At 55.7% G+C, this 135,881-nt stretch overlaps 7 protein-coding genes across 22 annotated transcripts; 2 read left to right on the top strand and 5 right to left on the bottom strand.

The window, feature by feature from the left end:
* Positions 1 to 32,359: 32,359 nt before the first annotated feature.
* Positions 32,360 to 34,458, top strand: GADD45GIP1 (GADD45G interacting protein 1). Its single transcript, XM_077329916.1, has 2 exons — positions 32,360 to 32,925; positions 33,652 to 34,458. Exons 1-2 carry the CDS (start codon positions 32,375 to 32,377, stop codon positions 34,019 to 34,021), a joined length of 921 nt encoding a protein of 306 aa, XP_077186031.1. The 5' UTR covers positions 32,360 to 32,374; the 3' UTR covers positions 34,022 to 34,458.
* A 2,775-nt stretch (positions 34,459 to 37,233) lies between these two features.
* LOC143833737 (tetratricopeptide repeat protein 39A-like) lies at positions 37,234 to 60,214 on the bottom strand. Of its 4 annotated transcripts, none has more exons than XM_077329914.1 (18): positions 59,869 to 60,209; positions 56,301 to 56,393; positions 54,343 to 54,474; positions 53,525 to 53,592; positions 53,098 to 53,165; positions 52,694 to 52,758; positions 51,453 to 51,552; positions 50,364 to 50,429; positions 49,720 to 49,828; positions 48,901 to 48,968; positions 47,522 to 47,581; positions 46,648 to 46,809; positions 45,364 to 45,455; positions 44,687 to 44,807; positions 42,057 to 42,168; positions 41,408 to 41,522; positions 40,755 to 40,871; positions 37,234 to 39,474 (listed from the first exon to the last, which is right to left on the bottom strand). In XM_077329914.1, exons 1-18 carry the CDS (start codon positions 59,895 to 59,897, stop codon positions 39,357 to 39,359), a joined length of 1,695 nt encoding a protein of 564 aa, XP_077186029.1. In that variant the 5' UTR covers positions 59,898 to 60,209; the 3' UTR covers positions 37,234 to 39,356. The 4 variants fall into 4 exon arrangements, 3 of the variants coding, with proteins under 3 accessions (XP_077186029.1, XP_077186027.1, XP_077186030.1); XM_077329912.1 differs by having other exon boundaries at positions 56,301 to 56,396; positions 59,869 to 60,208; XM_077329915.1 differs by lacking the exon at positions 59,869 to 60,209 and adding an exon at positions 59,467 to 59,518 and having other exon boundaries at positions 56,301 to 56,396.
* Positions 60,215 to 65,573: 5,359 nt separating this feature from the next.
* Positions 65,574 to 79,865, bottom strand: RAD23A (RAD23 nucleotide excision repair protein A). Of its 3 annotated transcripts, XM_077329909.1 has the most exons (9): positions 79,683 to 79,862; positions 75,308 to 75,469; positions 73,853 to 74,025; positions 73,227 to 73,282; positions 71,722 to 71,849; positions 68,763 to 68,838; positions 68,385 to 68,515; positions 67,518 to 67,682; positions 65,574 to 67,059 (listed from the first exon to the last, which is right to left on the bottom strand). In XM_077329909.1, the coding sequence occupies exons 1-9, from the start codon at positions 79,827 to 79,829 to the stop codon at positions 66,946 to 66,948; spliced, it is 1,152 nt and encodes a 383-aa protein (XP_077186024.1). In that variant the 5' UTR covers positions 79,830 to 79,862; the 3' UTR covers positions 65,574 to 66,945. The 3 variants fall into 3 exon arrangements, with proteins under 3 accessions (XP_077186024.1, XP_077186026.1, XP_077186025.1); XM_077329911.1 differs by lacking the exon at positions 71,722 to 71,849 and having other exon boundaries at positions 79,683 to 79,865; XM_077329910.1 differs by lacking the exons at positions 68,385 to 68,515; positions 68,763 to 68,838 and having other exon boundaries at positions 79,683 to 79,865.
* A 1,598-nt stretch (positions 79,866 to 81,463) lies between these two features.
* On the bottom strand, positions 81,464 to 93,907 carry CALR (calreticulin). The gene is made up of 9 exons (XM_077329908.1): positions 93,710 to 93,907; positions 90,799 to 90,900; positions 89,808 to 90,011; positions 88,693 to 88,787; positions 88,041 to 88,250; positions 87,729 to 87,842; positions 84,681 to 84,824; positions 83,032 to 83,124; positions 81,464 to 82,576 (listed from the first exon to the last, which is right to left on the bottom strand). Exons 1-9 carry the CDS (start codon positions 93,795 to 93,797, stop codon positions 82,376 to 82,378), a joined length of 1,251 nt encoding a protein of 416 aa, XP_077186023.1. The 5' UTR covers positions 93,798 to 93,907; the 3' UTR covers positions 81,464 to 82,375.
* Positions 93,908 to 99,914: 6,007 nt separating this feature from the next.
* Positions 99,915 to 109,385, top strand: FARSA (phenylalanyl-tRNA synthetase subunit alpha). 2 transcript variants are annotated; one of them, XM_077329902.1, is made up of 13 exons: positions 99,915 to 100,185; positions 101,121 to 101,258; positions 101,608 to 101,706; positions 101,848 to 101,966; positions 103,083 to 103,175; positions 103,561 to 103,689; positions 104,780 to 104,895; positions 105,216 to 105,300; positions 106,704 to 106,806; positions 106,984 to 107,152; positions 107,247 to 107,324; positions 108,266 to 108,380; positions 108,826 to 109,385. In XM_077329902.1, the coding sequence occupies exons 1-13, from the start codon at positions 99,991 to 99,993 to the stop codon at positions 108,929 to 108,931; spliced, it is 1,545 nt and encodes a 514-aa protein (XP_077186017.1). In that variant the 5' UTR covers positions 99,915 to 99,990; the 3' UTR covers positions 108,932 to 109,385. The 2 variants fall into 2 exon arrangements, with proteins under 2 accessions (XP_077186017.1, XP_077186018.1); XM_077329903.1 differs by having other exon boundaries at positions 99,953 to 100,185; positions 106,704 to 106,803.
* Positions 109,386 to 109,631: 246 nt separating this feature from the next.
* On the bottom strand, positions 109,632 to 114,360 carry LOC143833734 (small integral membrane protein 44-like). 3 transcript variants are annotated; one of them, XM_077329905.1, is made up of 3 exons: positions 113,785 to 114,360; positions 112,365 to 112,637; positions 109,632 to 110,627 (listed from the first exon to the last, which is right to left on the bottom strand). In XM_077329905.1, exons 1-3 carry the CDS (start codon positions 113,825 to 113,827, stop codon positions 110,473 to 110,475), a joined length of 471 nt encoding a protein of 156 aa, XP_077186020.1. In that variant the 5' UTR covers positions 113,828 to 114,360; the 3' UTR covers positions 109,632 to 110,472. The 3 variants fall into 3 exon arrangements, with proteins under 3 accessions (XP_077186020.1, XP_077186022.1, XP_077186021.1); XM_077329907.1 differs by lacking the exon at positions 113,785 to 114,360 and adding an exon at positions 113,494 to 113,753; XM_077329906.1 differs by lacking the exon at positions 113,785 to 114,360 and adding an exon at positions 113,134 to 113,446.
* Positions 114,361 to 122,480: 8,120 nt separating this feature from the next.
* Positions 122,481 to 135,447, bottom strand: GCDH (glutaryl-CoA dehydrogenase). 8 transcript variants are annotated; one of them, XM_077329894.1, is made up of 12 exons: positions 135,190 to 135,447; positions 134,316 to 134,436; positions 133,818 to 133,853; positions 132,275 to 132,412; positions 131,245 to 131,307; positions 130,519 to 130,689; positions 128,629 to 128,758; positions 128,164 to 128,380; positions 127,263 to 127,366; positions 125,804 to 125,929; positions 124,657 to 124,817; positions 122,481 to 123,433 (listed from the first exon to the last, which is right to left on the bottom strand). In XM_077329894.1, exons 1-12 carry the CDS (start codon positions 135,430 to 135,432, stop codon positions 123,360 to 123,362), a joined length of 1,584 nt encoding a protein of 527 aa, XP_077186009.1. In that variant the 5' UTR covers positions 135,433 to 135,447; the 3' UTR covers positions 122,481 to 123,359. The 8 variants fall into 8 exon arrangements, with proteins under 8 accessions (XP_077186009.1, XP_077186010.1, XP_077186013.1 ...); XM_077329895.1 differs by having other exon boundaries at positions 135,199 to 135,447; XM_077329898.1 differs by having other exon boundaries at positions 134,316 to 134,438; positions 135,178 to 135,295.
* Between the last annotated feature and the right edge of the window lie 434 nt (positions 135,448 to 135,881).

Raw genomic sequence — 135,881 nt, 5'->3', positions numbered from 1 at the left:
ACCCTCAAGCTCCTCAACACACTTTTCTTGGATGCTTTAGGATGCTCTGGGCTGATCCTGCGTTGAGCAGGGGGTTGGACTAGATGGCCTGCATGGCCCCTTCCAACTCTATGATTCTATGATTCTATGATAGTCTTTGGGCTGATCCTGCGTTGAGCAGGGGGTTGGACTAGATGGCCTGTATGGCCCCTTCCAACTCTATGATTCTATGATTCTATGATAGTCTTTGGGCTGATCCTGCGTTGAGCAGGGGGTTGGACTAGATGGCCTGGATGGCCCCTTCCAACTCTAGGATTCTGTGATTCTATGATCCTGTGTTGAGCAGGGGGTTGGACTAGATGGCCTGTGTGGCCCCTTCCAACTCTATCATTGATTCTATAACCCCCCCCCCCCGAGAGCACTTGTGACCTGTGTCATGCATGTGTCAGTATGCAGATGCACACGCTCAAGCACACAGGGACAGGCGGGTGTGGCTGAGCAGCCACAGAGGAGGCCGGTCCTTCTGCCTTTAAGCATGGCCTGAAGTGCAGGGGGCTTTGTTTCTTTCCATTCCTCGCCCCGTGAACAGAACCTGCAAAACCACCAGAAGAGGCTCCTTGGCCCCGTGGGGGAGATGGGCTGGGGGGGCCAACTTTTAACAAGCTGTTACTTTCGTGCCCTTTAACAGCACCTCGAAGTATAGAACTGGAAGGGACACCACAGGATCATCTATTCCAACCCCCTGCAGAATGCAGGAAACTCATGACTACCTGCCCACCCACAGGAGCCCCAATTCTATGCCCAGATGATGCCCCCCTCAAAATAAATCCCAGAATCCCTGGCTAGTCTGGAGTGCCGGGCATGCACAACGGATCACGCCCACTGGTTTCTGCAGGCCAAAAGACCATGGGATGCCCTCATGCTCTTGCCCATAGAAGGCGGCCCCAGGAGGGGAGGGGAGGGGAGGGCCCAGGCTCCAGGTCCAGCACCCCTCCTGAGTGATCTGGGAAGCCCCTCTTAGACACCTGCAGGGAGGGAAGAGGACCCAGCAGGGGACACGGCCTCCCTCTCCCCAGCAAGCCAACCTCCAGCTGGGGCCTGGAGATCCCGCCAGAATCGCAGCCATTCTCGGGGACGGGCACTTGGGCTCCAGGGGGCCCTGGCCCAGTTGAAGGGGGCCCCAAGGGTTGGGGGGGGGCTGGGCATAACGGAACCCTCGGTCTTCATCTCGTCCCCCGTCCCAATGCAGGCGCCGGGATGAGCCGTCCCCGTTCCCAACTCCGCGCCCCCCGAGCCCCGCCGCCCCCGGGAACCCCCGCCCCTCGCGCGCCCCCTGCGGCGGGGCTTCCCGTCCAGCCCCCCGCCCTGCCCCGCCGGGCCCCTCTCGACGGCGGCCGCCTTTGCGAAGCCTTCCGTGGCGATGGGCGATGGGCGGCGGGGGAGGGGGCAGCGCCCAGAACAAAGGCGGCGCGGGACGGGACGGGACGGGACGGGACGGGACGGGGGGGGGGGGCGGGCAGCGGCCCAGCGGATTTATGGACTGTGATGTGCCGGGGGGGGGGGCGGAGGCGTCCAGTCCGCCCGGCTCTCCCGCCCCTGCCGCCGAAAGGGCTGCAAATGGGCCGGGGAGGGGGGGGGGCTTGGAAGGTGTTTCTGGACGGCAGCCCGGAGGGAGGAGGGGGAGAGAAGCCGAGTTCACGGCAAGGGAGGGTGAGGGCCGGCCGGGGAGGGGGCTGCCTCTGCCGAGCACCGCTTGGGCCAAGGCAGGGCAACCCCGAAAGTCGCTGCTCCAGCTGCGGGGGTTGAAGATCGCATAAGACCTTCCCAAGAGCCCTGCTGGGTCGGCCACGGAGGGTCCCCGCCGTCTCCCCCAGGGGCCAGCCACAGGGCTCCCCCCTCACGTCCCCTCCTGGCCCTGGGAGTCTGCCGGACATCTCCCCCCATAATCTGGTGCCCTTTGAAAGCTGCCTATTCCTGTACGGGCACCACATTCATTCTCTGTCAGTGGAGTCCACCTTTGAATCCCTCCCAGGGTAAAGTGGTTTTTCCTGTGGTCTGTCCTGAACCTCCTGCCCATCAGCTGCGCTGGATGCCTTGAGTTCGAGTGTTTGGGAAGGAATGTTTCCATGCCGGCTCTCTCCACCCCGAGCCCCACTTTGTGAGCCTTTGCCGTGTCCCGCCTCAGCCATCCCTTCTCTGGATGGACACAGTCCCCGATACTTCGGCCCCGGCTCCCAGGGACGGGCTCTTCCCACTGGCCCTCCCGGAACGGCTGCTTGGGGGGTGAACTCTGGGACGCTTTGCCCTGTTCAGCCCCCCCCCCAGGCTCCTGCCCCCACTATCCAGGCCTGGCCCAGGAGGGAGGGCTCCTGTCCAGCGGCTGAGTGGACAGACGCCGCGTCCCCCTCCCCTGCCAGCAGGCCTCTTGTCAGGCTGCACAAGGGCCGGGACCCCAATGCCTTCTGGGTCCTTCTGCGGAAACAAGCAGGGCACCCGCAAGGCGTGTCCAGGCCCCCGTCCCCGTCTCGGCATCCGTTCCCAATTCTACGCGGGGCCAAGACTGGACGGGATCCATTGAGGCAGCGGGTGGGAGACCGAGTGGTTCTCAAAGGATCTCTTTGCACTGGGGGACCTGCAGGGGGGAACAGCACCGCGAGGCCCAGGGTGCTGGTTCTTTCATGGCAGGCAGTTTTTCTCACGGGAGCACCCCAGGCAGCTGGACAGGGGCCGGTCCCTTTCTGCCCCCCCTCCCCCCAGGCTTCCCTCCTGCCATTCAGGACCTCCATGCGAAGCCCCACCTTTGGAGGGACGGAAGAAGGCGCTCTGGTTGGAGCGTGCCCCTTCACACTGCAAGTGGATGGCAGCATGCAGGCGGAAACCTAGCTTCCCAGGGTGCAAGGTGCCTTGACTAACCTTTCCTAACACAGGGATTTGGGGTGACTTGGTTTCTCCCCTGCCTTTCTCCTGTCATTCTCTGCTTCTCCATTTTATTTTCCCAACAACCCTGTGAGGTAGGTGAGGCTGCAAGAGTGTGCCTGGCCCAAGGGCACCCAGTCAGCTTTCTGGCAGAAGTTGGATTAGAACCCGGGTCTCGCAGGCCCCAGTCTTCTGCCCCTCACCGGCTCTCCTCTGGGTGGGTGTGGGGAGGGGGCAGGCGGCACTCGGGCTCTGAAGGAGCCCAGCCAGGACACAGGACCCCCCTCCCCGCATCACCTAGTTCTGTCCCCAAAAGCCCAGAAGGCCAGCCCGAGGAGGCAGAGACGGGGCTGCCAACGGAGCCTCTGCGGTCTCCTCACCAGCCCACAGCTCTTCTCCTCTCCTCTCCTCTCCTCTCCTCTCGCCGCTCCCTCCCCAACTTTCTCTTTCTCCTCTCCCTTTCTTTAATTAAAACCGGATTTTGCTCCCGGCCTGCCCAGGAATGAGGCATGGAAACCATTACGCCCACTTATTATTGTTTCAAAACCTTCCCAAACTGCAGGTTATTAGGAGGAATAATCTCCCCTCCAACCACAGCGTGCAGACTGGGGGATGGGCAGCCCAAAACACGGACCGGGGGCGGGGGAGCAGACACGTCCGACTGGGAGGTCAGGAAGCCCAGGCTGAGGACCGGCCACGGGACCCCCGAGCAGCCAGCGACTCCAGCTCTGCTAGGGGGTCCGAAGGAAGTCACCCCCTTAGCCCAGAGCCAGGAGCCAGCAGCAGGAGAGGCCTCAAACTCTCTGCCCCGTGGTTGGCCCTCCAAAGGAACTGCCTGGTCCCCATGTGGGAGGGGAGGCTGGACTGGAGGGACCCTCCCTGGCCTGACCCAGCAGGGCTCTTCTGAGGGTCTTCTCAGGGGAAGGCCTCGGCCTCTCTGCCCTGTGGCTGGCCCTGCAGAGGAACTGCCTGGCCCCCATGTGAGAGGGGAGGCTGGACTGGAGGGACCCTCCCTGGCCTGACCCAGCAGGGCTCTCCTGAGGGTCTTCTCAGGGGAAGGCCTCAGCCTCTCTGCCCTGTGGCTGGCCCTGCAGAGGAACTGCCTGGCCCCCATGTGAGAGGGGAGGCTGGACTGGAGGGACCCTCCCTGGCCTGACCCAGCAGGGCTCTTCTGAGGGTCTTCTCAGGGGAAGGCCTCGGCCTCTCTGCCCTGTGGCTGGCCCTGCAGAGGAACTGCCTGGCCCCCATGTGAGAGGGGAGGCTGGACTGGAGGGACCCTCCCTGGCCTGACCCAGCAGGGCTCTTCTGAGGGTCTTCTCAGGGGAAGGCCTCGGCCTCTCTGCCCTGTGGCTGGCCCTGCAGAGGAACTGCCTGGCCCCCATGTGAGAGGGGAGGCTGGACTGGAGGGACCCTCCCTGGCCTGACCCAGCAGGGCTCTCCTGAGGGTCTTCTCAGGGGAAGGCCTCGGCCTCTCTGCCCTGTGGCTGGCCCTGCAGAGGAACTGCCTGGCCCCCATGTGAGAGGGGAGGCTGGACTGGAGGGACCCTCCCTGGCCTGACCCAGCAGGGCTCTCCTGAGGGTCTTCTCAGGGGAAGGCCTCGGCCTCTCTGCCCTGTGGCTGGCCTTGCACAGGGACTGGCTGGCCCCTGGGTGAGACGGGAGGCTGGACTGGAGGGACCCTCCCTGGCCTGCCCCAGCAGGGCTCTCCTGAGGGTCTTCTCAGGGGAAGGCCTCGGCCTCTCTGCCCTGTGGCTGGCCCTGCACAGGGACTGGCTGGCCCCTGGGTGAGACGGGAGGCTGGACTGGAGGGACTCTCCCTGGCCTGACCCAGCAGGGCTCATCTGAGGGTCTTCTCAGGCGAAGGCCTCGGCCTCGGCCTCTCTGCCCTGTGGCTGGCCCATCAGAGGAACTGGCTGGCCCCTGGGTGAGATGGGAGGCTGGACTGGAGGGACCCTCCCTGGCCTGACCCAGCAGGGCTCTTCTGAGGGTCTTCTCAGGGGAAGGCCTCGGCCTCTCTGCCCTGTGGCTGGCCCTGCAGAGGAACTGGCTGGCCCCTGGGTGAGGCGGGAGGCTGGACTGGAGGGACCCTCTCTGGCCTGACCCAGCAGGGCTCTTCTGAGGGTCTTCTCAGGGGAAGGCCTCGGCCTCTCTGCCCTGTGGCTGGCCCTGCAGAGGAACTGGCTGGCCCCTGGGGGAGAAGGGAGGCTGGACTGGAGGGACCCTCCCTGGCCTGACCCAGCAGGGCTCTTCTGAGGGTCTTAGGAAGCTCTTTTCCAACAGCTGATTTGACCTCATTTATACCCTGTCTGTCTCCCCAGGGAGTGTTGTGCTTACGCTACTCTCTGATTTATTCTTACAACAATCTTGTCAGGTAGGCGAAGCTGAGACTGCCTAAAGTACACCCAGTGGGCTTCCATGGCAGGAATGAAAATTTGAGCCTGGCTTCCCCAGATCCTTCCATTCCCTGCCACCACTGCTTGCTCCGTCCACCTGTCTGCCTGCCTGCCTGTCTGAATAGCTGTCATCTATCGGCTCTCTGTTATCTACCGGTCAGTCAGTCAGTGAGTCAGTCTTTCTACCTGCCTTCCATATTTATTAGCTGCCGCTCTTCCTTACGGAGCTCAAGGCAGCTTACCTGCATACAATATCTATGAAATGGGGACAGGGTAACAGCCAGACGGGCTGGAACAGGCCAGAACGGGCATTAGACAAGCAAGAGTACCACAAAGAACCCTGGATGCATCACGAACACTTGAAAAGAATAATTTAGAGTTGGAAAAGCATAAATCCCGCACCTTTATTAACCCTTACCAGGCCCAAAAGCCTCCACAAAACAGGCCAGAACTGGTATGAAACAGAAGAGTACCAAATTCAGTGGTGTGTTCCTTTCTAGGGCATAATTAAGGCTTTAAGTATTTACAAGAGTATTTCTTTGTGTAGCACTGCACGTATACAAGCCTCTTTTTTCTTTTTGATTTCATAGAGAAACATTAAGAACAGGGTGAGATTCTGCTTTTGAGTATTTCCCCAACATACAAACAATAAAAGCAAGGGACAGTAAAGCATTTTGTTACAAGAATTTCCCATGTATTTGTTTGGTTACAGGGATACCTGTCCCATACTTGCGTCTGTTTTGTTTGAGTTATTTTAGAGTCACTGAGGCAACTGACACGAAATCATGTTTCACGACCAGCGTGCCTTTTGATGTAACTCTGCCAGAGTAAAGAGCCTTGTTTCAATTCACAAAGTGTAGACTGGTGGTCAGCCCTTTTCAGCCCCAGGCAGGGCTGGAGATCTCCCAGAATTAGAACTCATCTCTGGACAACAGAGTCCGTTTCCCTGGAGGAAACAGCAACTGTGGGGGGGGGACACTATATTCCACTGAGGTCCCCCCTGCCCTGGCCTGTTTTCTACCCCCCAAGGCTCCACCCCCCAGATCTCCGAGATGTTCCCAGGTGGCCAATTTTGGAATGGGAACAATAAAATCAGGGTCCAGAGGCACCTTTAAGGCCAACAAAGATTTATTCAAGGCGGGAGCTTTCAAGTGCAAGCACTCTTCGTCAGAAGAATGGGAATGGGGAGTTCTGTTCAGCCAAACAGCCCCTCTCCCAGTTAGGTTGAAATGTCATAAGAAATAGCATAAGATGGGATTATATTTCCCAGTTCAGGGGAAGAAGCGAGCTGAGAAACCAACAATACAGAACAAAGACTCCGATTGTTGGAATGCCGAGGAGGGGACTGGAAACCGTAATCTTAGGATGGGAGACCAGGTGTGAAATTTTGCTCTGGGATGCTCGGACCTTCCCAGCAAGGGACCATGATGGAAATCCGTGTCAGACTGGTGCCAAATGGGTTGGCCAGATCCTTGATGGGCATAGCCTGGTGTTAGGCATGCTGATGAACCCAGATAGATTTTTAAATTACTTTTTAATTATAATTGAATAATTACAATTAATATTACTTTTATATATATATCTATAAGTACCACACACACAGAACAAAAAAACCCCCCAAGAATCACTTAACATAAACGTAACCAACATTAATTGCATAGAACAAAAAAGACAAAAGAAAAAAACATAAATTACACAATCATATTCCAAACACTGCTATCTAAAAATTTCTTCTATTTTATTACATTTTCCCATGCTTATTTAAATTGTCCCTTTTACAAACACCTTGGATCAGTAATGTCATTAGTTATTTTTTCTAAAATCATAAATTTGTTTAATTTTACTTCACCCTCTATCTATTCCCAGATTTTCAGCCTGTTTACAATTGTTAGTGATAATAATTTTAACAGCAACTATCATAACCTTCACAAAAGTTTTTTCTCTTCAGCTTGCATTAGGATCTAAAAATAAGTTAAGAAGGCCTAAGGGAGCTGATGCCTCTATCTTTTCTTTTGTAATTTCGTCTATTTCCTTACAGATCCCCCCCCCAAATCTTTTAATGAAAGGACAGTCCCACCATGCATCAATATAAGTCTCCAATTGACTACACCGTTTCCAAAAAATTTCCCCCTCAAGAGCGATTTAATACAATAATCTGATTGGTGTGTAATGCCATTTCTGAATTATTTTTATTTTACTGCCAGGGACCCCTTTATTCAAATAAAGTTTTTGTCGACTTCTGTAACCCACCTTCTTGAAGGTGATGACCCCGTGGGAAAAAAACAGAAGACCCAAACCAAAACTGACCTCAGTAGCCGACCTGTGAGAGAAACTGTTATTGCTAGACCAATAGTGAATTCATCTTTTGGGGAAGAGCTCTTTTTTGAAAGTCCTGTATTTATCGCAAGGACCGTTCTTTGTGCTCTGTTTTGTCTTCATGCTTTGTCTGTTTAAAATAAAAGTGTTCTGGGTCAAGACACTGCGATGAAAAACAAGGTTTCTCTGCTCTGGAGAAGATGTTTCTATTGAAGAGGGCCAGGGGGTCTGCAAAGATCCACAAACAGTCGCTGGAGCTTCCCCTTTGATTCCCCCTCCCGGCTGGAGCCCAAAATCCAGAGATGCCCACGAAGTCTGCAGTTTGGAACCTGTCCTCCCTGCAATGTGCATCTCAGCAGCCCAAAAGACATGGTTCTAATGGGCTTGCGATGCCCCCCAAAACCAGACAGACCAGAGCTGGACGTGCTCAGAGCATCCTGGGCTCTTTGTGGCCAGAATCCAGAGCTCCTCGGTCACCAGTCCGGGATGTCAGGGGGGTTTCTAACTCATCGAGCTGGAGAGAGAAGCACGAGGATCGCTCGGCCTCCGCTCCGGACTGCTGGCTGGGATCCCCCCCCCACCCGGATGGATCCACGGAGCCCTGGACTGGGGTCTGCCCCAAGTCTGCAGCCATGCAGAAAAGCCACAGAATGCAGCCCGGCCACATAATTCGGTTTCCTGAACAAACAAACGATGATGCCTCATGGTAACAATTACGCACCAGGCAAGTCATAAATAACAACAGCTTCGTGTTGACGTTCGGCGTGATTAATATACATGATGATGCAGAGGGAGGCGTCGTGGGGGGATGGCCGGGCAGCCTCCTCGGGTCGGCCCTCAGGAGCTAAGGACTGCCTAGGACTTGGATGGGAGGCCATCCTGGAAGCCCGGGGGTGCTGTGCTGAGGCAGGCCAGGGCAAGCCACTCTGAGCGGCTCCGGCCCTTGACCCAGAAGGCCCGGACAGGCCTGACCTCTGGAGCCAAGCAGGGCTAGACCCGGTGCAGATTTGCTTGGAAGGAACCAAGGAGCACCAGGCAGGACCAAGCTGCCTCTCTTCATCCCTTGCTCAGACCTGGGGGCCCAACCTTGCCAGATCTCAGAAGCTAAGCAGGGCTGACCTTGGTTAGAACTTGGAGGAGAGCCGGCCACGGACGTTGGGGGCTGTGAAGCAGAGGCAGGCCACGGAAACTCACCTCTTGTCTTGTCTTGAAAGCCCCATCGTTGTGGCCTGACAGTGAAAAAAGGGACGCACAACAACCTTGTGAAGCTGGACGGCAAGTTGAGCCCCAGAAGCCGGCTGAGGCTGGCCCACCCTCGGCTGCTCAATGCCTTCCTCCTCAGGACCGGAATCCGGGACTGCGATCCACAGCTTAGTCCTCATCCACACCCGCCATGGCACACAACCGCACAGTCCAAGAATTCAGCTTTTTGGGGGCCCAGAATTTTGAGTCTTGCTGTAGTGCAGAATCCACAGAATTTAGCATCATTTATTGATCTTCCCCCCCCCCAAGCCCACCAGGGGGAGGGGGGATAGATACTATGGAGGGCAGCAAACCCACGGAAAATCGCACCCCGAGAGGTGGAACAGGCTGTGGGTCTTTGCCCCTCTCCAGGACAGCCACCCTGGTTTAACAACTGCATCAATCCAGCCTCAGCTAGTATTATGCAGTGAGCCAGTGGGGTGTCGTGCTTAGGAGCAGCAGCTTCTAATCTGGGGAGCCAGGTTTGATTCCCCACTCCTCCTCCACGTGCAGCCGGCTGCCTTGGGCTCGTCACAGCCCTGTTAGAGCTGTTCTTGCAGAGCAGGTCTGTCAGAGCTCTCTCAGCCCCACCTCCCTCACAGGATGCCTATTGTGGGGAGAGGAAGGGAAGGCAATTGTCAGCCGCTTTAAGGCTCCTTCAGGCAGAGAAAAGCAGGGTATAAAACCCAACTCTTCTTCTGCTGCTTTCTTTTGCACCTGGACTCCAACTAGCCCTTCCCAGCAACTAACCCCCACCCTCTCTCCCCTGATGCGTCCTGGCTGAGGTTTCACTGTCTCTGAGGAAGCGTGCAGCACACCACAGCTTCTGCACCCAGAACTGAACTTTGTTGGTCCCAAAGGTGCCTGGCTGGACTCAAACTTTGTTCCAAAAATACTGCAGTAAATCAAATTTGAGGATGATGTCAGGAAAGATGGGCCAGGAGCCTGGGGGAGATTGGTGTGTATATGGGGGAAGGAGAATGTTGGTGGCCAGATGTCCACGGACTACAATTCCCATGAGCTCCTGCCAGAGCTTAAGAGATTGGGCTACCTCGGGCTGCACTAGAGGGGTTAGGAAATCATGTTACTCATCGGCTAAACCATCTGGGGTGAGGGATTGGCCCTGCCCAGTAATTGGGGTTGCCAGCTCCATCTTAGGAAACGGCTGGAGATTTGGGATTAGGGCCCAGGGAGGGACCTCTGCCGAGTTTAACGCTGTCGAATCCCCCCTCCCAAGCAGCCCTTTTCTCCAGGGGAGCGGATCTCTCTGTTCAGTATTGTAACTCTGGATCCAAGAGGATTTCGGAGGGAAAGCGATAAGAGAATTTTCTCGCACTCCGCATGCACTTGAAAGTTGCCCCCCTTCTTTAGCTGCTGACCCTCTTTGGCCCTTCCGTGCCTTCTGTGTGATCTTATATAGGAGCTCCCTTCTGATCTCTCGTACCCACTCTTGAAGTTGTAGCCAGTTAACATGTTCAAAATGACGTCGTCCTGTAGGTACATTTAATTTATTAAGTTAGATATACCCACAGGAATATTTCAGGTAAGACCTGCTTCTCTTTTTGTACATAAAATTTGTTTTGCTTGTTCCCATTGGAGTCAGATCACCTTTGCAACTGGTTTGAGCAGCATTTTCCCCTTGACCAGGAAATGTTGGGCGGGGGGGGGAGGTGTCAGGGATATTGTGAAAAAGCTTCTGTGCTTCCAAGACTTCCTTTTAACTCAATTCTCTGCTCCCTGGATCCCCGTTGTGATGCCAGGAAAACTCCAGGCCCACCTGGAGGTTGGCAACAAAACTGGCACGGCACAGCTGCGAAGTTTCTGGGACCTGCTGGAAGAAGAAGAGGAAGAGCTGGGTTTTTTTCACGCCGCTTTTCACTACCCGGCGGAGTCTCAGAGTGGCTGACAATCACTTTTGCTTCCTCTTGAAGCCGGCAGGTCCTAGAACATCTGTTGCCCCCTTGCCCTGCACTTGTGGCCTCCTGCCCTCTGGGCGACGGGGGGTTAATCGAGCAGCGGTGGGTGGGTGGGTGGGTGGTCTGCACAGGGTTAAACCATCTCTCAGCTCATCCCTCCTCCTCAACCAAGCCAAGGACCCTGCCAGGGAGGGGCTAAGGAGCCTCTGCGGCCTGAACGCCTGTCCAATTGCACCCCCCAGTGGCCATGCGTGAGAAGCGCCGCACAGGTGAGACACCTCCCCCCCCACAGCCGCTCCACATCTCGAGGGAGGAAGCTGGCCGAGCAGGGCTTGGGCCAAATGTCGGAGGCACCGAGGATGGGGTGGGGGGAGAGCCCCCCCTGCCCCAGATGCCCTCAGTCTTTCAGGGGTCCTGGCCTCTGCCCCCCCCCCGGGCACCGATGGGCCTTAAGGTGTCATCTGGATGGATGTCCAGGGCAGGCAGGCAGGCAGGCAGGCCTCCCGGAGTGACTCAGGAAGGAGGAATTCACAGTTCATGGCTGGAGCAGAGCTTTCGGGAGTCCCTGCTCCCTTCCTCGGGTCCCAAAGAGCCAGAGCCCCCCCCCCCCAGGCTAACAGACTTCCCGGCAGGGGAGGAGAGCCTTTGGGAGTCCCAGGCCAACGGATGTCTCTGGACCCGTCCAAAGAAATGCGCCTCAACTTCTGAGGGCGCCTCGCCTGGCACAGCCTGTGTGAGTCCTGGAAGGGCTGTGGGACTGTTGCTCTCGGCTCCCCGAAGGAGTGAGCAGGGACTCCAGAACGATCCTCCCCTGGCCCAAATTTCGGTCGCCTTTATGGTGCTCCTGGGCGCCTGTTCGTTCCTCCTGCTCCAGAGAGACCAACTGGCCACCCATCTGGCTCTGCCCAAAGAAGGCAGCGGTGACTCCTCCCCTGCTGGGTGTCACATCCGCCCTCCTGCCGGAGCCCGGAGAGTTGAGTTAGAGGATTATTGGGCTCCACCCCTCCCCCTTTTGCTCTTTGAGCCTCCCCTGGCCTTTTGGGCAAGTTTTATGGCTCAGAGAGGCTCTGAAAACTCTTCCTTATCACCCCACGTGTCCTTGGCTTGTTTGGGGGATGGTCTTGGAGGTGCTTGGAGGTCTGGGTGGTCTTGGAGGTACTTCTGGACTCGGCTCTTCTCTCCTGCTCCAGACTCCCCTGTCTGATCTATCTCGAAACACGAAGAGTCTTTGGCTGCTCCCCTTTTGCATCTCAGGATGGGTGGCCTTTGAGGCACGGCCTGTCCTCAACCCAGGCTGCATCAAAGCTCGTCGGAGAGCCCGGAAAGACCCCAGGGATGAAAGGCAGAAGCCCCCGCAAGGAGCCACGCTCGCCAGCCCCCGCCCTGGAGAAAGTGTGGAAACACGCGCGGGAGATGTGGGGGGTGGAGCTGGGAGAGGGCAGGAGGGGGATCCCGCCTGGAGGTTGGCAAGCCAAGGGCAGTCCTTTGGCTCCGCCGGGCACCTTGTGGGGGCGGCCTGGAGTCTTTGGGGCCGGCCGCGGTTTCTTTAGGGCCTTGATCTGCCTCCATTTAAGGCGCCGATCTGCCTTATTTCGGGGGAAGCGGCTGGAAAGGATTCCATTCACGGCGCGTTTCTGAGAATCCTGTTCGGAGAACCGGTGGCTGTTTCGCGGATTCCGGAGCCAAAAAGTAGGGCAGCCATTTTTGTGGAAGTTGGCAGCGCCCGCCCACTCAGAGGTGTCCCCTGGAATGTAGGGGGGGGAGGGAGGGACCCTGACTCTGGACCCTGGACCCTGCGCCCATCCCTCGCCCACTGGGGCGCCGCGATTGAGGGCTGCGCAAGGCGAGCGAAGCAAGGGCCACCCAGGGCGGGGCCTGCGAGGAACTCGACGGGGACCGGCCAGCCGCCTCTGGGCGCCCCCTCGCCCGCCTGCAAGCGCCTCCCCGGGGCGACGGGGGCGGAGAGGAGGGCGGGACGGCGCCCCCCCCCCGTCCGGAGCTCCGTTGCGCGCAGCGCAGCCCCCCGTGGGGAAGGGACTCGCCCTGCAGCCCCCGCGCTCCCCGGCCGCCCCAGCCGCTCCTGCGGGGCCGGCCCTCGACGGCTGCACCACGGGAAGCGCCATCGACGCGGGCGGGCGGGCGGGGGGGGGGGTCGCGCACCTTGGCAGGGCCCGGCACCCCGGAAGACGCCCCGCTCGCCCCCCCCCCCGCGGCCGTGGTGGGCGCTGCAGCTGCGGCTGGTGGGTGCTGCCAAGGCAGGCACCAGGCTCGTAATTCTAACGCGGGGCGACAGGGTCACCTTGAGGCCCAGATGCTCGCCGGCGACAGATGGGCTGGCACACCGAGCCCCCCCCCCTTCCCGCCGCCGCCGCTGCTGCCGCCGCGCCAGCTCCGGAGACACCTGCAGCCCCCCCCCCCCCCGCCGCCGCCGCCGCCTGGTGAAGGAGCCGCGCCAGCCCCTGCCAGGCAGAGAGGGAAGGGGGGAAGCCCCAGGCCCATGGACCTGCTCCCCCAGGCCCCACCCACACCCGCCAGGGTGGAAGAGGGGCAGGGGACCCCTGCACTGCTGGGGAAGGTCCCGGAGGAGGAGCTGGCTGACCAGGGCGCCTGGCTCCCTCCTTCTCGACCACCGTGAGGGCTGGGTCAGGCTGGGCGTCTGGGGGGGGGGGATACAAGGCGGGCTCTGCCAGCGCCCACCCCGACTCTCCCCACGGATTAGCTACGCTTCTTCCTGAGGGAGCTCACAGCGGCTGGCAGCATAAACAAGAGATGCAAAACACCTTTGAAAGACCCACATGAGATCTTACTTTCAGCCGGAGCGCTCTACTGGGCAGGGGGGGGGTCTGCCCGTGTCCTGCCATGGTGGGGGTCGTGCCTCTCCGGCCCCCCGATTGCTGGTGCAGCAGGTCTCCCATCAGCGGTGGGGGGCACAATGGGAGGTGTGGGGGTAAGGAGGGAAAGGCAGAGAGTCAGGACAGGCAGAGAGATGCCCAGATCCCCACTTCCGGTGCAGGTGGCCAACCCCCCCCCCCCCCCCTGCAGCCCAGCCTTGCCCAAAGCATGGCCCTCAAGAGAGGCTCGAGGAAAACTCAGGAAGCCAGAGGACAACCCGGGAGGTGGACTGTCGCTCGTCTCTCTGCGATCAAAGCTTGCTCAGGGTCCCTGGCCTCAAACGGGCCTTTTCAGTCCCGGCCCGGCCTGGTTGGATGCTCTGCCCAGTGAGCGCAGGGACCTCGGACAGTTCCGCAGGCCTGCAAGACAGAGCTTTGTTACCAGGCTGGGAAGCAACTTCAAGAACCCTGCCTAAGGATCCACCCCGTCCTATAAATCCTCCAAGAACTTTTATTAACACCCCCCTCCCCCCCCATAGTTCTGTTTAGACGTAGTCTAAAACCTAGAGGAGGAGGCTTTTAGGCTGTTTAAAAATCTTAAAGCAACTTTGATTTAATTGGTTTTATGCTTAATTTATTCATTTTAAACCATGAATGTGAATTTGTTGTGATCCCCCCTGAGCTGCTAGGGAAGGACGGCACACAGCATAAATAAATAAATAGATACACACATAAAAATTTATTTTCAGATTTTTATGCCGCTTCTCCCTGATGGCTCAGGGTGGGTTAAAAGGTAAAGGTAAAGGTATCCCCTGTGCAAGCACCGGGTCATGTCTGACCCTTGGGGTGACGCCCTCTAGCGTTTTCATGGCAGACTCAATACGGGGTGGTTTGCCAGTGCCTTCCCCAGTCATGACCGTTTACCCCCCAGCAAGCTGAGTACTCATTTTACCGACCTCAGAAGGATGGAAGGCTGAGTCGACCTTGAGCCGGCTGCTGGGATCGAACTCCCAGCCTCGTGGGCAGAGCTTTCAGACTGCATGTCTGCTGCCTTACCACTCTGCGCCACAAGAGGCTCCTGAGGGTGGGTTGCAAGATGTTAAAGCAATAAAGGAACGATTACAGCCATTAACATTCAAATTCAGCCCCCATTAAACGTCCAGGAGGTCTCGTCTTCTTTCTGGGGACGGAGGGCAGCGTAGAGGGCTTTGGTATCCTTGGGACATGGCGTGCCGACCTGATTGCCTGATTGCCGGTGTTCTGTAGGCCTCAACTAGCAGCCTGGCGGAAGAGCTCCGCCTTGCAGGTCCCTGTTAGGGCCAGCCCCTGGAACCTGATCCGACCCTCAATCTGGAGTCAGTGCAAAAGAAGAAGAGTTGGTTTTTAGACCTGGCTTTTCTCTACCCAAAGGAGTCTCAGAGTGGCTTACGATTACCTTCTTTACCTCTCCCCACAACAGACACCCTGTGAGGTGGGTGGGGCTGAGAGAGCTCTGAGAGAACTGCTCTGTAAAAACAGCTCTAGCAGGACTGTGACTGGCCCAAGGTCGCCCAGCAGGCCGCACGTGTCTCAAGGTGGCTCATAATTGCAGCCCCTTCCTCTCCCCACAACAGACGGTGGGGCTGAGAGAGCTCTGAGAGAACTGGGACTGGGCTGAGGTCCCCCAGCTGGCTGCAGGGGGAGGAGTAGGAGGAGAGGGGAATCCCCACTCTGTTTTCCTTGCATCGGTCAGAGAGGTGCTGCTACTTTCGTGCACGGAACCTGGTTCTCAGATGCTTGGGGGCTGATTCAGGTAGGGACGGAGGCGCGCTCAGCAAGGGGGCATAAGCCTCTACCCCCCCTCACCCCCATTGCCATCTCCCCAACTTGAAACGGCCACTGGAGCCGCAGGCTTAAGAACATCAGAAGAGCTTGCCTCTTCGTAGCAACGCTGGTCTCCCCTCCAAGCACCAACCAGGACGGACCCTGCTGAGCTCTGCTGAGAGGCGAGAGGGGAACGGAGGGGGTCAGTCCTTGCCTGAGTCTGCCCAGCAGCCCTGGGCTCCCTTGGGGGCTGCCCTCCAAGTCCTAACCGGGGCCGGCCCTGCCTGGCTTCCGTGACCCGGCGCTGTGGGGCAAGACTGGGCCCTCCTGGTCAAGGCCAGGCTAATTTAAGGGACCCAAAGCTGCGTTTAGCATTCGGAACCTTTCAGGTATCTCCTGCCCAGCCACTTCCTGGGAGGGGGGCGGGGGGCTGCCACCAAGCCTTCTGGGGGCCGCTCCTGCAGGGGGCAGTGGCTCTGAAGGGGAGGGGCCGGTGCCTGCCAGTCAGATGGGTCTGGGGTCTTTAGGCACCTGAGTCTCCTGTCTGCAGGGAAGGAAAAGCCAAAGAAGGGAGGAGCGGCAACTTCCCCAGATGGGGGCAAACAGATTGCCTGTAAATATGGAGCCGACTCTCAGCCAGAGTGTCGAGAGCCAAGGCAGGCTGGGGGAAGGAGGGGGGTTGGCAGGGGGGCGGTGAGAAAGAGCGGCTGGACCCAGAGAGGGCGGGACGACGAAGACGACGACACACAGCTCCCCAATTCCATTGCACACTCTGGACGGAAAGCCAACTCTGACAAAGCAGCTCCCCACTTTGTAGGAGCACATGGAAGGTGTTGGCTGAGGACCCCTTTGTGAGCGGTACTCCTCCGGGGGAGACATTCGCCCCACACAAGATCACCCGCCTGTTCCTGCTTCATGATCCCAGAGTTCAGGTGCAAAATAAGACACACAAATCAGAGGGGAAAGGTGGACTTGTGGCTCGTGTGGAGGAAGTGGGGGGGGGCAGGGGAAATTGGGGAGGGATCCAGGTCTTCTCCAAATACCAGAAGGGAAGAGTGCCCAGGGAGTGGAAGAGGGCCCAGAATTACAGCTGTCTCCAGAGGGCCAGATCTCTTCTCCTGAAGGAAGGCCTTATACTGAATGGAGGTCCCTTCCTGCTCTAACCCCTGCCCTCCAGAAATGTCCCAACCCGGAGTTGGCAATCCTGGTTTCTGGGCAGCACAGCCTCTGAGGAAGGAAGGAAGGAAGGAAGGGAGGGAGGGAGGGAGGGAGGGAGGGAGGGAGGGAGGAAGGAAGGAAGGAAGGAAGGAAGAGGGAGACCCAAGAAGCAGAGCTGCAGAATGCCTCGATTTTGGGAGGCCAGGGCCTGGAGCTCAGAGGGAGAGATTTGGAGGCACCTCCTGTGGCGACTGCAGGGTTGGCCGGAAAGAGAGGAGGCCAGGGGGGCTGCAGAGACCCCCCCCCAGAGGTGTTTCCCGGTCAGGGCAGCCCTTCCCCATCCTCTCGGCCCCCTCCCCTTTGACAGCAGGGGCCGGCCGGCACCCTTGGGCGAAGCCTCCGCCAGCTCAGCTGAGCCATGAATACCCACGGCAGCCCAGCCAGACTGCGGGCTGAGCCGTGCGGCAGGACTAGATGGAAATGCCCAGGTGACCGGGTGCCAGCTGACGCCATCTGCCGTGGTGGCAGACGCGGAGAGGATCCCGTCCATCTGCTCCCTTCTGTCGGCTGCAGAGGAGAAGGCCTGGGATCAGATTTGGAGAGGGGCTCGGGGTGTACCCCCCTCCCACTCTCCAAAGCAGAGGAGGACGTTGGCACGCTCTCCCTGCCTGCTGGACGCGCTTCTGGCGTGCGGCTGGAGAAGGTCCGCTCAGGTCCCGGGCCTCCTGGCAGCGCGGGGGGGGGGGGGTCGGCCTCCTTCTGGGCCTTGCGTCTGGTAGGGCCGCTGCAGACGGCCGGGCGGCGGATGCCCTGGGAGCCGGGAGCAGAAGGGCACGGGGAAGCAGACACACGCACCAGCTTGGATGGGCCGGGGAATAGGCCACGCTTCCAGGCCACTAGAAATCCTCCCATTTTGGCAGGGCTGCAGCTTTCGCATCTGCCGCTCCTAAGTGGAAAGGGCAGTTGTGTGTTGTGCGTATTCCAACAAGAACACACGCGGGGGGGGGGCTTTTAGGCAGAGAGAGACAACCTGCCCCCACCCCCAGCAGCCCCCAGCCTTGGGGCCTTTTAAAAGCCTCTAAAAGCTTCTCGATCCCCCTGGACTTTGGCACGGCTGCTCCCCTCGTCCCTGGCAGCTCCTGTGCCAGCACAACACACACACACACACACCCCTCGCCAAATGCAAGACGGAACAAAAGCCCCCCCACCCCCCCGCCCCCCTCCTGGCTGGCACAAGCCCCGGCCTGCCAAGCCGCCCCTCCCCCCTCCGCTTCCTGAGCAACTTTTCCTCCTGCAGGAGAGTCCAAACTTGCCCATTTGAAAGGGAGGAACAGACAAGTTGGAGGGCGCTGCGGATCCGGCCCCAGGGGGACTGCGAGAACTTTGGGTCTGCCCGATGCCTGCCTTTTTGTCCAATCCCCCGGTCACCCTCATTGTGCCGTCAAAGGGAAAATGGAAAGCTTCATGCACATGACTCCAAGTGGGGCAGCGTCCCTCGCCCAGGGCCCCTCGCCTCCCCGGCCCCCCTCCACGAGGACAGAGGGCTCTTGGCCAGCACTCCCGTCCCGACTTCTCCGCAAGTCTGTGTGACTCATGAGCAGGAGAGATTTCAGGCATTCACAGGAGTGCGACAAACCGGGATCTAGGATGCAAAAGGGAACAATAGAGAATTCATTAAAAACCACAAAAGCCCATCTTTTAGAAGGGGAAACTTCTATTCCGCACAATAAAGGAAATCTCTGCCTACTGTAGGGACTGCAAAGGAGCGATGGCAGCACAGTTCAGGCCCAGCTTGGCACATCGCGGCTTCTGGGGGTCCCTGCTCAGCTTCTGGGTCGGCACTTGGAAGGGGGGCCACCAAGGAAGGCAGACCCCCCCCCCCCGGCTGCCACTAAGGCCCTGCTTCTCCTCACAGCTTCCTGTGCTTTCCTTAAGTCAGATTCAGCCCAATTGAGGGCAACCTGTTCTCGACAGCACTGGTCACCCCTCCCCTGAATCCTTTTCTCTGGCTGTTGAATGTCAGGGAGGTCTCCAGGCCACACCTGGAGTTTGGCAGCCCCACTCTCTGCATATGGCGCTTCTCCAAGTCAGCTACCCCACAGGTAGAGCCATTCTTCTAGGCTGTGAGCAGAGCTGCAGCTGCAAGGCGGGAAGGGAGGAAGGCAACAGCGAGAAGAGAAAACGCACCTGCAAGATCGCACGCACTCCGGCACAGCCGAGAGGCCACTGCCCTGCCCTGGGGACAGCCCTGGACCCTCTGGGGGCTGCTGCTTGCTCTGCCCCCCCCTCCCGCCTGCAGGCAAGCCCCAGGACCTCCCTTCTCTTGTGAGCCAGCCGGCCGCCGGCTTCCCACGCTGCCAGCTCCCCTGCCGTGACCTGCCGCCCTCCCTGCAGGGTGTCCTCTTGACACCTGCTCGGCCAGAACAGGAACCTGTGTGTGTCACACTCCGGCCTGCAGGGACCCATCCAGAAGTCTCCATCCAGGGCAAAAACAGGCCACGGTGGGAACCGGGCCGCTGCTGGGCCTGCGTCCTGCGCCAGAACCAAACCTGGGGGAGTGACGTCTCTTCTGCTCCACAGAAAGATTTATCTCCTCCGAGCAGATGCATCCGGCGGCAAAGGCGAGGGCAGCCCGTGCGGGTGTTGGGTGGGGAGGTCGCCATGACCGCCCTGGATGCACGCGTGGCCCAGCCCCCACGTTCCAGCCCTGGTGTTGTCGGATCAGTTCCTGAGTGGTGCACAGCTGGAGAGGGATTCCTGGCGAAATCCCATCGTGCTTTGCATTCTTGTTCACAAATCAGAAACACGTCCAGTCGGGCACCTTTAACACCAACTAAGTTTTACTCAAGGTGCGAGCTTTCGAGTGCAGGCCCTCTCCCTCAGAGGCAAGGTCATGTCAACACATGTAACGCTTTGGGAACAGATTAACTCTCCAAGCCCGGGTAAGCGAGAGAAGAAAGGGGGCCCTGCGGAAGACGAAACACAGAAGGCCATGCCAGGGCCACAGGGGGCCACCCGCCAATGTCCCCCAGGAAGAGAACTCCCTTCAGCCCCTTCCCTCCCAGACCCTCTTGCAGGCTGAGTTACAACTGCCAACAAAACAGAGTCCGAGTCCCATGACACCTTGCAGGCCAACGCGGTTCGATTCTGGACATAAGCTTTCATGTATCCGAAGCGGCACGCATGCACGTGAAAGCTTGCACCCAGAATGAACTGCGTGGGTCTGCAAGGTGCCCCGACTCTCTTCTGCTGTTGGGGGCCCACACAGGGACCCACTGAATGAATACCCAGCAAAGAGGCGGGGGCAGGGGATCCAACGTCTCCTTTTGAGTAGTTGAAGGGCTGTCAGGTAGAAGGGGGGGGGGAGGCAGCTGCTTCAGTGGCTAATGGAGGACGGGAATTGACTAAAGGGGTTTCAGGGGGGGGGGTGTACAGGATTATCTTCAGAGCCCTTCCAGCTTTTTATTTTTTTAAAAAAACTATCATTCTAAAATTCGCAGCCAGCTTTCTGACCAAAGCGGAGTTCTGGGTCTGAAAAATAAATCCAGTCCCCCGGATCTAGAGACCACATCTTTGTGGGGATTTGGCTAGCCAAGAAGCTGGACTGGACCCAGACATCACCTGGGAACGCACCCCTTGCTCCAACAGGCCTACAGTTGCCAACCTCCAGGTGGTAGCTGGAGACCTTCTAGTTCTTCAGCTGATCCCCAGACTGCAGGAAACGGCTGCTTGGGCAGGTGAGCTCTATGGGCTTGCACCTGCGGAGGTGCCCCCCTTCTCCAACCCCCCCCCCAAATTCCAGCCATCTCCCCTGGAAACAGACTTGCCATTTGTGCTGTTTTTGCAGCAAGCCCAACTTTGCCTGTCTTCCGGCAGCAGCAGGCTGCGGCAATCCAATATGGTGGCCAATCTGATGACACAAGGAGGGGCTGCTTGGCATCCGGAAGGTCCCCGGTTCAATCCCCAACATCTCCACTAAGAAGGGCTCAGGTGGTAGGGGCCGAGGAAGACCTCCGCCCAAGGCACTGGAGAGATTCTGCTAGCCGGAGTGGACAGGACTGACCGTCAGGGACTGAGGCAGCTCCACGTGTGTTGCTACTGGGGCAGACCCTGGAGGGCAGCCAAGACTGCCTTGGAAGGCCCGATTGCATAGAAGGCGGGGAGATTCGGGTTCGCGTGGGGCACCTGCACTGTCGTCCTGCCACAGGATGGAGCTCAGGGAGCAGGTCAGCGGTCCTCTAAGTTAGCGATCCCCAACCTGTGGGCCGCGGACCACATGTGGTCCTTCGACTAATTGGAGGTAGGCCGCGAAGGACGCCTTCTTCCCCCCCCCCTTTACTTCATCCCCCCCGGCCCTTTACAACACACTTTGGGTGTCCTTGTCTCCCATCCCTCCCAGATGGGACTATCTCGTGGCAGAGAAACAAGCTCAGGGTTCCCATTGATTTGTCATTGTCATGAGTGAAAATTTCCATGAAAATAAAATGTTCCTTATGTTCATTGTTGTGGTGTGCCTGTATCTTATGTTGAAGGGATGTTTAAACATTACCATAGCGATCAGAGAGCGTTAGGGCAGTGGTTGAGAGGAGAGGAGTAAACTACACCCCCACCAGGCCTGAGTAAAATTGTCAAGCGTTGAGTGGTCCCCGGTGATAAAACGGTTGGGGACCCCTGCTCTAAGTCACCCGCATGTCTGGAGGTGGCCTGACCAGGAGTGGGTGCCTCAGTCCACCAGGCCGGGTGCTCTTCAGGGGACTCCCCTCGTGCCTGCCTGCCAGCCGGGAAGTCCTCCGGAACAGGAGACTCCAGGCCCCACCTGGAGGTTGGCTACTCCATGCCACTTGGGGAAGCCGAAGAACTCACACCATCCTGCACTTGGGGCTGCCAATCTCCAGGCGGTGGCTGAAGACCTCCCCCTATTACGGGCGTTCTCCAGGCGACAGAGAAACTGGCCACTTTCGAAGCTGGACCCCACAGGACTCCCCTTCCCCCCAGCCCCCACCCTCCTTGGGCTCCACCTCCAAAATCTCCGAGTATTTTCCAGCACAGGCCAGGATTACAAACCGGGAAGAGCACCCCAAAGAGCCTCAGAGGGGATCTGCACAAAGGTCAGCCTGCATTTCTGAAACGGCACCAGGAGAAGTGAGCCCCAACCCCTCCCCTCTGGCAGGGCCCTGATGGGGGCTGGCTGGTTCAAGATGTTTCCTGGGACTGGTGGGGGAGACCCTCGGCCTCTGCTCGAGGACCACCGGAGGGGGCAGATTCCTCTGCCTGCCTGGCTCCAGCTCCAGACCCGGAGGTGGCAAGAGCCCTGCCAACTCACGGCAGGAGGGGGATGGGACACAATCCCCCGCGCTGTCTCATTGGGTGACCTCAACGGTGGCAGATGGACCGGACTCGGAAGCAGCCGCTCTTCCACATGGCCGGCGGGGCGTATCTGTGTGCCACGCAGCCTGCAAGACGCCACCTGACCAACTGGCCCAGATGCCGTGCAAAGCTCTGCCATCTGCCCTGCTGGGCCTGCGCCCCTTGGAGGGTGCCAGCTCCCCCTGGCCAATGGCAGCGGATGGGGGAGGAGAGGCCAGATCCGGCTGGGGAACTCCTGGAGACTGCGGGAGGGAGACTGGGGATCTCTGATCTTTGTAGTCTGGAGAGGAGCTGGAATTCCGGGGGATCCCCAGGCCCCACCTGGAGGCTGGCATCCCTGACCCTCAGTGGGGTCCAAGGCCACAGAGTCCCCCCTCCAAAGCAGCCCTTTCCTCCAGGGGAACTGAGTTCTGCAGTCTGGAGAGGAGCTGGAATTCCAGGGGATCCCCAGGCCCCACCTGGAGGCTGGCATCCCTGACCCTCAGTGGGGTCCAAGGCCACAGAGTCCCCCCTCCCAAGCAGCCCTTTCCTCCAGGGGAACTGATCTCTGCCGTCTGGAGAGGAGCTGGAATTCCAGGGGATTCCCAGGCCCCACCAGGAGGCTGGCATCCCTGACCCTCAGTGGGGTCCAAGGCCACAGAGTCCCCCCTCCCAAGCAGCCCTTTCCTCCAGGGGAACAGATCTCTGCAGTCTGGAGAGGAGCTGGAATTCCGGGGGATCCCCAGGCCCCACCTGGAGGCTGGCATCCCTGACCCTCCGTGGGGTCCAAGGCCACAGAGTCCCCCTCCCAAGCAGCCCTTTTCTCCAAGGAAACTGATCCCTGCAGTCTGGAGAGGAGCTGGAATTCCGGGGGATCCCCAGGCCCCACCTGGAGGCTGGCATCCCTGACCCTCAGTGGGGTCCAAGGCCACAGAGACCCCCCTCCCAAGCAGCCCTTTCCTCCAGGGGAACAGATCTCTGCAGTCTGGAGAGGAGCTGGAATTCCGGGGGATCCCCAGGCCCCACCTGGAGGCTGGCATCCCTGACCCTCAGTGGGGTCCAAGGCCACAGAGTTCCCCCTCCCAAGCAGCCCTTTCCTCCAGGGGAACAGATCTCTGCAGTCTGGAGAGGAGCTGGAATTCCGGGGGATCCCCAGGCCCCACCTGGAGGCTGGCATTCCTGACCCTCAGTGGGGTCCAAGGCCACAGAGTCCCCCCTCCCAAGCAGCCCTTTTCTCCAAGGAAACTGATCCCTGCAGTCTGGAGAGGAGCTGGAATTCCGGGGGATCCCCAGGCCCCACCTGGAGGCTGGCATCCCTGACCCTCAGTGGGGTCCAAGGCCACAGAGTCCCCCCTCCCAAGCAGCCCTTTTCACCAGGGAAACTGATCCCTGCAGTCTGGAGAGGAGCTGGAATTCCGGGGGATCCCCAGGCCCCACCTGGAGGCTGGCATCCCTGACCCTCAGGGGGATCCAAGGCCACAGAGTCCCCCTCCCAAGCAGCCCTTTCCTCCAGGGAAACTGATCCCTGCGGTCTGGGGAGGAGCTGGAATTCCAGGGGATCCCCAGGCCCCAGCCCTTTTCTCCAGGGGGACGCATTTTAGGGCCAAACAGGAATAACAAGCTTGGTTAATAAGATTACCGTTTGGGTTAATAGCCATGTCAATATTGGAGGTTGATGGGCAGATACGCCCTGCTCAATTGTGGGCTGCTGAGATTAATTAGCTGAAGCCTTGCCACAAAGCTCCCTCCATCTCCTCTCAAGCATGGAGCCCTCTTTCCAGCCCCTCTCTGATTTGCCCTCAAAGGCAGTGCAGGCATGGATCCCGAACCTACAGAGCTCCTTGTTCCGATATGCAGTTCCCTGCCTGTGGCAGCTTCATGGGATGCCAGCCTCCGGGGGGGGGGGAGAGACACCTGCAGATCCCCCTGAATGAAAGTTCATCCCCAGACTACACCGATCGGTCCCTCTGCTCTGGAGAGTGTGCACTGTCCTCCTCTCCTCCTCGGGCTCCATCCCCAAATCTCCAGGAGTTCCCCCGCCTGGATCTGGCAACCCTACCCCCGAGCCCCCACCAACCCAGAGCTGGCAACCCCCTCCCCTACTGGTGGCCGGCAGGACCTCCAGGCCACACCTGGAGGTTGGCAGCCCCACGTCACAGCCGGCAGACTCACGCACAGGGCGAGGCGCACGGAAGCGCAGTGCCGCCGAAGAGCCGGTTTGCAGGCTGATGCCAGAACGCATTAAGCGGCCGGGGGAAGGGGAGGGGAGACGTCCCCACGGAGAGGGCCTGGCAGGGAACAAATAGGCTTAAAGAGGCCGAGGGGGGGGGCGGGGGGGGCACATCCCTGCTGCTGGCAAGTGCGCTCATCCAAACTGAAGGGTGTAATGAGCTCGAAAAAAGGGAAGCTGAGTTTTCCTGCGTGGGGTGGGGGGCGGGGGGGCCGGCCTTCTTCACTGCAGGGGGGGGGGCTTGGGCAAGTGCTGGGGTGGGGAGAGCAGGCGGGGGCGGAGGTGGGGGGCTGGGGACGGCAGCCAAGCCCAAGCCGTTTGCCCTCCTTTTCCTCCGCCCCGTGGCCGGCCGCAGGGAACGGGACGTTATTAGTGGGGCTCTTAAGGGTCCCCAGCAGGCGCCCTCCCCGGGGGGCAGGCGAAGGGGCCGCCAGCGAAGCCATTAAGAAGACGCAGCAGCATCAAGCTGGCCGAGGCGGCTCCAGAAATGGCTCCCGGGCCCAACGCAGGAGGAGCTGCCAGAGGGGAAGAGTGTGCCAAGTGACAAAAGAGAACGGCCCACACAACACAGAGCCTGGCAACTCAGTGGGGGGGGGGGGATTCCTCAAGATTTGGGAGGTGGACCCGGGAGGGATCTGCCCAGCCCCCCCCCCCCCGGTCCGTTCTCAGAACCAGGCCCTGGTCACCTGCAGCACACTTTCCGTGCATTTGGCCCCCCACGGGATGGGAGGTCGCAGACGGGGACGCTGGGGCTGCTGCTGGGAGCCCGTCCACGCTTGCTCCGGCCAGGCCTGTGGGTGACCATTTACTGGCTTCCGTTCATGTCCTCTCATCTCTTGGTCCGCATATGTGCTGCGGGGCTGCCGGCTGAGCCAAGTGATGGACCTGGCCCAAGAAGGAGCGAGGTTCAATGCCCCACTCTTCCTCCACATGCAGCCATCTGGGCCGGTCCCCGTTCTCTCAGAGCTGTTCTCACAGAGCAGTCCTGTCAGAGCTCTCTCAGCCTCCCCTCCCTTGCAGGGAGTCCGTTGTGGGGAGAGGAAGGGAAGGCGATTGTCAGCCGCTCTGAGCCTCCTTCAGATAATGAAAAGCAGGGCATAAAAACCTGTTTGATCGGTGGGTTCAGAGACCAGGACATGGGGAGTTCTTTATTGTGGCCTCGGCTAGATGGTGCAAGAGGCAAAACTGAACCGAAGAAACCCACAGCCAACCCCAACTGAGATGCAGAAGCCCCACAACCGATCTTCCTGCCTGTGCACGCTAGAGGTCAGCTTCACTTTAAACTGACTAGATTCCACACAGGGATCTAGCCACGCAGGGGTCAGTTATGGTGCAGGCTGAGGATCCTGCCTGGGACCTCCAGCTCGGTCCTCGGCAGAACGACGGACACAACGAAACCGACTCTCATGCTGCTGCTGCTGCTGGTAGCCCATTTTTGCCAGTTCCCCCTCCCTCCACAGCCCACAGGGGCTTCTGCATCTCTTGGGGGCAGTGTCTGCAGGGAGATCGGTGGGCTGCGGCAGGAGGAGGTGGGCAGGCAAACAGGGAAGGAAGGAAGGAAGGAAGGAAGGAAGGAAGGAAGGAAGGAAGGAAGGAAGGAAGGAAGGAAGGAAGGAAGGAAGGAAGGAAGGCAAAGACTGAAAGAGGGAGGAGGGAGAGAAGGAAGGAAGGAAGGAAGGAAGGAAGGAAGGAAGGAAGGAAGGAAGGAAGGAAGGAAGGAAGGAAGGAAGGAAGGAAGGAAGGAAGGAAGGAAGGAAGGAAGGAAGGCAAAGACGGAAAGAGGGAGGAGGGAGAGAAGGAAGGAAGGAAGGAAGGAAGGAAGGAAGGAAGGAAGGAAGGAAGGAAGGAAGGAAGGAAGGAAGGCAAAGACTGAAAGAGGGAGGAGGGAGAGAAGGAAGGAAGGAAGGAAGGAAGGAAGGAAGGAAGGAAGGAAGGAAGGCAAAGACTGAAAGAGGGAGGAGGGAGAGAAGGAAGGAAGGAAGGAAGGAAGGCAAAGACTGAAAGAGGGAGGAGGGAGAGAAGGAAGGAAGGAAGGAAGGCAAAGACTGAAAGAGGGAGGAGGGAGAGAAGGAAGGAAGGAAGGAAGGCAAAGACTGAAAGAGGGAGGAGGGAGAGAAGGAAGGAAGGAAGGAAGGAAGGCAAAGACTGAAAGAGGGAGGAGGGAGAGAAGGAATGAAGGAAGGAAGGAAGGAAGGAAGGACAGGAGGGAGGGAGGGAGGGAGGAAACTCCATTTCACCACCAAAAGCACCTTCTCCCCACGGAGATTTTTGTCAGCCCCCAGCCCAGTGGGTCCAATTGTCTTAAGAAAGAAAATGATTCTTCTTTTAAGAGAAAAAAACGACTTTCATTATAAGCCAATAGTCAGCAGAGGGGCTGATCCACCTGGGAACTATCCTGACAGCGAATGTGGTGGTGGAGTTAGAGGAGTCGAAAATGCATCTGAGTGCCCAAGGCCAGCCTCAGATCTGTGGATCCATCAGAGGCCGTTTCCCCACAAGCCCCACTAGGAAGGAGCCACTGGGAAGGGAGGGGGGCCAGCTCTGGGCTGGGAGATGTCTGAAGGGGAGGGGGGTGGAGGAGGCCGGGGTTTGGAGAGGGGGGGGCTTCAGTGGGCATAATCCCATCGAGTCCAAAGTGACCATCTTCGCTAGGGGAACTGATTTCCATTGCCTGGGGAGCAGCTGTAATCCCAGGGAATCTCCAGCCACCACCTAGAGGTTGGGAACCCTTTGGGAGGCCTGTCCTTTTGACCTCTCTCTGGATCACACACCTGAGCGTGAAAAGGCTCAAAGGGGGATGCTGGAGGGCGGCCGGAAGGGTGGTCCTCAACTCTGCTGGCTGTTTTGTTCCTGAACCCACGGATTGATCAGAGGCATCTTCTGCTCGGCTACTTCAGAAGCTGCACGGAGCACGGTCTTCCACTGGCATTGTGCATGTGGATCCCCTGAGGACCAGAGCATGAGGTCCAAGGCTGGCTCGTAATCTGGCACCACTGACGGCTCACATTGGGCTGATCTTCCCACAGGAGATTCAAAGGCAACCACCATGGCCCTGATTGGACAGTGGGTGGCCATATCTACTAGGGATCCAATGACTTTAAAATAATTACCTGAAACCATCGTAAGTTCTTTTATTCCAGCTTGTATATGCTGGAGGGCTTGTTCCGGCCATTCAGTTCGGTGTACCGTGAGCTGAGATCACAAGCTGAGGCAGCTTGGTGCAGTGGTTAGGAGCATGGACTTCTGGTCTGGCGAGCTGGGTTGGATTTCCCACTTCTTCTCTTCCACCTGCAGCCAGCTGGGTGACCTTGGACTCTCCACAGCACTAATAAAGCTGTTCTGACCGAGCAGTGATATCAGGGCTCTCTCAGCCTCACAGGGTGTCTGTGGTGGGGAGAGGAAAGGGAAGGTGATTGGAAGCCGCTTTGAGACTCCTTCGGGTAGAGAAAAGTGGCATATAAGAACCAATTCTTCTTCTTCTTCAGTAATCTCAGGGCTCTCTCAGCCTCACCCACCTCACAGGGTGTCTGTTGTGGGGAGAGGAAAGGGAAGATGACTGGAAGCCACTTTGAGACTCCTTTGGGTAGAGAAAAGCGGCATCTAAGAACCAACTCTTCTTCTTCTTCAGAAATCTCAGGGCTCTCTCAGCCTCCCCTCCCTCACAGGGTGTCTGTTGTGGGGAGAGGAAAGGGAAGGCGACTGGAAGCCACTTTGAGACTCCTTCGGGTAGAGAAAAGCAGCATATAAGAACCAACTCTTCTTCTTCAGTAATATCATGGCTCTTTCAGCCTCCCCTCCCTCACAGGGTGTCTGTTGTGGGGAGAGGAAAGGGAAGGCAACTGGAAGCCACTTTGAGACTCCTTCAGGTAGAGAAAAGCAGCATATAAGAACCAACTCTTCTTCTTCTTCAGTAATATCATGGCTCTTTCAGCCTCCCCTCCCTCACAGAGTGTCTGTTGTGGGGAGAGGAAAGGGAAGGCAACTGGAAGCCACTTTGAGACTCCTTCGGGTAGGGAAAAGCGGCATCTAAGAACCAACTCTTCTTCTCTTCTAATGAAGAGCTGAAGGATGCCAGGGGCTCCGTGTTGAGACCATGGGTCGAAGGGGCACAGTGGACTGGATCCCTTCTGCCCTCCACAAATGCTCTGCCCACCCCTTCCACTTCTCCTCTCTGGTCCTTTCGTGGTCCCGTGGCTTTCACATTCTTGCTCCATGTGGAAAGCTAACAAGAGTCAGCCCCCCCCTCTCTCTCACACACACACACACACACCCAACGCACACCAGGCTCTTGTTTTATGAGATCCTTTTATGAACCTTTGGAGCTGGGAGAATAATTATTTCCCCCTATTAACATGAAAATGACATGCGATGGTTTGTTTGCTTGGAGCCGGATGGTTTTTAATGAGAGACCAGGACGGCTGGACTAGAAAAAGAAAAGGGGGGGGGGAGAAAGAAAGAGGCTCATTTCGACAAGAGGGTAATGATCCCTGCGCAAAGCCGATCCAAAATGTTTCCAGCCCCCCCAGAGGCTTGTAATGAGGGTGTGATTTCCACTCGCTGGTAACCTCCAAGGGCCCGTTAGTTCCAGCTCTCTCTCTCTGTCTCTGTCTCTCTCTTTCTGCTTGGGCTACTTTTAACTGCAGGAATGTTTGGGGGACGCTTGTGGTCATTAAATATCCTTTACTTCACTTTTCCCACCAGGCCGGGTGTTAGCCTCCTCCCTGGCCAGGCTCCAGTTCCCTCTCCCCCTCCCTTTCCCCTCCCCTTGCTCAGGCCCTGGGCGGTGTTTGTCCAGGAACTGCCACCTTCACGCTGCCCAGGAGGGGGAGATGGCGGCCGCATGCAGGCACAGCACTTTTGGTGCCACTGGTCCCCACCAGGTATAGGTTTGCCAGCCTCCAGGTGAGACCTGGAAATCTCTTGGAATTACAACTCCAGAGGACCGGGAGAAAGGTTGTCCTCGGTCCCTCCCCGCCTTGGGCTCTGCCCCAAAATCTGGGGAATTTCCCAACCAAGAGTTGGCAACCCAGAATGGATACCAGCTGCCTGAAAGTCTAAAACACAGAGTGGAAAGTTGACATGCCCACACACCCCTCGCCCCGTTGTTCCAAGGATTCTAGTTCAGTCTAACTCGCTAGGATGGATAGATGCAGGAGGCCTGGCTTGCCCCTGCCGTGCCAAGACGGAGCAGTAGGAGAGAAGGATGGATAGGATCTTGGCCTCTCTCTCTCTCTCTTAGTCCCCCTCTGAAGTCTAAAGCTTAAGCAACAGCACAAAGTCGTTCACTTCCAACACAGAACAAAACGCTGGCCATTTTTCTCTTCAACTTGCTGCTTCTGAGGACATCTTCAAGACTCCCTTTTCTGATACGAACCTACCTGCTCCCTCCGGTCATTCTCAGAGGCTAGACGGGGCCTCTCAGTTGTGGCACCAAAAACCTAGAACTCCGACCCCAAGAGATTCATGCATCCACCTCCCTCTCTTGGTGTCTTCTGCCTCTGGGTGAGAACTTTTCTGTTTTGTCTGGTATATCGCCAATAAGAGTTATTGTTCTTCCTTCTAATGTTGTTTAACAATTAATAAAAAGTTTTTACTTGAGGTCTTAGCCCATATTTCTTACCTCCATGACTACCTCTATGTGGAAAGATGGCATACAACTGCTTTACACAGATAATAAATAAACCTTTGTGTTTTTATTACAGGTAGTACCAGGACATCCATGAATGGGGGATGGTAGAGGACAGGAAGGCCTGGAGGATCATTGTCCACGGGGTCGCGATGGGTCGGACACGACCGCACCTAACAACCACCACCAAGACATCCTTTGCCTTGACTTATAAAGGTAAAGGTATCCCCTGTGCAAGCACCAGGTCATGTCTGACCCTTGGGGTGACGCCCTCCAGCGTTTTCATGGCAGACTCAATACGGGGTGGTTTGCCAGTGCCTTCCCCAGTCATTACCGTTTACCCCCCAGCAAGCAAGCTGGGTACTCATTTTACCGACCTCAGAAGGATGGAAGGCTGAGTCAACCTTGCCCCGGCTGCTGGGATCGAACTCCCAGCCTCATGGGCAGAGCTTTCAGACTGCATGACTGCTGCCTTACCACTCTGCACCACAAGAGGCTTATATTCATGTTAAAAAGTTACAAAACTTCCATGGGAATAGAATATGGAGAAGTTTGTGGCTGACGACACAGATGCTGGCCAATAGGCATGCTCTGCATACAGCTTCTCCCTAGTTTGTGCTGTTCCACAACAGAAATTAGGGGATTTCTTCAGTTTGCGGGGGGGGGGGGGGATGCATTTTGGTTCCCTCCTTCCAGACCAGTCCTTTTAATCTTCAAATGTCATATCTGTCTTAATGAATGATGTGGTGGTGCCCCCTCTGAGAAATCAGGGCCCACGGGGAGAATGCTGGCGGTAGTCCAGAGTTTGCTATGCCTTCTGGCTCTGTGTTGAATTCAGATCAAGGAGCTGGTCTAAACTCTAAAAGCCACAAATGTATTTATTTATAGTCTAATTTATATGCCCCCTTCCCTGAGGGCTTGGGGAGGCTCACAGTTCATAAAACAGGGTTGAACATTATAACATCCAAACATTTAAAACATTTTTAAAAACCTAGGAGCACACATTTTACTTCCTAAATTCAATACAGGGGAGGGGAGAATGCGCTTAATGTTTAATGTTAGTTCAGTGGTGTGCGGAGGGTTATTTCCAGTATATAAGTATGGTCACATATATGTGTATCTGTTTGTAGAGAGGCGTGTAATTGGTGGTGTTCTGTAGGACTCAGCCACAGGCCCCGTGGAATTGGTGACTGACACGCTGCGCGGAATTGTTTTAGGTGCTGCAGGGCCCTGACCTCACTTGGGAGATCATTCCAGTGAAAAGTCCCTGGCTCTGGTTGAGGCCAGTTCTGTGTCTCTGAGGCCAGGATTTTGAGCAGGTCTTGCATGCTCAACCAAAGGTTGTGAGGAAGGGATGTAAGGAAGGAGGGGGCCCCACAGGTATGAAGGCCCCAGGGCCTTAAAAGCAAGAACCAGTGCTCTGAACCTGTTTTGGGCTTCTATCTGGGGCTGATGCAGTTTAGGGAGCACCGGTTAAAAGTGCTCTCTCCACTTGCTTCCAGTAAGAATCAGGGGATCCCTGCATTCGGGTCCAGTTGGAGTTTCCGGGTCAGGAACAAGGGTAGGCTTGTGAAGAGCGAGTTGCAGTTGTCTAATCTGGAGGTGACCGTTGCATGGATCACAGTGGCTCAGATAGGGGGCTGCTCAGATAGGGTGCTCACGGACAGCGCTGGTGGCTTTATATACCTCGCTGCTATCCAAAGGCAAGGAGAGTTACGCCCTTCCAGGTCCACTGAAGCCAACGGGCCTTGGAGGGCCCAACTGGGCTGAGAGGGCATCTTCCTAGCGTCCATTTCAAGCCCTCTCAGCAGCCCACGACTCAGAGGTCAATGAGGCCAGGCACCCGGAGACCCTGGGCAGGTTTGCTCTCCAGCAGCCGAAGACAAATGGGGCTCGGACCTCCAGCTGACTGAGCAGGGGCACCCAGAACTGTTGGGCTGATGGGAAAACAAAGGGCTCCCACGGCCCGGTGGGCAGCAGGGCGTGTCTTCGGAGGGCCTTCTGAGCAGCTTCCGCGGTGGGGGCAGAATGGCAGCCGACCTTTGGAGGGCAGGGACCACTCCTCTGGGGAGGGGGCGGCCGGCCATTAGCCTCCCCCCTGGAGCCCCTGAAGCCATGCCCGTGGACCCTTCTGGCCACGCTGCCCCACGGCAGGTCCTCTGGACGGCCAGCCCTGCAGAGCCTCCTAAGCCCCAGGGGTTGCCAACCTCCAGGGAGACCCCTCCCGGAATGACTGCAGAGATCGGCTCCCCTGGAGGAAGAGGCTGCTGGAGCCACCCAAGGAGGCCCTCTGGCTCCCCCCCCCCAAAAAAATCAGGAATATTCCCCAACCCGGAGTGGCCAGCGGGGGGGGGGGGGCAGATGAACCCCCAACTAGCCACTTTCTCCCGGAGATCAATTCCTGGGGGGGTCTCCAGGCACCACCTGGAGGTTGGCAGCCCTGCAATCTCCCCGCCCTGCTGCCCCACAAATCACAGCGGCGTGTCCCTCTCTGTGATAAGGGAGCGGCTAGAGCGGCCACGGCGGATTAAGTCCTTCCTCGCGGCAGCGGACTTCCGGCTGATCCCGCCTGGAGCAAAAGGGTGGGACTAAATGGCCCGCATGGCCCATCCGACTCTATGGTTCTACGATTCCAAAATGGCGGCGGCCGCCTAAAGGTTTACCCCGAGGCAACGGCACTGCGCCTGCGCGGAACGGGTGACGTCGGTTCCAAGACGGCGGCTGACGAGCGTCCGGGGGTCACCGCGCCTGCGCGGCCAGAGGGGGGGTCAGCGCCAAGAGAGGGCGCCACTGCGGCTGCGCGGGCCGGTTCCAAGATGGCGGTTGCCCTGTCGGCGAGCGCGGCCCTGAGGCGTTGGGGGCGCCTCCCGGCCTTGTGTGTCCGGCGCGCCTACCGGGCCCGTCCGATGTGGCGGCAGCTGGGCGGCGTGTACATCCCGGACCCCGCCAACCCGCGCACGCCCGCCCGCCACCTGCAGCCCGACTTCGCCCCCAAGCTCTACGGGCGCCACGGATCCGCCTCGGGCGTCGACCCCGCCGGCCTCTGGCCCAGCCCCGAGCAGCTGGCCCACGAGCAGGCCGAGGAGGCCGCGCTCTTCCCGCCCCTGCGCGCCATGCAGGCCGCCCTCCAGGCCCAGCGCCGCCACGAAGACGCCTGCCTCTCCGCCAGGTACGTGGCCCGCCGCGGGGGATCCTGGGAAGGGTAGTCCGGAGCGCCTGCGCGGAAATGATGGGAGAGGGATGCTTGGGTGCGGAGGGAAGCCCCTGCAAGGGCGCCAAATGGCAGGGCCCGGCCTCCTTCCTGCTGGCCCTCAAATAATAGCCCAGCCGCAGGGGTCGTCAAACTGCGGCCCTCCAGAGGTCCATGGACTACAATTCCCAGGAGCCCCTGCCAGCTTGTAGTCCATGGACATCTGGAGGGCCGCAGTTTGACGACCCCTGTTGTAGAGGGGTGCCATATGGCGGGACCCGGCCTCCTTAAGCCTGCCCCCCGCAGCCCAGCAGAGCACTCACAACAAAAAATGGTCCTCAAAAAATAGCCCAGCTGGCACAGAGTACAGCAGGGGTCGTCAAACTGCGGCCCTCCAGAGGTCCATGGACTACAATTCCCAGGAGCGAATGCTGGCAGGGGCTCCTGGAAATTGTAGTCCATGGACATCTGGAGGGCCGCAGTTTGACGACCCCTGGAGTACAGGTTTCGGAGGAGGGCCCCATTAGGGGAGGGAAGCGGAGCATGACCGTCCAGCTACAGACTGCTGGGAAGATCTCCCTTGGCTGACCCAGGGAGCTCTTTGCTTCTGGCCCTGCCCTTCCCGGGGGGGGGGGGGGGGGAGGGGATTCGCCAGGGAGCTCTTGGGCCAGGAGGTGACCTCTCGCTGCTCCCTTCTCTCCCCAGGGAAGCCCTCATTGCGGCCAGAATGGCCAAGATGCCCCAGATGATCGCTGACTGGCGGCGGGAGAGGGAGGAGCGCAGGGCCAAGGCTCTGGAAGAAAAAGAGAGGCGCAAACTGCTGCTCGCTCAGGTCCAGGAGCGCCTGGGCTACAACGTCTCTCAGTACAGCCCCCAGTTCCAAGAGATGGTGCAAGAGATGGAGAAGGCCCGGCGGAAAGAGCTGAAGCTGCAGAAGAAGCAGCGCAGAGGGGAGGCCGTAGCCAAGAGGGAGGCGGAAGCGGCGGCGGCAGCTGCTGCGGTTGTTCGTGGTCAGCCAGCAAAGGAGGAGGAGGAAGGGGAGGCGGAAGAAGCGTCACCCCGCGAGGTCACGTAACATGCTGGCGGCAAAGGTCCTTCCGCACTGAGACACGCCCTCTGGGCTCCCACAAACCCAGCATGTCTGTCCACTTCAACTTCGGCAATGTTTCAGGTCCTGTTTCCAAAGTCCAGGGTGCGTGTAGATCTCATAGGGATATGGAAGAGTGCACCTCTGCTCAAATGGCACCAGCGTGGATGTGGGGTGGCCAACTCCTTTCCCTCCCTCCTCCACTGGCCCTGTTTCTTGCCAGCTGGGCCCCAGGCATGACGCGCTGCCTCTGTCCCCGGGCAGTCAGCTTCCTCCGGCGCTACTGAGTGCTTTGCTTGTTTGTGAAGATTTCCCTTGGTTTTCTGGACACCTTCTCCAAATGTCAGTGGCCACAGTGAGCCATAAGAGCGCATCCAGTGCACCTCCCTGAATAAAACCAGAGATGCAGCTGTGAACCGAGAAAACCCTCCAGCGTGTTGTGTTTTATTTCTTACCTTTGTCTTTTGCCCCCCTTCCTTCTTAGAGGGAAGTGAAGCAGCAACTATGGCAAGGAACACCATATGGCTTGTCCCTGCTACTCTTCAGCAACACACGCATGCACACCCCAAGCCCCTGGTGAACTTGGGAGGGAACTCCTTACATGACCGTGGGAATATATAGCAAAAATTAATTCTGTTACATTAGTAAACTCTGTCACACATCCAAATACAGACAAAATACAGGGCCTCAGGCCAAGGTCTTTCCCATCCCCTCCAGCCTGGTCCTTTCAACTGGAGATGCCGAGGATTGAACCTGGGGCCTTCTATGTTCTTAGCAGAACCTCTGCCACAGAGCCATGGGACACTGACTTGGGCTGGATGGTGGTCTTGAGTTTATTGGGGCTGAAAAGAAAGGCACACGCGAGTGAGAACTTTAAAAGCAAGCTGAGCATGCAGGATTTGGAAGCCAGGCACGGGTCCAAAGACCCCTCTTAGCTAGGCAAGGGACTTGGGCATGGCTGTCGCATCACAGGTCTCCCTCCTCCTTTCTAGGTGAAACGCCTGAGGCACTTTGCGTTGCTTATTGAAAGTTCAAAGCACCAAAAGTTTCTTGGGGCAGCACGGGGGACGCATCTGGCTGGGCCTTGCTTCTCCAGTTTCTCCTCTGCCTCTGTTAAGGGCACTGGATCAGGAGCGCACGGAAGCGAGCAGCCCGAATCGTAAAGTGAGCCGAAACATTTGACCTTCGGTTTCTTCACCTCTTCTTTCTCGTAAACTCTTTCTGCTCTGGGGAGAGCGGGCCCTCCAGCAGTGCTCCCTCCCATCTCCAACCTGCAGGTTGACTCCCAGGAGGCTCCGGAAGAGGCTGGGAGGGTTCCTCTGTCTCTCTGTGTCACAGGCCAGCTCTCCTTCCCTCCCTCCAGCTGGCATAGAATCCTAGAGTTGGAAGGGACCTCCTGGGTCATCTAGTCCAACCCCCTGCACTCTGCAGGACAACTGAGCTGCTATTTCTCTCTCTCAGTCAGCAGGCGGGAAAACAGGCACAGCTGCGTGGACTCCCACAACCCGTGAGTGGTGTAGGAGTTCGTGTCAGGAGCAAAGGCTGGCTTTGGGAGCCCCCCTCATGCCCAGTGTGAGGGTCAGTTGCATATTCAGTCTAGCCTACATCACAGGGCTGTTGTTATGAGTATAAAAGAAAGGCAGGCCCTGGCCAGAGGATCTTAGAGGACGTAGGTTGATTAAATTCTGGGAAGGATTTTACTGACTTATTTCTTTTGCGCATCAGCTTGGTGCTGGAGCATGTTAGAAACAAAGACTGTGGTTTGTGGGGCAAATTCTCCCAGCCTGTCCCCCCACTCCCACCCCTCGCAGGGACCGCTTCCCCGCGGTCATGCTAGCAGAGTTTGGCCTTTGGAGAAACAGCTTCTGTGGGTCTTTCTGGGTCCAGTGCCCCATGGCTTCCTGCCCGGCCCAGAGATGTGGCTCCAAAGCACGGGCCTGTGCCTCCCTCCAGTGGCGCAGCTGTGGAAACACAACCTCCGTTTGGGGGAGGCCAGCCAGAGTCTGCACTGAGTTCTGGCAGGGGGGTGGCGGTGAGGGGGGCAGGATTGTTTTTACAGAGGCCTCTTGGTGGTGGCAGATGCGGTTGTCCAAGGCGGCTCATTGCTTCATGGCAGGCTTCTCAGCCAGGGTTTCTCCTTGGCCCTGGAAGGCTTTCCTCAGTGGGTGGGACAATTCATTTTTTAAATGTTTCTTAAATTTGGTAAATATGTCATACGACTGTATAGTCAAGAGCCTCTTGTGGCGCAGAGTGGTAAGGCAGCAGAAATGCTGTCTGAAGCTGTCTGCCCATAAGGCTGGGAGTTCGATCCCAGCAGCCGGCTCAAGGTTGACTCAGCCTTCCATCCTTCCGAGGTCGGTAAAATGAGCACCCCGCTTGCTGGGGGGTAAACGGTAATGACTGGGGAAGGCCCTGGCAAACCACCCCGTATTGAGTCTGCCATGAAAACGCTGGAGGGCGTCACCCCAAGGGTCAGACATGACTCGGTGCTTGCACAGGGGAGACCTTTACCTTTACGACTGTATATGGTCATGTTGAGCCACCCACCCCTCCCAAAATGGCCAGTGATGGGCCTGGAAGGGCAGGACCCAGGTGGGTGTGGATACTGCTCTGCTTCCCAACCATCTTCTGCAGGATCATTACATTTCTGGGGTTTCCTGAGGCCTGTTTCGGGGGTTTCTCAAGGGAAAAAAAGAGGGAAAGGCTGCTTACAGGGTGGCTATCCACATTCAGGAAGCAAAATGGATTCCCCCCCCCCCCCCATAGTTTACTATTTCTTGAGTATTAAAGCTTTGTTCATTTAACATCGGATCATAGAGTTGGAAGGGGCCTCCTTCCATGCAGGACATGCATAACCCATTGTTATTTATTGTTATTAGGCCCTTTGTCAACCTTCTTAGTTCCCGGTTTCATAAATAAGCCAGAGGGGACGTATGAAGGGGACATATTGCCTTTTCATCTCAACCACCCCTTTAATTTGCCTTAACCAAAGGGGGAGAGGAACAAGATTCCCTTGGCTCCTGCTGGGACCTTCATACACTAGTTTTGGCCCTGAGGGCAGCTGTGGAAGTTTTTTGCCTGACCCCCCTCCCCAAACACACCTTTGTACCTTCCAACTGAGACCCCCCCCCTTAAAAGAATGTGGATATGCTAAAATGGAAGCCTGACAACCGATCTCCACATTTTGTAAAAACAGCAGACCTCTTCGTATAAATTAGTTTTATTTTGCACATGCCTGTTGCAAATTGAATTAAAATCACTCAATGCTAGAGCCCAGATTCCCCCCCCCCCTTTCTGATCTGGCCGAAAGAGCTTAAGGCCTGCAGCGGAAGAGGCCACTTGCTGGTCTCCAGCTCCCTCGCTTGAGGTCAAAGCAGGTTTCTGTGTTGCTGTGCCGGATAATTCAAGCAGCAAATTTCATTCTGCGAACCAACCAGAGGCTGCAGACCAGCAACCAGGTGTGGGTTTAGACTTGCCCCAAGATTGACAGCAGTTTTGATTCTGTACCCAGCTGTTAAAAAACTTCTTAAAAACCTCAGTTTTAAAAACTTCTTTAAGCCCTTTTTTAAAGGCCTCCATGTAAGAAATGCCGTTTCCTCCCCCCGCCCCCCCCCCCCCCGTCGCTTTAGCTTCTGCATGCATCCAGGCAGTCTTCTCCCAGCCAGCCTGATGACGGGTCCTGATCCACTGGCCCTTTTCTGGTGCCACAACAAAGCCCTCGGAGAGGCTAGGATTAGCACCTCCTTGTGCACAGCCCTTGTCTCTGCCTCTCCGTTAACATTCCCAGCAGCACAAGAGAATTGTTGGCGCTAAAACACGGAGCTGGCAGGGAAGGGTTAAAAAAATGCACATCAGCCCTTTCTTGGGAAAAGATAGAAACGAATGCCCTGTTTTAGCAACTCAGAGGAGACAAAAGTTGTCAGATTCTGCAGCGTCCTTTGGTCAGGCAGGCTGAGGGCTGGAGAGACCCTTCCCTGGGCAAGAGACAGTCCATGGGGCTCTGCCCAAGAGCAACACACATGCGTAGTGCTTTACGTCGCACACTTCTTAGAAAGCAAGAGCCCCAGAGCCCCACAAGGCAGAGAGTCTGTAAGCAAAGGCAAGGCCTTGAGACAAATGAGGTAGAGGCTGTTTCATTCCGATGGGGGCCCCTGGCAGAATCCCATCCCACCCTTCCTTCCCCCTGGCAGGCTGCCCCTGGAAGGCCTTAGGAAGCCCAGGGGGTTTACACAGATGCTTGCTCTACAATTCCCACCACACTCTTGCTGGGATGATCCAGACCCAGGTTGCAACAGGCTAGCAAGTCAACATGACCTCTTGCAGGGGGGGGGGGGGGACCATTCCTACACGACTCAGGATTGGGTTGGAAACGTCAAGAGCTGGGCAGGGCTTGCCACGCGGCAATAAGGCAGGCTTCTCGCAGCAAGGAGGGCGGTTTGCTTCCTACGCCACAAAGGCCTATGCTGAAGCCCTCTGCCCAGAGTACCTGCAAACACTTTTCTTGTCCAGCCTTTGGAAACTGCCTTTAAAAAAATAAGCTGCCTCTTAAGGTGAGAGGCATCTCCATCACCTGAGAAGTGCATCAGCTGAGCTCAGAGAGGAAGGAGAGCTGGCGTTTATTCCCCACCTTTCACTATCCAGAGAAATCCAAAAGCAGCTTCCAATCGCCGCCCCCTTCCTCTCCCCACAGCAGACACCCTGGAAGGTAGGTGGGGCCGAGCGAGCTCTGAGAGAACTGTGAGTGACCCCAGGCCACCCAGCTGGCTGCATGTGGAGGAGGAGTGGGGAATCAAACCCAGCCCTCCCGATTAGATGCCGGGGGTAGGGGTGGGTGTGGTTGAGCCCAGGAGAAGACAGGGAGGGGAGGGGTCTGCCAAGAAATGCAACGCAAGAAGCCAAGGGGCCTACAGAGCCACTGAGCTCCCTTGCAATCTTCAAGTTGTGACGAGGCTGGAAGGGAACAGAAGGACTTGGCTCTCATCTGCAGGACCCTGAGACTGATCAGCAAGGCATCTTCCCTCCCTCCTTCCTCCTTGGGCATGCTAGTTAGCAGGCCTGCGTGTCTCCCCCGCCCCCGCCCCCACCCCCACCCCCTGCCAGGTGCATTTGGCTAGAAAGCCGTCCCATCCCCAGAGACTGCGCACCAGGCACGAGACCTTGGGAGCCAAGCGCACCATGTTGATGGCCACCAACTCTTTGGCCCCAATAGGGAGTCAGCCTCACTAAAGCTTTGGCAGTTTTTTCTCTTTGGTCCGAGGGCTCCTCCGGAGGACAGGCCGGCCACCTCTTCCTCGGCAGCCGAAGGCAGGGGACGACACGAATCCTAGGAAGGGCTGGCTTCACTGGCCCCGTTCTCTTCCGGGGGCGCTTTGAGTTTGGACAACGCGGCGTGGATCCGGAACAGCGTTCGTGACTCCATTGAGTAATTCTTGTAGTTGCTCCTGTTGGGAGAAGCACTCCAGGGTTGCCGTATCCACACGCTGCTCAGAGTCCCACCCACCTACTCGGCCCCTCCCTCTTAATGCTGCACGGGGCTAGCCCCATCTTGGCAGTCTCAGGAGCTGGCAGGGTCAGCCCTGGCCACTATTTGGGGGAGAGACCCCCGAGGGAGGCAACGGCAAAACTGCCTGCACTCACCACTGATCTTGAAAGCCCTGCAGGCCACCATGAGTCAACTGTGGCTTGATGCCAAAATACAGGCCCTATATGTTGCACAAGAGTTGGAAGGTGCCCTAGAGGCCATCTAGCCCAACCCCCTGCTCAGCACAGTCTAGACTTGAGCATTCCTGACATGGGTTGGTCCAGCTGCTGCTTGAAGACTGCCGGCCAGTGAGGGGGAGCTCCCCTCCCCCCCAAGGCATGCAGTCCCACCGCTGAGCAACTCTCAAGGTAAAAGTCCATCGACGCGTCTTCTTGCTTTCCCACCATGCACAGCCCCTTCCCTTTCTGCTACTTGGGGGTGGGGGGCAAAATTCTTAAGTTCTCAGCCCCCCCCCCCCCAATCCTGGACTGGCGTTTTATGAGGGAAACAGCTGTTGCTCTGCCATGCGGAATGAAGGGGGGAAACAACTTCATGCACTCTTATATGCCGCTTTTCTCTACCCGAAGGAAGCTCAAAGCGGCTTACATTTGCCTTCCCTTCCTCTCCCCACAACAGACACCCTGTGAGGGAGGGGAGGCTGAGAGAGCCCTGATGTTACTGCTGTGTGAGAACAGTATTATCAGGACTGTGACTGACCCAAGGTCACCCAGCTGGTTGCAGGTGGTGGAGGAGCTCAGAATCCAACCCGGCTCGCCAGCTTAGAAGCCGCTGCTCTTGAGAGCCAGCCGGTGTCCTAATTAAGAGCCACAGCTTCTAATCTGGCGAGCTGAGTTTGACTCTGCCCTCCTCCTCCACACGCAGCCAGCTTATCCCTGCCCTGATAGATCTGTTCTGCCCTGTGGGGAGAGGAAAGGGAAGCCGCTTTGAGACTCCCAGTAGAGAAACGTGGCATATAAAAACCAACACGTCTTCTGCTTCCTCACAGTGGCTGAGCCCAGTAATGGCCATTTGCAAGGAAAGTTTTACCAGCTCAACCAGTGAAGGACTCGATGGCTAGCCGCCCGTGCCTTTTCCAGGAGCCAAGCCCTGCTATGGGAAGTAAAGAGGGGGTGCTTATGGGTGAGGCCTTCCCGTCTCCCGAAAACCAAGCCTTCGAGGGCGTTGAGGGCGTCCACTTACTTGGCCCGGTGGAGAAGGCGCACTGCCTCTTCGTTCCGCCCGTGCGCCATGTGCAGCAGGCTGAGCTCCAGCAGCGCGTTGGGGACCAAGTAGTGGTCGTAGCGGATCCTCTTCTCGCTGCAGAGAGGCAGGCACCCAGGTCAGGCGGCCCTGAAACCCCAGGGGCCTCCCCTGCTTTCAGGGCCGGAAGAGGGAGGGAAGCAGAGCATGCGGGAAGGGCCTCATTTCATGGAATCAGACCCTCAGCCCATGAAGGTCACTGTTGTCTGCTCAGACTCCCAGTCCTCTGAACTGGAGATGCCGGGGACTGAACCGGGGACCTTCTGAGCCAACTGTGGGGATTTGAGTGGAACATGGATCAGTAGGTGCATCAGGTTTCGGAGAGCTGATGGCCAGGCCATGCGGAGCAGCCGAAGAAGGTGGAGACATGTAGAGAGCATGTTCCTCTATGAGTCTGTGGTGTAGCTGTGGAGGGGGGGGGGTGGCACGTGTTCATAACTAAAGCTAGATGGCCTCTCCCCGGTCCGATCTAGACAGGCTCTTTTCTGGGGTTCTTATGAGAGAAGCTCTGTCTTCTACCTGGCCCAGGTGACATCCTTAACTTCAGGGGAAGTGGAGAGCCGTCCTCCGTCGTGGGGGGGGGGGGATCTCACCTGGCATGGACAGCGCTGAAGCAAGCCTCGGCTTCCGTTGGACTGTGCAGATGCTTGAGGACTAGCCCCTTAAGCAGTAGCAGCAGGCACTTGTCATCCACTTGGTGCTCACTGGCTGGAGGAAGGGGGAGGGGAGAGTGAGAAGAGAAGGTCAGAGAGTAAGCCAGGCCAAGCAGCACCATTAACCCCCCCCCCCACACACACACACACACACCCCTGCAAGGACCACTGAAAAGGGAAGGAGCACAGTCTCTGCCCTTCTGGGGGTACCTTCTGCTCACCCCACAGCCAAAAAGGCAAGCCAGAGCCTAGCTCCACACCAGGGTCCCCAACATGGTGCCACGGCCCCCCACCCACCCTTTTCCTGATGCCCTCCAAGTAGGCGAGGCCCGGGTGGGGCTTCTGCCCAGCACGGCTTCTGATTGGCCAATGGATAGGGAGTGCAGATTTTTAAGAAGGCGGCTTTGGCAGTAGCTGCCATCACTGCACCACACTCTTCACTGAGAGGCTGAAGTTTGCCATTTCGTGGCTGGCTCCGCCTCCTGGGGCCGCCATTTTGTGGCTGCACTCACCACTCCAAAGGCGCAAACAATCTGGGGACCCCCTCCTCTACCCAGACCTCCTCGTGCCCCCTGCACACGCGTGTTACCTGGCGCTTCCTGCAGCTGCTTCTCCGCCTGGCTCAGCGTGTTCAGTGTGCCCTCGAGCAGCTCCTGCTGCTTCCGCAGGACGGTGAATCCATTCCACATGTACATCATCTCCTGCGGAAGAGGACCGCGGGGTCAGAGCGCTTCCCGGAATGGCTGCCCAGGGCCAGCGGGGCCCCTTCCCCGTTTCCATCGGCAACTTAAGCCCTCCCCGTAAAACCTTCACTTTTAGAAGCAGAGAAAGTGCAGAATGGTCACAAATTCTAAAAGGAGCCGAGAGAACCCATCTGCACAAGTCTTTTAAACCAGGGGTAGTCAACCTGTGGTCCTCCAGATGTCCATGGACTACAATTCCCATGAGCCCCCGCCAGCGAATGCTGGCAGGGGCTCATGGGAATTGTAGTCCATGGACATCTGGAGGACCACAGGTTGACTACCCCTGTTTTAAACCCTTTAAAAACAGCACAAAGCAAAACCAAGGACAGCTGTTTTTAAAAGAACCAGAATGAGAAAAACGGTTCCTTAATTCCTCCCCAACGACAACTCCTGGGCCAAAAAAGAAAAAAAACCCAAACCCTTAAAAACAATCTTAACGTTTTTAAGACAAAGTCCACAGTGAAAAAAGCAGTCTGGATGAGACCTTCCCAGGGAGGCGGCAGGATCCGGCAGAGCCCAGAGCAGCGGCTGAATCACTCCCAAAAACCGAGTCCTGAAGTGGAGCCAAGCTGCATGGCTGGTCCTCTTTGCCCATGCTCAGAGGGCCACATGAGGCACCGATCCCGCAGCCTGGGAGACCTCCCTCTCTTGCCCAGGAATCCCGCACAATTGTGAGTGTGTGTGTGTGTGGGGGGGGGGCATACACATCCCTAGCACAGAGGCCCATGGCCCTGGCAGCACACAGCCACAACTACGTTACTGAACCCTAGAAGGAGCTTGGGTGTGCTGCACAGGGGGCATGGAGAGAGAGGGCGCATGGGGTCCATGAACCACAAGGCGCGGTGGCTGCTGGGAGATGCCGCTGTCAGAACATCCAAGATTCGTTGTGTGCCTGACTCAAATGTATGTTGAAGCATTTCCTGCAGGGGGCACTGGAGGAGATGCGCATTTGGCATCGTTAGATCAGGAACTTCCTGGGAGTTTTCAAATTATCTCCTCCAGTGTCCTGAAATTAGCTCAAAAGGAGACTTCCCACTCCTTCGGGAACTCTTCCGCCCTGCTGGCTTCCAGAACAGAAAGAATGAGAAGACGGCTGCAGAGGAGAGGACACGCAGTAATGGGTTTAAACCAGTGGTCCCCAACCTGCGGTCCGCAGCCCGGTGGCGGGCCGCCGTTCCCTCTCACCGCCCCCCCCCCCCCCGCAGTAAAAAACTTCCCAGGCCGCAAGCTTGTGGGAGGGCGGGGAGAGGGAATCAGCGCCGCGCATGCGCACATGCGTGTTGCGCGGCCGAAATCGCACATGCACGAAAGTGCCGTGCACACGCGATTTTGGCTGTTCAGCGCGCATGTGCGCATGCTCGGCCTGACCGTGCATGCGCGATGCGCGTGCGTGGCCATGCATGAGCGATGCGCGGGCGTGGCTGTCACCCTGCCGGTCCCCAGCCAAAAAAAGGTTGGGGACCACTGGTTTAAACAACAAGGACAACGATATAGGCTAGATATCAGGAAAAAGTTTTTCACAGACAGAGTAGTTCAGCAGTGGAATAGGCTGCCTAAGGAGGTGGTGAGCTCCCCCTCACTGGCAGTCTTCAAGCAAAGGTTGGAGACACACTTTTCTTGGATGCTTTAGGATGCTCTGGGCTGATCCTGCGTTGAGCAGGGGGTTGGACTAGATGGCCTGTATGGCCCCTTCCAACTCTGTGATTCTGTGCTTCTACGGTTAGGTTCAAGTGAGTGGCCAGGTTGGGCTGAAGCAGCAGAACAAATTTAGAGTGGCAGGTCATAAATACTAAATAATAATAATACATTTAGAATGCAGGGGCACCTTGAAGACCAACCTTTTTAAAATCAAGGTATGAGCTGCATGCACACTTCCCAGACATAGTCTCTGAGGAAGGGGGCATGCACAGGAAAGCTCACGCCTTGAATAATACTTGGTTGGCCTTAAGGTGCCCCTGAACTCTCAATGTATTATTAATTAATGGAGTATTATTACCCGCCACTCTCGGCAGGCTGGCTTGGGTTACAGTTGAGTTACAGTTAGTCGGGACTCTCCTCTTTCTTTACAAAGATTCAAGTGGGCAGCCGTGTTGGTCTGAAGAAGCACAACAGGACCAGATTCCAGCAGGGGCACCTTTAAGACCAACAAAGATTTATTCAGGGCGGGAGCTTTCGAGTGCAGGCACTCTTCCTCCAGAGCTCACTCCTTGAATCAATCTTTGTTGGTCTTAAAGGTGCCCCTGCTGGACTCTGATTTCCTTTACAAAGTTGTTTCTCTTCTAAATAAAACTATGTTACGCTTTTAAGCAGCTTGGTCAGCACACTCTTTGCATATTTAAGCTCTGCCAGCACAGACCAGGTGCCCCTCCCCTGCCACTCAGCAAAGCGGTCCCAAAGGAGCCCACCAGCAGCAGCAGCAGCAGCACCCAGCGGGCTTCCCCTCCCCCTTTCCCCCTCCCCCTTTCCCCCTCCTCACCAAAGCGGGCACGGGCAAGGGGACAGGCTCGCTGGTTTTGTAGCGCCTGGCTTTGCGGATGGCAAACTTCTCCGTGGGGGGAGACTTCCCGGCAATCTTTTGCTTGAAGGAGGACACCTGCCTGCCAGGAGAGAAGGGGGCGGGGGGGGGGTCACTGCAGCCTTCTTCCCAGCCCCACCCTTGGGGGCATTCCCCCCTCCTGTGTTTCCACAGAACTCTGCACAGGAGGCCAGAGCACAGGCAGCCCCACGCGAGGGTCCAGCATGGAAAATTCCAGGAAATTTAGGGGGAGGAGTCAGGGAAGGGAGGGTTTGGGGGGGGGGCTCAGCAAGACATAATGCCATGGAGTCCCCCCCCCAGCAGCCATTTCTTCCAATCTGTCGCCTGGAGATGAGCTGCAATTCCAGGAGCTCTCCAGGCCACACCTGTTGGCTGGCAACTCGACTGCAGACCCTCCAGACAACCTCCAGCAACGTTCTGGTCCACGGCCCTTTGCTCCAGGGGGGCTGAGCTCTGCAGATGAGCTGTCAATCTGGCAGAAGCCCCACCCCACCCCCAGGCATCCCTACCACTGCCCAGGTTTCTGAATCGCAGAGGAGTCCCTGGAAGGGTGCCTCCGCTTTCCCCCTCGCACTAAAGCCCGCCCGCCCGTGTTTAGAAGCAAGCGCACCTCTTACCTGAAGAGCGCCACCTCGTCCTCACCAAAAGGTCGCAGCTCCCCCTGGGGCAGCATGCTGAGGAAGGCGGCCTTCATGTACACGTACATCGCCTGTGGAGCAAGAGCAGGAAGCGCTGGGGAAGAGGGTGTCCCTCCAGGGGGCTGGTCCCAAAGGGCCGGGGGGACACAGGCAAGACACGGAAGGGCACGCCCCGGCAGGGAAAGGGCTCCTAGCTGCAGAGATGCCATCCTGCACAAAGGTGCAGATGGCCTGGTTGTGGAGACCAGTGATAAGGAGGGGAACTCTGCCCGTGCCCAGGAGAAGTCCCTTCTCTATGGAAATCCTCAGGGGCAAGAAGTACCTGGGTTGTTGTCAGGGGGGGGGGGGGCTTGGGCAAGCCAGATTTAGCCCTTCAAAGCTGCCCATCTCCAAAAGAGGAACAATGGGTGGGGGGGGGAGCCTCAGGAACAAAAAACCAGTCCTGCACAGCGGGATATGCATGAAGAAGGTGCATCAAAGGCAGCCCCCAGATCTGGCAGTGGGTTTGGGGAGGGGAGGGGCTCCGAAAAGGTGTGGAGCTGCCACCGTGTTGCAGAGCGGGCCGGGCATCCCTGCCCCTGTTAAGCAGCACAGAAGAAATGCACCCTGGGAAAGCTCCCATAGGGTGGCCCCCACCCTCACCCCCAGCCTCTGCCTCGTCCAGGCCTCGCTCTGCAGGGGGACGGCTGCCAACTCATCCCTGGAAGTTTGGAGGTGGCACCTGGGGGAGGCAGGGGATATGGCCATCCCGGCCGCCCTCCGATGGGGATCTCTGCAGTCTGGTAATCCGTTGGCAGCCCAGATCTCCAGACCCACCTGCAGGCTGGCCACTCCAGCCCACAGAGGCCTCTGGCCCCAGAGCTGGGCAGGGTGATCGCTGACCGCTTGCTCCTTTCTAAGGGGTGGTTCCAGGTCAGAAGTTGAGAGCTCAGGAGACCCTGCTATTAACTCTGAAGCAACCCCCCCCCCAAAAAAAGAAACCACCCCTTAGAAGAAGACTTGGTTTTTACACCACACTTTTCTCTACCCGAATGAGTCTCAAAGCAGCTTACATTCGCCTTCCCTTCCTCTCCCCGCAACAGGCAGGTGGGGCTGAGAAAGCTCAGAGAGAACTGCTCTGTGGGAACAGTTCTATCAGGGCTGTGACTAGCCCAGGGTCACCCAGCTGGTTCCACGTGGGGGAGATGGGAAGCCGCTGCTCTTAACCAGTGCTTCAGGCTGGCTGTTCCAGGCTGTCCGTGAGGCCCGCATGCCCTTCCCTACCTTGGACCACCGGTTCTCCTTGCTCAGGAGGTCCGCGTAGAAGTAAGCCATCTTCCACATCCCCTTGTAGGCAAAGCACCACATCAGCTCCCAGTAGCACATGTGGTGGAACTGCTTCCAGGCCTGCTGTGCGGAACAGCCCTCCTCAAACTTCTTGATGGCCTGGGCAGAGGGGGGGAAGGGTCAGCAGAGAGGAGGGCCAGCACCGGGAGATCTAGGGAGCTCAGCAGGCTCAGCCCTGGTGGCACCTTGAATGGAGACCCCCCCCCCCACCAAGGAAGCCCAGGGGTGCCAAGCAGAGGCCGGCCAGGGCAAGCCCCCTGTGGACATCTCTTGCCTGAACCTGGATGTCCCATCCCCGCCTGAGCTCACCAGATCACAGCAGATTAAGCAGGGGCAGCTCTGGTCAAGACTGGGATGGGAGACCCCCCAGGAAATCCCCGGCTGCTGTGCAGAGGCAGGGAAGGGCAAACCGACCGCCTGTGTTCATCTCTGGCCCCGAAACCCATGAGGGGTCGCCATGGGGCAGGGGTCGCCTCAACTCCTCCCCACCCGTACCAAGACAGGAAGCATTTCTGCACGTAAAGCCCACCAAAGGAAGCTAGTGCTGTCACGTTCAAGACAAATTAGGCACTTGTCTCTGTTTGTTAAGCCATCTAGGCTGAGCTTAGTGCTTGTAGAGTACTTGATCCAGGGGGTACCCTGCCCAGCACCAATTCAGCAGCCCAATCCCACAGCTGCAGCTAAAAACCCAGGATCCAGGGAGGGACACTGGGGATAAATTAGGAAGCCTGGCTCTCCCCTGCCTGCCTAGCCACGATCCCCAGATTCCAGGCCCCCTCCAGCACCCTCTCCTTTGAGTAACGCCTCTCACCTCATTGATATTCCCTTTGATCTCCTCTATCCTGCCGGCGAAGAAGAGGAAAATGGCGCTCTGCAAAAGGGAAGGAAACGGGGCTGGGAAGAACAGGAGTGGGGCACACCATCCTCTGATCCCTCCATGAGACTCGACAGACTCAGCTGGCAGCTACCTTTCCCCCCAGCCTCCAGGCAGATGGGGTTCCTTGCAGCTGCCCCCACAGCTCTGAAGGTGGCTTTTGATACCCTGTGACCGATTGTGGCCAGAGACGGCTGGCTTGGCCTGGGATTTGGTATTCCAGCCGCATGCCCAAGTTCACAAAGAGAACAAAATCAGCCTCCAGTGGCACCTTTAAGACCCACAAAGGTTTATTTCAGGCGTGAGCTTTCGAGTGCAGGCATGCTGCCTCAGACTTCCTCAGTGCTCGCACTCAAAAGCTCACGCCTTGAATAAATCTTTGCTGGTCTTCAAGGTGCCTGACTGGACGCTGATTTTGTTTTGTTGTGCTGCTTCAGACCAACACGGCCACCCACTTGAATCTAAGTTCACTAAGAGTTCGGCAAATTGCTTCCCAGCAACATTTCCCTGCAGCAGGGAGTGCGTTGGGGGCGTATGCTGGCCCCTCGACTGTCCGATATGACTGTGGCTGTCTCCGTCCAGGACGGTCCCACTGCTAGCGTTAAAAGTTTTCCCTCCTATTGTTCGCTGATGATGCCGTTCTCCTATCAAGAACAACACCGCCCTGTCCCCTCTGACGGAGGCTGCTGTCTCTGCAGGAAGGCCCGAGAGTCAGCTGTCAAAGACCCAAGATCACTATTTGCGGGGAGAAACCGCACATGCAGCACGAGTGGAAAGTTCATGGCAATGATATGGAGGTCCCCTCTTTTAAATACTTAGGGCAAGGAGATTCAAACTGCGGCCCTCCAGATGTCCATGGACTACATTTCCCATGAGCCTTCCAACTCTGTGATTCTAGGAGCTCCCAGTGCCTCTTGCCCTGCACACTCTATGGGGCTCCAGGTGTTGACTGTTCCCACCACTACCATAACCCAACAGGGATACAAGCTAACAAAAAGCCCCCAGAGCAGCAGGGGGTGGGAGGGCCACGCCAGAAGCCCCCCAGGTGGCAGAGGCTGCTGTGGACGGCTCTTCCTTTGCTCACGGCATGGAAACACCCTCCGTTTGGAAGGAGGACCTGGGGCGGGAAGATGGGCCACCTGCCGGAGGGGAGGCACAAGGAAGTGCAAACTGAGCAGGTACCCCAAACTGGGAGGGCGGGCAGGCGGGTGGCCCTTGGGCGCTTCTCCATGGGGAGGGGGCTTCTCTGTCCTTCCCGAGAGCAGGGAGGAGGCAGCCACATTCCCGGGCTTCAGGTGACAGACAAGACCTCTTACCTTGGGGTAGCGGGAGAGGTAGGGACTCAGCAAGGCCTCGGCCTCTGTGAAGTCATCTTCACCCACCCCTGGAGGACAAGAGGCAGGATTAGACCCCTCCGACGGGGCAGCTGCAGACTCAATGGCATTTCGCCTCCCCACCCGCTGGGGCCCCTTGAGGTGCCAAGGCCACTGGGGCTACAAGTCCAGTGCTGACTCTTCTCTCCATGCATGCCCTGCCCCGAAGTTCAGGTTCCCCCCTGCAGGCCCCTTTGCCTGCCCCTCCTCCAGCTTGCCAAGGGTAGCCTCAAGCCAGAAGGCCTCTTGGTCTCTGAGGTGCTCCGGGATTTGAATCCAGCTCTCTTAGCCAGAGCAAGTCTCAGTGGGCAGCTAGCCCCAAGCTCTCCTGCCGAGCCACAGAGCTTTCCTCCACCTTAGGACATAATAACAGCAGCAGCAGCAGAAGGAACATCCAGAACTCGCTGCAGGTGTTGTGCCCGCCCTTCCTGGGCATTGCTGACCCAACCCTTCCAGGCAGGCCGCCATTCCCATCTCCAGGCGGCAGTAAGATCACTCCGAGCTGCCTGGTGCCTTCCTGGCCAAGGGGGAATTAGAGCGGGAGTCTCCTGCCTGTCATTTGCGACCCTTTCCCTTTTGTTCACTTCTGCAATGGGTGGGAGGGTGTGTATTTGAGCCCGCTGCTCCCACCCCCGAGTCTCCCCGAGAACCAGCCTCAGGTCCTGCTTTCCCCACTGCTCCGAACGAAGCCGTGGCTGAGGATGTCCCTGCCGTGTCCCTGCAGGGGAGAGGGCGGCTGCCCTCCCCCGGCCGTGCCGTTACCTAAGATGAAGGTGAGGAAGGTGTAGTAGCAGAGGAGCAGCATGGTGCACAGCAGGGCCCGCAGGTTGGGGGTGTTGGCCCCGTGATGGAGCTGCTGCAGCCCGTAGTCCTGAGAGGGGGAAGCAGAAAAGCCACGTGGAGCAGAGGGAAGCCCTCTCCCGTCCCGAGGGTCCCGGGCCCCCATCTCCGCTCCCAGCCAGGGGCAGCGCCCGAAATTGAGCAAGACAAAAATCCGCCCCTTGGCTCCCTGGGCTCTTCTGACGCTCTCGTGTTGTGAGATAATTTCAAGGAAGGAGATGATAACTGGGTGGTCTCTTGCCCTGGGGGGGGGGTATTGTTCACCTTTGCATACATAAAATAGCACCTCCCTCACGGAGGGGGACTCGACTGAGAGGGGGAGCATTTATTTATTATGTATTTAATTAGATTTTTATACCGCCCTTCCCTACGGCTCTGGGCGGTTTTGGGAAACCCCATCTGAGAATCGCTTTGCATCCAAGGCCTGCTGAAGTCAGGAAAACTGCTGCGGGGGCCCCAGAATCAACAGCCGGATTCAGCATGAGGCAGCTCTAGCTATTCCTGTTTAATAAGTACATACAAGTGTCCCCAACCCTTTTCCACACGCAGAAGAGAGGCAGCCGTACCTTGTCCCCAGAAAACCCTGCAAATTCGAGAAGCTTCAGAATCCGGGGAGGGAAAAGGGAGAGAGTCTGCAAAAGAAAAACACCAGCAGGGTCAGCAATGGAGGCCCCGGATTCCTGGCCGGAACCACCCAGCAAGGCAGAGAGGGGGCCCCCCCTCCAGGCCAGATGCCCCCCCTCCTCTGTGCCCTGAGCGGGGAGGGGGACATTCCCGATTTCCCGTTGTCTAACCTCAGCGCAGCTCTGAGACCACCACTGTGCTGATGCAGAAGCCCTTCTGGGGGCCAAGCTCTTTAAGACCACGTGGTCGGATTTGGGTCCAGGAGCTCCTCAGAGAGCGGCAAGCAACAATCTCAAGAGCTTAGCCCCCCAAATTCTGTTGCTCCCTAAGGTGCTCCTGGACCCTGGTCCCACTGCCCTTCAAAACCATGCTTGGATGAAGCCAGCTAGGGAGAGGTCGGGGGAGTAGGTAGACCTGGGGTGCCCAGCCCATTGCCCGGGAGCACCATGGGGCAAAGGGTCACCCTTCCTGCGGCCTGCAAAGTCTGGAAGAAGGTGGTCAAGCAGGGCTTCTGATTGGCCACTGGAAGTCTGATTGGCAGCATGGATTTTTAATAGGTTGCTACGGCAGCAGCTGACCCACAGTACAAGCCCTAAAAGGCCTCTCGTGGTGGAGCTAGGGAAGAAGAGCAAAGAGGAGAAGAGCTGGGCTGGCACACCCCACTTTTCACTACCCGAAGGGGTCCCCAAGGGGGACAAACGCCTTCCCCTTTTTAAAAATAATGCCTGTTTTGCATTGTCAGCTGCCTGGATGGCCCTTGTGAGGGCAGGAAGGTTTTTTTTAAATGTCTTTTAATGGGGGCTTTAATGGGTTTTTACTGGGCATTGTAACCCGCCACGAGCTGGCTCCAGAAGTGGTGGGAAACAAACCAAATAATCATAGTACAAATTTGTGAACTGGTCAGTAATAACCCTGTGATCATGGCATGGGTGCACCCCCTCCAACCCACCCCCAAAGAAGAGCCGGGGCACCCTGGATCCTAAGTCCACTTCTCTCCCAATGACGGGGGGCAGAAGGATGCTGCAGCTCACCAAGTTGAAGGCACCGATCCCCAGCGCAACGCCCCCCTCCAAATGGGCATGGACTGAGCTTGCCGGGAACTGATTGGGCTGGAGGCTGCTGTTGAGTTCCCTGCGAGAAACAAGTCAGTTAGCAGGATCCCAGAACCCCCTCCGCCGGCAGCCAGCAGCCCCTGCCCACAGCGGTGCCAGCCACGACAAGCCAAACACCTAACCAGCTTCAGGATGGGCTGATCCTGCGTAGAGCAGGTGGTTGGACTAGATGGCCTGCATGGCCCCTTCCAACTCTATGGTTCTATGATTCTATGATCCTGCGTTGAGCAGGGGGTTGGACTAGATGGCCTGCATGGCCCCTTCCAACTCTATGGTTCTATGATTCTATGATCCTGCGTTGAGCAGGGGGTTGGACTAGATGGCCCGTGTGGCCCCTTCCAACTCTATGATTCTGTGATTCTATGATTCTATCCAGCCGATCCTCACTCAGTGGCTCGGGAGCAGCATGGGGCTTTTTGGCCTGCCAGCCCTGGCTCTTCTGAGCACTGCTGCCCACTCTGGCCCTTGTTCCACGCATGTGGCCCCGTGGGGCAGGGGGTGGCCCATGCCTCCCACCTCAAAACAACCACTGCTGGAGGGACAGGACAGAGGAGAGACTCCTGGAGGCAGATCCCGTGCTGGGAAGTCTCTTGGAGTGGGGAGAAGCTGCCACGGAGGCTTGGGTGCCACGGAGCCATGACCCTGGACGGCTTTGACAACTGGGGAGATGGGCTTCCTCAGAGGGCCATGTGGGGTGGTACATCCCTCCACCAAAGAGACGATCTCGGACAGCTGGTGGTTCCATGGCCTCTTCTGGCTGCTTCTAGGGGGCCAACCTCCAGGTGGGGCACAGAGCTCTCCCAGAATTACACCGGAGCTCCAGGAGAGTCCTTGCTCGCCCCTCCCCATCCACAGATGCAGCCCAAGACCAACAGTGCCCAGGGCAAGGGTCCCCAACATGGTGCCCGCTTTAGAAGGTGGGCTCCATGGTGTCCTCCCTCACTGAGCCCTCCCCCCCCCCGCACCTTCCCCAGGCTCCACCTCCAAGAATTCCTCAGCCCCAAGTTGCCCGGCAACCATATTTTCAGTCCCCCCCCATTGTCAAAAAGGCCATTTCCAATATGTTTTTGCAAGGATCCTGAATTATCTGTAAGCCACTCCATTCAGACCCAAGGCAGTCCTGCCCGGTCGCTGCAGCCCACCTGGGCTGCTCCACTCACCTGTAGATGAGGTAGCTGCTACGCACCTTGATCCCCCCTTTGATGAAGTTCACCATATTTTCATCCTGTAACAAGGAGGCAAGCCAGAGGGTCCCTGAGGAAGAAGGTTCCTCGCGCCTCCTCCTCTTATCCCTCTAAGCCAGGGGTCCCAGCCCTTCTCTCAAAGCCCGGGAGAGCGGCGGCACAAGAACAAAATGGCTCCCACGGGAGGCGGAGCCAGCCACAAGAAGTCAGGGATCAGGGTGATGCTCCCAGAACCCCCAGAACAGCTCCTCCACATTTAAGGCAGAAACGGTTGGACAGGGCTGCCCTTTAGCCTGCAGAGTCAATCCAAAGCCTTGCTGGGCACATCCCCACCTGGCCCCGTCTACTTTCCGGCAGGGGGGGGAAGGAGCTCCTCTTACCTGGAGGAAGGTGAGGGCCGCCCGGTGCAGCAGGCATTCAGCGTAGCACGCCTCCGCATGCAGCTCCTCTGTTGCAGGAAGGAGACAGGTTGGTGGAAGGAGGCACCATGTTATGCCTAACCACGCCCCCCCACCCGCACCTCCAGCTCCTCCTTGTACCCACCCCCAGATCCAGCCCCAAACCAACAGGGCCCAGACCAGGGGTCCCCAATGTGGTGCCCATGGGCAGCTTGGTGCCCAGACACTGTTCCTGGGGCAAGAGAAACCGGGCCCTTGGCCTGGGTGGCAAGGAGCGAAGGTCCCCCAGTGCTCCTTCTGAAAGGAGGGCGGCTCAGAGCAGAGCTCAGGGACGCAGGAGCAGCTGGCAAAATGACTCTCGGGGGCTGGAAGGATCGGGCCCCAATCCAGGCACGCCGCCTCCTCTTACCCTCCGTACAGGCATCCCCAACCGGCCGGCCGGAAAAGGCACCGGACACGACGTTTCTCCTGCGGAACCTGAGGGCAGAACCAGAGAAGAGGCTCCCTGTGACCCCGTCCGGTCCGTGTCCTTCGCCCTTCCGCTTCCCGCTCTCCTCAGATATGACCACCTAAGCCGCCTTGCCCCAATAAGTGGATGGACGGGAGACCCCCAAGGAGGCCCAAAGTGGCTACGAAGAGGCGGGCAGTGGTCAACCACCTCTGCTGGCCTCTTGCCTTCACCGGGATGACCCAGGCTGGGCCAATCTCTCCAGATTACTGGTTGCCACCTGGATGGGAGCCCCCTGGGGAAGCTCAGGGTGGCTCCGCAGAGGCAGGCAGTGGCAAACCCCTCTGTCCCTCTCCTGCCTTGACCTGGATGGGCCAGGCTAGCCTGATCCCCCCGGATGCCAGGAGAAGCGGGGTTAGCTGCCCTTAGTGCCCGTGCTGCCCTGCAGAGACGGGGAAGGACAAACCACCTCTGGCTGTCTCTCGCCTGGAAACCCCAGCGGGGTCACCATAAACAGGCTGTGGTTGGAAGGCCCTTTTCCCTCCCACCCACCCTCCCCACCCACCCCCACCAGGGGACAGGCCTTCTTTCTCCCTGGCAAGCAGCAGCAGGAAACTTATTCAACCCCAGGTGAGAAGACAGACAGTGAAAGTTGTGCCAAGACCCATAAGAGCGAGATCCTAAAGTCAGTTTTTGGGGAAAGCAACCGTCCCACCGAGCAGGAGGCCCTACCCCAGAGGGCAGAAGCCAGGCCCGTCTCCCCCCTGCCTGCCCCCCACCTCTGGCAGATCTCCTGGGCCTCTTTCATGGTGTGGCCGGCGTGGGCGATGTCCTCCTGCTCAAAGGTCATCATGGCCTGCATCTCCAGGATGGTGGCGTAGATTAAGGCATGGTACATGCTTTCTCTCGTCCTGCCAGAGGGATCCAGCGACATCAGCACATGGCAGAAGAAAACAGGCACTCACAGGTGGACAGCAGAGCATCAAGCAGCACATTACCGGTCCCACTTAAGCCACGAAACGTCCCTGGCTACCAGAGGGGGACTGGCTCACAGTCACCCAGGAAGCGCCAAAGCCAAGGGGTGACTTGAACCCAAGTCTCTTCCACTCCAGGCCCTACCTTGCCTTGCTGGTTCCCAAGGAGGGATGCCAGCCTCCGGGCGGGACCTGTGGATTCCCTGGAATTACAGCTCATATCTGGGCGACACAGAGCAGTTGGCTGGTCTGACCCAGCAGGGCTCTTCTGGCGTTCTTATGAGTTAAGAAACTGATTTGGGCTCTAACCAGCTTCATTTCACTGAAGGTGCTGGTGGGAATCCAAGCTCCAGAACTTAACTTGGTTACAAAGTTAGATTCAAGTGGGAAGCCACATTGGTCCGAAGCAGCAGAACAAATTTTGAGTCCAGTCAGGCACCTGTGGAAGTGTACGTGCACAAGAGCTCACCTGTGAACAAAACTCCATCAGTCTTAAAGGTTCCCCTGGACTCTAAATTTGTCCTTTTGGTTACAGAGGAAGATGGGGGGGGGGACTGTCTGCATTCGTGTCTTTCTATGCCCTATGGAGCCATAGCAAGCGTTAAAAATGATGTTCTCATCATTTAAAGCAAAACAGATTGTTTTTCTGGCTCACAAACAATCTTTCCAAAATCTTTTAAAGCCTGAAATAGATTTTTGTTCCTGCTTTGGGATTGTAACTCTTCTAATTTGCAAGTATTCCTATTCCGGGAGATGCCTGTCTCCGGCCCTCTCTCTCACCTCCGGACAGGTCGGGAGCTTTCCTTCCTGAACAAAGTCCACTAATCTTATTAAAACGAAATCAGTCTGGGCAATAAGCAACCACCGCCAAGGTGCCTTGGAAAGTCCCCCCTAACAGATTTGGCACACCAACCAGCGGGCCTTTGATGTCTTTCTAGCCTGTGTGGGGCCCGAGCAAGAGTTTTCATTCAGCGGAGGATCTCCTGCTTTCTGGGTGCTCTTTGCTTCCTCCGTCCTCCTCCTCTGCCTTTGATCCTGACTTTGCCAGCAACCACCCACTCCTCGGAGGGATCCGGAGCTCACCACTTGCAAGCGCAAGAAAAACAAGGGAACCTCCTCCCACTCTGCATGGCGTTTTAATGTGTTTGGTGATTTTAATCAGCTCAAGGCAGCTGCTTCAAGAAATACAACAATATTTTAAATCTGAGAAATGCACGATAATTAACGATTCTGTTCCAACAAAGCCATAAAACTCCTCCAGCCCACCGATAAGCGCTCTGCAGCACGCTCCCTAGGCTCCTTGTAGCTCCTCCTGAGCAGCCTCTTTGACGGGGAGGGTCCCGGCCGCAGGCAGGATCGGTCCCTGGGCTGACCTTCTCTGCTCTGGCTCCTGCCCGGGGGAACAGCCTGCTCCCGGAGGTCAGCAAGACTCCCCCACTTATGGCCGCCAGCTCTGGGTTGGGGAATACCTGGAGATTTCAGGAGAGGGCCCTGGGGAGGGCAGAGTGTGCCGAGGGGAGGGACCTCAGTGCAGCCTGATGCTCTCGAGCCCCTCCCTCCCCAGGCACGGCTCCCAAATCTCCAAGAACTTCCCAAGCTGGGCTGGGCACCTCGACCCTCTGCCTGAGTCCTCGGTCATTCCGGCTTCGTTGGTATCACTTGTGATCTGACCAGACCCTCTGAGCGTCAGGCCCGTTCAACACAGCAGATACAGGAGGGCTGGTCCTTGAGGTCCACAACTGAGAGCCCCCCCCCCCCCGTACCTGGGCTGCAGCATCTGCAGACTCTCACTGAACTGGTTGTGCAGGAAGCAGTCCAGGGCTTCTGTGCACTCAGCCAGGGCGGCCTCCAGCGGGCTGCTGCAGCAGAGGAAGGAAGGAAGGAAGGAAGGAAGGAAGGAAGGAAGGAAGGAAGGAAGGAAATATAAAGAGAAGGAAGGAAGGAAGGAAGGAAGGAAGGAAGGAAGGAAGGAAGGAAGGAAGGAGGGAGGGAGGGAGGGAGGGAGGGAAATATAAAGAGAAGGAAGGAAGGAAGGAAGGAAGGAAGGAAGGAAGGAAGGAAATATAAAGAGAAGAAGGAAGGAAGGAAGGAAGGAAGGAAGGAAGGGAGGAAGGAGGGAGGAAGGAAGGAAATATAAAGAGAAGAAGGAAGGAAGGAAGAAGGAAGGAAGGAAGGAAGGAAGGAAATATAAAGAGAAGAAGGAAGGAAGGAAGGAAGGAAGGAAGGAAGGAAGGAAGGAAGGAAGGAAGGAAGGAAGGAAGGAAGGAAGGAAGGAAGGAAGGAAGGAAGGAAGGAAGGAAGGAAGGAAGGGGGGAGAGAAATGAGGGAATTCCATGAGAGAGGAGACTTGGCCCAAATGACCAGCTGTCCGAAGGGCCAGACCTGCTGGGGAGGTGTTGGGGCAGGACGGTCGTGGTTGGTACACCTGACTTCCCAACAAACTATTGCGTCTTCCTTGAAAGGTCCGTCATCCCCGCTCAACACCCACAGAGAGGGATCCTGTTTAAAAGTTTACCAGTGGGAAACCGGCAACGACTGGGGGGCAGAGCATTTGGTTTACCCCCCCCCATACAAACACTATTTCTTCTTCCCCTTCCCTGGCAGCCCCCATACCCCTCCCCTTGTCCCACTACCTCCTCCCCTTCCCACCCAGCAGCCAACCGGCCTTTATCTCCCCCTCCCCCTTCCCCCCCTCCTTCATCTTTCCCTCCTTCTCTCCCAGGGTGGCAGCTTCTGCCCCAGAAATCCACGGCCCAGCTAAGCGGTGGAGGGCGGGTTGCCAGCTTGGGATTCGGAAATACCCAGATATTTGGGGGGAAGAGCCTGATGAGGGTGGGCCTGGGGGAAGGGCGGGTCCTCAGAGAGGTGTAAGGCCATAAACTCTACGTCCCAAAAGTACCCATCTTGTCTGGGAGAAGTGGAGATCACTTGTAACAGCAGATGTCCAGCCACACAGGCCAGCTAGTCCCACCCCCTGCCCAATGCAGGACCAGCCTCAAGCATCCAGGAGAAGGATCTGTCCAGCCGCTGCTTGAAGACGGCCAGTGAGGGGGAGCTCCCCACCTCCTGAGGAAGCCCCTTCCCCTTCTGAACGAGACTCAGAGAACCCTAGAGTGGGAAGAGGCCGTGAAGGCCATCTAGTCCCACCCCCTGCTCAATGCAGGATCAGCCTCCAGCATCCAGGAGAAGGATCTGTCCAGCCGCTGCTTGAAGATGGCCAGTGAGGGGCAGCCCCTTCCCCTGCTGAACGAGACTCAGAGAATCCTAGAGGGGGAAGGGGCCAATTTTGGCCCTGCCTCACGTGCCGTGGGTGGCCTGCTTCCCATTGTCCTTCCTGCCCTGTTTCTAGTGGTCTCAAGTGATACAGGCGGTAATTAAAAGGAAGCCAGTAGAATGGATGTTGAGGGGGGAGAAGTGCACTCTTCTGCCGCACGGAGGAGGGGAAACATCGCCTCCTGGATGGCACCGAGTTCAAATGTAGGTGAGTGAACACTCTGGAATGCAGACGCACGCTTTGTACACAAAATAATTTGAGATGGCTTTTTCGGTGACAAAGGTCATTTCTCCAGCTAAGCCTGTTCAGTTTCCAATCCAGGGGCTCTCGGGGCCAAGGCTAAGATAGGCGAGCATTTCCTTGCCCCGTTTCCTCCTCGGATCAGGCCTCAGGCCCACAACGATTACGGAGCCCCCAGATGAGGCAAGGCGCCATTTGCACGGCCCGGGGTCAGGTGGGCCAGGCTGCCTTGATCTCCTCCAACCTCCGCCTGGTTACTGCTTGGTGGGGGTGGGGGGGGGGAGACGGCCAGGCCCAGGGTTGCTTTGCAGAGGGCCCCCCCCTCCGTTCGTCTCATGCCTGGAAAGCCCCACTGGAAAGCCCCCCTCAGGTGTCTGGGCCTGGGCAGCCTTTGCCACAGGCAGTGTTCGAACTCAGTGCCTGCTTCGTCACCCTGATCGATGTTTGTTATGTTTACCTAAGCCCGAACTCCTCACCTCCTCCCGGGGAAACGCCCGGGGCTTCTGGCTCCCCCACGTCCCACTGAGGAGCAAGGGAAGGCCCAGCCTCAGGGCTCGCCCCCCCCCGCCCTGCCCTGCCCCCCCCCCCCGGCTGGGCTGCTCCGGCGGCCGAGGAGTTCCTGAGTCGGAACGCTGAGCAAACACCGGCTTGGCAAGACCTGTGCCAGCAGGGCCACCCCGCCTTGTCCAAACAGGGCTGGATCCAGAGCACACCGTCTTCTGCCCTCTCCGTCTCCCCAGGGAGGTGGCCAGGCTGGGCACGGGCAGCACAGCAGGGCTTCCGGGGGGATCAGGCCCGAGCTCTAGTTCTGCCACCTCCCTCCATCCAAAGGGCTCAGGCAGCGCATTGCACACCTGCACGCACGTACAGGCTGGAAGCTGCCTTATTCTGGCGGCAGCCCTCCAGGGTGTCAGGCAGGGACCCTTCCTAACGGGAGATGCTGCCCAGGACTCTTGCGCAGGCCAGGCAGAGGCTCTGCCACGGAGCCAAAGCTCTAAGCAAGCCTCAAGTCTTGGCCCATCAAGATTGGTATTGCCAGCTCAGACTGGCAGCAGCTCAGACTGGCAGCTGCTCTCCAAGCTCTCAGGTGCAAGTCTTTTCCATCACCTCCTGCCTGGAGAGGGGTGTGTGTGTGTGTGTGTGGGGGGGGTGGCACCCTCCCCCGCAGCACAAAAGAGCAGCCCCCTCGCCTGTCCAGGATGCCAGAAGCAGACCTCCCCCCAGATAGCCGCCTGTGTGGCTCAGGCCTTCCCTGGAGAACTTCTGCCAGGATGGTCAGCCCCCGGTTTGCCCGAAGAGAAGGCTGCTCTTCCCGATGGGGGAGCCACCCCAGCAGGGCCCTGAAGCTGTCTTGGTCAACAGCACTCCCCCCCCCGCCCATTTCAGCAGAAGGGGGCTCCCCTGGGTGCCAATACCTTCTGGGTGGGCAGGGCTGGCAAGCGCTTCTCCATGGGTCCCTTGGCCTGGCCTGGCTCCCTCCCTCCCCCCTTCCTCGGGATTCGGCTTCGGGTTTCCTGCGCTCGGGACCGAAGCCGCGTCCCTGGTCATCTAGTCCAGCCCGCCCGCCACGGCGACGCAGCGACTCAGCCCCGCACGGCCCCTCCGGGTGCAGCCGAGGCGCGCTTCCAAGGGGAGGGGGGGGGTCGCCCAGCCAGCCGGCAGCCAGGCCAGGCGCTCCGAGCGACCCCCCCCCCCCGGGGCAGGCAGTGCTGGGGCCATCCCGGGAGGAAGGGAGGGAGGGAGGGCGGGAGGCCGGCGGGGGGGTGGGGGTGGGGGGCGGCCTTTGTGACCGGCGAGCGGGCGGGGGGGGGGCTTACCTGCTGGCGCTGCCGGGCTCCAGGGCCATGGCGGGCGAAGGCGAAGGCGGCCGGGCGCTGGACTCCGCCCCGCGGCGCAGGTGCCTCGGCTCGGCTGGGCTGCTGGGCTGGGCTGGGCCGGCCCTCCTCGCCTCGCCTCCGCTCTCCTGGCCGCCGCCTCCTCCGGCACCTGCCGCACCTGGGCGGGCGGGCGGGCGGGCGGCGGGCCGGGGGCGCTGCGCTGCCCCTTCCCCGGCCCGGGGCGAGAAGCCACCCGACAGCCCCGCAAGGCAGGCCCGCGCTCCACGGGCGGCACCCGGAGAGGCAGGACGGGGAAGGGCCGGAGCTTTGGGCGGGAGACCCCTCCGTGACCCGCGATGTCATAGAGCCCCCCCGCCCCCCGCGCCGTTTCCTCTCTAGGGGATGGTGGAAGACGGCTCTCCAGGCCCCGCCGGGAGGTTGGCCACCCAGCACTGACCCCTCAGCTGCCCCTGAAGCCCACGGAGGACCCCCCCCCATTTACACTTGAAAGGTGTCCGATGAGACCCCCCCTCCGGCTCAGGAAAGCACAAGTTGGGGGGGGGGGCGAAGGTTCTTCCGATTCAGGAGCCGCCGATGTTGCTGCAGCTGCTGCCCCCCCCCGTGCAAGGGGGCAGAAGGAACCTCCGCCTGAGCCCCACTGCCAGCCTGAGCAGACCAGACTGACCTGGCGGAGCAGGACCCCCAACTCAGGAGGCGTCACTCACTCAAGGGGGAGACCCCCCCCCCCCGGCCAGGCAGAGCTGACCAGGATGGCCTTGATTCCCCATCAGGCACCCTCTGCTCTGGGATCCCCTGCGGCCACCCTCCTTGAGCCCCCTTGACCCAAGAGGGAAAACGGGCGAGAAACACTAGCCCTGGGGACCCAGCCTGCCCCCCCCCCCCGGAGCCCACCCTCTCCCTCTGCTCTGAGCCCCATCCCAGGCTTCTCCCAGCGAGGTCTGCGCCTCCTCCCTTCCGGGGGGGGGGCAGCTATGGAGGGTGGGCTCTGGGGCACTGCCCCCTCGCCCCACGGAGGTCTGTGCCCCCCAGTCGCCCGGAAATTCCCAAAGCAGATGCGTGGGCCGCTCTTGGCCGGAAGTCTGTCCTCCAGACGGTTACGGACGGCCAGGATCCGGGAGGGGGTGTCGTGAGCCGGGCAGAGGGCCTGGAGTAGAACTCCTCCCTCGGCCAAGGAGCACAAGGTGTCCTTTGTTGCTGTTCTCCTCGGCTTGTTCACTGATCCGCCTACCTGGAAAGCGGCCCAACCTGATTTCAGGGGGGGGGCAGGGCCTGGCAGGGGGCACCTGGGGGCAGGGAAGGCCGCAGGGCCAGAGCTGGCCCGGAAGCCTTTGAAGAGCCGCCGCCTGACCTGGCAGAGCCTAAGAAAAATGCCGCTCTGGCCTGCAGGACGGTTAGACAGGTGTCCAGGAAAGAACACCATGATTTCGGGAACAGGCACTTTCGAGAGCCAAACCTCCCTCCTATTCCAGCCTGTGAGCAATTTGGGAATTCTGGCACAACAGGGTGGGCCCCGTCACAAAATGGCTGCTGCAGGAGGAGGAGCCAACCACAAAATGGCTGCTGCAGAAGGAGGAGCCAACCACAAAATGGCTGCTGCAGAAGGAGGAGCCAGCCACACAATGTCAGGGATGGGCATCACTAAAGAACAATGCAGGAGGACCCCTTCCCAAGTGGTCGTGGTCTCCAGGGGAACCGACTTATCATCCCAGGACACAGCCAGCCACCCTCTGGAAATTGGCCCCCCTAGTAGCTGGCAGCCTCTGTCTTTACGGTTCCATCCAGGTACACTGTGAAGTCTTCTCCTGTTGGCCTGCTGCTAAAGAGCTCAGTTCGAGTCCCGTCATACCGCAGAGATCAAGGGGCTTTTCGGGAGTCAAAGATCCCGTTGTCAGCGTGTGATATGCAGAACGTGCGATTCGGAAGACCCAAAGGCCCATATGGGGGGAGGGGGGAGGTAACATATTCAGACAAGGAACTTTCAGATATTTTTCAGAGTCTCCTTCTGTGGCCAGATTGGCTAATTGGAGACTTCCTGCCAGCTTCTCTTTTGATTCCTTTCTGCATAGAATTCTTTTCAGCAGCTCTTTGCATCTTTCAACTGTGGCAACACTTCATGCACCGACTTTCAGGGGGGAGGTGTCGGCCTGCAAGACATTTCTTAAATTTCGGAGAACACCACCTGGTTGTGAACAATACATAATGCGGCTGGTTTTGTGAGATTCATGGGGCAGGCTCATCCGCTACGAAGGCCTGAAAATTGTAGCCAGCTATTCAGATCTGTAATATTTTAAATTTTCCCCATGTGCACACCCTATAATACACGTGATTTGATTTTATTTGCTGTCGCTTGGGCCCTCTTGACAAAATTGCACCAATGGTCCATAGAGAACCGTGTCAAGGACCAAAGGGGGGCCAGCTGACCGGCCAGCCAGGGCCCCCTAAATACTCAAAGGAGGCACACTGCCCCATGCTCAGCTACAAAGCAAGACCCCTCTGGTGGGAACAGGTGGGGAGGGTCCGAGGCCAGAGCATTGGATTCCCCCAAACTTTAGGAAAGAGGGGGACACTGAATAGGACCACCCCAACAGGGGCTCAGCAGTGGCTTCCCCTCTTGCTCTGCACATCAGCAAGCTGGCCTTGGAGTGGGGAGGCAGCTCCTTCTCGACCGGGGGGGGGGGGGTCCAGAGGTGTGCCTCCTGTAAGCCATCCTGGAGGAAGCTGTGCCCCTCCGCAGGGTCGCCATTGCTGGGCAGAGACTCCCACGGAGGCCGGGAGGGCCGCGTAGGGGAAGGGGGCTCAGTAGGGGTGCCATGATGCCTCCGCGCCCATCATCTCTAGCAGGGTAGAGAGCTCTGGGGCTGGCCGGGAGCCAACCTTCCAGCTTACACCTCCAGGCCACCTGCAGCTCTGCCCAGCTGAATTATGCGGCAGGTGGATTCTACACAGCAGTGCCACTAGGAGTCGAGGGGCAGACCTTGCTGGGTGCTTGCAGGGCCAGAGACCACGAGGGCAGGGGGGAGCTCCGATGGCGACGACAGAAGCACACCAAGGCTCCTCCTCTTTGAACACCTCAGACGGAACTTTAGGAAACCAAAGCTGAGGGTCTCACCTATTAAAAGGGGGGCCTCTTCCCCCCAGCCGACGATTCCTTGCGAGGCCTGTCCGGGATGGCCTCCGGAAGGCAGCCAGCCAGCGCAGGAGGGCCAAGGGGTGCGGTAGACGGGCTCTCAGCAGCGCTGGGGAAACAAGGAGGCCGGGTGCAGGAGAGAGCAGATGGCCGGCAGCGGGGAGGCCAAGCTGAGGCTCCTGTGTGTTCAGCCCCAGCGATTAGCCAGTTTGGGGAGAACCGGCCAAGGCCCAGCTGATGCCCATGCGCCTCTCCGCCTCTCGCTCCAGGCAGGGGGTGCTGCACAGAAACCGCCCAACTGAACCCGAATGGCTGCTTGGAGGGCCCCTCCTGCCACCCCCCCCCACTACCTTTCCTGGGAGGGGCCAGCGAACCCGCCCCCCCTCCCCAAGGTGAGCAGCCTCTCTGGGCCCCACGGGCATCCCTTCCAGGCAGCGGCTCAACCAGGGCAGGAGCATGGAGGGAGAGCAGGCTGCAACCCAACAGGGGCAGTCCCCACATTACTCAGGCTGCCCACAGGGTGGTGCATACACAACGGAGCGCCTCTCGTCTCCCAGGACAGAGGGAGGCTTCGGCACTGGCCTCGCCCTGCGGGACTGAAGCCAGGGGGGTTGCTGTGGCCTCCACCGGGGCCCTTGGCAATCCCCAACCTCTCCGAAGAGCTCTAAGGGCTGGGCCAGAACTGGAGGGCCTCGGGGGCATCCCAGGCTGCCCAAAACCTTCCCGCTCTCGCCCCACCGCAGCGTGACAGAAACCCTGAAGCTTTGTCCCCAGGACCCTGGGTGCTTCCACCCCACCCGAGCAGAGGGCAGGCCAGCTGGTTTCAGACCCCCTATTTGTGCTGGACGGTCAGAGCCCAGGCAGGCAGGACCGTATTTCATCTGGCTCTGATGGGGCTTAGCGGGGATCAGAGGGCTGGCTCAACGGGCGGCCGTGCCACGTTGACAGGGCCGGTCTCCCGTCCAGCACCAACCAAGGTCAGCTGTGCTCAGCTTCCGAGGTCTGCCATGAGGGCTGACCCCGCCCATCCGTGACCCCGGAGGTCCCTTCCGGCTCTCTGCTTCTGTGACATGGGAGCTTCACTGCCGCCTGCTCCTGCCAGCAGCACCCCGGGGCTCCCTCGGCAGTGTCCCCTCCAAGTGCCAACCTGGGCCGGCCCTGCTTGGATTCTGAGATGCGGCAACAGCAGGTTAGGCCGGGCTGCCCAGGCGGGAGACGGAGAAGGGGTTTGACCCTGCCTGCTGCCTCTCGCTCAGAGGCCTGCTTGCCCACCCCTCCCTCCTCTGCCCGAAAGGAAGGAAGACAGGCCCGGTTCTGCCACCGGTGGCCTCAGCACCTTGTTTATTACGCCAGTCATAGGTCCAGATCACGCCGGGCAGAGGGGGGGGGGCTGGGATGGTCAACACAACTTGACCTTGGGTGGGGATGACCAGAAGACAGGTCAGGGGGGGGGGAGAGCCCTGCACGCCTGGCCCAACTGGCCTTTCCCCCGGAAACAAAGCAGGTTCTCCGCACCTGTCTTCCACAAGCAGGTAGCAGCATCAGCTGCCCTCCCCCTCCAGAAGATTCCCAAATACCTGTGGCATGCTACCTGGACACATGTCCCGAACTAAGCAAGGCTGCCACTGCCCGCTCCCCCCTCTGCATGAATTCTGCTGTGTTGCTCATGGGGCAGAGCCCACGGAAGCCAGCCCTGGAGGCCGCCCAGCCTGTCTCCTCTCCTCCGGCTTCTGAGGACTCCCCGGGCAGCGGCCTGAGCAAGCAGATCTGCAGAAGCCACGAGAGCCAGAAACAAGCGGTTGCTTCTGAAAACGAAAGGACCAGCTGGCAGCAGCTCTTTTCTTCCGAGGGGACGGCAAAGAGCTGGAGAGCCAAGCTCTGAACAAGCTGTTCAAAATGCAAAAATAAAGCCAACCTGGCAAACACATGCGCTCACACACGCGCACACACACATATCCCCCCCCCGCTTGGGGGGGAGCTCAAAGCCAGCTGCAGCCCACCTAAGCCCCCTCTGCCAGCCCAGTTTGCTCGTCGTAGATCGGAGGCTGTTTCCAGGGCAGCCAAGAGATCCATCCCCTTTGTCCAACCCTCACTTGGACCCCCAAGCAGCCTTGAGGCCTGACGGGGGACCACTGCCTCTCTCCCCCCCCCCCCCAACCGCCGCCGCCCAATTAATTTAGCTGAGTCTACAAAACATCACGTCAGAGTCAACAGCACCACGCAATTCAGCAGCAGCCGCATATGGCTTCAAATTTTATTTTGGAGGCAGGGAGGCAAAACTCTGGCTCCTTGTGGTGGACGTTTGCTGAGCGAGGAGGGTGGAGAGGGAGAGGCGGCAGGCCACGGCACGGTTTCAGCCAGAGGAAACGGGGTTGACCGGTGGAAACAGAGAGTTTTATTAAGGTCTGAACCAGAAACATCTTTGACCAGTTGCCCTACATCAAAGGAGAGCCTCAACCAAGGAGGTCTCTGGCCATTTTGTGCCCACCCACCCACCCACCCACCCACCCAACCAGTGTTAAAAATCAAAGTCAATGGATATCAGAGACGGGAAAAGCCAAATGTTAGACCAATCTTTTATGAGGCCGAGCAGAATACATCCATCTAAACTCAAGCTTCAAAATGTACAATAAATGCTTTCTGGCTAAGCATTACCCTAAAGAGAGACTTAAAGACAATCATCTCCCTCCCAGAATTTTTTTAAAAATTAATTTCCTCCCCAGCATCTAACAAAGAGATTTCGTCATCATCACGCACCCCACCCACCCACCCACCCACCCAGTGGCAACTGCCAAGCCTGAAGAACAAAGGAGGGTCCCTGAAATACAAGAATCCTTCCAACAGGTAAAAATCCAGTAAAGACTAGAAAATGTTAAGTTTCCTTGAAACTGCCACAACACAGAAATCATTTTAAAAACAGGGTTTCCTTCAAAAGGCATTTCGCCCCAAGAGAGCCATTTTAAGAGATTCGCCCGCTGAAGGGTTTTGTAAAAAAAACCAATTCATTCTTTTGGTATCGCATGAGGTTCGCAAGTTCCCAGACCTCAAGGTTAAAAGCTGCAAGAGTCAGCCGTGCTGGGGCCCCCATCCGCCCCCCCCTGCTGCAGCTGGCCTGGGATGTCCCAGGAGGGGGGGGGCAGCTGCGAGGAGCCCCAGATTGCCAAATGGCTGGTCCTGAAGCCCCGATCTCCATTTCTTCTTCCAGGATGAACTGAGGGGAGGGGAGGGGAGGGGGGGAGAGCTCAGTGGAGAACTTGGCCAGGGGTGGGGGCTCCTCTTTCCAATGTGGCGCAGCCTCTCCTGGGCCCCCCAAAATCCTCCGAAGGCCAGTTGCCCGCCCAGCGCAAACCGGACTCTGGACGGACAACGAGGCTTCGTTCCCATCGGTGGAGCCTGGCGGGAGATCGGCCTCCGGGAAGCCCCAGCGGATGGGTGCAGACGCAGGCAGGCAGGCAGGCATGGCGGAGGAGGAGGAGGAGGAGGAGGAGGTGGGGCCGGGTGGGATTTGCAAACAAAGGAGCAATCTGTTTGCACACACACACGCACACACGCAGCTCCAACGGGAGGAGGTCCAACAGAACCCATCTGCCATCCTGCCCTTTCCCTGAACAGCCTCTGCTGGCCCAGCCAAAGCCAAGTTCTTTTCCTGGCCTTTTTTGGGGAGGGCGGGGGGGGACGGAGCAGCTGGGCTCAAGTGGGGCTGTGATTCTGGGGGGGGGGGGAGGGACGAGAGGAGGCCTGTCTGTCCCACTCCCCCACCCCACTGCCCAGTTCCCCGGAGAAGAGGATCCCCTCCAGCCGGCTGACCCCTCCGCCTGGGACCTTCTCCGGCCCGGCCCACCACTGCCACCCGTTTGCCCCGATGCACGCCCCTTTAAATAAATGAATATTTATATAGAGAATTTGATATAAAACTCTGTTTTCTTTTATCACTCATCATCAAAGTTCTGACTCAGCAGGAAGTTGGCGGCCAGGTTCTCGTTCTTCTCGCAGGCGAAGTAGGCCTGGATCACCAAGCTCTCAGGGAAGCCGAGGGCCTTCAACTGGAGCGGGGAGGGAGGGAGGGGGAAGAAGGTCAGCCTCTCCTCAGGCCTAGGCCACCCTCCCCCCCCCTCTCCTAGCCAGTCCCATTCTCCGGGCGCCCCCCCCCCCCCACCGCCGCTCTTCTTTCCTGTGGGTCAGGCCGGGAGCCATGACTGCCGTGTCCTCCAGGGAGCCCCCCCCTTCAGAGAAGCCTCCGTTCCCCAGACATCGCCAGCACAAAAGGTCGCGCCAAAGAGGTCCCTGGGACGATGTGCAGAATCCAGGCAGGCCTGGGGCGGGTGGTGCACAGCCATGGCCCTGGGGGGAGGCCAGAAGCAGACTGCAGAGGACGTGGGCCCCGGCCCTGAAGGAGCCCCCATGACCCGGACGAGCCCCCCCCCCCCGCTCTGGAGGTTCTCCCTCCCAGTGCTCTCTGGGCCCCTCCCTGCCCCACCCTCAGCCCAGCGTCTCCACTGACCCTTTCGATGGCTTCTTTTTCCTGAGGCGTGACCTGGATGTAGTTCATCTGGGGGGCTTCCTCCCCGATGGCGCCCATCTCCCCCTCGAGGTCTGCCACATCTGCCATCTCCCCCAAGGGCTCGTTGAGCATCTGGATGAACTGCTCTTGGTGCTGGCTGATTTGCTGGAGGAAGAGGAGCAGCCGGAAGCGTCAACCCTTTGACTGCGGGGAGCCCCCAAAATATTCGTCAGGCCCCGAGGAGCCCCATTTGGCCACGCGCCCCTGCCAGGCCCGAGGAGGCAGGAAAAGTGGAGAAAAGGGGCCGTCTGAGGCAGGCGTAGGCATCCAGGCTCTGCCCCCCTTCCCAGGCACAGGAGCCAGGTGCGAATGCCACCCCCCCCCCCAGGTCAACCGTAGCGGCCATTTCCCCGCCTTCGCAGCAATGGTGGGAGTGGCTTGTGGCCGAATCCAGTAAGGCAGGATCTGGAGCCCCTGGAGAGCTCTCACAGAGCCCCACAGCTCCAGGGGGCCCTGCTTGGGAGCCCCTGGGAGACCCACTTGCGCTGGGGAAGCGTGCTCTCTCAGCCTCACCAACCCCTCACAGGGCGGCTGGGAGGATAAAGGGGAGGAGGGAAGGAAGCTGCTTGGAGTCCCCACTGCGGGGGGAGGGGGGGAGGCAGAGCACCAAGGAAGTCACTAAATACATAAGAATTCACAGGGACCTTGCGAGGATAGGACAGGAGGGAAGGCATCCCAATCACCTCCTGGGCCGAAAAGGCAATCCGAGCCTGACGCCCACGGTGGTCCCAGCACCGCCTCCAGACAAGGGAGGTGCTGAACAGAACCCCACGCCCTCCCCCCCCGACAGCCCCCCCCTCCATTCACCTGCAGCAGCTGTGGGTTTTCTTGGCCTAACTGCTGGAGCAGAGCCGGGAGCAGAGCCGGGTTCTGCTGGATCACCTGCCGCATGTTCTGGAACTGGGGCTGGTCTCGCAGAAACTCCAGCGGGTTCTCTCCTGCGGAGCCCAGGAGGCGTTAGCCCCGTGCATCTCGGGGGGAGGGGGTCCGGACGATCCAGAAGCGCCACCCTCCCCCCGCACGCACAAGGACCCCGTGGGTAGCGGCCAGTGGGGGAGGGGATGAGCAAGGGAAGGTGTTCTCCCGACTGCTGTGGTCCCCAAGGCTTAATTGCCCCTCCCCCCACAACAGCCCCACCTGGCTGGGGTGGGGGGTGGGAACAGGACCTGACGGACAGCGACCCACCTTCCGGGGCTGGCTGCTCTGGGGGCTGGCTCTCCTGGAGGGGGGCGCTCTCTGGCTCCGGACTGCCCGGGATCCCCTGCAAGGTCAAGTGGAGCAGAGTTAGTGGAACCAGGTCTGCTTCAGGCACTTTTCTAGCCTCCTCTTTGGACCAATAAGTCACCCTGGGTGCTGGGAGGACCTGCCGGGGGTGGGGGAGAGAAGAAACCTGGCAGAGCCAATGCTGAGGGAGGGAGGGAGGGTCAACTGACAGACACACACACTAGTGGGGGACAGGTTATTTCCCCCCCTCCTGAAAGCCTCCAAACATTTTCCTTCCCACCCAGGCAGCCAGCTGGGGGACCTTAGGCCAGTCCCAACTCTCCCAGAGCTCACAGGGTGTCTGTTGTGGGGAGAGGAAAGGGAAGGCGAATGGAAGCCCCTTGGAGACTCCTTCGGATAGAGAAGAGCGACATGTAAGAACCAACTCTTCTTCTTCTTCAGCTTTCCCTCCTTCCCTCCCCCAAGGAAATGCCTGGCCCTGTTCTATTGCACCTGTTTCACTGCTGGGCTGGACTCTGCTGTAGAAGAGGAAGCCTGCGAGGATCTGCAGGAAACCCCCTTTTTCCCTTGGCTGCTCCCCCCCCCCCCGTCTCTCTCCTTCCGGCAGCCCAGCTATCCTCACCGGTCCCTCCCTTTCTCTCTTTCCCACCCTCAAACTGACCCGACCTTTTACCTGCCCTCTCACCTGCAGCTGTAAGGTAGGTCAGGCTGAGAAGGTGTAATTGGCTCAAGGTCACCCAGGGAGCTTCCACAGTAGTGATTCAAACCTAGGTCTGAAACTCTGATTGCTATGCTGCGCTGGCTTTTGAGAGGTGGCTTTCTGCTGAGCAGCAAGCACTAAGGCCTGGGTGAGTCAAGCAAGACACATGATATCTTGTCGCCTGGACCCAAGGAATCAGGGTACAGAGGAGAGCGACAAAGATGATCTGGGGCCAAGGGACCAAGCCCTATGAAGATAGGTTGAGGGACTTGGGAATGTTCAGCCTGGAGAAAAGTAGGTTGAGAGGGGACATGATAGCCCTCTTTAAGTATTTGAAAGGTTGTCACTTGGAGGAGGGCAGGATGCTGTTTCTGCTGGCTGCAGAGGCGAGGACATGCAGTAATGGGTTTAAACTTCAAGTACAACGATATAGCCAAATATCAGGAAAAAAATTCACAGTCAGAGTAGTTCAGCAGTGGAATAGGCTGCCTAAGGAGGTGGTGAGCTCCCCCTCACTGGCAGTCTTCAAGCAAAGGTTGGATACACACTTTTCTTGGGTGCTTTAGGATGCTTAGGGCTGATCCTGCGTTGAGCAGGGGGTTGGACTAGATGGCCTGTATGGCCCCTTCCAACTCTATGATTCTATGATTCTATGAATCCTCCCTCAAAGGCCAGAACAGCCCAGGAAAGGGCCCTGCCCCTCACTCTGCTTTTTACAGACACAAACCGAGGCTTGAATGCTGGCAGTATTGTTTTGTTTGCCTAGCAAATAACATGGACTGCATTAGTTTCTGAGAGATACACACACATTGCTTCAATTATTCTGGTGGTTTTCACACACACACCCTGTGCATTTGTACTGATTTTTCTGCAAATCTGAGATTTTACTAAGGCAACTGCAAGCTCCAGCAGTAAAAAGCAGGGTATTTCTCTCTTCTTATGTTTGGGGAGGGATGCTCTGTCTTCTGAGGTCTTGGGGGGCAACAGTGGGGTATCTGTCCCTGCTGGTGGACCTCCTGATGGCCCTTGGGTTCTGGCCACTGTGGGACGCAAAGTGTTGGACTGGATGGGCCACTGGCCTGATCCCTTCTCTTACGTTCTTATGTCTGGGAAGGGATGCTCTCTCTCTCCTTGGGAGAGGAGTGGGGGATTAAACCCAGTTCTCCAGATTAGAAGCCACCACCCTTAACTACTACACCAAACTGACTCTCAAGAACACAAGAGAAGTTCTGCTGGAGGAGAGCAATGGCCCTTCCAGTCCCACACACTGTGTCCTACAGCGGGGAGAAGGGAGACAATCTGCCCAGAACCCTCTCTCCAGGAGGGGCTCGGCTGACTCAGGGGTGGGGGGAGAACAGATGTAAAAGACGAAGTTGGTTTCTATACCCCACTTTTCACTTCCTGAGGTTTCAAAGCAGCTTCCAATCACCTTCCCTACCTCTCCCCACAACAGACCCTCTGTGAGGTCAGTGGGACTGAGAGAGCTCTGAGAGAACTGCTTTGTAAGAACAGCTCTATGAAAACTATCACTAGCCCAAGGTCACTCAGCTGGCTGTAGGTGGAGGAGTGGGGAATCAAACCTGGCTCACCAGATTAGAGGCCACCCCTGTGTCCTGCTGGCTGTACAAGATGTAGCTTGTTCAGACCGAGTCGGACCTCTGATCTTCCCAGCAGGGATTTGCCTCCTTTTCCTCCGCATGCTGCCATCCGGGGCAGCTCTGCCACAATTCCAAACCTCTGGGAACTTGCAGGAGCACGGAGCACGTGTGGCCAAGCCGACTCAAGGAGAACTGGGGGAGGGGGGGGATACCCTCACGCATCGCCATCTCCCCCACACACAGGCGGGGGGGTTGACTTTAGGCACTTCTATCCCACTTCTTCCCCCAGCTGGGACTCAGTGGCTCAAGAACACGTTCCTTCCTCTGCCCTGTGACGTAGGGCAGGCCCAGAGTTTGGGGGGGCAAGAGCTGCAGCTATGCTCTGGCGGCAGGAAGGAGACTGCGGCCACCCCGCAAACAGGCCTGCCCCCAAAGCCCTTTGCCGTGCCTACTTCGAATTGCTGAAGCCAGAGAAAAGGACGCGGTCTTCTAAAGCAGAACAATATTAGAGAAAACCCTTGGGAGGGAGGGAGGGAGGGAGGACAGGGATCCGGGGGGCTCCAGACCCAGAACAGCGGCTGCCCCGGGGAAGAGGGGGGAGCTCTCCAGGCGGCCCCCTCACCGTTAGCAAGTATTCCACGGCCCGGTGGGGGTTGTTGTAGCTGGCCCGGAGCGCTGCCACCACCCGCTCTCGCTCGTAGCCCATCGACATGATCTCCGTCAGCATCGTCTCGTACTCCGAGCCAGTGACTGCGGGCAGAAGAGGAAGACAGCCGAGCATCAAGCAGAGACCTCCCTGCCCCTGGGACCGCCCGGCCCCTCGCACACGGGAAGGGAGGGGAGGCAAGGCAAGGCAGGGAGCCGAGCCAGACACCGTCTGGGCCCTGCTCCTGACAAGGCCTCTCGGGGCCACAAGAAGTCGGCACCTCTGCCCATCGGCGGGGGGAAAACTTGGGAAACGGACACCCTGGGCAGAGTGGCCCGCTCTGGATTGGGAGGTACCTGGAGATTTTGGGGGTGGAGCCTGGGGAATGGGGAGGCTGGTCAGCAGTGTGTGTGTGTGTGTGTGGGGGGGCTCAGTGCGGTAGGAGGCCACACTGCCCATCCCCCAAAGCTGCCATTTTCTCCAGGGAAACTGATCTCTGTAGCCCGGAGAACAAGTACGATAGCAGCTGAGCTCCAAGTGCCACCTCAGCTCTGGAATCTTTGTCAGTCCCCAACCCAATACCTGCATCTGGACCTTGCTCTTTAGGGACCGCCAATGGCGAGGAGAAGCAGAATCCAGAAGACCCTCTACTAGCCCCTCCCACCCCGAGGGAGACCCTTAGGAGGGCCGCCAGAGGACCCAGGATCTGGCCCTAGACCTCGTCTCCCTCCTCCTGCCACAGCCGGACTCTGGGGCTCTCGCCAGTAGGCTTCTTTCAGAAAGGGAGAGACAGCCCACCATTCCAGCAGCCGGTCGGACCTGGCTGCTTCTGCAGTGCAGCCTCTCAGTGCACAAGCAGGCTGCCCCAAACGGGCCTCGGCCCAAAGGCAGGAAAGGCAGCAGCGGGGTCCCTCAAGGGAACCCAGAAGGGCTCTCAGCGCCAGGCCCCCAACTGCCCCCGCCGCCCTCTTCCATTGTCCTTTGAGAAGAAGAGTTGGAGTCCCCAAGTGGCTCACAAACACCCTTCCCTTCCTCTCCCCACAAGAGACACTCTATGAGGTAGGTGGGGCTCAGAGAGCTCTAAGAGAACTGATCTGCAAGAACAGCCCCAAGAGAACTGTGACTAGTCCAAGGTTATCACACAGGACCCACTGAATGTATTCATCCTACAAGTCTGCCTTCCTCCTCCTGTGCCCCTCGGTCCCCACACAAACACTGCTGCATTCCAAACCCAAAAGCGAAGGAACGTCACAGCGACTCCTGTGCGATCAGCCCACCTTCAGGCCCCAAGGGGAAAACCAGCCATTCCCTGTGCGTGAGAAGGCTCTCTCTCAGGCAGCAACCGGAGGGGCGTTTTGACCCGCAGCAGCCACTGGGGGGCAGCAGCAATGCCCCCACGGACCCTCACCAGTCCAGGCCGAGGCAAGCGGGGAGAGGGGCTGGCTGCAGGGCGACCTGGGAGGGCAAAGGAGCTCACCTACCTAAGGTGGAGGCTGCGTCGTCTTCCCGTCCCATGCTACCTGAAGAGGGAACAGAGCTGCGAATTTAAGAGAGAGAAATAGTAGCTGGGTACTTCCAGATCAATGGCGAAGACAACTGAAAGAGCAGCTCCTTTTCCCTTCGTGCCCTCTGCTCCCCCTCTTGGCACAGCTCTGCCAGGGCCCCCCCTCCTTGGGGACTCCAGCCACTCTGCTCAGAGGCGGCCGTGGACACCAGATGGCCCCCAGAAGGCGAGCTCTGCACCTCGCCCTACCCGAGCCCAAGAAACCATCCCGACTGTGCTGCCCGGAGCAGGGGCAGATGTGAGGCCTTTCCCGGGGGGGGGGGTGCTACTGCCGAGGCTGAGGCGACCAGACCCACCCCTCCCCACGTAGGGCGACTCCTTGCTGCTTCCCAGCCCACAGGCGCAAAGACTGTGCTGCAAGGGCTGCCAGTAGAGGCCACACCCAATGAGCCATGGAGACGGGAGGCTCCACCGGTGTCCCAGGAGAAGCCACCAGTCACCAGAACTAAGCGTGGGCCACATGACCAGGCCTGGCTCCCCCCCTCTGCCAGACAGTCCTCACCCCCCCCCCCCCAAAGCAACAGTGACCCAAGCCAGGCTTACCCAACGGTGGACTCCAGGGGGGACACGCTCACAGACTCTTCCGGAGGTGGCTCCTCACTTACAGGGACTGCAGCGGCTGCAGGCGCCACGGTGGGGGCGGGAGATGGGGTAGGCTCCGAGGTGGGGACTGCGTCGCCAGGGGAGGGAACGGGAGCCCCAGAGCCACTTTTATTCTGAAAGAAAACCCAAAGAAGTCTTCGGAAGCAGGAACCAGCAGAGGGCAGAAAGCAAAACAGAACAACCATCAAGTGTTGAGCACCAGCTTAGTGTCGTGGTTAAGAGCGGCAGCCTCTAATCTGGCGAACCAGGTAGATTCCCCCTTTCTCCTCCCCATGCAGCCAGCTGGGTGGCCTTGGCCTAGTTACAGTTCTCTCAGAGCTCTCTCAGCCCCACCTATCTCCCACGGTGTCTGCTGTGGGGAGAGGAAGGGAAAGGATTGTGAGCTATTTTGAGACTCTTTTGGGTAGTAAAAAGCAGAGACAAAAAACCCAGTTCTTCTTCTTCTTTCATTTGACCCCAATGACCCTTGTGGCCAGCAACAGCAGCTGTTTCACTGGTCAGAGTCCGGAGATCATACACTCACCCATCATGACTGGTTTGACCACAGTTGATGCGCACTGACAGATCTGAGAACACACCTGTGGCTTTAATTTGTCCAGTGTTCTCAAACTTATCTTGGAACCTGGATACGAAGGTACTTGAGACTGCCTCTAAGTAACAGACTGCTTTTTTATTACTGCAAAATGTGTGTTTTCGACTCTCGGCTTCTCCCACTTTCCTCTGCAGTTACGGGTGGGGCAGTTTGACTCGCTCTCAAATGGGCCAAACCGACCACCTGTGGCTCCCACCTCGTGGGATGGCCGGGAAAGGTCCCCCTTGCCTGGCTTTCTGAAAATGATAAAAACCCAATCTACTCAAAGGGGGCTTTTCTGCACAGGTAATAGAATTCCATTGTACTAAATGGTTTATAGACTCAATTTATCCAAGCATTAAGGACTGTGGTCTATACCGCTATGATTTGCGTACTGATTAATGCAAGGGTGGGCCAAACTGTTGCTCCCCAGATGTCCCTGGACTACAATTCCCATGAGCCCCTGTCAGCACATGCTGAAAATTTAATCAACAAACAGGAAAATCTACAAGCTAAAGTGCTTGCAAAGTGTGTGAAATTAGTCTATGTTACAAACGATGCATCTTATATACGGCTACAGCAGAGACTAGAGTTTAGGCTTGGTAAGAAAGTTAAGGGCAAGGGTAGTCAAACTGCATTTGCTGGCAGGGGCTTCTGGGAATTGTAGTCCATGGACATCTGGAGGGCCGCAGTTTGACTACCCCTGGTTAAGGGTCACACTTCCACCCCCCCCCCCCAAATTTCCACTCTTTTCCAGGGAAGAAACGGTTTTAAATGGCTGGAAATGTCACTCCTCGGGAAGCCCCCACCCACCTCGGCCGTACCTTGGTGACCATCACCACCACGAAGTTCTTCTCGTCAATCTTATACTCCTTGATGGGGATGTCGTCGCTCAGGATCTTGCCCGCATAGATGAGCTTCTGCCCCGCCACGGGGAAAGCGTCCTTGCCCTTCTCGGCCTCAATCTTCTCCTTCAGAACTCGCACCTGGGGGGGGGGGGGGGAGTCAAGACCGAAACCGTCTCCACCACCTCGCCTGAGGACTGAAGGTCCGGGGGCAAACCCTTCTGCTCCCACCAGCACGGAGAAGCACGGGGCTGAAGAGCTGTTTCCCCAGGGACAGTCCTTCAGCAGCTCTTGGGTCACTCGTGCGTCACTCATGGTGGCATGACTTGGACACACACAGAGGACTGCAGAGCTTTGCCTTCTCTCTGCCCTCTGACATTTGATCCTGGGGTACTTCTGGGGAAAGCTGAAAGTGTGATGCGGCGGTAAAGAAGAGGAATGTCGTCTTGGGCTGTATCAACAAGGGCATCACATCAAAATCAAAAGTTATTAGCGTCCTGCTGTACACTGCATTGGTCAGACTTCACCTGGAGTCCTGGGTGCAGTTCTGGAGGCCTCACTTCCAGAAGGACGTGGACAAAGTGGAGAGGGGGCAGAGGAGAGTGACAAGGATGATAAGAGCCTGGGGACCAAGCCCTATGGGGAAAGGGACCTGGGGACCTGGGAATGTTCAGCCTGGAGAAGAGAGGTTCAGAGGAGACATGACTCCTGTCTTTAATGATCTGAAAAGTTCTCAGAGGAGGGGAAGGAGCGGTTTCTGTTGGCAGCAGAGGATAGAAACTGAAACTACTTGGTAAAACTGCATGGAGAATGATATCGACTAGATATCAGGAAAAAATATCTCAGTTCAGCAGTGGAATCAACTTCCTAAGGGGGTGGTGAGCTCCCCCCCCCCAATTGGTGGTCTTCAAGCAGTGCCTGGACCTATCCTGGATGCTTTAGGCTGATCCTGCATTGAGCAGGGAGTGGGACTAGATGGCCTCAATGGTCCCTTCCCACTCTAGGATTCTAGGAGTCTAGTTCAGCAGTGGGATGGGCTGCCTAAGGAGGTGGGGAGCTCCCCCTCACTGGCCGTCTCCAAGCAGCAACCGGACAGATTCTTCTCCTGGGAGTTTGAGGCTGATCCTGCACTGAGCAGGGGGTGGAACTAGATGGCCTGCATGGCCCCTTCCCACTCTAGGATTCTAGGAGTCTAGTTCAGCAGGGGAATGGGCTGCCTAAGGAGGTGGGGAGCTCCCCCTCACTGGTGGTCTTCAAGCAGCAGCTGGACAGATCCTTCTCCTGGATGCTTGAGGCTGATCCTGCACTGAGCAGGGGGTGGACTAGCTGGCCTGCATGGCCCCTTCCCACTCTAGGATTCTAGGAGTCTAGTTCAGCAGGGGAATGGGCTGCCTAAGGAGGTGGGGAGCTCCCCCTCACTGGCTGGACAGATCCTTCTCCTGGATGCTTGAGGCTGATCCTGCACTGAGCAGGGTGTGGGACTAGCTGGCCTGCATGGCCCCTTCCCACTCTAGGATTCTAAGTCTTCAATCCATTCCAAAGGCTTATTCTACCATTCTGCCTTTTCACTAGAAGAGAAGAGAGAGCTAGAAGAAGACTATGGTGGCACTATGGTGCTGAATCAATGTTACTTTAATCTGCAGAACCCCTACTAGTCAGCAGCCCCACCAGCTTGGCAGGCGTCAGAGGGACAAAAGCACCTGCAGGCCCCATGTTAGGGACTCCTAAACTCCGGGCTCCCTAGGAATGGTTGGGAATGATCGAAGGAATGCTCTCCATTCCCCACACAAACAGAACCCAACCCACAAGAGAAACTTCCAGGCAGTTATGTACAGACTGTTGCCATCTAGAAAAAAAAGCAGAGATTCTGGTGTCCTGGCATGTCGTTCTACGTGACACAGAAGGATTATAAATGGAAATCCAGCCTTGAGTCTCTCTCAATTTGACTCTTAATGCAAGACAAATGGCTGAGGGGAAATGGGGCTCTTGTAATTCAGCAGAGTTGGACATCAAGCCTTGAATTTAGGAACAAAAACCTTCAGTCACAGGGAACACGAACCACCCTTACCAGCGCATTCGGATTTGGGAGTTATTTATTTGAAGCTCAGAAGGCATTTGAGGTCAAATTGATAATGGGAAGTTACTGATCTCCACAATGTCTAGCACAATGTTAGGACCAGCACGGGGGGGGGGGTATTTGGATGGAGGGATTTGCAGGGATCTGGATACACTTGGTTGTTTAGCCCCTTCCAACTACAATTCCATGACAACGAAATTGTACTCTGCCACAATTTCAGGATCAGTCTAGACCACCGTCCAAAATAAACACCACTTGATGGGTGCAGGGAAATAATTCTTTCTCAACTTTCCCAACACAAGTAGTCATCAGTACCAAGCTAAACTGTTATTCCCTTCTTTGCCCATTCAGGTCAACGGGCTTAGAATAGTGTTTAGGAGTCCTGCAAACTGAGGATCACAGCACAGGTTGTTCAGGGAACCCTGACCAAGCCTGTCTGCCACGAAAGTGCTCATACTAAGCACCAGCCTACGAGCCTCTCTGCTTTTAGCTCCTGAGGCCTTGCAAACAGCCCCCCCCCCCCACTAAATTTGTTGACTGACTAGACAGTTCACAGGGTATTGTGTATCCATCCATCTGCATCCATCCATCTACCCTGGAATCTGATAGTGCCACAGAAACACACAACTGGAAGGTATCCCAAGAGCCATCTAGTCCAGCCCCCCCTGCACAATGCTGGAAATTCCCCTCTCTACTCTCTCAGTGACCCCTGGCAAGGCAAGACTTGTGAGGCTGCTACAAATCTGGCTGGCCCATCACTGGGCACTCCTAATAAAAGTCTCATGTGAGAAGGTATTGTAAAGGAAATGACCAAACAGGCACCGCTTGAAATCACAAAGGCATCTCAGGAATCCTTTGCATTACTGAGGTCTAAAGACTAACTCAATTTGTGGCAGGGGATGAGCTTTCATGTGGCTGAGACTCCCGAGAGCTCCTCCTTGCCACAAATGGAGTTAGCTTTTCAGGTGTTCCTGGACTCCGGCTCTTTTGTGCAGCTGCAGACAGATTAACAGGACCATCCCTCTTGATCTAGTTCAAGAAGTGACTCCCGAAAGCTCCTCCCCCGCCACACGTTGTGTTAGTCATGAAGGTGCTCCTGGACTCTGGCTATTTTCTTCAGCTGCACAGTAACACCTATCTTGATCTAGAAACAGATTTGGCACTTGGGAGCAGAATGTTTTTTAAAACCTCAGAATTTAGTTGTTTGCAGTCTACCCTAAACAAGACTAAAGACATTTTCTCCACTCACAAGTTTCCCAAGACAGCCTGACCTCTGACCTGACGGAGGTTGGGATGAAAACCCAAACAACAAACAAGAACATGAGGCACACTTCAGAGGCTACCCCCAGCTTGGTGTAGTGGTTAGGAGTGGGACTGCGGGGTTTGATTCTCTGCTACTCCCCCACATGCTGGGTGACCTTGGGCTCCCCTCAGCACTGACCAAGCTGTAATCTCAGGGCTCCTTCAGCCTCCCCTCCCTCACAGGGGGTCTGTTGTGGGGAGAGGAAAGGGAAGGCGACTAGAAGCCCCTTTGAGACTCCTTCAGAGAATGTGGCATCTAAGAACCAACTCTTCTTTTCCTTCAGTAATCTCAGGGCTCTCTCAGCCTCACCCACCTCACAGGGTGTCTGTTGTGGGGAGAGGAAAGGGAAGCCAACTGTAATCCACTTTGAGACTACTTCAGGGAGAGAAAAGCGGCATCTAAGAACCAACTCTTCTTCTTCTTCAGTAATCTCAGGGCTCTCTCAGCCTCACCCACCTCACAGGGTGTCTGTTGTGGGGAGAGGAAAGGGAAGGCAATTGGAAGCCCCTTTGAGACTCCTTCGGGTGGAGAAAAGCGGCACATAAGAACCAACTCTTCTTCTTCTCCTTCAGTAATCTCAGGGCTCTCTCAGCCTCCCCTCCCTCACAGGGTGTCTGTTGTGGGGAGAGGAAAGGGAAGGCGAATGGAAGCTGCTATGAGCCTCCTTCGTGTAGGGAAACGCGGCCTATAAGAACCAGCTCTCCTCCTCCTCCTCCTCGCACATTTCTCCCGGAGGCGAAGGCCTGCTTCCCTTCCAGGCGCTGCGCGGGGGGTGGGGGGGAGGCGAGGGGGGATCTGGGCCTGGCCAGAGGCGCCCTCCCCTTCCTGGCGCGTGTGCGGGGCCAAGGGCCGGGGGCCGTGGGGAGGGGGAGGCGGGCGGGGCCATTGAGCTCCGCGCCAAGGGGGCCCCATCCGGGGTCCTCCGCAGCGGCCCCTCCCTCCTTCCCTCCCTCCCGGGAGGTTGGCAGCGGTACCGTCTCGTCGGGCTCCATGCGGATCTTGAAGGTCTGCTGCTGCAGCGTCTTGAGGGTGACGGTCACCGCCATGCCGGAGGGCGGGCGGGGGGGGGGGCGGCGGGCGGGCGGTTCCTCCCAACGGACGCGGCGGGCCCACAACAACATGCAACTTCACGCCGCCGCCATCTTAATCCCGCCCCCGCGCCACTTCCGGCCCCGGCCGGCCCGCTCACGTGACGCGGGGCAGCCATAGAGAGGGGTCGCGCCCAGGGCGGTCGCCCGCACTTCCGGTTCGCAGGGAGGCTCGGCCGGGACTCGCGGGATGGGCTGCCAACCTCCCGGTTTGGGCTGGATTTCCAGGCTGGGAGTGGGGGGGGAAGAGCTTATTGACAACCCGCTGCAGGGGGGGCGAATACCATAACCCCCCCTTCTCCAGCAGCCATTTTCTCCAGCCACCCCCTGGAAGTTGACACCCTTCGGCTGAAGGTCTACACATCCGTATCCCCCTTGTGTGGTCCTCTTTGCAGGCAGCACCCACAAGGCACCCTGAATGTCTCTGATTCATCAAGGAAATGAAGAACAAAACGAGTTTCTTCTTTGGGACTCCACAGGGCAGAAGCCTGAGGGAGCATCGCATATCCCCCCCCCCCTCCCATGCTTACAGCCTTGGATTCAAGTGGATCATTGTGTTGTTCTGAAGCAGCACGACAAAATCCGAGTCCAATCAGGCACCCGTAAGACCAAGATTTATTCAAGGCATGCGCTTTCATGCACAGGCATGCTTCCTCACACTTCATCTTTGCAGCCTTGGCATTCTCCATCCTGTCTGCTCCTCGTCACACATCATGGCACACATGGACCCTGGGGCACAGGCAGCCAGGACCACGGAAAGGCATCAGCCGTCCTCGTTCCAGGGGGGGGGTAGCTGTTTTTGGTCTACAGCAGAGCAGGTGGATTTGAGCACAGCATCTTCTTGGAGATCAACAAGCTTGAGGCAAAGCTTCCTTTTTCAGATCACGATTCAGACAGAATTCAGTTGCAACAGAACAATCTTCCCCCAAACCCAGGCTGGATGTGCAGAGAGCCACCAGCTTCCACCACTTTCTGCCCCTCCCCCCCCCCTTTCTAGGCACATTTCCTGCCTTCTGCTAATGTCAAGGCCTGAAGCTTTGCAACTAGGGCTGGCAGGATTAAGCTTCAAGCTACCTCTTCCCACTCATGTCTACTCTAGAGCATTTTAAACCTTGCACTTTACCATGGACGTCACCTACTTCGTTCTTCCAGGACAGTGACCACCTGTATCTGAAAAGGCGTGCATGCACACACAAGGGAGCTGAATAAGACTGCTTTGCTGATCATCACACTGACAGGTGCTGCCTGGAAACTCAACCTCTGAACCCAGCAGCTGTGCCATCCGCCCAACAGGCATATTCTAAGTCAGGGGTAGGCAAACTGCGGCCCTCCAGATGTCCATGGACTACAATTCCCAGAAGCCCCTGCCAGCATTTGCTGGCATTCGCTGGCAGGGGCTTCTGGGAATTGTAGTCCATGGACATCTGGAGGGCTGCAGTTTGACTACCCCTGTTCTAAGTGCTGATAATCCCCTTGGCAGGATCACTGCAGGGGATCATGGACTTGAATCACCCGCATCACCTGAAGCTAGCCGAGACAAGGGGCAGGAATGGTCTCTATGCCAGCTGTTCCTTCTCTACCCTGAAAACAGAGATCCTGGCTTGGGGTCAAGCAGGCTACCCCCACACGGCCAAGTCCCACAAATAAACCACATCAGGATCAGAACATGGGCCAGACATTTAAGTTTAATTTAATAGAAATCCTTTTTTTCCATACATTCAGTGTGAACAAGTGATCTTACTCCCTCCAGCAGCCTTTTCAGCTCCTTGCCCAGAAACATTTGATCACTGAGAGGGAACATTTGTCATCCTTTCAGCAGTCTGAGCATACCCACACCCTTTGCTGTATGCAATGTCCGTCCGTCTGTCCCCCGCTCTCCCCAGGCAGGGAAAGTTACCATACGAAATATCCTAGAGTGGCCATAAAAACAGGGCAAAAATGGTAATTGGATCTTTTTCACCTTTGCTTTTAAAAAAGCACTGAGTAATTTGTCTGATGGGCAGAGCAATGAGGAAAAGATAAAGGGGCATTTTCTATTTTCTGCTCATTCCTCCCAGTAAGTCAGCACTACTGGCCTCCTTTTCCACAGGGCTGTCTTGCTTTCAGTTCTTCTTCGAGGCACAGAAACAGCCATCTCCTCCTCCCTCCCCCAAATTCAGAGAGATGAATCCACCACTTGGAGCTCCCCCACCCTGAAGGATGAGCAGAAAGGAGGGCACAGGCAAGCTCAGAGAGTGGTGAAGCTTTCCTGGAGGGCCACTGGAGGCAGCAGCTTTCAATGAACAGAGCGGTCACGTTAGGAACGCCACGCTGATAACACAGCGCCCTTGAAAGATTCTGTCCCTGTGATTCACCTTCTTAGGATGCAGGTTCTAATTTCCTCTCTACACACATGAATGAACAACTGATGGCATCTGGGAAGGGGGCCAAGACAAAACAAACACCAATAAAAAAAGAAAGTTCTTGTGTCTCATAGAGACATTACTGTTATCCCTCTCCTTAGTTGGGTTCAACCAAGCGAACGGTGTGGCACAGGCCCAGGGCAAAGTGCAGCTGACAAGCACACCTGAGCCCCCTCCTCACAGCTCGTCCTTCAAGGGGCCCTCTGTGTCCTCCTCTTCCTCCTTCTCTTCCTCTTCCTCGTCATCATCTTCTTCCTCCTCATTTTCTTCACCTTCTGCTTCATCTTCTCCTTCCTCCTCTTTCTTCTTCTTGTCTTCCTCTTCCTGCTTCTTCCGCTGCTCCTCATCCTGCTGCTCCTTCATTTTCTTCTCAGCATCCTGAGGAAGACAAAACAGACACCTCAGCACATGGCTTGAAGCGGAGACGACTACCGGGAGAAGAACCTGACGGGGCTCCCGGAATCAGTACAAAGAACTGAAAGGACCATTAACAACAGAGTTTGACTTCAAGCATTCCCTACCCAAAGTATAGCAACACACACCAGCTCCGGTGGCTTTAGAAATGGTCTTCAATGGACTGATAGCATTAGCTAGCCAGGGTTGCTAAACCAGGTTTTTAGCTAACAAACCCAGAGCCAGGCTGCCATTTCATTCCTGGCATGACATTTTGGACAGATCTGCTGACACCACCCTCCCCACAAAGCCTATTATAGCTTCTGAAGCTCAAGGCCCAGAAGCGATTGTTAATCCTGCAGGAAAACATCAAAACGTAGCTACGCCCAAATAGCACAGACCCCCTCACTACAAAGGATACAAAAGCAGAACTATCTTACCTTAGTAGCCCCCCAGGTTTCTTTGCCAACTTCTTCAGCATATTTCTCATCATCTGTGATCAGGAAGTTGTCAAAGATAGTGCCAGATTTAACCTGAAGCAACAGGTAGAGAACCACATCTCAAGTTAACAAAACCAATGCAATACAATTAAAAGGGGATTTATTAAGACGGCTGTAGAAGACAATTCCGAAGGACAGCTCCCAGATCAAAGTACAATCCCCTAGCAAGTACTCATAGCCAAACAAACATCTCAAGGTAATATGAATTTTGTGGTGGGGGACTGCCCTAGATAACCTGGCCCCAAAAAGTGCAGGGTTTTTAAGGCCAAAACTAGGACCCTGAAATTTGACCAGCGAAACTGGCAGCTAGTGAAGGATACAACGCTTTGATGTCTCTACTGATGCCTGCAAGAGCAGCAAGCCTGGCTCCACGTCACTATCATGGTGGACTGGAGTCCACCTTTATCATTGAGAACTGCAAAATGCAATAGCCCCTCTGATCAGAGGCAAGCAGTAGAGGAGGCTGCTTCTGTCTCTAAGTGATTTATAGATTCCCCCTGCCTTCAGATTTTTTCTTCTTCTCCAGGGTGGTATATAAGTATAATAAATGCCTATAGGCCAGATTACTACTGTGTCCTTGACAGACCCAACTCCCAACCACCCTCCAGGGCCACCCCACAATAATCAAGCATTACTTAAATTACTTTCCTAAAATGCCAAGCTGGAGCCTGGTTCAACCAGATGCGGACAGAAAACCAACTCTTCCTGGGGACAACTAGAGGGAACTATTTTGTATGCTATAGTGCTATAGTGCTGAACCAATCTAGCACTTCACTGCTATAGCAGCACCACTGAGATGCCTTGCCTCCACCACGGGGCCACTGACATCGCTCGAGAGCATTCCACTCAGGACACTCACAGAAGACCACAGACTGAAAAAGGAGCTACATTGTGGGCAGCGCGACGGACATTACGGACAGCAGGCCACAAGGATTCAGAAACCCCAAAGGGACAGAAAATGGAAGACAGCAGCTTCTCTCCAAAGTGGCTGGACCAGGGATGGCCAAACTGCCTCTCCAGGTGTCCATGGACTACAATACCCATGAGCCCCTGCCAGCATTGGGGTACAGAAGTGAATGGCTGCCTTTCTTTAAGCCAGGGGTGGCCAATTTGTGGCTCTCCAGATGTCCATGGACTACAATTCCCATGACCCCTGGCCGCCCCTGGGTTGAACCATGCTTTGCTAAACAACGCAAGCAGGTTTGTATGAATGAGCAAATAAATTCTGTGTTAGCATCTGGTGACTAAAACGGGGGGGGGGGGGACACCCTATTAGCAACCTATTACTAAAATAAGCAGAACACAGGCTTTACGTGGCCTGGGTTCTGCTTATCTGTGGGACCGCTTTTCTGCTTATGCCCACCCCTGCAGGGCCCATCGCTCTGCGGGTATGAGTTTATTGGTGGTCCCCGGACATATGCCTGGCCTCGACCAGGGCCAGGGGCTTTTTCGGCCCTGGCCCCAGCCTGGCGGAATGAGCTCCCGGAAGAGCAAAGTTCCCTGCCTGAAGGATTGGCATTTCTGGACAGCCCCCATTTCACAGGAAACACTGAAATGCAGGAATGGTAACCCTAACAGGAAGAGCTCACCTGCCACAAATCCAGGCCAATAACACCAAAGTTATCGTACTTGTACAGACTGGAATCTGGCGTATACTCGGGATTATCTATCTCCGGATGAATCCATTTCCCTTTGTAGTTGGGGTTGTCGATCTGACGCGGTTTCCACTCTCCCTGGGAAGCAAACGTATTAAGTCAGGAGCCCAGAAGCTGCTACAACGGGCACCCAAGGCTCATCAAGCTTCTAAGAGACAGACATTCGGTAAGTTTAAATACGAGAGACACAGAAGAAGGAGTGATGACAGGACATGGTTCTGATATAAGAAGGACCGCAATAATAAATCCCTAATAAAGCCGATAGAGGCACAGCCCCATTGTGTTGTGCGCAACTGCATAACTCCAACCACAGAGAATAGTAATGTCGAACTAACGCCACACAGTCTCTGCAAAAGAGCAATTTCACTTTTTTCCCTGCTCCTTAATATGCTCCATCATCCTGCCCAGCGATCACCCCAGGTGGGCCCAGCCACACGAGGAAATGAATTCTCCCAGGGTCAGAAATGGCTGCCAGGAGGTGGGAGAACAAAAGGGTTGCTTTTCATTATCTGAAGGATATCAAAGCACCTGGCATTTGCCTTCCCTTCCCTTCCTCTCCCATAACAGAGACCCTGTGAGGGAGGTGGGGCTGAGAGAGCTCTGAGGGTACTGCTATAAGAACAGCTCTAACAGGACTGTGATTAGCCTATCTGGCTGCATGTGGAGGAGTGGGGGAATCAAGCCCGGCTCTCCAGATTAGAGGCTACCACTATTAAGCGCTACACCAACAGGGTGTATCATCGGTGCTCCAAGCATTACACTAAACAGGATGAAGGGGCTGAAGCATCAGCATGGCTACAGCCAGCATTTCCACCCCCACGTGCCCAACACTCCCTCCTCACTGCAGTCCCTCCCGCTCACATGTGGATTTTGGCAATGCAGATTAGCCTCATTTATTAAATTTGACTACTGCCCCCCACCAAGTGGTTCAGGCTGGTGAATAACAATAAAATAAAATGTACGGTATAGTAAAAATAAAGATTCATTAAAATTTAACAAAACCATTATTTAAAGCATTTAAAACCATGCTTCAACAGTTGTCTGATCCTGGCAGACTTTGACTCTGCCCAGTTGATCTCCTATGGCTATTTTGGTGGGGGCCCAGTAGATGTTACCAGTTCACCGGCCTCAACCCAAGACATGGTCATGTGCTCCATTTTGCAGGCCGTGTGAAGCTAGGCCAGCTCTTGCAGGGCCAGGATCGCCAATGGGAGCGCATTCCCTGGGCAAGGCCAGACGTGCATCCTTGGGGCCAGGGCTCACCAGCCTGTTGGAGATGGCTGAGCGTAACAACGGGCACGGTAACATTTGGGGGTGGCCTTGCTTTCCCAATCAATGCAATGAAGCCACAAAAGAGGGAGCGAGGTCACCCAAACTGTGTGCACAATTTAGGAATGTAAAAGGTTGAACAGCAACAGAATAAGTATAAAGATTAAAATGCAAATATTATAGTACATGTGCACATATGTAACTTAAAAAAAATCAGTGTATCATACTCCACTACACAAATCCAAAACATTTTGACACAAGGATACATGACCAAACGTGTTTCAACCTCCCTTGGGTCTTCAGTGGTCTAATATTTAGATACACTCGTATGATGTCATAATGCGGACTCCAAGGTTTGGACTAGACATTTTTCCCCAGTCACTTTTCACCACATACCAGGATACACGAGATACACAGTGTCAAAGGCAGACAAAACTCACAATCAGGCTTCTATAGAAAGAAAGCTTTAATTGGAAGTAGATCTGAGCACTTTAACATCTGAAGTCAAGACTGTTCGATATTGGGGAGGCAAGCAGTTATCAATACAATTCTCCCGCCGAAACCAGGCCCGTTCCCAAGGGGAGGGGGTCACCCCCCACCCACTCAGATGCCATCCCAGGCTTCCTGCCAAAGTGTCTAAGTTAGATAGTCTCTCAGGTTCAATGGAATCAAACATGGCAGAGAGCAGGGGACGGATCCTGACACACAGAGAGGGATTCTACAAAGTGTGTCTATGCATATAAAAGGTCTTTGATAATGAACTAATTTTAATATGTTATTTTTTGTGCAGGGCAGCATTTCAAAGAATACATGTTTTAATTGGGGGACTCCAAGCGATATATTTAGATACCTCGTTAGTGTGGAGTCTCCCTATTCATCAGGTGAGTAATTGTCACCCTAAGTATTTATACACAGAAATATATTTAAAAAGTTAAGATTTTTATTGCCTAACAATGCTCTTCAAAATACAATTTCAGCAATTTCAGATTGCTTATCACCTTATTGTCCTCATTCCATCACATGAGTGTACCAGACGCCCGAAGAAGACCCCAAGGGGGGCTGAAACGCATTTGGTTATTTGATCGTTTATCCACGCGTCACAATGTTTTAATTTGTGAAGCAGAGTATGATATGCGTTGCAGTTTTTAAGTTTTATATGTGCACATGTACTAAATTAAAAAATTAAAATGCAAATATTTATTATGTTTCTACTTATTTTGCCCCTGCTCAACCTAGCTTGCTTTCCCCTCAGGAAGGTCAGTGGATCCTCCGTTCTATTCCTAGCTCTGCTCCACACTTGTTATCTAGCCTGTTCAAATACAGACAAAGTAAGAGTCCTTCCTTGTATCCTTCAGCCCATAAACAATCCCTTGGTCAAACTGCTCTTTAAAGTGGTATGTTTCTTCTCGATCTCTCCTGAAATCTAATTATTTTAACCTGATGGGTCAAAACTTTGCTAGTTTCTTCTTTGCATTTTAGCCCAGCTACAAAGACCCAAAGTTTTAGTTTTGCACGAAAGTCCAGTTCAGGAACAGCCCCAGAGGCCCCCAAATTTCTCATCTCTCTGACGAGCACGTGTGCAAGCCACAAAGTGAGGATGAACACTGCCTCCTTTTTTGTCTTCCGGATCTATTAAGAATGCCACCGGGGGGGGGGGGGGCCTGAAAGGGCTTTAATTGACGAGCCCAACCATGCAAGTGGAGCCCCTGTTACCTTGTACTCTGGATTCTGGATTACTGGCGGCTCCCACTCCCCGTCCATCTCTTCATCCCAGTCCTCTGGCTTCTTGGCGTCAGGATCAGGAATATGCTCGGGTTTATCCCAATCCTGTCAAGAAAAAGGAAGAAATCTGTGTTGTTCCTTGGACGGAGTTTACAATGGCAATCTTCAGCAAGAGATTGCCAGGCCCCCGTTGCCCCCCCCAAAATGAACTTCCTGGGGCAGAGATGCTTCTGTCAAGCTCTCTGAAAGCCCACGCCTACTAGGGGCCGCAAATCCCCTTAACTGCCCCCCTCCCCCACCAACCTCTGGCTTGGTGTCTTCCGGATCATCTATCTTTGCCCTTTCATCCCAGTCATCTGGTTTCTTCGCTTCTGGATCCTTAATTTTCTTGGGGGGCAGGAAATCCCAGTCATCCTCCAGGTTGCCAGACTCCACTTTGCTGTTGTCAATCTTCACCTCGTATGTGTTGTCTGGCCGTACAATCAGGGTGTAGAGATGCGTGAATTCATCATCCTGCCCGGCAAAGCACAAGAGTTAGCTTGTCCAGGGAGGAGAGACGGCGATCCACCCAGAACCGTCTCTACCCACCAAGAACGCAGACTTCCCTTCGGACAGACTCCGGTGGGTGGCCACGTGAGTCAGGAACTGCAGATCGAAGTTCGAGTCCAGTAGCACCCTTCAGACCAGGAACTATTTATTCAGAATTGTTGACCGCCACTCCCAGACCCTGCCGGCTCTTGGCGGTTTTATTCAAGATATATATCTAACTCTACACAGACAGCTGCCCCGTTTCAAACAAGATGCTGCCGTCCGGGCAACTACATCTGGCCATCACTCTCCAGGGTTCTTATTTCCTTGAGTCTGGCACACAACATCTCATCTCATCTCTTGAATAACACTTTGTTGGACTTAAAGGCGCTGTACTCTGACTCCCACCCTCCCCCCAGACACTCACTTTACAACGGATGTCCTTATTGATCAAAACGTTTTTGCCTTTGTAGTTGAAGATCACATGGACTTTCTTGGTGCCAGGGCCACAGATATCGGGGCCTACATCGGACACAAAAGTTGTTTCAGAAAACAGCATTAGATCAAGACCCTAACGAGAACTAACCTCCAGCTGCTATCAAGTCTCAGACCACTTGCGAAGTGGGTGTCACAAGCCACCGAGACCCTGCTTGTCTCCACCCCAATGCTGGGAATCCACAAAGCTCCGGGCCAGCCTTCTGAGCCGGGGAGGGGGGGGGGGGGGACTTTGTGACTCAGAGCACGGCAGCTGAAGTTGCATGGTGGCTGCTTCAAAATGGCTGCCACAAGAGGCGGGCCTGGCCACACAGTGCTGTCGTGGCCACCAGAGCCAAAGCAGCAGTGTTCTAAAAGTCTGCCCAGCCAATCAAGTGTCCAGCAGCCACTCAGAAGCCACGTGCGGCCAAGGCCCCCCTTGCTTTCTATCAACATGTGGCGGGCACACAGAGGTACTGGTGGGTGCCTTGGGGCACCATTTGGGAGAACCCTGCATTAGACCTTGAGCACTGGCACCAATTTCTATGGCAGGAGAGGCCAAGCAGAATGGACATCTCCAGATGTCCACAGATAATTCCCATGAGCCGTCAGCAGCTGACAGGAGCTCATGGGAACTACAGACCATGGACACCTGAAGAGCCACCGTTTGGCCATCCCTGGTCTGTGGTCTTCCACCATCTCCACCCACTGGGAAAGTTCCCGTATGCCACACCACAAACCTCGCCTATGTATTTCAAAGCCCATCCCACCCATTGTGTAATCACAGAAGCTTGCTCAAGCCTGTGGTGTAATTCGGGACAGTGAAAACCTACTTTGGCCATTCCAAACGGGCAATTATATTCACTGAGCTCAGGCGCTGCTCCAGGCAGCCCCTGAGGATTTGGACACAACCCTCCCCATACAGGCCTCCGGCTCCTCTGTTGCCCCACAAGCCAAGCCAGCATTAATCTACTGCCTGCGCAGTTAGTTGCCCTGTGGCATCACTTCCCTAAGCACGAGGCAGAGCTGCATGTCCTCTGGATCAGCATCTGCCACCTAACGACTCACCAAACATGATGTTGTATTCAGAGTCCCCGTGCATGTCCTCCTGGTTCAGGCTGGACGGGAACAGCTTCACGTAGCCTCCGCCGCAGTCAATGTTCTGCTCGTGCTTTACGGTGAATTGCACTACCAGGGTCTTGTCCTGATTGCCGAAAGGCTCAAATCTGGCCGACAGGGCATAAAAACGTGCATCCTGGCTGGTCTGAAGTCCTAAGGAAGCAAAACACACACAAGTCCAGGAAATCTGCACCGTCAGCCTAGGATGCATTCAGATGCTGTAGCGGACTGAAAAGATTCTCTTTTTCCCCCAGAAGCTTTTATAAGACCCATATATTTTTGAGGAAGGAGTGAAAACTGACTTTCTTTCATTCCCAAGCCACGCTAAGCACCTAGACATCAATCAAACGTACGAGCCCCTCATGGGTCTCCTTCAAGCAGTGGCTGGACGGACAACCTACCAGAGACACTTTTGGCTGATCCTGCAACCAACCAGCAGGGATTGGAGTATATGGCCTCTACATCAACCAGGTATTTGGAGGCAGGGGGATCAGGGAGAACCCAGCTGGAAAGCCTAAAACCCACTGACCTAAACAAAATGCAAGCCATTTATTATGTAGATTCCAGGCGGGCAGATGTGTAGGCCTGAAGAAGCAGAACAAAGCTGAACTCCGATGGCACCTTTAAGGCCAACAAAGGTTTATTCAAGATGTAAACTTTCATGAGCACGCCCACAAAAGCTCACACCTTGAATAAAACTTTATCTGTCTTAAAGACGTCCCTGGATTCAAACTTTGTTCTATTCATTCCGTATCCCGGTCCTCTTGGTGGGAAATCCCATTCTCTTGCACCCCACCTCCACAGTCAGGGTCAAGGATGCTTCTGGGCCTGGGACACGGCAGCCCATGGGCGGCACCAGACGGGCTCTTGGTCTCTGACTGCAAACCTGACACAAAATTCATCTGAGCAGCAAACAGCACTAATGCCGCAGTCTTCTTACCTTGGTCTTTCTCTGCATCCCCGTAGAATTTGCCGGCAGAAAGCTTGAACTTTCCGTAGTCTGATTTGTGCTTTGACTCGATCCAGCGGCTTGTCCAGGCATCTGGGGGTTAGGGAGAAGATCCACTTGAGTGCAAGGGGCTACAACACTTCACTAATGGGTTAACTCTAGCCAGCCCACTACTTTGTAAGAGGTAACTGTGCAAGAGTTCCCCCCCGAGGGCAACAGATGATGCAGCCATCTCTGATCCATCCAAATACATCTTGCAAAAACCATGCAGACACCTCCTTTCTGATGTTTCCAATTATTCATTTTCATTAATGTCAGCTTGCAATTTGACTTGAGACACCCAGGGTTGGAGCCACACTCAACTGGTGGTGCCACAGCCCCCCCCCCCGCCTCATTCTGCGGGTCGCTTCACTGCCCACCATCCAGAGGAGCAGTTGTGGCAATCCGTGGAGCTGCACCAAGAGCAGGGAGGCAAGAAATGCAACCCCCCGTCCAGCCACCAAACTCAACAGAAGTGCCAAGACAAAAGACACTGCCTCAACCTACCCTCCAGAGAGGTCCCCAATATAACTCAGAAGACAGCTCAAGCTGGCCCACACCTGATGGGCAGAAGACTCTTCATTGAAAAGAACCCTGGCAATTTGCAACTGAAGATTCAAGTGGAGAAATTAAAAGCCCCCCCCTCAGCATTTCAAAGGTGTGTTATTGACAGACTCCAAAACATAAAAGGGGCCAAGCCCTCCAGCTCCTGTTTTTAAGTATGGCATCACACGTGTTGCTTAATCACACTACTTTGGGGGATCTTGCCTTATCACCACTTCCTGGAAGCCCGCCTCACAGGACTGCTGTGCAGGTGGAGTGGAGTAAACCTGGTGGCGGCGACAAGCCCAATGGAAACAGCAGGGGCACACCGGTTCTCAGCAACCTTGACCCAAAGAAGGCTGCGTTGGTTGTGAGTGTTGGCAGCAGAAATAGAACCAACGTATGGCAACGGTGGAGGATGGTCAAGGCAAGAGAGGAGCAGAGAGGGCTTTGCCATTGCCTGCCTCCATGGAACAACCCTGGACCCCCAACCAAGGGCTTACCAGGACTGACCCTGCTTAGTGCCCAAGATCTGACCATTGGGGCAGCCTGGGCCATCCAGCTGCAAATGCAGCCCTCTTGGCTGGGCCCTGATGAAGCCATCTCCACCCGTGCAAGGGATTTGCCCTGAACACAGTCCCCCCTGCTCCCCCTCAGAAGCACGTCCCCCCCCATCACAGATGAGCAGCACTAGACCAAGTGGCCGATACCCCCTCAGCTTAAAGGCACAGTTCCTCCGCAAGGAACAGCACCGCCGCTGCAGAGCTACTCACACATCTGTAGCCGACCAGGCAGCAGCAAAAAACCTGCCAGGTGAAAGAGCTGCTGGTCTCACCACAGTCAAACCCTGGTGAAGCCGCCACAAGCTCCCAGACCAGAATTTCCAATCCAAACCAAAAGCCTAACGGGCAATACCCGGACTCCACCCCCACGCTACCCAGAGCGCTCAGATGCATACGGCTGCCCCACCCAGCTCATTAATGCTGCATCGGCTCCCAACTCCCTCCTTCTAGCTGTGGACACACAACCTTCAACAAGCACTCATCAGCCTCAAGATGTGCAGCACTTTGAGCAGTCAGGCTGCGCTTCACCAGGGAGGCAGGCCAGGCCACGCTCCCGCCTGCGCCAGCCACCCTGCATTCCACAGCAATGGGCGTTGTGTGTGTTATGCAGACATCCCAGAGGGACCCATTTAGGCCACACGCTGGGTCTCCAGGGCCCTGGACAATTACAGCTTAATTATCGGCTCCCTGTTGCATTTGTGGTCTAGACCAAACACAAGAGCTACCTCCTGGCACACACACAACCCCATTGGTGTTCTGAAAGGCATTATAGTGGAAGGAGGCTATGAAAAGCCACACCAAACTCAAGTGCAAAACGTGAACCACAGAGACCCTTGACAAGTTGACCCTGCCCGTCGTCTCTAGGGCACACTCCTTCCCTGCATTCTGACACAGCAGAATCCCCCGCATCTCTCCTGCAGGAACTCCGTGATTCTTAGGCTCACAGCCCAGCAGGGATCCTCTCCCACCCCAGCTGAACAGCAGACCACCCAAGGCCTCTGGGCTGGGTCAGACGCCAGCATCAGCCAGGCCTCAAGCATCCTCCCTCCCTCCTTCAACCAGCCCCACTGCAAGGAATCCAGGGAAGAGACCCCACACCAACACAGACCTCTGGCTCCATCAAGGTCAGGCTGACTAGTCTGACCCACAGCCGCTCTCCAATCCCTTCCTGAGCTCTCTGACTGGAGAGACCAGGCACTGAAGCTGGGTCCCCAAAACAGAGCTCCTGCCAATGAGCTACGGCCTCTCCAACCTGCAGGAAGCCTTAAATTCCATCAAGCTCAGTATTGTCTGCACAGGCGGGCAGCTGGTCAAAGGGGATCTTATGTAACTCCAGCTTGCCATTGAGGTGAGGGCTGAACCTGGCACCTCCTGCGTGCCCAGCAAGGTCTCTACCCCTGAGCCACAGCCTCTACTCTACAGGAAGCCCTAAAGCCCCTCAAGACAGGTATTGCCTGCACGGGCGGGCAGCTGCTCAAAGGGGATCTGTGCCATCGACTTGCCTGGCCTTGTAGGCGAGGGCTGAGTCGGGGGCCCCTCCCCCTGAGCCAGCCTCTCCCCAAAGGGGGCCCAGCCCAGACCCTCGAGCCAGCCCAGCCCACCATTGCCTGCACGGGCCGGCAGCGGCGCTGCAAAGGAGCCCAGCCCAATAGCAAGGGCGGGGTGGGGTGGGGCAGCGCGGAGGGGGCAGAAGCGCAGACCCCCGCCCCCCCCAGGGCACACCCCCTCCCCAAAGGCCCCCCAGGCCCGGCCCTCACCGCCGTCGGCGAAGTCCTCCCTGAAGAGCGCGGCGGGGCCGGCGGCGGCCAGGCCCAGCAGGCAGCACAGGGCCAGGACGGGGCTCATTCTGTCCTCCGGGGGCGGAAGAAGCGGCGACGGCGGAAGAAGCAGCAGCACCAGCGGCCTCCTCGCACCCTGCGCGGCGCCCGAGCGACTGCAGCCCAGCAGGCGGGTCCGCCGCCCTTTTATAGCGGGCCCCGCGGAGCGCCTTCCCCGCCGCCCGCTCATTGGCCGCCGCGGTTCGCACGGGCGCTGCCATTGGCCCGGACGCGGCCCGGCGCGCGAGGCGACGCCCCCGAACGTCGGCGTCCCAGATGGCCGCTGCCCATTGGCTGCCGGGACCGCCCAATCGGGCACGACCACGCGTTCGGGGGAGCCGCCCCCTCCCTTCCGCGGCTGCGTCAGCACCCCGCTTCGCCCGGCACACGTGACTCCAGCGGGCTTTAAAGGGCCAGGCCGCGGCAGCCGCGACGGCGCCTGCGCGATTCTTCAGTCTCTTTGCAGGGGCTCCAGAGCCCAGGCTGAAGTCAGGCTGAATGCAAAAGGGTTAGGGAGCCTAGGCCGCCTCTGGGGTCTCGCTTGCATTTCTCCCTGGGTGGTCATAGAATCCTAGAGTTGGAAGGGTCCATAGAGGCCATCTAGTCCAACCCCCTGCTCAACGCAGGATCAGCCCAAAGCATCCTAAAGCATCCAAGAAAAGTGTGTATCCAACCTTTGCTTGAAGACTGCCAGTGAGGGGGAGCTCACCACCTCCTTAGGCAGCCTATTCCACTGCTGAACTATCCCGCTCCTGTTCAGGAGGGGCCTTCTACTGAATGCAGCAGGTCCCTTGACCAGCTGTGTAGCAACCCCCGCCCCCCATCCCCTGCCAGGGCCCTCCTAATCCCAGCAGCAAGACCCCTTTGCACTCCAGCTAGGACCCTTTGCAAGGCAAGGAGGGGGGCGAGTGGAGCAGCACGGGCAGGAACGGGTTCTTCCGCATGACTGACAATACCCCACACAGATGAGCCCTCAAGGGGGAGGGAGCCTGCCACAGGAGGAAGCTCCAGGGGAAGCAGATCCAATCACAGGGCGACAACTAATGGGGCCCTGCATTTCCCATCATGCGTGGAACAGTCAAACCTGCTCACATGTGACAATCAGATAGGAGCAGATCAGCCTGTCTGTTCACCGGGAATGACTCAGACATTCCCCCCCCCCCCAAAAAGAAAAAAAAACGTAAGCAAGTGCCAAAACATTGCCCTGCCAAACAGACAGCAGCCATAAAGAGGGCACACTTAGATGAACACTGCACAGTAGCGTTTATTTAGACCCAGTTCTAAGATTTTGGGCTAATTTAACTGTAGCTGCATCAAAAGACCGTGAAGGCACTAATCGCCCTGCATTTCTTCCCCGTTGTGCCACAAAAGGTTTTTTAAAAATTCAAAATGAAACATGCAAAAACATTGCGACACGCTCTCAAAGAGCCTTATGGTCTGCTCAGGATGCCTGGCCCAACGCAGAAAGACCGGCCCCGATCTGGTGGAATGCTCTGCCAATGGAGATCAGGGCTCGGCCGGACCTGAGCCTGGAAGAAAGAGCGATTCTGCCAGGCCTACAGTTGAGGCCAGGAGTATAACATATACACCATCGACTGGCTGGCCTCCCCCCACCCCTGGGAATCCATTGTAACATCAAGGAATTACATCCGCTCCAAAAAAAGGACACCCTCCATAATATGTAAGGTTAATGTTTAACATCTAATATTTGAGTTTGTTTGTTTGTTTAGATATTTCTTACCTGCCCCTCCAATGGTCTCAGGGCAGTATACATCAATAAAATACAAAATACAATAAACAAAAATCCAGGTAAAATACAAATAAAACCTATTTATTCATTCATTAATTTATATTTCAACTTCTATACTGCCACTCCGATATAGCTCGTGGTGGTTCACAAAGGAAAATCTTACAACAATAAATTCCCCATAAAACAATCATTAAGACCCCAGTCATAAACAGTAAAAACCCCAATTACAACCCCCCCATGACAACACCCTCCCCACCCCCCCTCTCACAGATCTTCTGATACAAAAGTCTCAGGGGAGCCAAGATCTCATAAATCAATGAGGGGCGGCTCTCCCTTGCCCTAGTGGAAGAGCTCCATTTTGCAGACCCTGTAGAACTGAGAAAGTTTTGACTGGCCTCGCAGTTCTCCCAGGAGCTCGTTCCACCAGGGTCCTGGCCCTGGTTAAGGCCAGGTAAACCCCACTCCGGCTGGCGACCTCTAACAGATTCATACCCGTTGAGCATAAAGCCCTGCAGGGAGCATAAGGAGCTAGGCGGTCCCACAGGTACGTGGGACCCAAACCACAGATGGCCTGAAAGGTTAACACCAGAACCTTGAACTTGATCTGGGCCGCAACCGGCAACCAACGCAGCTGCCTCAGCACAGACTTGATGTGGGCCCTCCAAGACGTTCCTGTGAGCAGGGGTAGTCAACCTGCGGTCCTCCAGATGTTCATGGACTACAATTCCAAACACCAGCAGGGGCTCATGGGAATTGTAGTCCACGAACATCTGGAGGACTACAGGTTGACTACCTCTGCCTTCGAGGACCCTAGCAGCCGCATTTTGCACCAGTTGCAATTTCTGGGTCAAGGACAAGGGCAAGTTACAGAAATCTAATCTGGAAGTGATGACTCTGGATGACTCTGGCCAAGCAGTCTGAGGACAGATAGGACGCTAGCAGCTTTGCCTGGTGCAGATGGAAGAATGTCATGCGTGCTACCCCTACAACCCGGGCCTCCGTAGAAAGGGAGGCATCCCAGATCACCCCCAAATCTCTAGCAGAGGCAATGTTGAGCTGCATCTCAGCCTGTGGCAGGAAGGGGCGCTTCCTGGTCTGCTGCCTTGACAGGATTCAAAGTCAGATCTCCATCACAGGATTTCACTCTTTAAAAACACTTGATCCCTCAGTGCTGCGAGGGGGAGGAAGTTCTATTCTGGCTAGAATCATAGAGTTGGAAGGGGCCATAGAGGCCATCTAGTCCAACCCCCTGCTCAACGCAGGATCAGCCCAGAGCATCCTAAAGCATCCAAGAAAAGTGTATATCCAACCTTTGCTTGAAGACTGCCAGTGAGGGGGAGCTCACCACCTCCTTTGGCAGCCTATTCCACTGCTCAACTACTCTGACTATGAAAATTTTTTCCCTGATATCTAGCCTATATCGTTGTACTTGAAGTTTAAACCCATTACTGCGTGTCCTCTCCTCTGCAGCCAACAGAAACAGCATCCTGCCCTCCTCCAAGTGACAACCTTTCAAATACTTAAAGAGGGCTATCATGTCCCCTCTCAACCTCCTTTTCTCCAGGCTGAACATTCCCAAGTCCCTCAACCTATCTTCATAGGGCTTGGTCCCTTGGCCCCAGATCTATCCTCATCGCTCTCCTCTGTACCGTTTCAATTTTATCTGCGTCCTTCTTGAAGTGAGGCCTCCAGAACTGCACACAGTACTCCAGGTGTGGTCTGACCAGTGCCGTATACAATGGGACTATGACATCTTGTGCTTTTGATGTGATGCCCCTGTTAATACAGCCCAAAATGGCATTCGCCTTTTTTACCGCTGCATCACACTGCCTGCTCATGTTTAGCTTACAATCCACAAGTACCCCAAGGTCTCGTTCACACACAGTGCTACCTAGAAGCGTATCCCCTATCCAGTAGGCATGCTTTTCATTTTTCTGACCCAGATGCAGAACTTTACACTTATCTTTATTAAATTGCATCTTGTTCTCATTTGCCCATTTTTCCATTGTGTTCAGATCTCGTTGAACTCTGTCTCTATCTTCCGGAGTATTTGCCAGTCCTCCCAATCTGGTGTCATCTGCAAACTTGATGAGTAGTCCCTCCACCCCCTCATCTAGATCATTAATAAATATGTTAAAAAGTACCGGACCGAGCACCGAGCCCTGAGGTACCCCGCTACTCGCCTCTCTCCAGTCTGATGAAACACCACTGACAACAACTCTTTGAGTGCGGTTCTCTAACCAATTCCCTATCTACCTATCTGAAAATCCAGATTGCAGTCCTTCAATTTATCCATCAGAACATCATGGGGAACCTTATCAAAAGTTTTACTAAAATCCAAGTAAACAACATCAACCGAATTTCCCCGATCCAGCAAACCTGTTACTTGGTCAAAAAAGGGAAACCAGGTTGGTCTGGCAGGACCTGTTGGAGACAAATTCATGCTGACCAAATTGTCCTCCAGATGTTTGCAGATCGCTCCCTTTAATATCTGCTCCATTATCTTCCCCACAACAGAGGTCAGACTCACTGGTCTGTAGTTTCCCGGGTCATCCTTCCTCCCTTTTTTGAAGATTGGAATAACGTTTCCTCTCTTCCAGTCCTTCGGGACATCTCCAGTCCTTAAAGAGGTCCCAAAGATGATGGACAAGGGTTGCTCAAATTCTCCGGAAAATTCTTTGAGCACGCTTGGGTCCATTTCATCCGGCCCAGGGGATTTGAACTCATCCAGTGCAGCTAAATGCCTCTCGACCACCTCTCTGTCCATGTCAACCTGCCACCCAGACACTATCTCTTGGCTACTGCCATCTCTAGATGTGCCTAAACCCTTTGACCTGTGGGAAAAAACAGATGTAAAATAGGCGCTGAGCCTTTCTGCTTTCTCTGCATCCTCCGTTAGAGTTTGTCCATCCGCACCCAACAGTGGGCCTATTGCCTCCTTTACTTTACGTTTGCTCCTCACATAACTGAAAAATCTTTTCTTGTTACAGTGGGCTTCTCTGGCCAATCTTGGTTCAATCTCAGCTTTGGCCTTTCTGATGATTGATCTACAGTGCCTAGTAACCTGTAGGTACTCTTCTTTAGAGCTCTGTCCTTCCCTCCATTTCCTGAACATTTCCCTTTTCTTTTTTAGTTCCTCTTGAAGTTCTCTGTTCATCCAAATAGGCTTCTTAGAGCTCCTGCAGTGTTTTCGTCTTTCTGGGATAGTCATTGATTGAGCATGCAATAGCTCTTGTTTGAGGAGCGCCCACCCTTCACATTCTCCCTTCCCTTCCAGCATTCTCGTCCATGGTATGACATTATGTATCTGAGTTTATTAAAGTTTGCCCTACGAAAATCCAACATCCACGTCTGGCTACAAGTTTCCTTGCTTCCCCATCTCAAAAGGAAGCTAGAAGCTTCCGTGTGCATGCTGGACCCAAGCTTTGTTGACCCAGATCCAAATTCCTACTCTTTGTGCAATCCTGCTAGGTGACCTTGGCCATGTCTCCCGCTCTCAGTCTAAGCTACCACTGTGGGTACAAAGGAGGAGAAGGAGGCGTGAAATCTATTCCATCTGCAGCAGTCTGCAGCTCAGCCAAGGCCACTATGTTACATATTTACATCACCTTTCTCTCCGGGAGCGCATGAAGGGAGGTGATTGGTCGTAGCAGCCAATAAACAACACAGTGGGATTTGAATCATGGAAATCGGGAACCGTCCAGAAATCTAGAGACAGAAGAAGTGACCCAAAGCACAAATATGGCCGTGACGTATTGAACAATGCTGAAAACCACCCAGCTGTCTGCAGGAGGGAGCCCATCTTGCTTCCCAGCCCCAGGGCCTCTGTCTTGGAGGGCTCAGTTTCAGGCATGCTGCTGACCACCCAGGCCAGAACTCCGTGCCAGGCGGGCCAGAGGTTAAAAAGCGTGTGGGGAGACCTGCCCTGTGAGGACCCGGCCAAGACCACCCTCCGTGCCCGGTTATGTTGGAGGGGGGCTGCCCCAGGAGTCTCCTTCCCACCATGGAGGGGAGCCACGCAGATGACCCCGGAGGGCCCAGCCCTGTGGGGAAAGGCTGGGGGGCCGGGGGGGCCTCTTGGAGGAGGCTGTCCCTTGGAGGGGCTCCCGACGGTGTTCATTGCGGTGAGCTGGATGGAGCGGGGCGGCCAACCTCGGCTGCATTGGAGGTGGGCGAACTTTGCCACCTGGAGACCCGCTGCGATTCCGGGAGATCCCCAGGCCCCGCCTGGAGGCTGCCTGCCGGTTGGCCTACCCTGCAGGGCGGGCGCCCGCTCGGCTCCCCGCCTCCGCCGGGCCCCGCAGCGCCCTCTGGGGGGCAGTTCCGGCGACAACCCGGAAGACGGCCGGGCGACGGCGCTTCCGGTGGGCGGAGCGGCCTGGGCGCTGAGTGACGCGGCGGGCCCGAGGCAGGCGATGGGCGCTACGTCACTTCCGCCCCGCCCCGGAAGCTGCGAGAGGCGGCCGGGAAGATGTCGCCCACCATGGCGGCGGAGGCGGAAGCGGCGGCGGCGTCGGGCTCGGCGGCCGAGCTGCTCCTGCATCGGCTGGCGGCGGCGGGGGCGTCGTGTGAGGGCGGGCTGTGCAGCCTGGCGGCGGCGGCGGCGCTGGGCCTGGAGCACCAAGTGCTGGTCGGGGCGGTGAAGAGCCTGCAGGCGCTGGGCGCGGTGAGCGGAGGGAGGGGGCGGGGCTTCGCAGGCCTGGCCCCGATTGGCTGGCCTGGGAGGATGGACCGCTCGCTCGGCCAATAGCGGCCCTCCCTGCGGCTGGCGTGCTGGCCTCGCTTTGACGCCTGGGGGCGGAGCCCGTGGTGCTCCCTTCTGGCCCCACGACAGCCCTGCGAGGGAGGCCAGGGGGAATGATTGGCCCTAGCCCAGTGCGGGGGGGGGGAGGGTCAAAATTTCCCTCGGGCAAGGCATGGATGCCAGGCCTCAGGGGGAAAATGCTTTGAGACTTTGGGGGTGGAGCCGGGAGTGTCGGGGATTTGGGGCAGGGGGGACCCAGTGGTGGGGATGCCGTAGAGGCCACCCTCAAGGGGAATGGATCCAATATCATAGGTGTCGTAGCAGGGGATCCCCAGCTGCCACCTGGGGATTGGCTACCCAAAGAAGTCATTTGCCTGGCGTTAGACGCATTCATGGAAGAGCCGAGCAGCCCCTTGTGGCAGGGGAGGGGCTCTGCAGAGGCAAATCCTGCAGAATTAGGTCGCAAGTGATGGGGAACACCTCAGCCTTGAAGGACAAGTGCCTGACTTGGTGTAAGGCAGCTTGTTTAAGGGCTTGGGCCAGAACACCAGCAGGATCGTCAGTGATGCCAGCTCCTTTATGCAGGCTGACGGGTTCTAGCTTGGGCATAAGTCTACCATGGCAGTGAGCTCTGGCCCATTAGGGAGCTGGGGTAGGGAGACGATCCTGGCCTCTTGTCTAAGCCAGCGGCAGATGGTTGTGCCAGTGGAACAGTAAAAACAGAGGTCCTTCTGAGTTTCTTGGGGTCTTGCTAGGTGGGGCCCTGTTTACCCAGTTCTCTTTGAGACACTCTCTCTGCCATGCAACCCCACCCTCTCTCCTTAAAGCACTTTCCATCTGGTAACTGTTCTCATTAGGTGATTGAGGCTGAACAGCGGACTTCGAAGAAGTGGGAACTGACACCAGAAGGCGAAGAAGTTGTCCGAGAAGGGAGCCAAGAAGTCCGGGTCTTCAACAGCATCCCGCTGGAGGGATTGGCCCAGAGTGAGCTGATGGTAAAACGTACTGTCCCCTCCCCCACTCACTGACCTGAAACACTCTGTTGATGCTCCTGAAACGGGGAGCGGCCAGGGCTCAATGGCGGGGCATCTGGCATGTAGAAGGTCCCCAGTTCCATCCCCAGCAGCTCCAGTGGAAAGGAGCAGTCAGGAGAGGATGGGGAAGACCTTTGCCTGAGCCCTTGGAGAGCAGTTACCAGTCTGAGTGGACAATGCTGACCTTGATGGATCAGCAGAATCCCTGATTCCAGCTTTTGCATTTGCTGTGAATCTGGATTGAAGCTCCTCCCTTCTTTCTCCAGGGTGATGGTGCTTGATTCTGTGCCTTGTGGTGGTTTCTCTGCAGAAGCTGTCCTGTGGAAAGGTTGGATTCAGCAAAGCAATGTCCAGCAAATGGATCCAGCTAGACAAGAGTGCTGAGGGAGGGCCCCGCGTCTTCCGAGCGGTGAGTGGCCCCACTGCCTTCTCTGCCTTAGGCTCTCTGGTGTTGCCGGGCGGTTGAAGGTTGCCGTGAGCCTTGTCCCGTTTCCTTGTGATGAGAGCATCCAGGCACTGGCCTCCGAGATCTTTGCTTTCCCCCCTCTAGGTGGAGAGCGTGCAGGACATGGTGAGGGCAAAACTGGTCCAGGTGCAGCAGGGGGAGGCCGACAGTCTGGAGGAGAAAGACAAGAGCGAACTGAAGAAGCGCAAACTCCTGGCGGAAGTGTAAGTTCAGCCGAGCCCAGCACACACACCCCCCCCCCCCCCCCGTGTTCCCGGGGCTTGACTCCACCAAGGTGGGAGAAATCACTCATGATAGCGCCATCATGCCACCAAGCCTTGTTTGTCCGTCCGCTGGATGATTCTGGGTGATCTTTAGGTGATGGGCTCTCCTTCGTGCCTGGAGTTCCAAAAAACAAGCTGGGATCACAGAGTAAAACCTGACAACAAATAACACGGTGACTTGTAGCTACTGTATTTTATAGTAGTAGTAATAATAGAAATAACTAATAAAGTCTCACAACAGATAATCTGATCTTGTATCACAAAAACTAGCAAAAGTCCCCTTTTTGTGATCCTAACAGGATTACGTTATTAGTTCTGAGATTTATCTGTTACTATTTATGTACCTATGTAAGGACCATTTGGATTTTTATGAACTAAGAAATACAGTAATACAATCATTGTCACAGTTGTCACAGCCCAGGTCCCTGCCTTGCTTTGTGTTCCTGACCGGTGTTGACCGAGCATTCCTAGGGAAACCTTCACAGTGTGAGGTGCACGTGGCCTCCGTAGCCCTTCCCCAGGATGCCTTGGGGCACGTATGCAGAGCAGGAGCATTGAAAGAGATTGTGTTCCATCTCCACATGTGCAAAGTGTTTCAATCTCTGCAGAGCATTCATGAAGGGAAGGTTTGGAAACTGCTTTTCCCATTATCTCATTTGTACTGTGTGCATAGCCTCTCACTGGCCAAGCAAATTTTTAGCTGTGGTCTGGATTTGAAATCAGATTTGGTGAATTATGTCCATGGGATTACATTGATTTATTTGATTGATTGCTCACATTTAGATTCCATCACTCCCAGCACGGCTTGCTCACAACATATAGATAAATGAGTAAAACAATTTTAAAGCCCCCTCACCTCCCACTCCCTCCCACACCAGCCCCAGCATACCCACCCACCCCACTACCCAACTGGATCCTGAAGTTCGAGCCCTGTGTGTGTGTTGAACCACAACACCCACCTCTGTCTCTGGTGGTATTCTCTGGCAATAGGTATTTGGGAGCCTCCTGCCTCTTTGTTTCCTGGAATTAACCATGCAGTTTTATGTTTGCTTGCAGGACTATGAAAACGTACTGGATCAAAAAAGGCAGTGCTTTTAGCACTACCGTCACCAAGCAGGAGACAGACCTGACGCCAGAGATGATAGCCAGGTGAGGACCATAGGCCCTTCTCAAGGGGAACCAACAGCAGGGCCTGAGTTCTTCTCCAGACTCACTTCCATGCCTCCAGGTGGCTCCCAAAGTTCCCAAAGCCACCTGTGTGTTCTCAGTCTGGGCCTTGGCTTAGGACATGGCGGCTTCTTTCCACAGAATTCAGCAATGTCTAAAAGGTGACCTTACACACTAAATTGACAGAAGATTTGAGCAAAGAGTTCCTCCCTGTTTACCACTTCTGCACTCCACAGGCAGAAGGAGGGGATTATTCCTTTAGCAAGACTGCGGTTTGGAGGGGCTCAGGGCATTTGAGAAGACCCGCCCCCTCTGGTGACATTAATTCTTTGTCCCCCACTCTCCTTCCCCTTCCCCAACCTTGCAGTGGCTCTTGGAGAGACATGAAGTTCAAGGCGTATAACTTTGAGGCCCTGGGAATCATGCCCGAAAGCGGTCATCTCCACCCACTGCTGAAAGTCCGTAGCCAGTTCCGACAGATCTTCCTGGAAATGGGGTGTGTATCTTACCTGCAATATCTTGGACAGGAAACTGCAGTCTTTGGAACCAAGAGTTGTTCTCCCACATCTTGTGCAATCGAGAGGTGTCAGAAAACAAGGGAGGGTGCGCACATGGAGTCCTTCTCAGCTGGCTTCCTTGGGAGGAAAAAGTGGGGCTCCAGCCACGGCACAGAGGTTTCGCTCGGTCTGCATCCAGGGATCTCATCTGGTCCATTAATTTATCCATGCAGGCCATTCCTAGTGAGGGAAGGAGGCTGGAAGAGCACCAGTGATGGGGGCAAAAATCTTAATTTTTCAAAATACTCTGTCTTGTAGTCTTTCCTGAGAGGAAGGCTGAGGCAAACCTCCACATTCAGAGGCATGAATCCTCTGAAACCCAGTGCCAAGAGGGAACATCAAGGAAAGGCCTTGGCTTCTCTGCCCTGTCACTGGTCCTCCAGAGGAACTGGTTGGCCCCTGAGTGAGGCAGGAGGCTGGAGTAGATGGACCTTCCCCGGTCTGACCCAGCAGGGCTCTTCCAATGTTTTCATCAGGGGAAGGCCTCGGCGCCTCTGCCCTGTTGTGGGCCGTCTAGAGCAACTGGTTGTCCCCTGAATGAGACAGGATGCTGTACGAGGTGGACCCCTGGTGTGATCCAGCAGGACTCTTCTTATGATCTCCCTCTGTCCATGGATAACACAGTAGAAGCCAGTCCTCTTGGTTTGCTGGCTTGGTGACTAAAAACAGAACAAGCAAGGCTAAACTGTAGTATAGACACAATAAACTGCTCTTTGGCTTCTCCTCTGTTGCAAGTGTGCTGCTGGTAAGATATGGAAGGTTGTAAATTTTTGGTCTTTTAGATGACTGTAACTGTAAATGTCTTTTGGATTTATAAAAAATTATTATATACAATTTAACTTAGTTAAAAATATTTACAATGCACGATAATGACATCCTGCACATGACTGAGAACAAACACGTTTTACAAGTTTCCATTGGTCTGTATTACAGGGTAGCCTTGCTTGTTTTGTTTTCTCTGGTTCATATACTGGGTACCCCTCTTTTTCATACGTTGGCTTGGTGACTGTAGGCTTGTCCCCCGCTCAGTTTCACAGAAATGCCCACCAACAACTTCATCGAGAGCTCCTTCTGGAACTTTGATGCCCTTTTCCAGCCGCAGCAGCATCCGGCCCGGGACCAGCACGACACCTTCTTCCTTAAGGGTCAGTTGTGTTGCTTGGCTCTGGCAGGGCTGGCGTCCTCTTTTGCAGACAGGGGCTCATGGGAATTGTATTCCATGGACATCTGGAGGGCCACAGTTTGCCTACCCCTGCACTAGGGATTAGACTCGCCACCTCCAGCTTGGGAAGCTTCTAGAAATTTGGGGGTGGAGACTGAGGAGGACAGAGACTTCAGGGGGATGTTCAGTGGCACACCGTCCACCCACCCCAACATCCCTTTTCTCCTGAGGAAATCAGCATGCTGGGAGGGGTGGTCATACAAATCTAATAGTTGATTAATCCTCAGCTTGTGTTCTTTCCAGATCCTGCCGAAGCCACGGACTTCCCAATGGATTATCTGAAGAGGGTCAAGCGGGTGCACTCCCAAGGGGGCTACGGGTCCCAGGGGTGAGACTGACCAACTGTGTGTGTGTGTGGCTAGAGTTGGTTCTGGGGATCCGGACATTGGATTGGATCAGCACATGGAGCTCTTTGCCACAGGATATAATGGAAGACTCTGCCTGGGGCAGCGATGCCCTCTATTGTTGGTACTTTGGGGGCAACAGCGAGAGGGCTTCTGGAGTCCTGGCCCGATAGTGAACCTGCTGATGGCCCCTCAGTTTTGGCCATTGCATGACATGGACTGAATGGGCCATTGGTCTGATTCAGCATGACTTATGTTCTCACATCAGGGAGTTGTGGTTTGAAAACATCAGCACTCTGTTTGGCTGTGAGAGATCCATTGCACCCAGTTTGGGAGGCCAGGTGATTGGTTGCAGCACCATGCACAGCAGCATGCACAGTGAATTGTTATTAACATGTTAATATCCCAGTTTTGCTCAAGTGCCAATCAAAACGGACAGAATAAAACCCAGGTTTCCTCCCTAAAAGATGCCTGTGTGCTTAGCACAAGTGACATTATATTGATGCCACCCACTCCAAAGTTATGGAGAGGTTTTGCATAGATATTGAGCAACCTCAGAGGGAGAACAGACCTTTGGGGCACGCAAGATCCCAGTCTTTTCCGCTCGGGCATCTGGAGGATAACGGGCACAGTTCTCTTTGTTGCCTGTCACAGGAATCATTCCAGGCCTTAAAATAAGTAGCCCTGCTGGATAGTGTAGGCAAAGAGAAGTCACAATAATTAATGAGGCTGTTAGGATCCTACAATAAAGGACCGGCCACTTTCCACATTCAAGTTTATTTCCGTTCCTCTGTGCTTCACTAGCCTTTGGTGCAGGCTGGAAATCTCTTTTGCCTCTAGCACCAGGGAAGGCACCAGAACAGCCATTTAGCCCTCTAGAGGAGGGATAGTCAAACTGCGGCCCTCCAGATGTCCATGGACTACAATTCCCAGGAGCCCCTGCCAGCGAATGCTGGCAGGGGCTCCTGGGAATTGTAGTCCATGGACATCTGGAGGGCCGCAGTTTGACTGCCCCTAGAGGCTGCCATGGGGCAGGGTGGGGGGATTCCCAGTTCTGTGCTGGAACATTCTCTCTCTCCTTTGTTTATGTTTGAACCTCCAATTCCAGGAAGCTAGCACTTGGGGTTTTTCTTTGGTTGCGTTACTTGTATTGGTTCTCTCGGTTTCCTTCTCCTGTGTTCTCTCTCTACTATGTTTTGTTTTAAACATATTTTAAAAACATCGGTGTCGGGGGCTTGAAGCTGCAGAGGGCGGGGGGAGCAGTAACCTCAGTCTCTCGGAGGAGCGGCCACTCCACCTGCAAGCCATTCACCGGTGACACCACATCCAACGATTCTTCATGCTGAACGTTGACCAGTTAATGCACTTCCCCTTGTTCCTCTCCCAGGTACAAATACGATTGGAAGCTGGAAGAGGCTCGGAAGAACGTGCTTCGGACGCACACCACAGCTGTCAGCGCGCGTATGCTCTATCAACTGGCACAGCAGGTGGTTGCCCTCAGCCCATGTCCCTTCCTGGCTCTGTGGGGGACGGCCGAAAAGCAGGGCCAGGGAGTGAGTGGCGGAGGCCGCATCCACGTCTGGTGGGGTCATCTGGCCTCGCCTGACGTTGGGGCCGCGCTTGGCGAGACAGAAGTCCCTGATTTTTTCCAACTGTTTCCCCTGCAGGAGAAGTTCGCCCCTGCCAAGTACTTCTCCATCGACCGGGTCTTCAGGAACGAGACGTTGGACGCTACCCACTTGGCCGAGTTCCACCAGATCGAAGGGGTGGTGGCTGACTATGGCTTGACGCTGGGAGACCTGATGGGGGTCCTCAAGGAGTTTTTCACCAAGCTGGGTAAGAGCTGTTGAGCGGGGAGAGGGAGAGGAGGAGGAGGAGGAGGAGAAGGGCTGAAGGAGAGGGAGAGGTTTTCATCTTCTCTCTTCCGCAGGAATTACACAGTTGCGGTTCAAGCCGGCTTACAATCCTTACACAGAGCCCAGCATGGAGGTGTTCAGCTACCACCAGGGTAAGTGCGGGCCAAGAAGGCCGCAAGGGGGTACCCTCTGTGCCCCGTCTGACCCTCTCTGTGGAGCATAAAGCAAGTAGCCCAGGAGCCAACTTGATCAGCAAACATGTCCTTGGTATTCAGCCCTGTGGAGCAGAAGCCACCATGTTTAAGGGAGAGAACAGGCAGTCCGGCACCCTGATCTCTGTTCACTTTCTTACCTGTGAACCGTTTCAGATAGTTCAGATTTTTCCACTCTGGCCAGGAAGGCAGCTACGTCGTCGTCACTGGCTTTAGGAGGAATTCCATCTGCTCCCAACTTAGCCCCGGTAATCCCCTTATGACTCACACAAGCACAGAACTCGGTCGGCCTGATCGTACGCTACAAGTGAGAATGTTTTTCCATTGTGGCGACACAGCCTGGCAGTGCTTGGATGGTCTCCTATTTCAGGAGGTTCCAGGTGGCCTCAGATTTCGACTTCCTCTCTTCCGCCGGCCTTCAGTATGAGGCTCAGGAATATTCACCAGCCCCAAAGGAGTCCGTTCATTGCATTTAGCCCTCCTGGGGTAGAGAAGAGAGCTCTGTTTAAAAGGCTGCTGTAAATACTCCGCAAATTAACACTTCATGATTTTGAAACCCATTTGGGGGGGGGGGGGGGATAACCTTGCACTCTCCAGAGAGGGAGGAAGGAGCCAGCCACTGTGGACTGAGGGGCATTCTGTCGCTCTTCCAGCCTTCTGCAGCCACGGGGAAGGCCCTGCACATAGGGGAGCACTGGGGTAGCCATCCCCTCACCTCAGTGGGGAAGCCATTGCAAATTCCGTGTGGAAAACAGTTTGCAGGTGGCTCTCATCTTCCAAACTCTTCCATGGCTGGCAGCTGGCTGTTCATCCCCAGGCTGGCTGCCCCTCCTGCCCCCTCCCCCCTTCTAATGGTGCCCCCTTCTTCATTTCCATTGCAGGCCTGAGGAAGTGGGTGGAGGTGGGCAACTCCGGAGTCTTCCGCCCAGAGATGCTGCTCCCGATGGGCCTGCCGGAGGGGGTCTCCGTCATTGCGTGGGGGCTGTCGCTGGAGCGGTGAGTGTCTCGAGCCCCCCTGCCCACCTTAAGCCCCCCATGGCTATCCTGGCTGCCCTGAGGCTGCTACTCCCAAGGGGTGGAGAGTGTCTTAGGCCACATCCTTCTCCGGCCTCCTCTCAGGCTCTTAGGTCAGCTGCAGTTAATCTGCCATTCTCCAGGCCTCAGGAACCGCTGCCCGGCCACCTGCCCTCCTGGAGGGGATCAGCCTCCACTTGGAGACTGCCAGACAGTCTGCTGCGTGGAGCTCCTGAAGCAGCAGCAGATGGGCAGGGTGGGACTGCAGGGTGAAAATCTGCAGGCCTGCCTTTGCCAGAGGTCCTCAGCCATGCCTGTGGGGAACTTTCTTTCACCTGCCTTGCCACAGTGGCCAACTACTTCGGAGTCCTCTGCACAAACATCTACACAGAATTCCCAGAAGAGCCTCCCCTCTCTTCCCTTCCAGGCCCACAATGATCAAGTACGGCATCAACAACATCCGGGAGCTGGTGGGTCACAAAGTCAACCTGCAGATGGTGTACGACAGCCCCCTTTGCCGCCTGGACGCCTAGATGGACCCCGCTGCCTGGCCGGCCTATTTATTATCGCTTCTGGTGGGAGCACCAGCCCTGCCCAAGCTCTCCTCTCCGCCAGCTTTGCCCTCTTTCTTTTTTTGAAGGAGAGTGGCAGTGACGTTCCTCGAGGGCCGGAGAATAACCCGGGACTTTCCCACTCTGCCTCTGAAAAGGACTTGTAAATCTAGAGGAGTTCAATAAAAGTGGCATCAGCCAAGAATATTAATCCACAACTGAGCAGACAGTCAGACTGGAGAGCAGTAGCAGCAGCGGGCTACGCTAGTAGCCTACTTGCCCTCTGTGAGGGGAGCTCATGGAGAACAGGAGGGCTCTGTGCAGCTCACACCTTTTCCTGGGATTTAGTTCCTTTGCTGTATCCAGCCAGCCTGCCCTACCCTTCCCTCCCTCCGCCTCTGCCTCTGCCTGTAAATACAACACTCTTTGCCATCTCGCTCACTGTGTATTTTCTCCACTCCTGTGTCTCCACCACGATTTCCCTCTCCTTCTCTGCCATGCCTTTCTTTCTTTAGCATGCAGGCCTTTTTGAGTCCAAGCAGTTGCCCAGGAGATGCTGCATGGGTGGGGCAGGTGGAGCGGGGGTCTTGTGGGTGGCCCTCACTACCACGCGGTCCCTGCGTCTGAGAGATGCTGAGAGACCAGGCCCCAGAGTCAACAACAGTACCAGGGACAACAGTACCAGGGCACAGATTTCTTTTATTATACAAAAAGCCCACCTCTCACATGGCAGGACTGAGAGCAGCCGCTGCCTTCTCTGGGCCCTTCAGCGGCCTAATCAGTAGTTGCCTTGGAGTCCGAACCTTTGCCAGGGTCCACCTTTATTTTATTTTATTCTGTATGTTGTGAGCCCCCTTGAGTGCTGGAAAGAAGGCAGCCAATGAAATTCAGCCCAGCCAAATAGCAGCTCCAGGCAAGACGAGCAGAGCAAGATTGATTCCCAGGCTGAGGGCGTCTTCGAGGGGCTTCAGCAGAAGGGGAGGATTGGAAGAGGAGAGGCTGAGGCTGCTTGGGCAGGGATCAGCAGTAAACTTTGGGAGGAAATTCAATTCACGGAGGAGAAGCCTATCCATGGATACTAGTCATGGCAGGGGTAGTCAAACTGCGGCCCTCCAGATGTCCATGGACATCTGGAGGGCCGCAGTTTGACTACCCCTGAGTCATGGGGACTGAGGGACACGCCGTGTGCGGAAGCCCTGACCCTCAGAGGCCTCCGCTCCGTCCTGTTGTGGGCCTTCCAGGGGAACTGCCTGGCCACAGGATGCTGGACTGGAGGTTCCCTTCCTGGTCTGGCCCTTCCAGCAGGGCTCTCGGCTCATGCTCTTAAATCAGCCTGCAGACTAAAAAAAAAACTAAGCAGAAGTAATAAAACAGAATCAGAGTCCAGTGGCATCTAGTCCCCTTCTTCCGTGACAGGCTGAGCAGGGTCCCTGCTGGCACCCTGGGTGCTTGGCCGCTGGGCATCTTGTTGTTTCGGCTGGCCCCTTCTTGACTGCGAGATTGGAGCCCACCAGCCCCCCCCCCTACGTCGTAGGCGGGGCCTCCTGGAGAATGATGCGGACTTCCTCAGGATTGCGAGTTGAGCACGTGCAGCTGTGAGTCTTGACCAGGAAGCCTGAAATTGGGGGGGCCAGCACCTCCTTAGAAGGGGGCGGGGGCTGTGGGCCCAGCAGAAAGTCTGAGGGGGAAAGGAAGAGCGGAAGGTCAACTCTTGAACCCAGGGCCTGTCTATTTTAACTCGCAGCAGACAGAATTGACTCCCTCCCAACATTTCCTTGAACTGGAGCTGCCCCAAATGCATGCAAAGCCCCTGTTCTTCCACTCAGGCCCCCTGCTAGGAGCACATCTCCTGGCAGGAGCCGTCCAATTTTACCCTCTTTCTTAGGGTTGCCAATCTCCAGGTGGAGCCTGGAGGTCTCCCCGAATTGGCTGCTTTGGAGGGCGGGCCCTATGCCACACAACTGATGAAGTCCTCAAGCTCCACCCCTCCAATTTCCAGAATGTCCTGGCCCAGAGTTGGCAACCCCATCCTCAGCAGAGGAAACCAGCCAGTACTGTAGGAGGGTAGAATGTGGAGCAACAGGGAGAATATCCTGAATTGCAGCCTTTGGGCTTGATTGGCCTCTGCCACGCCTCTGAAGGGCCTGCTCCTGGAGCCCTGACAGGGTGACCTACACCTGAGTGTATTTTGCACACCCAGAACTTGCTTCATCCTCCCTCAATATGGACACGAAAACTGGCCAGAAAACTGGCCAGAAGACTGTCCAGTACCCAAAATGGGGTGTGATCTGATTTTAATGTGTTTATCTCTCTCTTGTCTTCAGTAAGCAAAGTAAAAAGAATACTCTCATGTTAAGGTCAGACCAGCCATGTTGGTCTGAAGTAGCAAACAAAATGGGAGTCCAGGGGCACACGAAAGCTCACAGCTTGAATAAAACTTTTGTTGGTCTTCCGGGTGCCCCTGGACTCACATTTTGTTCTCATGTCAAGTACCTGTTGCTACCGGGGATAACATGAAAGTGAAATATTTGATTGGGAGGAAGGATATAAATGTTCTAACCAAAGCTGTCTGTAGAACTTATATTTGTATTGGAATAATACTTGTAAGCCTGAAAGACCACGTGGCGTGTTCTTTACACTGCTTAAGGCTTCAGCTGCTTGGTCATTTCAGACGTCAACAAGATGCTTGGCCCCACGTGGGCCCCGGTTGCTGATCTCTCCGAGGCAGGAGAGGCTGGACAGGGCTGCCCGTGGTCTGAGACTTCCGGTCCGCTGATGAACCCAGAATAAATTGTGCACGTCGAGGCCGCAGAATTTAGCTTTCCTCAGCACAGGACTGGGGAGAGGAGGATGGCATAGAGCAGATTTCATTTTTCTAGTGGAGAGCTGAGACCAGGCTCACAAGCAAGTCTTTAGAGAAAATGGGTGTGGCCCTGTGGGGCTTCTGATTGGCCCCTGGAGATTTGACAGGCTGTGCAGATAGTTTAATGTTGCTTCAGCAGCACGGCACAGCGTGACTGAAGGGAACCTGCCTAAGCAAGGAAGGGTTTTGAAACGATACGTCCATTCAGAAAGACCGCCTGTTTAACAGGTTCTGCCTGAAATGCTGGAGCAGAACTATTGGCTATACAGAACTTGGCTCCCTGCCATTTGGTGGTCAACTCCCCTCCCCCCCGTGACAGCCATTTTGTGACTGACTCCGCCTCCTGCAGCAGCCATTTTGTGACTGCCCACCACCCTGTGTCAAAATGCCAAAGGAGTCCACGGACTCGAAAAGGTTCCTCTACACCGGGGGTGGTCTCCAGATGTTCATGGACTACAATTCCCATGAGCCCCTGCCAGCGTTTACTGGACATGACCACAGGTTGCCTACCCCTGCTCTACACAGCGTAGGCTCCGCTGCTTTGAAACTCACCTGCCAGATCATGCGCCAGGTCCTGGATCAGGTGACCCACGATGGCATAGGCCACGCCCACCACTACCAACACGGCCATCAGCATGTAGATAGCGGCCTGCGGGACAGGGATGAAGTCCAGGGACGGGGGCTGGTACTCGCTGTAGAGCGGGGTGCTGTAGGAAGGGGAAGGAGCGTGCAGCCCCCAGGTCCGGTTCGGTCGAAGTTCGCGATCCATGCCCTTTGTGGGTCCCAGGTGCACGGCAGACAAGTGGCCGCAGCGACAGGTGACGTCTGGAGAAGAAGTCATGAACTCGGAAACCCAGACCCATTTCCCACAGCCTCATCAACCAGCACAGTATAGTGGTTACAGGCGGAGAGTCCCAGGTTCGAATCCCCACTCTGTCCTGGCAGCTTGCTCAGCCTAACCTCTCTGGCAGGGTTGTTGAGAGGATGAAATGGAGCAGAGAAGAGCAAGGCAAGCTGCCTTGGGTCCCCAAAAGGGGGAGGAAAGGAGCTGGGGGTACAAGTGGGGTGAATAAAGCAGGAGGGGAAGGGAAGGGAATTTGCACAAAGTTTCGGTCTGGCAATTCTATTTAACTCCCCGTTCCATTGTTTAACAGAAAAGAGTCCAGGGGCACCTTAAGGGACAGGCTGTGCACTAAGCAGTCATGGGCCAGAGGGCCCGCTGTGTCCCAGGCACCTTGGAAATGTGCCACCAGAGACTCGGTTGATTTAGGGGAGGGGGGGGGTTGTTGTCTAATAACAGGACAGGAAGAAAAGCACCTACCCAGAAGCTGCGTGGCCCAAGGCGCTTGCTTCCCTGTGCGTTTCCTGCCGTCCTAAGGAGTTCCTTTCAGTGCTTTTGGCTGCATCAGCTCTTGGCCAGAGGTCCCCACCCCGAAAAGAGGAGATCTTCGCTGCCTCCTCCCAGCCGCCCGGCTCACTCACAAAGGGGCTTTGCGGAATCCGGTTACTCGCCCCTAAGTCCGAGAACTTAAGACTTACCATGCTGAAAATAACCGTCCTTTGGCTGGGCTGTGTGTTTTTGTGCCGGCAGCCGGAGTGGCTGTGGGGGTCAGGGTGGCAGCAGGAGGCCCGGGCGTGAACCCCCACTTGGCCAGGGAAGCCGTCACACGGCCCAACCTACCTGGCAGGGTTGTTGTGGGGAGGAAATGGAAGAGAAGAGGCTTCCCTAGGCCCACCTTGGGTCACTGCGGGGCGATTGGTGGGGTAGAAACGAAGTCAATCATCTAGTTAGCTGAGCCTCGGTAGGCTTCTGTGAGGTTGCCAACCTCCAGGCGGGGCCTGGAGTTCTGGAATCACCACTCAAGGCTGCAGAGCTCAGCTCCCCTGGCGGCCAAACTGCGCTCCCTTCCTCCGGAGCCGACCCTTGCAGGCCTGCCCTGCCCTGCCCCGCTGCCTCTGCCAAGCCTCTCACCTGGGCGTCTGGCGGGCGGGGTCCCCTCTCGGCCCGGGCGCATCAGGCGCGGCGTCTCCGCGGGCTCTCCCGGGCTGCTCTTGGCCGGACTGTCCGCAGCGCCCGCCCCCCGCAGGCAGGGAGTCCCCGCGGCTGACGTCACGGAGAGGCTTCCCCGGCCAGGCGGAGAGGGGCGCGTCTCAGATTTATATGCCGCCGCCGCCGCTCTCTGGGCAGGTGGGCCCGCTGGTGGCCACAGAGGCGCCCCGCAGGACCCTCAGCGCGCTCTGCCCTTTGGGGTCATCATCACCGCTCTCCCTCTGAGCACTCAGCAAGAATGGCCGGATGAGATCCTTGGAGACGGTCTAGCCTAGTGCTCAACCTTCACGACTGCGATTAGGAAATTAACTAATCTATTCCCCAGCTCTTCTCCTCCGGGCGGCCTAAAGCAGCTTGCATGGTTCTCCTCGCTTCCGTTTTATCCTCACAACAACCCTGGCGGGTAGGCGTAGGCCCAAGGCTATCCAGCAAGTTTCCTGGGCAGAGAATCCCAGTCCGACTGTCTAGCCCAGGGACCCCCAACCAGCGCTCCATGGACCCCCCCCCCCACTAGTGTCCTTGGGAGCTCTGAAGGGGCAGGGTATGGGAGGGGGGGTCAGCTCCTCCTCTTCTCTCTGGCCTACCGGAGGCCGAGTAGTAGTAAAGGGGGGAGCAAAAGGAGGGCTAAGTAGTTCAGGGCACAAGCATGGGGAAACCGAGAAATGACGCAAGACAGAGAAATATCTTCCTACAAGTTAAAAATATAAATAAATAGTGGGTCTCCTGTCTGCGTGGGGGGATCCACGGACTCCCCCCTAAAGAAGTGAGCTGGGGCTCAAGAGGGCACCTCCCCTGCCCCAAAGGTGGCTAGCCCTTCAGCTGCCCTGGACTCTGCCCTCTTTTCTGCTGGTTCTGATTCTGCAACCAGGAAATGTTTCCTCCCTCCGGTCAGGGTGGCCCGATGCCCGAAGGGTTGGGGGTTCAGCCCAGCGGGTCACCAGGCCCAACCCCCAAGGCAGCCCTTTTCTCCCGGGGAACGGACCCCTGTTGCCTGGAGATAAATTATAATTCTGGGAGAACTCCAGTCTCCACCTGGAGGTTGGCAAGCCCACCACACAGCCTCTGGCTTGCACTTCCCCAGGTTGTCCTGCAAGGGCAGGTGCGGTTGCCAACTCTGGGAGGGAGAACTCCTGGAGACCTGAGGGAGGAGCTAGAGGAGGGTCCTCTGTGGGTCCCAGACAGTCTGCCCCCCCCCCCACACCTCCAAAGCTGCCTTTTCCTTCAGGGGAGGCCTCCAGGCTCCACCTGGAGCCTGGCAACCCCGCCTGAGGTGGGCCTTTGCCTGCCTCACAAGGGAGCCAGAATTTCAAACAGGGTGGGGGGCGAGAGGACCTCCCCCCACCCCCAGTCTGGAGGCGAGCCAGAGGCCTAGCGGCCCCCAAGGCAAAGCAGCCACGGGGACCCCCAGGGAAGCCTCCCCAAAGAGACCCCCTGCCCCTCCCCCTCCGCCTGCTCCCTGATTGGAGGAGGAGGGTGCAGATTGGCAGCTGGGAAGAGCCCGCCCCCCCTGCCTGAGGTGGTTTTTGTGAGGGGGGTTGGGGGGTCTCCTCAGGGCAGAATTGGGGAGGGGGAGGGGAGGAAGGGGGCCGGATCCTGCCCCCCTACCCAAACCCACAGTGTGGGGGAGCGCTACCCCCTCCCCCAAGTATTTTGGGGGGTCTTTCCTCCTCAGGGCGCCTTCCTGGGGCGAGATTTTGGGGCTGTGTAGGGCTGGGGACCCCCCGGGGTCCCCCTTCAGGGAGCAGCTGCCCCACAGCTCCCTTGGGGCCCTTCATCGCTCCATGGGGCGCACAAGGGCTCCCCCCACATACACTTATTTACATTTATATTTATTCACATTTCTATACCGCCCTCCCCAAAGGCTCAGGGCGGTTTACTTAGAACTGAAAACGATACAGGAAACATTACGCATAACTATAACAATATATATTATTAACAACAGAGTAACCGTCCCCTCTATTTAGGCAGCACCTCGATGAACTGTGAAATCCTGAAACTAGCCAAACGTTTTCCTGGGGAAAGGAGACGGAATGGGAGGGAGAGCCAGAGAAGGAGGATTTAGCGGTCAAATGCTGGCCCTCAAATCCTCATCTGCTTTCCAGTGACATTAATGGCATGTCTAGGTCTGGCCCTCCTCCAAAAATAATTCTAGATATTTAGGGATTTAAAACATGTTTACGCCCCCAATCAGGACTTGTTCGTGGGCATAGAATCTCAGTATTTCAAACTTAAATCCTCTCATGCTTCCAATTTAATTTAAAATTGATTGCATATTATATGTATCGTTGTACACTGCCCTGAGCGGGAAGCTGTATAGAAAGCAAATAAATAAAATATGCTCCAATTTTGACCCATCTGAGACTCCTTAGGGTAGAGAAAAGCAGTTGAACATCCCCCACGCCCTCCGAAATCACGTCTTTCAAAGTGGATTTGGTTTTCCCAGGTCCTGGAGGAACCAGCCTCCGAAGAAGCAGCCGCAGGGACAGCCCATTGAAGCCTGTTGTCAGTTGTTTCCTTTTCAAACATTTTGTTCCCTTTCTTAACGTCTCTGCAATCCCACCAATGCAAGGGCTTGATCCGGGACTACAGTCCTCCGGGAGGAATCCTTTCCAATTTGCACCCCTCCTCCCAGAGACAACTCGCCTACCAAATTATGTCTGCCTCATTTGTTAATCTGACCAGCAAAATAGGACAGCAGAGCTGGCAGAGGAAGGGCATACCTATTTATTTACAAAATTTGTATCCCCCCCCCCTTTCTGCTTTGACAAGGGCCAATTTAAAGCATACACCATAAAATCATTTTAACCCCTCCCCCCAAAAAAACAACCCCACACATAATGTGTCCCCCCTGGGGTAGCCCTTCCAGTCACTCCCTCAGGCCCTCCCGTGTCAGGAGTTGAAGGCCAATTTCCGCCCTCTGCAAGTTACTTGGCTGCAACAGGCAGGGGTTTCCTTCCCTCACAGACGGCACTTGGGGCAGACTGAACCTGCCTGCTGAGCCTAATGAGCAGCAGCCATTCCCACCCCCCACCCCTTGGGTCTTGCCCATGTGAGAGAAAGAAGGGCCTGTCTACTTACCCGTAGCAGCCAGAATGCAGAATGGGATGTCTGCTTTATAAATGTGCATAATGAACTAGTTTTATTTTCCGCAGACACCTGTACTGTGTTGCAAGAAGGTTGCCAGATTCCCACTGTCACCAGTGTGTGTGTGTGGGGGTGGGGGGGACTAGGGTGGTCAGATCCAGGCTGGGAGACACCTGGAGATTTGGAGATGAGCCTGGGAGGCGGGGACAAGGACCCCAGTGGTTTAGGATGCCAGAGAGTCCCCCCTTCCTAGCAGCCCTTTCCTCCAGGGGAGCTGATCTCTGTATTCTGCAGATGAGGTAATTCCAGGGGATCTCCAGGTCCACGTTGGAGGCTGGCACCCCTACAAGCTAATTTCAGATGTTGTTTGTGGATTCTTATAAAAACCACATACACTCACACATGCAATCCTGGAATTTAAATTGCCATATAGAAATTGATCCACAATAGAAGAAGAGTTGGCTCTTTTATGCCGCTTTTCTCTACCGGAAGGAGCCTCAAAGTGGCTTACAACTGCCTTCCCTTTCCTCTCCCCTCAATAGACCCCCTGGGAGGGAGGGGAGCCTTCGGTCAGAGCAGCTTTATCAGTGCTGTGGCAAGCCCAAGGTCACCCAGCTGGCTGCATATAGGGCAACGGGGGGGGGGGGGGATGAGTGGTTAGTTGCTCCTAACCACTACACCAGGTTGGCTGTCTACACCAAGAGGGTGAAAAAGAATAAACATCAAATACCATTAGATTGATATTTCATATGAAACTGATTTAAACTTTTATGTCTTCCAGAACTCAAAACAAACCAGGGGAGCAGAATTATACTGGGATCCTAATATTGTCCATACAGAACACGTGAATTAAGTGGATTGCTGCTATTTAGAACTGTACGATTTACAAGCAGTTTTTAATATTTATATGACTGATATATTCCTTCCTACTAAATGTTTGTTTTGAATATCCATGACCACAGACCAGGCTTTCTTGACAGCCATGGGAGGGTTTTCTGAATTGATGGGATATACTTACAGGGTTTGTCTTTCATTAATTATTTATTTAAAATACTTATTAGTTCCCTTTCTTTTGATGGAATTTGGGGTAGCTTACAATGTGGATAAAATACATAACTTAGAATACATTTTTTATAAATACTCAGTAGTAATTAATTCCTTCTGGCTTACTTCCGTGATGCTTGAGGTAAGGGTGATACTTCTGTTTATTAGATCCTAACTTCCATTTCTACCCATAGCAAATTATAGGAGAAATATGTTCAACTGATATGAAAGGGAATCACTGTACTTCTTTGTTGTAGCCCTTTCAAGACCTCAACACACATTCTGCAGGGGGTTGGGCTAGATGATCCTGGAGATCCCTTCCAATTCTATGATTCTGATTCTGAGATTAGCATGTACACTGGAGCTCCTGAATTTTGGCCAATACATTTAGAGTCCAGTTCTAATCTATTTAAAACTCCATGCTTAATTCTGGAGTGAACTGAATTGTTTTTTTCCCTGCATCAAATTGGTAGTTCAAAGCAGCCTCATAACAAAAAGGGAAAAGGAGCAGGTTCTGCTGGCTATGTTCTCAAGTTCTTCTCCCTTCTCTTTAAAGGCTGCTATGTCTAACCAGGAATTTCAGCTCCAAGAGGGAGAGCAGGAGCATGGCAAACCAGACAGCCCATTTTTCATTAATTTAGAAAAAAATGAATTAACTGAAACACCATCCAGGTAAGAGTCAGGTTTTTAAAGAAAAATAAGTGTTTTTAAAATGTTTTAAATTATTATGTTTGTCTTCATAACCTAATCTAACAATTTAGCAAATGGAGAATTAAATGCCACATTAGAATTAGATGCCACATAAGATGTTATGGTAGAGTCTGAAGGTTGCCGTAATGCAGAAGAAGAGTTTTGTGGCAGACCTTGGCATTACCTGCATAACCAGAAGACAAAAGTCAACAAAATGGAAGCCTGGCAGCAACTTTTTTCAAACATAATCAACATTGTGTAGCACAGCCTCAGGGAACTAGAAAGAGACCTTTTTTCTCAAGTCAAATATAGAGATGTGTAGAACCATTTTTGTCCCCCCAGAGAGCTCTCTCTTCCCCCAAAGAACTCTCTCTTATCTATTCTGCTTTGAGTTCAAAGTAAGAAAAATGGACATTGCAAATAATGCCTTTAAAATTGTTTTTGGGATCTAGGAAAGAATATCCAAATGCACATGTGCTTAGTTCAAATGTGAATACAGCTGGGACGAAAAGCAAATCCTCAAATTATTTCATAGCCCTGGATTCAACTACTGAAACTCTGCAAGAAAGAACTCAACAATTAATTGACAAGATTAATGAGAACCGGAAGAAGGATCACATGCTGATGAACAGCTTCAGGGAAAGCCTTCTGATGAAGGTACAGGTATTTAAGAGATATTGGAAAGCAGGGATTCTGAGACGCAGGGAAGAATTGTTTATTTCACACTTAGTTTAGGAGGGTAAAGGTATCCCCTGTGCAAGTACCAGGTCATGTCTGACCCTTGGGGTGACGCCCTCCAGCGTTTTCATGGCAGACTCAATACGAGGTGGTTTACCAGTGCCTTCCCCAGTCATTACCGTTTACCCCCCAGCAAGCAAGCTGGGTACTCATTTTACCGACCTCGGAAGGATGGAAGGCTGAGTCAACCTTGAGCCGGCTGCTGGGATTGAACTCCCAGCCTCATGGGCAGACAGCTTCAGATAGCATTTCTGCTGCCTTACCACTCTGTGCCACAAGAGGCTCATTTAGGAGGGTAGCTGTCCTCATCTGCAGTAGAATACTTAGATTCAAGTCCAGGAGCACTTAGAGAGCAGCAAGAGTTTCAGGTTTTAAGATTTCGAGACTCAAAGCTCCCAAGTTCAACCTTACACATTTATTTATTGCACACTTAGTTCAACTTTACATACTTATCAGTCTACCAAGAAAATTACTAGACTTTCTGCTGCACTTCTCCAAATGCCATCAGTTAACACCAGGACCCTGAAAATCATTAAATAGGTTAAATAATTGAGTTTATCTTTATCACATCATCTGTATGAACAGTGTCCTGCTTCCTGTTTTCCACCCTGAAAAACTTCCTCTCCATTCCCCAAGAGCCCAAATTTATTCCCTTCCCTCCCCACCTGTTAAGCAACCTTTTCCAGAATGTCACACAATCCTAATAACGTCCATGCACATGTATACCCATGTCTTCCCATCTGCATCTTATCACACTAGCTCACAACCACTTTGGTTTTGAACATATTTGTCCTGGCTCTTTCATAACTCTGTGTTCTTTGCCCTTTCTATCTATGATGTCAGCCATTTAGTTGTGTCTGACTCTTGGCAATCCTATGGCTAAGTTGTCACCACATCTTCTGATCTTGCACTGCTTCTTTTAGGGGTATGATGTGTTGGCCAGTTCCCATTTTGAGCATGTCCAGCTATCGTGTTCTGTCAGCCGGGTTTTCTTTTACCACTGACCAAGCCGAGAATAATTGCTACTAATTTTTTAAAAACCTGGGATGAGGTAGACTTGGATAAATGACCATTATAGCATTACAGATATGGCGATCTAACCATTCCTGATTTTTAAAAAAGATTTACAGTATATGGTAGCCATAGGGGGATAAGACAAGAAGGAAACTGCTGTGCAGATGCCCCTTTGCCAATGTGACTGCCTGTGTATCGGCAGCCGCCACAGGAGAGGGTGTTACTTGCTAGTTCTTCATTGGCAGATTTTGTAGGGATCCTGTTCATGTTAATTCCTGAAGAGCTGCTCTTTCTCCCCAAAAGGTTTCGGCTTTGGCAGAGAGGCTGGAGGAAAGGGTGTTTCTTGTGTATGACCATAACAACAAGATCATTCAGGATAAGGTTCAAGAGTTTTCCGACATCATGGGAAGGATCAAGCAAATCGAAGTGGAGCTCAGGCAGGTCTGTCACACAGTGGAGATGCTGTATAAAGACCTCTGCATTTAATTTGGATTGCACGGAGAAAAAGAGAAAGGGGATGGGGGGGATTTGTTGAAGCTGAAGAAAACTGAACCAATGTAATGTTTTAGTAAGCAAATAAGAGACATATCTGAAGATATTTGAGGGGAAACAAAGCTGTATCAGCCTGCCCAGACTTCTGTTGATATGTAGAACCGGGAAGTATTTCAGGGGCATTTGTTCATTATTATTTGCTTGTAAATGTCTAACTTCTGGTAACAAATTCCAATTATATTTGTGTGAGTCGTCAAACTCTAGTTTCTGTACAGAGAGCTACGATTACTGGTGTAAATGCTGGGCTCTCGGCCACAAGACGCTCAAGCACAGAAACGGTTGTGAAACATATTCACTGGAACACAGCAGGGTCACAGCACTTGTGACACCACAAGACTCATTCTCCTTTTTAGGCCCAGGCAGGGGGACAAGGAAAGGTGGGGGATGAGAAGGCTGGTGGATGAGAAGGAAACAGAAAAGGGGCAGAGGCCGTGGGGGCTGCCGGGGAAGGGAAAGACCAAACAGTGGAGGGGGAGAAACAGAAATGTTTTATGGGCCCCCAACTCGTAACATAACGTATCACTGGGTCTCAAACATATGTGTCAAGTGCTGCTGAGCAGACTTATGGTCTCTCAGCCCCAACTCCTTCACAGGGTGCCTGTTGTGGGGAGAGGAAAGGAAGACAAGGGGAAGCTGCTTGGAGACTCCTTTGGGCAATGAAAAGTGGGGTATAAAAACCAACTCGCCTTCTTCTTCTTGAAAAGCTCGGAATTCTGCTGTTTAACCAACAAGATTCCTCAGCCAGGCATGTCATTCTTCTTGTTCTCAGCAGTGGTGCTGGTATCACTCAAAACAAGAAGAAGAAGAAGAAGAGTTGGTTCTTATATGCCGTTTTTCCCTACCCGAAGGAGGCTCAGAGCGGCTTACAGTCACCTTTCCTTTCCTCTCCCCACAACAGACACCCTGTGAGGGAGGGGAGGCTGAGAGAACCCAGAGATTACTGAAGAAGAAGAAAAGTTGGTTCTTAGATGCCGCTTTTCCCTACCCGAAGGAGGCTCAAAGTTTCTTACATTCACCTTCCCTTTCCTCTCCCCACAACAGACACCCTGTGAGGGAGGGGAGGCTGAGAGAGCCCTGATATTCCTGCTCGGTCAGAACAGTTTTATCAGTGCCATGGTGAGCCCAAGGTCACCCAGCTGGCTGCATGTGGAGGAGTGCAGAATCAAACCTGGCTCGCCAGATTAGAAGTCCGTGCTCCTAACCACTACACCAGTCTGGCTCCACTACACCAAACAACTCTTGAGTGTGAGCTTGTGACTGCCCCTACACATGTGAATGAATCTAGGAGTGCCTTTTCTGAAAACAGAACATGCCTGACATCTAAAAAGGAAACTGGGGAAGAGGCGTGAACTCTGGGGACGTCTAGAGCTGGAGAAGAAGGCAGCTGCCTTTACAAAAACAGTCTTGGGCTGCTACTGGCCTTCCTGCTTTCGTCTCCGCATGTCAAGATTTTTGACGGTTCCCTCCAGAACATAAAATCCATCTGCTGTGGAAAATTCATCACATTCAGTTTATTCTTTAAGCAATCAAAAGGGAACAGGAGATTCATAAGTGCCCTCGCTGGGACAGATTTCATCAGATTTGCCGATAGTCAAGCAGCAGACAAGATTGATAACGCTTCCGTAACAAGCAGGGATGAGGCCCTGTGAGCATCACTCATCCAAGGCACCACAGGAGAACTAGGTGATCAATTCTGATTTTCAGCAGTGAATGTTCGGTAGAGACAAAGTGCTTCTGTCTGACTCAGTCTGCAAGACTCAGCCCTGGACCATCTAAAAATCTTTACGCAGGAGATGATCCCCACTGAGCCCTGCAGTGGCCATGGATATTGCTCTAACCCAGGGGTAGTCAAACTGCGGCCCTCCAGATGTCCATGGACTACAATTCCCATGAGCCCCTGCCAGCAAATGCTGGCAGGGGCTCATGGGCATTGTAGTCCATGGACATCTGGAGGGCCGCAGTTTGACTACCCCTGCTCTAACTGGATCAATGGGCAATGGGGCATAATATTTAATTGCAAAGGGTTAAGGTCACTTACCACAACTACTTGCCCGACAGACAAGTTTTGAAACTGGGCACTCCCTCCTCCTGTACCCTGCCTGGCTCTCCGCTCCCTTCCCCCTTAACAGGGTGCTTCTTTGACCTCAGCAAAGGCGCCTACAACCCAATCTCTGCCCCTTGGGCACGGAGCTGAGAGTCCTCAACTGCCTCGAGTATCGCATTCCAAGTCAATTACAAAAATAAAAACGAGCTGAGCGGAAGAGATACATTCCTCCAGGGTCGGGTCAGCTTCGTTTTTAAAATCGTTGTGCCGCCACAGCCTCTGCTGGTGACTCCTTATCGGAGCGACAAATATGCGTCCTCGAGAAGCACATTCAGTTTCCAACAGTGAAAGCTTGAAGTCCGGTGATGGCTCTCCCTAGGACGAGTGCGTGGATATCGTGAGTACCTGCAAGCAAGAAGCAAGGGGAGAGGAATTCCTAGTATCAAACACGTATTTTCCCCTTCTCAGCTGGAGCCAGTGGGGAGCAGGGCAGTTATCTAAATGTCTAGATCAAATTCTCCAGTTGTTAAAGCAGGCAAGGAGCAACTTTGAGGACAACATTTCCTGGGTCTGGGCCTGCAAGAGTCAAAGCTCCCTTTGCCAGAGGTAATTGAATGTTTAGTTCAGCAGTGGAATAGGCTGCCTAAGGAGGTGGTGAGCTCCCCCTCACTGGCAGTCTTCAAGCAAAGGTTGGATACACACTTTTCTTGGATGCTTTAGGATGCTTAGGGCTAATCCTGCATTGAGCAGGGGGTTGGACTAGATGGCCTGTATGGCCCCTTCCCACTCTATGATTCTATGATTCTATGATCCTGCCTTGAGCAGGGGGTGGGACTAGATGGCCTGTATGGCCCCTTCCAACTCTATGATTCTATGAGTCTAGTTCAGCAGTGGAATAGGCTGCCTAAGGAGGTGGTGAGCTCCCCCTCACTGGCAGTCTTCAAGCAAAGGTTGGATACACACTTTTCTTGGATGCTTTAGGATGCTTAGGGCTGATCCTGCGTAGAGCAGGGGGTTGGACTAGATGGCCCGTATGGCCCCTTCCAACTCTATGATTCTATGAGTCTAGTTCAGCAGTGGAATAGACTGCCTAAGGAGGTGGTGAGCTCCCCCTCACTGGCAGTTTTCAAGCAAAGGTTGGATGCACACTTTTCTTGGATGCTTTAGGATGCTCTGGGCTGATCCTGCGTTGAGCAGGGGGTTGGACTAGATGGACTGTATGGCCCCTTCCAACTCTGTGATTCTGTTTTTAGAACTAAAGAGAAACCATGTTGGAAATTACAAAACAGATGCTGGCCAACAGAAGGGTTACTACGAATGCCTTGCCAGCAGACGACGGAGGAAACGAGTGTCCAATATTTAGGACAAGGCATGCCAGAGGAACATTCCTGCGACAGCAAAAGGCTTTTTGGTGCCTTCTAGTGTTAAGAATCCCTACCACCAAACATTAGATTCCTACCCTGCCTTGCAGACTTCAAACATGCCCAAAAGCTCCTGAATTTAACAGAGCAGGGAAATTCTGGAAAGGGTTAAATAGGGGGGGGGGTGGAGAGAGGACGCCATTTCAGCAAAAAAGCCCCATGCAGGGGAAAAACCCACTGCAGGGGGCGCCAAGCCCGCCTTCTGACCTTCGTAGGTGTTGACGGCCTCCAGGTTCATAACGTGCCTAATGACATGGTACTCGTCTGCGATGCCGTTGCCTCCCAGCATGTCCCGCGCTTGCCGAGCGATCTCCAGGGCCTTCCCACAGGAGTTGCGCTTCAGCATGGATATCATCTCCGGGGTGGCTCTGGGGGCACAGGGCACACAGTAGAGAGCATGACGGGACAGAGAAGAAGGCAAGCTGCACATTCTTACTGCAGGCAGGGCATGGGCCACTGGTTGTGGCCTGGCCTATCCACGTGGCAAAACGTGGTGCCAGAGAGCGGACTGGGCCACATTGGGGTGCAGATGGCAAATGCTTTCTTTTTTTCAATGCTCCTTCCCATTAAAACAACAACACTTCTTTGCAGTTAAAGAACTAGAGCAGGGGGCACCTCTGGAGTTCTGACACACGGGGTGCCAAGAGCACAAAATGGCTGCCGCAGGAGGTGGAGCCAACCACAAAATGGCGGGGAATTGGGTAACACATAATTCCATTAGTAAATCTTCGATGCTGCAGGCAGAAGCTCCGTTTAACAGGATGCCTTTTATTGTTTTAAAATATTTTCTTGCTTAACCAAAGACGATCTTCGGCCATGCAGTGAAGATTATTGTGCTGTGGGGCAGCTGCTGCAGAAGCCATTTCTAAAAAATCTGCCCAGCCTTGCTGGATCAAAGCCCCATCTGGGCATCACGTTGGGGATTCCCAGTTTTTGGCATGAGAGCAAAAGGTCCCAGCAGAGTCTACTCCCTGCAGTCGTTGCCTTTAAACCCACCTCCCACCCCCAGCTAAGTCGCATTCAAAAATATGATTCTCCAAACTCAGAAATTGCACGTTTAATTCCACCACCAGTGGACACAACGGCTTCCATTCCCGTCTCACTCCCTTTGGAATGACACAGGGAAGGGCTTTTTGCCGTTTGTACCTGCACGGCAATGCAAATATGGCCTCTGAACCAATTGCCAACTCAAGAGCCAATTTCTTCCCCCTCCTCCTCCTCCCGTTCAGCCAGACACCTGTGACCTGGGTCCACAGGGACACTTAGAAGGGCAAGGCCACTTCCTCTGAGAGGAAGCCCAAGACGAATCTCCCAGCCCAAAGCCACCTTCTACTTTTCCAAGGCACATGCATACTTGTCTTCATCCTTCAGACGGCCCAGCTGGAGGCACGCGTGTAAGCCGATGGTGATCTCTGTCAGCATGTCGGCAAGTTTCTTCTGGATCAGTTGGTTTCTTGCCAGGGGGACCTTGAACTGGATCCTGGGGGAGAACCATCAGCTCGTCAGAGAAGACAGCTTAAACTGAACTGTGGCAAGGAACTTGAGTGCGTGTGTGTGTGAACATATGAGAATTGCACTCAGGGGCACAGGGATTGCTGATGGGGCTGACAATGCCACCTTGGGACATTCCTGGAGATCATGGGATGTAGCCTGGGGGAGGAAGCTTCCTCAGCAGGGCAGAATACCATAGAGTCTGTCTCCAAACAAGCCATTTTTTCCAGGGGAAATTATCTCCGTTGGCTAGAAATTAGTGCTAGTTCTGTGAGATCTCCAGACTCTAATCAAGAGAGACGAGCAGTCTCCTTCAAGGTCTACCTCTACATCTGCACCCAGCCTCTCGTTACTGTTGGCGGATCTAAGCCAGGGTGCAGACCATTGTGGCTGGAGTGGTTAATCTGGAGAGCCAGCGTTTCTTCCCCACTCCTCCTCCACAGGCAGCCAGGTAGGTGACCTTGGGCCGTTGGTCAGCTGCTCTGGGACTCCTTTGGGTAGGGAAAAGCGGCATACAAGAAACCTTTCAGTCCCCACTCTGGATCTCAACAAATCAGTGACGGAGTGCCTGCAACTTCCCTCCCTCCTGGAATTAAGGGCAGCAGGTGAGGGGAGGCTACACCTCAGCCCAGAACAAGACGAGGGGTCTGTGACCATTATTAACCAGCATGCTGGGAAGAGTGGGGTATAATTTGAAAAATAAAAGTACGTTAAATAAGCACAGCGCAGAGGCAGGCTGGTGCAAAGATTCCACCAGCCAAAAGGAATCTGAATCATAGAATCATAGAATCCTAGAGTTGGAAGGGGCCATAGAGGCCATCTAGTCCAACCCCCTGCTCAACGCAGGATCAGCCCTAAGCATCCTAAAGCATCCTGAATGACAGAAGGAATCGTCCACAGTGCACCACAAAAGCCCTCTGCCTGTTTCTCTCCCTAACAGACTCTGCCGGCTGAGTCCAGCATCGGGAGGCATGTCTCCTTCTGGATCCCTCTTTTAGCAGCCTAGGTAGAACCCAACAGGAAAACGTTATTTTTCCATGTGTTGGTACACAACAAACCAGGATATAGGCACCACCTTAGGCATCACCTGCCTAAGGAGGTGGTGAGCTCCCCCTCAGTGGCAGTCTTCAAGCAAAGGTTGGACACACACTTTTCTTGGATGCTTTAGGATGCTTAGGGCTGATCCTGCGTTGGACTAGATGGCCTGTGTGGCCCCTTCCAACTCTAGGATTCTGTGATTCTATGATCATGAGGTCTTTGCCCCGCCCTCTTGTAAGTATCCACCCAGACACATGATTTCCCCGCACTGCATGGGGCCTTACCGGTCCAGGGTGTACTGCCGGGCGGTCTGCAAGCAGAACTCAGCCGCCCCCAGGGCTCCCCAGGCGATCCCGTAGCGAGCGTTGTTCAAGCACCCAAAGGGACCCTGCAGGGAGACGAGGGCGGCACCTGAGCCTCAACAAGAAATGGAGCTCCAGAAAGGAGCCAACCTGGAATTCCGCTGCGCCTCAGAGGTCTCCTTGAGCCATATCTAGTTCAAAGAACGGAGTTCTGTTCCTCCCACTCCATGTGATGGGTTCTTCCAAAAGGGTATTGCTGTCTGTCCCTGCTGTCCCTGCTTTTACAAAGGCTTTCTAGCATGATTCTCAACGCAGCCAGCTGTTCTGCACACAACTGAATTTGCCGGCCCATGAGCCAGAGGTGGGCTGAGACACCTTCAGGTAGTAAAAGGCAGGGTACAAAACACAATCTCCTATTATTATCCTTTCCACATTCCTCCCTGTGTTCCTCCCCTGTTACATACCACCCCCCACCATTTTGTCTTTTCCCCTTTTTGCTCCCAGCCTCCAGCATTACCATCCATCCATCTGTTACCCTTCTTTTTTTCTCTGCTCCCTACACGCTAATTGAAGCTGCTGGTCATCGGTTCTGTTGGTTGCTCCCTCATGTCTATCCCTGGCCCCACGGTGTGGATTTTCTGATCTACATTCTCCGGCCCAGCTCAGAATGAGATATATAGATTAATGGAAACCTCTTAGGCTTGTCACCTGAGTTCGTTTAGCATTCTAATTGCTAAGGGTGAGTTTCTCACACTCCAACTATGGTGGAGAAGTAGTTAAAGACCTGGGTTTACTGCCTCCCGCCCACCCCTGGCGGGACTAGAGCATCTGGAATGGCATCGTGCAGGTCCTCCCACGCCCGAGAAGAGAAGAGGGCTCTTACGGCGAGCCCGGACACGTGGGGCAGCAAGTTCTCTTCCGGCACCTCCACGTCCTCCATGACGATCATCCCAGTGATTGAAGCTCGCAGTGAGAATTTGCCCTCAATCTTTGGCGTGGAGAGCCCCTTCATGCCACGTTCCAAGAGGAAGCCCCGCACTTTGCCGTCCTCACACACGGCCCACACCACGCACAGGTCAGCCATTGGAGAATTCGTGATCCTGAGAGGAAATGCAGCAGAGGTCAAGGGGGTGGCACAACCCTCCAAAACAGCCCAGAGAGAAACTGGGGCATCTGGCGAACCAAACCGACCCTCAGCAGGCCGGACGGGACTGTTTCGGAAACACATTCCTGCCTGAAGCCAGCTGAGGAGCTATTCCCAGCATCTCTCTGATGCCAAATTTAGCCTCCTACCGTTGCCCGCTCTGGGGCACCGGCCCCCACCCCCTATTCTCTAGAAGGATCTCACCAGGTTTTGGTGCCGTTGAGAGTGTAGGTCTTGCTGGAGGGGTTGTGTCGGGCCCGGGTCTCCATGCCCCCTGGATCGCTCCCGTGATTGGGCTCTGTGAGCCCAAAGCAGCCCAGCAATTCCCCCTTTGCTGTGGGAGAAAGACAAGAGGGTGAACACCCATTGTGCCCCCTCTTCGCTCCTTGAATCATATCCTTGGTCTTTTCACGTTTCATATAAATTGGTTTATCACTTTTTGCCAAAGAATTTAATATATTCTTTCTAAAGTGTATAATTTTGGTGTGTTAAATTTGTTGATTTTTCTGTTTGATCTTCCTCTTCCTTTGTCAAGGATATTATCTTAGTCTTATACTTTGAGGAATGATAGAGGACAGGAAGGCCTGGAGGGTCATTGTCCATGGGGTCGCAGTGGGTCGGACGGGACTTCACACCTAACAACAACAACAATTTCCCCCCCACACCCTCCCGCAGTCTGAGAGCCACACTGGCTTTCCCCCACTCGCTGGGCAGTCTTTTACACCCCATTCTCAATAGAAATGTCAGCTGCTCTTAGCTACGGTAGTTACGCTGAGACTGGGACGGGCAGCCCCGAAGGGGATAGAGAAGACCTTGAAGCGCCAGGCGCATGAGCAAGTTAATCTATCCCCATTACGACGTGTGGGTGGGAAGGACAATGAAGGAAGCAGACAGGAGGAAAATGGAGTCCCTTGAAATGCGGCACGGGAGGAGAGTTTAAGGGTTACCCCAAAAAGACAAAGAGGCGGGTTCCAGATCAAATCAAGCCTGAACTCCCCCAGTAGCTCAAACGGCCCCACTGAGGCAATCATACTTTGGTCACGTTATGAAAAGACGAAAATACATTAATGCAGGGAAAGTGGGAGGCCTCAGAAAAAGAGGAGGACTCGGTCCAGGGAGCTACGAGGGCCCCCGGTCTCCAAAGCCTGAGCCAGGCTGTTAAGGACGACAGGATCTGGAAGTCAGGAATTCACAGGGTTGCCCTAAGTCAGAAGCGGCTTCAGGCCACGGAGGACACACACGCCAAAAGGAGAGAAGACAGGCGGCACCAAAAAGCAGTGAGAAAGCTGGAGGACAACTTGGAAGTAAGAAGAAAGAAACAGATTGTCCGGGCATGAGCTTTCAAGAGTCAGATAGTTTTGCTAGATCGTTTTTAAAAACCCTTCATAATTAAGCAAAAGGAAACTCGTTTTTAAAATCTTGATGGAGACCGAAAATGTTCCCAAAGAGAAACTGGGGGGTTAGGAAAAGTCAGCCTGGAAGAAGAGAACCCTGAAAGGGGGGGGGCATTTAGAAGTAATGGCCCACCCTTCATGATTCCGCACTCCTTCCCTTGTTTGCTCTCTGTGGCCATGTGGGGTGAACGGGGGAACTTCCCAATTTGGATCTTTTGACTTCCCATTAAAATAGCCAAATGCAAAAAAGCGTCCTTTCCTCCATGCTCTCCCGTCCCTATACGCCTGTCGCTTAGGGGGTTTGACATCCAGCTGCAGGCCAGAGCCCTTAACATGTCTTAAAAGAGCAGATGACAAGGGCCCATTCCGCACACACAGAATAATGAACTTTCAATGTGCTTTGGCAGCTGAAAATCTGCTTCTAAAGTGCAGTGAAAGTGCATGATCTATTGTGTGCAGAATAGGCCCTGCAGGAGAAGAGCCAGGAGCCCCAGAATGGGGACATGCTCCAGCAGTCAAAAACAGCACCGAGCACACAAATAGCATTGCTGGAAAAATTATGCCCTGGAAATCTCATTGGCCTGGATGTCCTCCTGAAAGAAGCCGGGACACCAGCTGCAAACAAACAGTGATGGCCCCGCAGAGTCAGGCCCCACCGGGGGGGGCACCAGAGCTCCCTGCCCCAAGCCCCGTCACTCACCCAAGCGGGGCAAGTATTTCTGCTTCTGCTCCTCTGTCCCATAGGCGTAAATCGGATGCATCACTAAAGACGACTGGACACTCATGACCGACCGGTAGCTGCTGTCCACCCTCTCGACCTCCCTCGCCAGGAGCCCATAGGCCACGTAGGTGGTCCCCGCACAGCCGTAACCTAGGAAAGAGGAAGCACCTGAGCCCAAACTCAAACCCGCCCTGGGACTGCTCCTTCCCAAAGCGTCACCGGGCAGGTTACTTTTTATTTGTTTATAATAATTTTCTAGAAGCTCAGGGGGGAAAAGAGGGACTTCAAATTGTGAACCTTCCACCCTTAAAGGTCAAGGTCTCCCCTGTGCAAGCACCGAGTCATGTCTGACCCTTGGAGTGACGCCCTCCAGCGTTTTCATGGCAGACTCAATACGGGGTGGTTTGCCAGGGCCTTCCCCAGTCATGACCGTTTACCCCCCAGCAAGCTGGGTACACATTTTACCAACCTCGGAAGGATGGGAGGCTGAGTCGACCTTGAGCCGGCTGCTGGGATTGAACTCCCAGCCTCATGGGCAGAGCTTTCAGACAGCTGCCTTACCACTCTGCGCCACAAGAGGCTCTTCCACCCTTAGAAACACACAAATGTCTCAGAGCAATGCGTCCATTTCCTTCTGCGCTCTTCTGCCCGGTGACCAGGGGGGGCCCACTAGGGAGGGAGCAAGGAAGAAAAGGAGCGTCTTACCTTGGATGGTGGAGCCCAAGACCCCCAGCGCCCCCATCTCGGACACGATTTCCCGGTGAAAGACTGCAGAGAGATGGGAAGGGGTGAAGGCGTACAGCCACAAAAGAACATGCACAGAACGAAGCAGGCCCAGGGAGTCTGGGGACCAAGCCCTGCGAGGAAAGGCCGAGGGACTCGGGAAAGTTCAGTTTGGAGAAGAGGAGGTTGGGGGAGACACAACACACGGCTGCTCTCTGGAAGTCTTTGCAAGGCCTTCCCCTCGAGGAGGGCAAGGAGCTGCTCCGGGTGGCAGCACAGGATCGGATACTTGCCGTCAGGGGTGGAAATTACAGACAGAAAGGCACAGACTGGCTCTTAGGGAAAGGCTTTTCACAACACCAGAATCCGCTGCCCAGGGAGGCAGTGAGCTCCCCCTTGCCGGCAGCCTTCATGCTGCAGCTGGAAGGACATTTGTCAGGGATGCGCTAGGCCAGTCCTGCATTGAGCAGGGGGTTGGACTAGCTGGCCTCTCCCCGCTCTAAGAAGCCTGCCTCACCCAGCGGCCAGCCAGTTCCTCTGCAAGGACAGCAAGAAACCCCTCGTTTCTCCTTGTCATGCTCAGAGGGTGCACTAGGGGGGGGGGCTTCTTGGCGGAGTCCTTGGGGGCAGACCATATGGAGGGAAAAAAGCTTAGAAGTAGCAGAAGCAAGACCCCCTCCTCCCACTGGGCTGCCCCGCAGCAACAGAACCTGAGGGGAGGGCCAAACAGTCATAGAATTCAAGAGTTGGAAGGGACCTCCAGGGTCATCCAGTCCAGCCCCCTGCAGGATGGAACATGGACCCAAGTGAAAGATGGCGGTGAGAGCAGAGCTTTACCCTCTCGGATCCAAGGTGGCAAATCATCAGACTGGCACGATGCTTAGAGGTGGCCGAAATTGGCACATGTGAAGCGGCAGAGCTGATTAGGGGGAACTGGGATTGGGCACCAGTCTGTGCAGCACACCGTACCACATTAAAGGTGCCCAGGGAATAATTAAAGAATGCAACCCACCTTCGTTACGATTGGCCATGAGGATCCTGGGCATCAATTTCTCCTGGCAGTACGTGCGAAAGGAGTCCCGGATCATTCGCTCTTCCCTGGTCAGGAGCGTCTCCAGCTGCAGGGGATCTTGCCAGTCAAACTGGGCCCCTGGGGCAAGGAGAACAAGGTCTGAGGCAGCCTGGCCTTGGGCACAGAGCTCTGCTTACCGTTCAGGAGGCTCCCGTCATGGGCAAGCCTCCGAGCGGCACAGAGAAAAGGCAGCAAATCCCCCAAGCACGGATCATGACCAGCCTTTTCATACTTCACCAAGCGTAGAATTAATTCTACACAAACAAGGCAGATCGTTCCTTCCCCGTGCAAGACTGCAAATTGCATCACGGTGGGAACAAGAAGACCCCCCAACATGGATTATCGGACTGGAAAAGTCAGAGACCTTTTAGCAGCGATGGCTAAATTGACTAATTCTATCAACCGGAACCACTGGAAGAATTTCAAGATGGTTGGGATTGTGATATGCACTCTCTTTTCTCTTTCTCTAATTTCTCTCTAGTATATTTAAAAATAAAATTTATTTTAAAAAGAATTCATCCTACAGAGACAGGCAGGGGGCTCATAAACTGTGACAGAGCCACAGCCTTGTCTCAGATGTGCCTATGTGGCTCAGTTAAATGGAAAACTTTAATTTCCGGCTGCAGTTTTTTGAGGGGGGTGAGAAAATCATTCCTCTGAAGAGACAAGGGTCAAAAAGAACAAAGTTTGAGTCCAGGGGCACCTTTAAGATCAACAAGTTTATTCAAGCTCCCATGTTCATGCACACTGACAAAGTGTGCATGCACATGAAAGCGGGTACCTTGAATAAAGCTTTGAGGGCTGGTCTTCCAGGTGCCCCTGGACTCCAGCTCTCTTCGGCTGCTTCAGACCCACAGGGCGACCCACCTGGACCAATGAGGTAACAGATGTACTAAGGGGGGGAAATGCCGTCTGCCAGGGGAGAGGTTTTGCACATGACATTTTCCCAACTGTGTTCCTTTCTAGTCTCCCCCTGTCACATCTGACTTTGGGGACATGCTCTGCAAAGGTTCCCAGGATCAAATCAGACCCCTCCCCCCACTGGAGGTTTTCCTGGCTCTTTTTTGGCTTTCATATAAATTGTCTCAAAGGATTTATTTTCTTTCAAGGTTTATATGCCTGCCTTCCGCTGCCCATCATAACAGCAGGATTGGTCTTCCCAGGTAGCCGAAGATCATCGGCCAGATCCCTGGGAATCAGCCTCTGAAAAGAAGGGCAGGCAGATATCTGCCTCGGTTCTCCCAGCGTCCTCAGGCCCCATCCACTGCTCAGAGGACACGGAAAAGCAGGACATGAAAAATGCAAACAGAACAACATCGATAAACAAAAGGGGCTAGGTGGGGTCCTCCCCAAAACAGAATTTTCAAGAGGGAGAAGAGGGAAAGGAATGAGCCCGGCCACAGGTGAGAGGACAGCCGGGAGCCCAAATCTGGGACTCAAACCCAAAGGTGTAGCATTGAAGTCCCTGCCAAAACCTGCCTACCTTTGGCTGCTTTCCCAGAGGCCTTTGCTTCATTCCCTGGAACAGAGCCAAGACGACAATGCTGCTTTTTCAGTCCTTTGGCTGTTCAGTCACCCCCACCCCTCCCACACCCCTCCCTCCCCTTCGTGCTCCAGCCCTAGAGGAGGAGGGGAGGGCAGGGCCTGGCTGGGGGGCTGCTGGCAGAAGAAGGCCTGCCTCAGGCTCCAGTTCAGAAGAAGGAGAATCCAGCTGCAGGTGACATGAGAGACTCTGAAGAGCTGCTGCCAGTCGAAGCAGGCAGGGGACCCCGAGAGGCCGAGGGTCTGACTCTGCAGACAGCAGCACTGTGCATTCAAAGAGGGGCGGCTACCCCCAACCACCCCACAGGGTGTCTCTGGGCACCCCGAGACCTCCTCCGTGACCAAACAGGAAGCACAATTCCCCCTCTCTGGCTTTCCTTTGCTACTTTCACAGAGGCGCTCCAGTCACCCCCCCCCCATCCCCGCATTTAGCACAGACCTTTGGGGGCAGCCGCGCTGGCACTGTGGGCCCGGGCATCCCAGCAGCCGGGCATGCAAACGCGGCTGACCTGCAGCAGCCTCCGGGCGGCGGGGGCTCTCAGGGCCATCGGGAGGGAGGCCTGCAAAGGCAAGAGGTCAGGGAAGGCAGTTCCCAGTCCACCCCAACCCCCCCCCCCCCGGCCATCCCCTGCCTGCCAGCCTGGCTCTGGCCACCACCCCACACGAAGCAACTGGGCTGACAGCTGGGGGCCGCCCTGCTAACGGGCACTTATGTGTTCACACCCGGGGAATAATCCACTCCCAACACGCCTTGGCAATCCTTGGCAAGCAGAAGAGGCTGGAATAGGAGCCCCCCCTCCCCGGCAGTCTTCAAGCAGGGGCTGGGCGGCTACTTCTCCTTGAGCCGGGGTGGGACTAGATGGCCTCTAGGGACCTTCCCCCTCTCCGATTCTATGTTTCACTCAGTGGCGTCCAGCTGCAAAGCGGTTTGTTGAGGGGGCCAGAGAGAGCAAAGCGGGGAACTGGGGGAGGCACAACCCCCCCTCCCGCACCCCCGAGGGCCTGGCGTGGCTGCAGGGCCCTCCCCGAGCCCGGACGGCCACGGGCAAAGTCCGGCGCCCAGCAGGCGGGGCACGGCCGGCGTATTGGGGGGGGCGTTGGGGGGGAGGGAGGCAGGGGAGGCAGGGGCCCCCCGCCCCCCCAAGCAGCCACTCCTCCCGGAGCCCTGCAGTCGGGAGATGCCCCTGCCGCGCCAGGAGGTCCCCAGGTGTCCCCGGGAGGAAGGCGAGCCCCCTTCCCGCCCCCCCCGTCCGTGCTCGTGCTCGTGCTCGTGCTCGTGCTCGTGCTCGTGCTCGCGTCCCTGCTTGCCTTGCCTTGCTTGCCTTGCTTTGCCTGCCTTGGCTGGGCTTCGCGTCCGTCGCGCGGCGTCTCCGTCCTTCCTGGCAGGCAGCGGCGGCCTCGCATTGGGCGCCCGGGGGGCGGGGCGGGGGCGGGGCGGCCGAGGGGGAGGAGCCTCCGGGCACCCAGGCGGGGGGGGGAGGCGCGCGGGCTCGGATCGGGGCCGCGGGGAGGGGAGGAGAGGGAAAAGGGTGCCCGCCCTGCAGGCTCCGGGGCATGAGCAAGTGCCAGCCGGAGGGCCTCCCGGCGTCGGCTAGGTCGGCTTAGCCCGGTGGAGGCACGAGGCGGGAGGGGCAGCGTCCTCGGGGTCCCCCACCCGGACCCGACCCAGCCCCGCTTACCTGCCGTCCAGGTGCGCCCCTGCCGGCAAACGGCGCTCGTGGGGCCCGCCACTAGGGGGCGCCCCCCGACCGCCCCTGCGAGGAGGACCCTTCGGCCCGCCGGGAGGCATCCCCAAAACACTAGGGGAGAGCAGCTCCTGGGGAAGGGCCGGCTGGATGCCGGGGAGGGGGGTGCACCGTCGGAGCAGCTCAGCCGGCCCCCCCCCCACCCCCCCACACACAGGCGGTCTGGACAGGAGGAACCGGCAGCCCTCTCAGGGGGAGGGGGCTGCGACCTGATAGGAATCGCAGACTTGGTGGGAAAATACTCCCCGCTGGACTACCAG

Source organism: Paroedura picta, chromosome 3 (assembly GCF_049243985.1).
Source record: "Paroedura picta isolate Pp20150507F chromosome 3, Ppicta_v3.0, whole genome shotgun sequence".
NCBI lineage: Eukaryota > Metazoa > Chordata > Lepidosauria > Squamata > Gekkonidae > Paroedura > Paroedura picta.
This window is presented reverse-complemented; position numbering and strand designations above follow the sequence as displayed.

Excerpts from the sequence above, each read along its gene's own strand:
- CALR (XM_077329908.1), bottom strand. The coding sequence starts at position 93,797 with ATGAGCCCCGTCCTGGCCCTGTGCTGCCTGCTGGGCCTGGCCGCCGCC. Across the intron at positions 84,825-87,728 it reads TCCAGAATCCAGAGTACAAG|GGAGAGTGGAAACCGCGTCA; the intron begins GTAACAGGGGCT and ends TTTGCTTCCCAG. Across the intron at positions 82,577-83,031 it reads AAACCTGGGGGGCTACTAAG|GATGCTGAGAAGAAAATGAA; the intron begins GTAAGATAGTTC and ends TGTCTTCCTCAG.
- FARSA (XM_077329902.1), top strand. The coding sequence starts at position 99,991 with ATGTCGCCCACCATGGCGGCGGAGGCGGAAGCGGCGGCGGCGTCGGGC. Across the intron at positions 106,807-106,983 it reads ATCAACTGGCACAGCAGGTG|GAGAAGTTCGCCCCTGCCAA; the intron begins GTTGCCCTCAGC and ends TTTCCCCTGCAG. Across the intron at positions 107,153-107,246 it reads GGAGTTTTTCACCAAGCTGG|GAATTACACAGTTGCGGTTC; the intron begins GTAAGAGCTGTT and ends TCTCTTCCGCAG.
- LOC143833734 (XM_077329905.1), bottom strand. The coding sequence starts at position 113,827 with ATGCGCCCGGGCCGAGAGGGGACCCCGCCCGCCAGACGCCCAG. Across the intron at positions 112,638-113,784 it reads CCCGCCCGCCAGACGCCCAG|ACGTCACCTGTCGCTGCGGC; the intron begins GTGAGAGGCTTG and ends CTTCTTCTCCAG. Across the intron at positions 110,628-112,364 it reads CCTGGCGCATGATCTGGCAG|ACTTTCTGCTGGGCCCACAG; the intron begins GTGAGTTTCAAA and ends TTTCCCCCTCAG.
- RAD23A (XM_077329909.1), bottom strand. The coding sequence starts at position 79,829 with ATGTTGTTGTGGGCCCGCCGCGTCCGTTGGGAGGAACCGCCCGCCCGC. Across the intron at positions 68,839-71,721 it reads CCGTGGAATACTTGCTAACG|GGGATCCCGGGCAGTCCGGA; the intron begins GTGAGGGGGCCG and ends TTGACCTTGCAG. Across the intron at positions 68,516-68,762 it reads AGAGCAGCCAGCCCCGGAAG|GAGAGAACCCGCTGGAGTTT; the intron begins GTGGGTCGCTGT and ends TGGGCTCCGCAG.
- GCDH (XM_077329894.1), bottom strand. The coding sequence starts at position 135,432 with ATGCCCCGGAGCCTGCAGGGCGGGCACCCTTTTCCCTCTCCTCCCCTC. Across the intron at positions 128,381-128,628 it reads CTCAACGGCACCAAAACCTG|GATCACGAATTCTCCAATGG; the intron begins GTGAGATCCTTC and ends ATTTCCTCTCAG. Across the intron at positions 127,367-128,163 it reads CCCACGTGTCCGGGCTCGCC|GGTCCCTTTGGGTGCTTGAA; the intron begins GTAAGAGCCCTC and ends GTCTCCCTGCAG.
- GADD45GIP1 (XM_077329916.1), top strand. The coding sequence starts at position 32,375 with ATGGTTCTACGATTCCAAAATGGCGGCGGCCGCCTAAAGGTTTACCCC. Across the intron at positions 32,926-33,651 it reads GACGCCTGCCTCTCCGCCAG|GGAAGCCCTCATTGCGGCCA; the intron begins GTACGTGGCCCG and ends TTCTCTCCCCAG.
- LOC143833737 (XM_077329912.1), bottom strand. The coding sequence starts at position 59,897 with ATGGCCCTGGAGCCCGGCAGCGCCAGCAG. Across the intron at positions 53,593-54,342 it reads GCCCAGGAGATCTGCCAGAG|GTTCCGCAGGAGAAACGTCG; the intron begins GTGGGGGGCAGG and ends TTCTGCCCTCAG. Across the intron at positions 47,582-48,900 it reads ACCTCTCCCGCTACCCCAAG|AGCGCCATTTTCCTCTTCTT; the intron begins GTAAGAGGTCTT and ends TCCCTTTTGCAG.